The sequence below is a fragment of the Orcinus orca genome, chromosome 16 (assembly GCF_937001465.1).
Source record: "Orcinus orca chromosome 16, mOrcOrc1.1, whole genome shotgun sequence".
Taxonomy (NCBI): domain Eukaryota; kingdom Metazoa; phylum Chordata; class Mammalia; order Artiodactyla; family Delphinidae; genus Orcinus; species Orcinus orca.
This window is the reverse complement of record NC_064574.1, coordinates 6060053-6199989: the sequence shown is the minus strand read 5'-3', so window position 1 is coordinate 6199989 and position 139937 is coordinate 6060053. Positions and strand designations below refer to the sequence as shown.

Here is a 139937-nt window from a genome sequence, read left to right as displayed (position 1 = left end):
GCCTGCAACCCGGAGATGACACTCATCGCCCACCTGCCCGACCGCAGAGAAATCATCTCCTTCGGGAGTGGGTACGGCGGGAACTCGCTCCTTGGGAAGAAGTGCTTTGCTCTCAGGATGGCCAGCCGGCTGGCCAAGGAGGAGGGGTGGCTGGCAGAGCACATGCTGGTAAGAAGCAGGAAATTCTAACTGCGCGCTGTAGAGGGTCGGGCAGAGGAGGGGAAGTGGTGAACCCCTACCGCTTTAGAGTTCCGACCCTGCTCCAAGGACAGGTCTAGAAATTCCATCAGTAACAATGATGGAGACACCCTCCCAGACTAAAGCGTGCACCTCTGGGGCAGAAAGGAACGAAGTGCTTAAGGAGAAATCTTGCCTCCGACAGATTCTGGGCATAACCAACCCCAAGGGCCAGAAGAAGTACTTCGCGGCTGCCTTTCCCAGCGCCTGCGGGAAGACCAACCTGGCCATGATGAACCCCACCCTCCCAGGGTGGAAAGTAGAGTGTGTGGGGGATGACATCGCCTGGATGAAATTTGACCAGCAAGGTGACTCTTTTAGGCCCAAGTGTTGTTGATGATAATTGAACCTAAGTGAAGTTTTGGCTTTCAGAACGTACCAAATTCTCTTAAATCCACAGCGTTTGGATTTTTAATTCAGTTATTTCAGTTCTTGCAAAAGCTCAGACAGATGTATTCCATCAGCATTCTTTAATCTCATATCAAATCTGGATTGAAATGGGACCCTATATTGCTGTTTGTTTGTATAATAAATTGATTAAAATAGCTTGCTGGGGGACTTCCCTGGCGGTCCAATGGTTAAGACTTCACCTTCCAGTGCAAGGGGTACAGGTTCGATCCCTGGTTGGAGAGCTAAGATCCCACATGCCTTCGGGCCAAAAACCCAAAATATAAAACAGAAGCAATATTGTAACAAATTCAATAAAGACTAAAAAAAAAAAAAAAGCTTGGTGGGAAACTGGTGTGGAAGAAAGAATCAGAGTTGACTGATAATGCTGGGATGAAAAAAGAGAAATAGATTCTAGGCAGGAGGATAAAAATAAAAGACTTGAGAATTTGGTACAGATATTAGCCTGGCAAGATATGAGAATATATGTTATGCTTTGCTTGGTATTTACTTCTACTACCTGGTTTAAAACTTTCCAGGTAACTTGCGGGCCATCAACCCAGAGAACGGGTTTTTTGGTGTCGCTCCTGGAACCTCTGTGAAGACAAACCCCAATGCCATCAAGACCATCCAGAAGAACACCATCTTCACCAACGTGGCCGAGACCAGCGATGGGGGCGTTTACTGGGAAGGCATTGACCAGCCACTGGCCCCGGGCATCAAGCTCATTTCCTGGAAGGGCAAGGAGTGGGACCCCAAGGATGGTAAGCGCCCCCCGCCCCCCCTGGGAGGCCTGGGGCCCCAGCCCACGGGCGTGTGTGTCGGGCCAGACGCTCAGGGCCTCTCCTCTCTTGCTGCTGTAGGGGAGCCTTGCGCCCACCCCAACTCGCGGTTCTGCACCCCTGCCAGCCAGTGCCCCATCATTGACCCTGACTGGGAGTCTCCGGATGGCGTGCCCATCGAGGCCATCATCTTCGGAGGGCGCCGACCTGTTGGTGAGGCTCCCCTGCATTTGGGCTGGGGACCAGAGGACGTGGCGCACTCTCCCCTTTGCCGTGACCTTGTCGGAGGGTGTCAGGGATGCAGAGCTTCCATTCCCAAACGGCAGGGTAATGAGCAAGCCCCAGGCTAGAACATACTTTCTGGCCGCCTAGACCTTCTGGATCCTTGGTCCTGTGATGCCGCCCCCAGATTGACTTCGGCTGCGTGACCTCCTGCCGTAACTTGACGTGGCGGCATCTGCCCTTAGCTCTGGGGATGCAGAATTAGCTCAGTTAGAAAGACAGCACACAGCTGTGTCTTTCCATCTGTGAGATGGCATCGCCGGCCGAGGGGTCTGGGTGTCAAGGCCTGTAAAGAACGTTTCTTTCTCCTGCTAAAGGTGTCCCTCTGGTCTATGAGGCCCTCAGCTGGCAGCATGGCGTGTTTGTGGGTGCGGCCATGAGATCGGAGGCCACGGCAGCGGCAGAACACAGGGGTGAGTCCGGCCAGAATCTGGAGCCGCCGAGAAGGGAGATGGACTGCTCTGTCTCTGTGGCTCTCTGTCTCTGTCTCTGTCTCTGTGTCTCTGTGTCTCTGTGCCTCTTTGCCTCTGTGTCTCTCTCTCTCTCTGTGCCTCTCTGTCTGTGCATGTCTGTCTTCGTCTCTCTCTGGCTCTGTTTCTCTATCTCTGTCTCTGTGTCTCTGTCTCTGTGTTCCCTCTCTGTCTCTGTCTCCCTGTGTCTCTCTGTGTAGAGAGGTGGAGAAAGCCAAGTGGCCGTGTCAACAGTAAACGTGCCAACAGCGTCCTCTGAGGCGTCATTTACCAACAGAGCCCCTCTGTTAACAGGCAAAGTCATCATGCACGACCCCTTCGCCATGCGGCCCTTCTTCGGCTACAACTTCGGCCAGTACCTGGCGCACTGGCTCAGCATGGCCCAGCGCCCTGAGGCCAAGCTGCCCAAGATCTTCCACGTCAACTGGTTCCGGAAGGACAAGGCCGGCAGGTTCCTCTGGCCGGGCTTCGGCGAGAACTCCAGGGTGCTGGAGTGGATGTTCAACCGCGTTGGCGGGGAAGGGGGCGCCAAGCTCACGCCCATCGGCTACATCCCGGACGAGGACGCCCTGGACCTTCGGGGCCTGGGGGACGTCAGCGTGAAGGAGCTCTTCCACATCTCCAAGGAGTTCTGGGAGGAGGAGGTGGAAGACATCCAGAAGTACCTGGAGGGGCAGGTGAACGCCGACCTCCCCCACGAGATCGAGAGCGAGGTCCTGGCCCTGAAGCAAAGAATCAGCCAGATGTAGTCACACCCCAGACCTCACCTGGTCCTCCGCCTCCAATCCGTACAGTGCAAGCGAGAGAGCGAGAGCGAGAGCGAGAGCGAGAGAGAGAGAGAGAGAGAGAGAGAGAGAGAGAGAGGGATGGGGCTTCCTGAGTTCTCACTGCTTGCAGCACCGCAATGACCGCACCCAGAGGCCGATCGAAAGACACCCCTTAATTTTTCTGATAAGACCACAGCAGAGTAAGGCTAGTCACTAATGAGGCTGTGGAGGGAAATCTCGGCAGCTCCAGAGTCCACTATGCGATGCACCTTTGTTCAGCTTAGAGACACTCAGACTCAGAGTCTTTTTTGTTCCTTCTCTTCAGCTGTATCAGTTAGCCGGAATGCACACAAGAAGATACTTGAGCTGTATATATGCGTACGTGTGTGTGTGTGTCTGTGTACTGTTGTCTAAAGCACATTTAATAACTCTGGAAAAATCTCGGGCAAGATTACCTACTAGTAGCTGCTAGAAAGTGATGTTGCTTTGTTATTAATGTGTGTGTTTAAATTATTTTTATATACCGTAGTTCCTTACCTCTACATGATTTCAACGTTTTCCCTTAACACTTCTTGGAACAAGAATCACAAAATAAACTTTTATAGAAAAGGTGGATTTGTTTGCTGTGTTTTTCTTATCTGAACCACCACAAACAGGGAACTCTGATGAAGCCCTTTGGGATGGAATCCCCTGCAAAGAATCCCCTAACCCCTGACGGAGGGGTTAGGTGGGGTTGGAGGGGGCAGGACAGAGCCAGGTGGGGAGGTGTGAGCAGAGAGAATGCTACCCAGAGGTGACACGGTGCCACACTTTGGATTTTCTGAGTTAACCACTGGTTAGTGCCTAGAAGCCACTAGTTAGTGTCCTTGAACAATTCCACAAACCTTTCAGTGGTGGATCCTGTGTAACTGGAACGGGAACGTTTAAAATGTGCTTTTTGACAAAACCTTGGGTCTCGGCTTTCCACAAGAATTCTGTCGTGGCTAACTTCACAGGTTTTTGTCAATCAATACTTTTTTTGAGCAATGCTTTTCTCCACCGTCATCCATAGGGGAAGAGAGTAGAGAGAAAAAGTTCCTTCAGAAGAAACAGCAAAAGGGCTCTCCAGGCGTTGACGGAGCGCCTTCTGTATACAGAGTGTCGTGCCACTGGTGGGCTCACAGTGGGCTGCCTCAAGCCCTCCGCTGGTCCCTCTGTTCCAGATGTTCGTTTATCGGGTCCTCCGGGCAACCCGAACGGACCACACACTGGACGGGGCCTTGCATTCTGTGGACGCACAGGGCCTTCTCTGGTTGCCGGTCTCCTTTTCTGGGCCGGCTCTCCCGCTCAGCACACCCCAGCCGTGCGTGTTCTCAGGGGGGTCAGGACGCCTTGGCTTTGCTCGCTGCCACAGCTCACAGACTCGCCGGTTCCCCAAAAGTCCTCTGTGCCTCGCAGGCACCATGTGGAAGGTCAAGCTGAGACCCCCCTATTTTATAGGTGGGGAAACCGAGGTCAGACGGGTCCGTCGGGGAGCCAGAGTTTCCTTCTCCTTTAAGGCATTGAGAGCTGCCGGGGCTCTGCCCGCAAAGTGTCAAGTTCTGATAGCAAAACCACTGACGGGAAAAACCATTTAACTCAATTAAATGCTATCTGCTGTATTAATTTAAATCAGTCGCTTTCAGACTTGTTTTTCCTTTTCGCTGCAGAACACTCGCTTGACATGTACTCTGACTCAGAAACCCAGCAGCGAAGGGAGACACGACAGGAGGCTGGGTGGGTGTCGGGACCCGGGCCCCCTGGCTTCCTTTTTTCCACCCCCTGAGGCAGTTCCTTGGACCCCTGAGAGGCACTTCCAGGATATAGCGTGGGCACCATTTTTAAAATGCATGCTCCCGGCCCCGGCTTCCTGTTCTAGGCCCTCGGTAGGCTTCAACCCTTTTCGAGTAAAGCCAGCCATCTCAGAATTCCCTGTGCACAGCATCACTCACCCAGCCAGCAGACTCTTATATGACCATGTTGCCACCTGGCCCAGGAAGCCTGGAGGACAGCCTGGAGGAGGTGCCTTAAACAGAATAAGAGTTTTCAGGGAACCAAAAGGACTCAGCACTCACCATTGGCGCCTAAGTCAGTTTCCGGAAACAGTGCCCACTGTGTTCCACCTCGAGGTCCTAGTTTCTGTGCTGGGCCCTGTGGCCACAATCATCGGGACGCTATGACCTTGATGGCTGACATTATAGTGTTCTGCCTGAGCCCGAGCCAGGCGGGAAGGCAGGTAAGGCCAAGGCCGTGTGCAGGTGGTCAGGCTGAGGCCCTGAGAGCGGCCCATTGGTCAGGTGGGATGGGAGTGAGAATGAAAACTCAGCCCCCCAGTTCCTGGTCAGCCCTCCCCACAGTACACATGAGTCCAAATCAACACAGGGACTGACGTTCTCTACTGGAATCCAGTGTAGGAGCTGCCCCCTGACCTCCATGGGTTCCCGGAGCCCTGCTGGGGTCTGGGTTAAAGACCAGAACACAGTAGGTACATACCACATATTGAACCAGGACAACAGACCTGTCCCTATGTTCACCCGAGGTTCTGGGGGAGAATCCAGGGTAGCGGGGCAGGTGAGGGGGCGGGGCCGGGGGCTCTGGGAGTCGGGAATTGCAGGGCCCTGTCCCCTTCCTCCCTCTCTGCTTTGGCCCAGCCTAACCCAGAGTCCCCAGTCTGCCCCTGCTCTCGCCCCCCCGGGTGCCACACAGCACGTTCCTTCCCGAGCTTTAAGGCCACAGGCGGGGCCCTGGAGGCTCCTGGACCTGCTCCCCTGCCAGAGCGGTGACCTCACCTCTTCTTTGTCCTCACTGCCAGCAGTTGCAGCAACAAGGGACCGGGTTCCATCATCTATGGGAAAGGGCGGGCTGCCTCATCCCTCCCTCCTGCACTCCTTCCTTTCCTCAGGGGTAGTAAATACTGGTGACCTTGGACACATCCCAGCTCTGCCTTTGGCCAGCAGCGTTACCTGACATGACACCCTGATCGATGCCGTGACACAATAAGACCTCTGCTGGAGTCCAAGGACTATAAAGCGAAATAGCCCAACTCAGCATAGGTGCTGGGGCCCAGAGGGTCTGGGTGTGAGTCCCACGCTACCTCTTCACAGCAGTGTGGCTTCAGGTGACCGCACAAAACTCTGAACCTCAGTTTCCTCAACTGTAAAATGGCCTCCACTCCAATCAGGGCTGACATTCGATACGGTGGGGTTGGAGGTGAGGAGCTGAAATCACCCCACACAGGCTGATGGGGAGCTGCTGCCCCAGCGCTCTGACTGCCCCTGGCTCACCCACCCCCAGTCTTCCCTCAGGACCCCCAGGCCTCCGCACACAGCTGAGGGGCTCCCAAATCTGGGCTCAGGATCCCCTCTGGGTGGTCATTGCTCCCACTGGCTTTTCAATATTTTGAACATCACTCCTGTCCTAGCCCCGCCTCAATGCTTTGACGCCACACAAATCCCCCAACTCAGAACTTTGCTGCAAACCGTGGAGCTTGGCCGGTGGAGAGGAAACCCTCTAACTGAGGAAACCCTGAGTCCTCTGACCTCCCTGCAATGGACAGAGATCAAGCTTTCTCCAGGGGGAAAACCGGGGCCCTGAGATGGAGGCAAGTTTCGGAGGGAGTGATATTAAAAATGGGACTTTTTCCTGCTTTTCTGAAGCTTTCCTTGAGTCTTTCTTGCACAGAAAGCTGAACAGAGTGGGACCCTTGGGAGATGCTCCACGCGGGCTCTTGTTAAGTATCACCTCCCGGGACCACAGCACGGGTGACAAGGACAGTGACGCAGGCAGGGTGGCTGCGGTTCTGATTATTACAGAGCTGCTCCCACGCACGATGTTCTCTCTACCATCTGCCCCCCCCCCCCTCCACCCCAGAGCCCAGAGGTTTCTTTGATGCCACAGAGCCGGGATTCAGCGCTGCTACGGAGGAATGACAGACGTCACTGGTCCACAGTCACATCCGGGGCGGGGCCCAGAACGCACGTCTGGCTGACAGCTGCCACATCTTTGCGCTGATGCTTGCTCCTGGGGGCTTGCTTGTCTGCCACCTGCTCGGCGCCGGGCCCCCCCTGGTAGCGCAGTCTGTAAATGTGTGAATGCACACCAGACACGCCAGCCCCAAAGGCAGACCCTTTCTCCAGGCGAAGACATTTTCAGCAAAATATGCTGTGAATATTTGTTCAGCCCAGGAAAATGACTTTAACTGCGTAATTAAACTCGATGTAGATGCTGCTTCCGGACGGAATGACTGGGGAGAAGTTGAGACCACAGCTGTCCCTCTGCGTTTGCTGAATACAGGGAGGCACTGCTTGTTTGCAGAGACTTTGCCCTGGTCCCTGTCTTTCCTCCGAGCGATGAGGGTGTTGAGAAAAGTCAGGGAGGATGGAGGAAGGGGCTTGGTGGCTGCTGGAGAGAGGAGGGAGAGGAAAATTCCCCAAATCAGAGAACCAACAGCAAAGGGACCCCGCCTCTCAGACGGGGTTTGCGCTGTGTGTTCCAAACGTTCTAAGGCACATCCCACCTTCCCCGGGTAACTGGTCACTTGAGAAAACGATCAGTACACTGAAATGGGGGAAACGCACTAGATTGAATGAAGAAGAAAAGGTTGCATCTCAATCATTAATTAAATGCAGCATTCCTCACTAAGGTGACCACATAAATACAACCCTAAGTGGAAGAAGCTAGCCACAGAAGACACATGCATTGTGTGGTCCCAGTGATATGAAATGTCCGGAGTAGGCAAATCCACAGAGATAGAAAGTACATTTGTGGTTTCTGGGGGTCAGGGGTCAGAGGCCTTGGGGAGAGATTGCTAATGGGTGCAGAGTTTCTGATGAAAATGTTCTCAAATTAGATTGTGGTGAAGGTTGAACAATCCTGTGAATGTATTCAAAGCCACTAAATTGTGTATCGTAAGTGGGTGAATTTTATGGCATGTGAATTAAAGCTCCATAGAGTGATGTGAAAAAAAGAATAAATACAATAAAAACAAGAGTCTGTCTTAACTTGCGTTAGAAACTGGTTGTCTGCCAAAGGCTCTGAGTCGGAGGGCTGCGTTCACCTTGTCAAAAAGGGAGATGAGGGGTAGAGGGAGGCGGCAGGGGCAGAGGCAGCTCACTGGGACGCTCTCCCGGAGAGTATCAGGAAGACTCAGGGAAAATGGCAAAGGGACGGACTTGTTCATTATGGGGTTCAATGCCATTTAATGCCCACCTGTGACCCTCTTCCAATGATCCTGAGCGCTGTAAAAAGCATCTCTGCCCCTGGCAGAGGAGGAACAGGCCAGAAGCCTGCAGGAGTCATGGAGACCAGCGGGTGGCAGAGCTGAGACCTCAGAGTCCAGGTGTCGAGGGGCCTTCAGCAGAGGGAAAAATCCCAGCGTCAGGAGTCCATGGGCCCCAACCCAGCTCTGACGGTAGGTCAGGAAATTTGCACAGCGGAAGAGAGGGCTCATGTCACCTCACAGGGGAGGGTCGAGACGCAGGCGCCCGGGACCCAGAGCCTCCAGCCCTGGCAGGAGGGCCCTCTCCCCTCCCTGGGAGCAGAAGCCTGTGGAATGGACTCCAGGTCAGGAAACGAGGATCCTGGGCAGCCAGGCGGCAGCTTTCTCCCCGAGCCTCGGTTTCCCCAGCCTTGCCCCCGGGAAGTCTCTCCCCCTCCAACCTGCCCTGACGTCAGAGCCGGAGGCCTTTTTGGTGGGACCCTTAGAACTGGGATTGAGTGAGCCCAGGCCCAGGTGTGGGGAGAGGGACAAGGTGGAGAGCGCGGCTTCATGGACAGGAAGGCACGCTCTACCCACGGACAGCTCTCCTGGGCTCGTGCAGCATGCCCGCAATCCCACCCCTGGGCGCCCCCCGCTCCCTGTCTCTCCCGCTGCCCCTCACATATGGCTCAATTCTTCCAGTGCCAGGACCCAGGGAAGACAGGGGAGAACAGGAGGTTCAGACTCAAGGGCGCACCCCCAGTCCCCCGGCCCCTCCATCCGGGCTCAAAGCCTGGCTGCCCCTCAGGCCACAGAGGAGAGACAGAAACTGACATCCTGCTGCTGGTTTTGTCTTCAGGGCACGAAGCTTAGACAGCGGGGTATTCAGCCCTTAGCATCTGCTGGGGAGGGAGGGGACACGCTCTGTGGCCCAGGGGCAGTTCTGGGACCATATCAGCCGCAGGAGAGCCAGCATCTGGAAGACCTTGGCTGTCCCTTAAGTGCCAGACCCTGGAGGCTTCAAGGCTACTTTTCGGATCTGGGTGAGGACAGCTCCCTGTGCCCAGTGGGGACCCCCGGCTCGTGGTGAAATTCTCTGCCAGGGCTGAGGCTCTTGTATGTGGGGGAGTGGGCACCCCAGGAGACTGGTTTGGCCCAGTTGGGGCATCCTGGACTGAGCAGAGCCCCTGGAGTTGCCATTATCCCCCTGTCCCATGGTCCCCCCCCCCCCCCCCAGATAATACAACACTCTGCCCTCCAAGGTCGACTCCGATCTGGCCTCAGTGGGCACGGAGGCTTCAGCTGTCTGAAGCCTGGGCGAGGGCTTCGTCACCATGAAGAGCAGAGACCAGGGAGCCAGAGGCCCGGGTGATTCATGTGGCAGCTGCCCCCCGTTATGTAAAGCGGAGCTCAGAGCCGGTAGCCGATGGGAGATGAAATTTACATTTTGAATTAACTGGGATCATCAGATTGCTTCCTCTCGACCCAGGGAAATTAAACAGAAAGTTGGAGGGAGCTGTGGGCTGGAGAGGTAGGGGCCCAGCCAAGCGTGCCAGACTAGCTGCTGCTTTTTATTTTTTTCAACAGGCTGCAAGCAAAAGGGGACAAGAGGACACTGCCTGCGGCAAAGTCAGCCTGGGAGAGAGAAGGAGCTGGAAAGTTGAGCTAATCTTTCTCTCTTTTTCCTCCGGCAGAAACACAATAAATCTGCGCAGCAGAATTAAATTCTGACCTGTCCGATTTCCTCCATCTCTTCCTCTCCTAATAATGGTTATTTATTGAGCTCCTATTCTGAGCCTGGCGCTTAGCTAAACACTTCAGAGATAAGGCAGAAGTGAATCTGTCCCCCTCCAGCCCCCCACACCCCTTTCTTTAATTTCCTAGTGGGGAGGGAGTCTGAGGGAAGAAGTAAAGAGACAGTTGCATTAACAACACAAAGCTCAGTGACTTCCGTTAGGAAGTTTTGTTTGTTTTTCAGATGCTCCACTCGGGACCAGAGGCCCGAAGACCCCCTCCGACAATGGAGGACACTGAAACCCACCACCCTCCCTCCTGGTCACTGGGAAGGGCACCCCCTGGGGTTGTGCAGTGTAACCTTCTCCCAGGCGCCCAGGCGAGAGTCTGCAAGACTGTCCCAAGTCAGAACAGACCTTGCAGGCTGGGATGAAGCCTCGGTGGGCAAACAGGTGTCTGCACCTTCCTGGGCCTCTGAGTGCATCTGTGATCAACGTCTATCGAGGTTTATCCTCCCTGGAAAGGAGGTCCTAACTTGGTGTGGGAGAGGCCCGCTGGCACTCAACCCCACTGCCCCTGCCCCCCGACAACTCCACGGGGTGGCCCTTTATCTACAGGGTCTTCCTGGCTTCACAGACAGATCGAGCCCTGAGAACAGGTTATAACTCAAGTGGCCTTGAACTGGTCTGATGCAACCTCGGGTCCTTCATGACTGAACCCAGACAGTCAGAGGTTCATCCTCCTGGAACCATGCATGTTGGTTCTCGTCGGGAGGCGTGTGACCCAGGGCCCCTCTGACGTGTGGGTTACAGTCACTGCACAAACACGGGGGCAACGCCTGAACCCTGGGGTCTGGGCTGGTTGCAACAGGACCAACTTTTCCTGCCGCTGAGAGTGAGGGAACGGGTGCTGACGGGTGAAACACCAGTGCTGTCGCCAGCCAGCCGTGCCTCCCTCGGATGGCAGGTCTCCAAGATCAATCCGTCACCTTTCAGTGAATAGTTATTGAACACCCTCTGACGGCCTGGCGCTTAGAGGCGGCCCAGGCGCTTAGATGAGCTGACCAGGACTGTCCTTCCGATGAATTTGTCCCGCAGGAGCCCTTGTCCTTTTCCCAGGGTCACTGAAAAACTTCAAGCCTCAAGTTATCCGGAGCATTATTTCCTGTGGAAAGGAATTTACAAGTTCACTTTCTGCTCCCGTTCAGAATTTCCGGATCACATCCCCTCCTGGCCCACACCCCAGACTTTGTGACTCTGCCTGGAGAGCGGGATGCACCTCCCTCCCTCCCTTCCTTCCATTGATCCAGCCCTACCTTCCATTTAATTATCCACTCCTGTATCCTCCATCTCCGTCTCCACACATCTTCCATCCACACACCCATCCAATGGACCATTCACTCAGGTGCTCATCTAACCTCCACGGGGTCCATCAGCCGTAAATTCTGCATTCACCCCCAAGCCACCCTTCTGTCTTCTCACCCAGGTCACACAGCTACCAAGCTGGGAGAGCCAGAATCTGAAGCAGCTCGGCCTGGTTTTCCCCTATCATGTGCCTCCAGGACACAATAACTGCTCATCTGGACAGAGCAGAAGAGCTGAGTGCTCCCCGAGGTGGAGACAGGTTGCTACAAAGGTTTCGAAAAAAGGGGAGGGGGGTCAGGAAGGCTCTTTAGAGGAAGCAGCCTTTGAACAGTGTTCGTAAACGGCTGTCAGACTTGGAAAGCCAAGATCTACAGGGCAAAGTAAAGGAATTCCAGGTGGAGCAAGGGACGTGAGCCAGGATCAGGGCGGACGGAGCGTGGAGTGTGTTTGCGGACGGGTGGAGGGTGAAGAGAGGGGGGATGCTGTGTAGGTGGCTGGAGATTGGATGGATGGAGTGCGGCTTTGGGCAAAGTGAAGGGTGTGGATAGCGGAGAGTGGGAAAGGGAAAGCAGGCCCCCGTGCCGGTGCACACCACAGAAATCCAGGCCACGGCTCCAGCTGGGGTTCAGTTTGTTGGCACAGGGAGATAGGAAGCCTGCTGGTAATGGGGAGCACCCAGTGGGAGAAACCCGAACCAGGGGTAGACGCTGGAATCGTGCACCGTCCCCTTTGGAGGTGCTGCTGGGCACTGTCCTTCTCAACCTGGGGAGATGGGCCCAGGTTGTCAGTGAGTGCAGCCCCAGGCCATCCAGCCGTGCCCGGGGCAGGAGCCTCTCCATCCAGCGCTCATGGAGGAACTCAACAGGGATTTGGAACAACCTGAGCCAGAAAACAGGCTGCTCTCAGGGGCCTGGCTGCCCGCAGCTCTGAAAATGACACCTCGGTGGGATTTCGTAATGGCCTTTGCAGTCCCTGCTTTTCCACCAAGAAGAAAGTGGCAGAAGAAACCGAGCAACGTTCCAGGGTCTTGCCTCTGGCGGGGGAGGAATCTACATCTTTTATGGCTTCCGACACAAGTGCTAGCCTGCGGTTATGCTAAAAATTTCAGCATCTGAAAAGTTCCAAGCTAATTTTCAGGGGGCGAATTAGACGCAAAGGGGCTTTTAAAACCCGGAGGATCTTGGGTTTAAAAACTTGGTTGCCAGGGAAACTCCTTCTCCGATACTTCCTCGCCACCACGTTATAAATTAAAGCCCCTAACTGAAGGGTAATTAAGGTGATTGGTGGTACTGCTGCAGACAGAGGATGTGGCAAGGCAGCTGGGGAGAAGGGGCCCCCAACATTTTAGGACACCCCCTCCCCCGGCCCTGGGGAAGCTGGACCCATTACCAGCCTGGGGGCTTGAAGGCATCTCTGGAAGAGAATGCAAAAGCCAGTGAACGTGTTCTGTGAAAGGCCAAGCAAGCGATTGCTGAAAGGAAACCTGAAATGTCAGGCTGCTCCCCTGTTGGCATCGAATAGGTGAAAAGCTTCATGAGTCAGTTAATGAGCAGATTGTGAAGGCTGCAGTGTTCCGGCCCCTGTGGCTGTGTCCATGTATGTGGTACCAGCCAGGAGCTGAAGTAATTGTTATCTCCACCTTCCGCAGGGAGGCCATTTAGGTTTTCGTTTGTGGTCCCAGCCAACCAGCAATGCGTCTGCCCATTCATCTCTCTCTCCATCTGTTCATTCATCTAATTATCCATCGGAACATCCATCCACCCATCAAGCCAGCCATCCACCTGTGTATTTACTCATCTACCTATCCATCTATCTGTTTACCTGTCCACCCACTTTCCATTCACCTAGGCCTCCCTCACCACACACACACACACACACACACACACACAAACACACAGAGTTAGATGGATAAATGCATGGATATATGGATGGATGGATGGATGGATGGTGAATGAGTGCATATCCACTCTTCTATCCATCTACCTCCATTTACCTATCTAGGGATCCACTTGCTTATACATTCACCCGTCCATCCATTCATCCTCTCATCCACCCACCCATCTAGTTAGTAAACATTTACTGAGCACTCGTGGTCCGATAACAATAGCTTTTCCTTACTGAGTGCGTACAGCGTGCTGGGCACTCGCCAGGCGTCCTCTCTTTAGTTCCTCCGCTCACTGCTGAGGCTTGGGAGTTATTATTATCCGCATTCTATAGATGAGGCACTAGAAGAGTTCTTATGGCTAGCAAGGGTGGGAGTTGGATTTTTTTGTGTGTGTGTGCGCGGTACGCGGGCCTCTCACTGCTGTGGCCTCTCCCGTTGCGGAGCACAGGCTCTGGACGCGCAGGCTCAGCGGCCATGGCTCACGGGCCCAGCTGCTCAGCGGCATGTGGGATCTTCCCGGACCGGGGCACGAACCCGTGTCCCCCACATCGGCAGGCGGACTCTCAACCACTGTGCCACCAGGGAAGCCCCTGGGAGTTGGATTTTAACTCTTCTCTCCACCCTGGGAGCAAATCCCCAGAGACGGGGGCTGTGGGTTTGGCGTCATCCATCCACCCGTGTTTCAGCCCTAAGAGCAAGACTTGAAGGAGGATGGGGACAGAGAGGATGAGGGCATCAGGGGAAAAAGCATGTCCAGAGCTTCAGGGGCCAGAGGCTCTCAGGGCCCCGGGTCAAGCTGTCCTGGCTCTGACCCCTTGCCCAGGGGCTGGGCATACACACACTTGCCCCCCATTTCTGGCCATTTCCCTTCCCGCAGGGTCAATACTGCCAGCGTGGTCAGGCAGCTGGTGCCAAGGTGAAAAGTCCAGGGGTCAGAAACCTTAGCAGCTGAGGACAAGGCCCCTGGAAAGTGTTCCCAGTAGCTGAGACCTTTCCTCCAGTGAGCTCTGCCCCCTTTCAGGGGATGCCCAGTAGGCAAACTGGTACCCTCAGCTTTGGCCTCTGCCTCCCCTTTTCCCTCCTTCCAAGGTATTCCGTCCCCAGAAACAGTTTGGTGGTTGGTGGACTCCTCAACTGCCTGACTCTTGACACACGGGGAGGGGGGTTCTGGTCCAGAGCAGAGGAAGGGGCAGGGGAGGGCATGCTTGTCGAGCGGCCCCCCGACCCAGCACTGTGCTGGGGGCCCCCGGTGCCTCTTAGTTAACCCTCCACCACCTCGATGTGGGACTAGACAGAAGCCCGGAGGACCCAAGCCTTGGGGAGGCCCCAGCAGGGCACTGGAAGGGCTGGCGTCCTCTGCGGGCAGCAGGTCACAGCCCCCGGAGAGGTTCCCTCATCACAGAGACTGCTGGGAGCTGGCACGTAGGGAGGGGCGCCCGCAGTGTGTCCTCGGGCACAGATATCACGAGCTTTTTGTGATCCAAAGGGAAACGAGTGTTTGTTGAGTGACCCACTGAGGAGCAGGGCGCCCTGCTCGGTGCCCAGCACGCTGCCAGAGGTCGGGAGGACAGTGAACTGACACTCCCGTGGGCTCGTGTGGGTCAGTGGACGCACTGGCCACAGGTGGCTTCTCCAAGCCCCTAGCCAGCCCTCTGAGGGAACCATGGCCCCAACGTCCAGCTTTCGGGGCTGGGGGGCTGGTGCCAGGCAACTTACCAAGGTCACCGGATGCTGAGGGGCAGAGCGGCTTTGAACCCTGACGTGTCTGGGTCGGGGAGGCTGCGTCCACCACTCTGCCTCGCAGCCATCTGAGGACCAGGACGGAGCCAGCACGGGTTTCTTCCAATGCTTTTGCAGATATTACTAAACGTCTTCCTGGTTGGCGAAGGTTCGCTCAACCCCGGGAACATTTGCCAAGTGTTCTCCCCATGGCAGGTGCTGGGGATCCTGGCTGAGCCAGACTGGCTAAGGCGTCGGGTAGCAGCTTCATGGCCAGGGGTCCCGCCCAGGAGTCAGCTCTGAAAACACTTGGGGGCTGCTTCCTGAATCAGGGCTAAGCCTGTGACCTTTGCTTCTTCCTGGATAAAAATCATCACATCTACTCCCTATGGACAGGGGCCGGGTGTCCCACCTGGAGCCCCCCGAATGTCCTGGAGGGAAACGCTGCCTTGATTCCCACTCTGTTTATGAGAAAGCCGAGGGGAGTTTGCTGTGAGGACCGCCACCTCTCCCGTTCTGTGAGCATCTCCAAGTCCAATAGTAGCGAGCATCCTGCATTCCCGTGAGCTCACTCACCTGCCCGCCCCCTCCCAGGTGAGCAGACAGAGGGGATGCCCAGCTCCTGTCTGTCTCTGCAGGTGGGGAAACTGAGGCTGGGAGCTGGGATGGGGCTGATGTGAGGGCCCCCGAGTTTCCCTTCCCCGCTGCAGACAGGCTGAGAGAGTCATCCAAGGTCGCCCGAGCCGCCGCGGCATGACGGCAGCAGTGTTTTGACTTCTGGTCAGGTCCCTCTCCCATCACGATGCGCCACGCGAGGGGAGGGAGGCGTGAGGGCCGCCGGGGGCCTCTTTAATTCATGAGTTACTGGCAGGAGCACAATCTCGGGGGAAGATTGGTGACCGGCTGCAGGTATTGGTGGGCGGATTCATAAAGCTGTCGGCGGCGGCGGCCGTAAATCAGATGAATATTCAAGATTCCGCCTCGGGAGCAATTCTCGGGCTCTGGCAATAACACGATGGAAGCAGGAAAGCAGGCGCAGTGGCCTCAGGAGCCCTCGGCTCCGGAACGAGGCGCTTTCCACCTGCACAGAACTTCTGCTTCTGTCTGGGGAAATTGGGCAGCTTGAAACAGAGAGGAGGGGGGTCATGGACCCCAAACCCCACTGCAGACCCCGTTTCATGGACCCTTTTCACTCAAGCATGTTTTACATGCAGCAAAACCCACAGTCTTAAGTGGGAAGTGGGATGAGTTTGGACCCCTGGGTGTAACCACCACCCGGATCAAGATCTAGAACATTCCATCTTCACCCCCAAAAGTTCCCTAGTGCCCTTTCCTATTAACCCCCACCTCCCCAAGCCCCAGGGAACCACTGATCCTTCTATCACTAGACACAGGGTTCGCCTTATCCATGGTAGACAGAGACCGGGGTGAACCTGGGTTCATCCTCTGTGTGCCGTTTTGGGTTCTGCCTGTTTTGCCCAGCGTCCTCAAGGGGCTGTGCTACCAGCAGGTCACCCTTCTGCTCAGCTGCGTGGTCCTCCTCTGCTGGAGGCGACGACCACAGCAGGTTGAGCCATTCCCCTCAGCACGGCTGCCTGGTCTGCTTCTGGTTCTGCCTGTTCAGGGTAAGGCTGCTGTGAGCGCCTGACCTGGTCTTTCTCTTAGGTGGAGCAGATGCACAGCTAACTTTTTAAGGAACCATCAAGCAGACTTCCAAGTGGACGAGCGGTCCGAGCGCTGCCTCGGCACCCTGGCCAGCACTCGGTGTGGTCTGCCGTTTCTATCACCTCCCCTAGATGTGGTGGCATCTGGCGTGGGACTCCCTTTTGTTTAATCCACAAAGTCTCTGCTGGTCCTACAGGAGGGCAGCATCTCAGGCCACTGTCCCACCTGTTAAGCAGGTCCAGTCCCACCCCAGGGCCTTTTCACTGGCTGCTCCTTCTGCCTGGAGAATGGTAGGGACGAGGGTCCTCCCTTGGAGATGTCTGTGTTTTCTTCTCTCTCACCCCTGCGTCCTCTGTAGCTGCCCCATCCTGGGGTCCCACAGGCTCACTCGGGGCGGGGACGGGGGACAGCCCTGAGGGTGCAGAGGCTGCAGAGAGGCCCCTGCTGCCCTCGCATCTGCCAGCCCCATCTGTTAGTAAACATGTGTCCAGGGAGAAGTCGCCACTGTCTTCTGTAGCGGGGAGCTTGCTTGCTGTGGGTGAGGTCACTGCGGGTGGTGTCGTCGTGAACAACCCCATCTGACAGACCAGGAAACTGAGGTCTCCATGGTGCCCACGGCCCCCGTGTCTCTAGCCCATGGAATCTGGCTTTCCTTTGGGGAGGAGACCTGAGCAGTCTGGGCTGGCTTTAGGCAGAGACTAGACTTGATGAAACGCTTCCCCCTTGGGATTCACGGCCTCCCAGTAGGGCAAAAGGAAAGCCCTTGCCTTTTCTCTCTGGAGGCCATTTCCCCACCTCCCAATTCTCATGAGATGAACTCCTCTGCTAACTCTGGGCTCTATTGCTTCCCTGGTATCAGTCAGCACCATAGGCGAATGTTCTATGGAATGGGAACTTTACATGTTAATACCTGAAAGACCTCCTCCACCCCCAGGCTCATCCCCACGTGTCTGGGGACCCCTGGTCACCCTGGTATAAGGCCAGCTTCTAGGTCTCAACAAAACCCCGGATGAGAGCCTTCAGGAGTGGGGAAACTCAAAGCAACCTTTGTCCACGGAAACTGCCCTGCCCCAGTTAGCTCTGTCTTGTCTCCCCAGAGCTGAGAGCACTAACAGTCCTAGTCCTTAAAGAAAGGAGCTGGGACATCCCTGGCGGTCCCGTGGTTAAGACTGCGCACTTCCAATGCACAGGGCACAGGTTCCGTCCCTGGTTGGGGAAGTTCTGCATGTTTCTCGGTGTGACCAAAACAAATAAACGAACACCGGAAAAAAAAAAAAGAAAGAAAGGAAACTGTCCCCAGGTTATCTCTGGAGGATCCTGCAGCAGCTGTGATTTCTATTTACCGTTATCAGTGCCATCCATCAACCCCTCAAATCAACTCCCCCAAAAGGCAGACGCCCCAGATTTCCCCCATGGAGATAAAGGTTTCTTGTTCTAGACTCTCAGAGTCCAAGAAGGGGCCTCAGCAGCACAGTCACGTCTGCTGGCAGACATGTGCGTCATGGAAAACTCGGAGGCTGCCGATTCGGCCGCCCCTGCTGCAGCGCGTCAAGTCCCTGAACGCTTGAAAAACAACATAATGTATTCCTGTCGGCAGCTCTGAGCAAAAGCTCATTTCGTGTCTTGTGTTTCCATTTCCTGAGGATTAATAAGTGTGGAGGGGGACTCGGGCTTCGTGCCGAATATTTATTTAGTCAATATACACACCAATTTAGCAAATTAGAGATTGCAAGCCATTTCTAAGCAATGCTGCAAAAATAATAGCTGTACTTTAGATTTGTAATGGATTTGGGTGTGTATGGGGGTGGCGACTACGTGCCTGACACTTCATAAGCACAAAGTTGAGCTCTCCTTAAACTTCCGTGAATATTGGAGCCATCGTGGGTGTTTGTAAGAAAGCAGACGTTTGAACCCCATTGTCTGGGGGACAAGGAAGGGGTCTGGGGTGGGGATTCTGAAACACATGTGGAGAAGACAGAGAGTGGGCTTTGGGTGAAGGGATCCTGCATTAGACCCTGACTCTGCTCCTTCCAGCTGGGCGACTGCAGAGGGCGGGGTTTCTCGGGCTCGGCACTGTTGACTTTTGGGGTCTATGATTCTCTGTCCTGGGGACTCTTCTGGGCATTGCAGGACGTTTCTGGCAGCATCCCTGGCCTCCATCCACTGAATGCCATTCACAGCAGCCCCCTCCCCCGTCGTGACTATCAGAAACATCTCCAGACATTGACACATGTCCCCTGGGGTGCAAAATCCACCCTCCTACCCATCTGAGAACTACCGGTCTAGAGCCAGGCTCTTCAGTCTCCGTAAGCCTCCATTTCTTCACGGAGACCCCCATCGTGCGAATAAGATTCCACCCCACAAACCAGTGAGAGAGTGGCTACCGTTCACTTTGCAGAGGAGAGAAAACGGGCTCAGAGAGGTACTGGGACTTGCCCAGGGGTGCACAGCGGGCACGTGGCCGAGCGGAGGCATGTAAGCCATCTCCTGCTTCTTGGAACGGTCAGTAGCTCCATCCAAATGTCTCCTCCCCAGAAAGGCTCACTCTGTGTCCCTCGGCTCGGGCAGGTTTTCACCCCCTCTCTCCCCACTGCTCTTTCTCTTTCACCTCCTCTCTCCCCAGTCCCCATTCTCTTCGTAGGGCTTTGCCCATAGCCACCAGTTCATGCGTGTGTTGGCCTGATTCTCTTCTGTCCCCCTGCTCTGGAATGTGGGTCCCATCAGTCAGCAAGCAGGGCTGTCTTCATGTTGTCCCCTGCTGTTTCATCAACACATACTAGATGAATCAAAGAATAACAGAATGGCAGAACTGCTGGGGACTTGCTTGTGCAGCTGGCCAATGAGTTATTAGTGGAAGTCTTACGTGTGGCATTCTGGGAGGTGTTTGTATTAGGAGCGAGCAAGGTCTTCCTCACCTCTTTCTTTTAACTGATGGCTGGAATGCAGACATGATGGCTGGAGCACAAGCAGCCATCTTGGACTATGAAGTAGAAGCTCTGTGTTGAGGATGGAGGGGCAACAAGGCAGAAAGGACCTGGGCTTTGCTGACTTCTGCGAGTGACCTTACCCACTCCAGACGTTCTTCCTCTGAGCCTCTTCTACATGAGGGTAAAGAATCTGTTGCATTTAAGTTACTCTTACCTTGGTTTCTTTGTTCTATGTGCCACACTGAATCCTAACCCACGTTCTGGGCTTTTGGGAGTGCCTAGGATGGAGGAGGAAGCAGATGTTGTTCATTCTGTCCAGGTTGTCCAGGTTGTTCTCAGACCTATGGGGCTCATGGGTCCCTTCAGCTAGAAGGAGTCCCACCTAGACTGTCAAGGTCAGTGCTCCCAGTTGCCAAGGTGGGAGGGGTGTTGGTGGTCCCACAAGAAAAGTGAAGCAAGAGGGTCAGAGGAAAGATGCAGGAGGGAGAAATGGGCTGGGATTCAAGCCTTGCAGTGCCAGCTCAGGAACCCATGTTCCTTAGACGACATTGCTGGTTCTCTGACTCTCAGCCAGGTACTTCTAGTCATTCATTCATTCATTCCTTCACTTGTTCAGTGAAGACCATTCTCTGTTTGCTAGAGTCTGGAGACAGGATGGTAAACACGACTGCTTCTGGAATCCAGGGTGAAACAGACTAGCTGGGGGAGACGGATTGTGAACCAGTAAGCAGGGAACTGGACGAGGAGATTCTGGAGTAGGTGTGCTAGGCTGGGAGCGAAAGGGGAGGAGGAATTGAGAGGGCCGGTGGGGCTGGCTTCACAGGAGAGACAGGAAAGCGCTCCCTGAGCAGGGATGGCGTTGACACACGAGGAAGTGGGAAGAGAGGCCTGTGAGAGCTGGGAATGATGCTCGGGGCAGAGGACACAGCCAGCGCAAGGGCTCTCAGGAGTGTCAGGGAGCAGGAAACCGGCCGGGGGGCTGGCATGGGCCAGCCAGCCTTGAAGGCGATTTGGATGGGGCTCACGTCATGGGGGGAGCTAGGAAAGGAGCTGGAGCTCCACCAGCTCTTCCGCAGTGCTCTGCCTGCCTTGCTGGGATTTTCGGGAGGTCCCCACGTGCCCCTGGCTCTCTCCCAGTGGTGAGCGTGACTCACTGGGCGGGGGGCTTTCTGGGACCACTGGAGTTGCTCTTCCAGCTGTGGGGCAGGCTGCTCACACTGCCTCACACCCACACTGGGGGCGGCTGTCAACTCGCGGCTGCTCCCCGTTGTTGGATAAACACCCCATCTCCCTCACCTCCCAGAGGGAGCAGCCTCCATCTCAAGGTTACCAATGGCATGTCCTGCACTGGCTCCCAGGGCTCCCCTGAAGGGCCGGGTCCAAGCTGCCCAGGGGGATAACCCACCCTGTCCAGGCCCCTACACTGCCTGCCTCCTGCTTCCGGGTGTCCCTTCCCCACCCCTCCCTCAGGGCTTCCGGGCTCACTCTCATCCTCGTCTCCAGTCTGCCTTTGGGAGAACCCGACCCAGACACAGTATGAGCTCTTTCATTCCTCACAACAACCCTGGAAAGAAGATACTGTTATTGCTCCCATTTTGCAGAGAAGAAAACTGAACCGAAGCACAGAGAGGTTAAGTCGTTTGATCAAGGACACACAGGAAGCGGCAGAGCCAGGACTTGAAACCAGACAGTGCGTGTGTTAACACCCTACCCTGTGGCATAGTTGACGTGTGGTTCTGATTTCGGTCTGGAGGCAGGATAAGGCCCTGAGCAGACCACCGTTCTCCTCCTGGGGTCTCTCGGCACCCGCAGCAGCAGAGTGGCCCTCGGGAACTCATTACCGAGGCTGACTTGGGAGCCCCACTCCTGATCTGCTGAATCAGAAACTCGGGGTGGGCCCAGGATCTCCCCCCAGGAGACTCTGGCCCACACTCACTCACGTCTGAGAGACACCAGCGTAGACGGCGGTGTAGATGTGACCTGACATACAGTTTGAAAATCTTCCTCTGGCTGCCATGTGGGAGAAAGGTGGGAAGCAGCAGAGGGCTTTCCATCCTAGGGAGGAGAGTCTTCAGGGGAGAGAGGAGGGTGGAAAGAACCTGTCAGAGTCAGGCTACATTTAGGGCTGAGCCACAGACCTGGAGATGGATGGGCTGGTGGGGGGCGCGGACAAGAAGCGTCAAGGAGGCCCCCTAGGTTTCTGGCTTCAGCTAGGGCGTGGGCATAGGTGCCAGGGTGGAGGACACCGGGGGTGAACCTGGCTGTGCCCCACTCAGGAAAGAAAAAACCAATAGCTGTGTTCCACAACTGCATTCAAAGCTTTAAAAGAATGGTTGTCCAGCCAAACATGGAGCCCTCCAAGGACGGCCACACCCTGGCAGTACTCAGGTACGAAGGGGGCTTTGGCTGGGACACCAGTGGGCTCACCGTGAATTTCCACGTCGCAGAGCAGAGCTATCCCCACACCAGAACCAACTTAAAAACCAGATGATCGCTTTTAAAAAGCGTTGAAAAATAATTCCGTTGTTTGCACGTGGTATTCAGATGCTCAGGAAACCGATGTTTGATATGGCCCGAGGACGCTCGCGCAAGATGGAGAGGTGGGGAGAAAGGAACGTGTTCAGGACTTACAGAAATCTGGAATGAAGAGCAGAGCTGTGAGGACAGACCGATGGCAGAGGAAGGAGCAGAGGTGGGAAGGACCGTGTTTGGGGACCAGCTGGCCAGCTGGCTCCCTGAGCTCAGGAGAAGATGCCTGGGGATGGGCTGGGGAGAAGCCTGTCAGGCTGGGGAGGGACATATGGGTTCACTGAACGTAGGAGCTCAGGAATGGCAAGTAGAGAATGAAAACATGCTTATCTCTGGAAGGGGCTTTGATTGTATGTAATCTGATCCAGCGCATATTAATTGAGCACCCACCATGTGCAGGAACTTTGCACATGTGAAGACACAATGGAGAACCGGACAGATGTGGCCCTGTCCCCATGGAGCACATGCTCTGCTGGGGCGGCCCAGGGGTCATCGTACAAGGTCATCGTTGAGCAATGACTCCCCGGGAGCAGGTTGAGGGCGCATCAGGGGCCTCTTCTCTCCTCTAGGGCAGCTGGGGTGCATCTCAAGCAAAGGGGACTGAACGGTCCACCTTGTGGTTTCTTCTGGAAGGAGGAGACACACCTTCTTGCTGCCATAAGGAACCTGTTTGTCTCCCATCTTTCTCCAACCAGAAAGAGGCTTCTCAGTTTGGGACTGACTCTTGGACAGACAGAGGACAGAAGGCCCCCAGGCCACCTCCCCCTTGGATGTCCTCGTGCCTGTGTCCTGTGTTCAGAGTGTAGAAGGTGACAGGGTTTAGCCTCCATTTTTGGCCCGAGCAGGTCTGCGCCAGCCCCAACGTGCTCCGCTGAACACGAGGCCTTTGGAGCGTGGCTGCATCTCCTTAGAAGGAGCTGTAGGGGCGCTTCTATGGTCCAAACACATCTTTGGAAAAGAGGTTTCATCCCCAGACCAGTTAGTCTGTCCTGAGATTTCTTGCAGTCACAAACACGCTCTCTCTGAGAGGGGCTCTAATAAATATGAATTTCTCCAATTGGTCACGTTTCCACGGATGTTCTAGCGCACAGGCAGCCGGAGCTCAGAGATGCTTCTAGACTCGCTCACTCCTTAATTGGTTTCTAACTTAATCCTTAATCCTGCAGCATTTTCTCGCCTGGTGTCCCTTCTTCATGCTATGCACTGGGGCACATACACAAAGCCACAGACTCATGCAATTTAGGACAGGAAGGGACCTTTAACGAATAACCAGCACATGGAAGGCGCTGTGAGCCAGACGCTGTGCTAATGCTTGACAAGGTCTTAACTCACTTACCCACCCACCCTCATTGTCAACCTGCTGCCTTAGGGAACTGTCCGGTTCACCCTCCCACCCAGGCAAGCCACCTCAGGACCACGGGCAACGGGACGCACATCCCAGCTTGGTTTCTTCCAGGGATGGGGAACTCCCTCCTCTCTCCCAAGCAGCTGCAGAATGGCTATGCCCAACAGTGCCAGCAGCCACGAGCCCACTCTAGTCCTCAAGGGCTTCGAGTCTGCGTCCCAGAAAACACCCCTGTGATTAAAAACAACCCTTAACGAGCCCAGATGTTCCTCCTTCTATCCTGCTATCCTGATGTGGGTGGCTCTGCCCTTGCTTACCTAACCCAGTACCTGAAACAGACCTGGTCTTCCAAGGAAGCTTCTGGGGTTTAGCCTGCAGCATTCCTGGTGTCACTCCACATTCTGCAGGGAGTAAGAAGAAGCAAGAAGGAGAGAAGGGCACCTATCCCAGTGGGCTTGGACCCTTGGGCTGGCTCTACGGATGCTGGCATGTCCTCGGGGGTGCCGGGGCTGGGGAGCAGTTAAGCGAAGCATATGGTTCACCTCGGGAATGGTGACAAAGCCGGCCACGCTCGGCACTCTCTGTGTGCCAGGAGTGTTCCAGCCTCTTAGAAGGACTGACCCATGTGCTCTTAGCAGCCTGGGGAGGTGTGGGCCACCCTCCCCACACCTGTACTCACGGGGCCTGGTGCCTTCTAAGTGCTTGAGAAGTGCAGACTGCTATTAGTCCCATTCAACAGATGAGGACACTGAGGCCAGAAAGCGTGATTTATGATCAACCCTCCTGAGCCCTGGGCTGAACCCTGGATATTAACCCTGGACACTAACCCAGACATTTCAAGGGATCAGTTCAAGGACATGAATGATGAAAGTGAGGATGATTCTGGGGGCTGTGGCCCCAGAGGTGCTTTCTGAGCACCCCCCACTAAGAGGGGCTATCGTCCTCATTATGGATGGGGACAGTATGACCAGGGAGACTAGACCTGCCTGAGGCCACACAGGGAGGCAGGATTTGAACTCAAGTCTCTCGAAGAGCAGAGCTCCAGTAATTAACAACCACACAGTACTTCCCTACTGCTTCCTCCTCATGGGCAGCAAAGGCTGGCTCCACCCTAAGTCAGCACCCTTTACACTGACGCCCTGTGACATGCCTAGAGGTGGCTGTAGTGCAGGCAGCATCTGCAGGAGGGGCAGGGCTGCCAGTGGTGGCCGGGGGAGTCATGGACTCAAATCCTGCAAGGCTGCTCTCCAGCTGTGTGACCCGTGGTCAGTGGCCTACCCACTCTGAGCTCGGCTCTCTGAATTGGATTACTGTGCCCATTTTGCAGAGAACAAAACCATGGCTGGGGTTGAGCCCAGCCAGTGAGGCTCCCAGTCTGCCCTGGTTCCTCCCCACCGCCCTGTCCTACCCCTAGGGTTGCTGGGAGGAGGAATTGGGGCAACTCTCACACCACTCCTCGCCCAGCTTGGCACACAACAGGCCTGGCCCATCCCGACCCTGCACGGCTACGTTCTGGGCTGGGGCTGTGGCCCTGCGGGGAGAGCTGCAGCTCAGGGGAGGGCTGCCCAGGGCAGAGGGCTGGGCTGGGGGAGCTGCCCTGCATGAGTCCCCAGCTGGCCTGCGGGGTGCCTGGGCTCAGAGCCTGCGAGTGAGCAGCCCCCTCCCCAGGAATACCTCCAAGTTCAAAACCAGTCAAGGAGCAAACCAGGACAGAGCTGCCTCGTGCACTTGAGGTCACCAGTCCCCCTCCTCCCTCCTTGGATGCCACCAGCTCTGGCAGGTGGGGGGAAGTCCAGCCGGTGTCCCCTGCACTGACCCCTGCCCTACCAGGACAGGGCTTGGCAGGACCTGGCTTTTCGTTACCAAAGTCCTGAGCAGTGGGGGCAGTGAACTCAAACCAATCTCTCTGAGAGCTCAGGAGTTTCCAGCCAGAGATCCGGCCCAAGCCGGCTCTGTGAAGCATTCCCTGTCCATCAGAGAGCCCGCCTGGATGGATTTTCCAGGCCCCGGCATCATGCCCGGCCATGATCGTTCCAGTGGGGTGTTTTGTGAGCACCCGAGAAAGGGGGAGGTTTGGGGTCTGTGGGGAAGGCCTGAGCTTCCGTGGCTGGGGTCACACCACCTCACGGTCCTTCCAGAGCCAAGATGCGGTGGGATGAGATCAGATGAGAAACTGGGTCTGGTGCACAGGAGCTGGGCAGCCCCAGAGACGCCCCCTTCCCGTCACAGCCTATAAAGAGGGGCGGGGTCTTCTTGGAGCCCTGGGGACCACTGCTTATTCACCAAACACCGAAGGAGCACCTGGTGGCGTGAGACTCCAGATGCGGACATGAATATGAAAAGAAAATCTCGGTAAAAGGATGATGCGATTGAAAAGGAAATGTTCACATTTATTAAGCTTTTACTACATATCAGGCATGGTCTGGGCGCTCAACATCTGCCTGGCTCACACCGGCCCCGCTGAGTGGGGAAATTATCCTTAGCTCCACACGGGGGAAGGGGGGCGCAGCTGAAGCTCAGCGGGGTCAGCCCCCTACCCAGGGTCCCACGTGGGAAACGGTAGAGCAGGTGAGCTCTGAGCCCCTCGGCCACCTGTGAGCCAGGTGTGGGACAGGCCTGGGATGGAGATGGAGAGAGACACTTCCCCCTTGGGGACCTCAGGCCAGTGGCCAGTTCCCCATGAGGTGGTCCGGTGGGAGGCGCCGCTGGGGACTCACACAGATCCTGAGGGCAGAACCAAGACCCACTCACATCAGCCAGAGGGAAGAGTGAGGGGCTCTGCCGGGAGGGGACCCGAGCAGTGGGTGGAATGTGCCCCACGAGGGCCGGGCAGGGAGCTGGACCTCCCTCCGCACTCTGCTGTGTCTGGGAGCACCCACAGCCTCTCCTGCCCCAGGCCCACTTCAGCCCAACACAGCTGTCTCCAATGGAGTCCCGCGGCTGAGTGCCAATCCCAGGGCCCCCCGCGGCACCAAGACGGCACCTCTGTGGGGACAGTGACAGGAACCTCCTGCCTGGAAGAGGGACGCCCAAGCTGAGCCACGTGAAGAAGGAGGAAGGGCGTCCCGTGAGAGGGAATGGCCTCGTCCGGTGGTTCCGAGGCCGGGGTGAGGCCGACACGCGTGGGGAACCAGATGCAGCAGCTGGGGGTGGCGGGCTGAGCTGGGGGAGGGGCGGGGAGCAGGGAGAAGAGGTGGAGGGTCTGGCCGGCCCAAGGGCCAAGTTCAAGGGGGCAATGGGGAGCCATGGAGGGTTGCAGCGGGAGAGCAGCAGAACCGGAGCGGCATTTCCCAAGTCTCCCGGATGCTGCGTGGAGAATGGGCGGAGGGGTGAGAAGGGAGGGCAGTGGGGAGGCTCCTGCAGTGTCCCTAGAAGAGTCCTGGTCCTGCAGTGTCCCTAGAAAGACGGTCCCAGCCAGAGTGGCTTCGGAAGTGGGAATTCTGGTGGGTTTGAGGGCTCTAACGAGTGAGTGTTGTCGGGACCATCCCCGGGGAGACTTCTCAAGGGAGAAGATCTGCGGGGTCCTGGGGGGGATGTGATGCGCAGGGTTGGGGATGCCCAGAGCCCCCTGGCCAGGCCCTTGCCTGCTCCTGGGGTGCTGGGAGGACCGAGACCCAGGGTGCCGGGTCCTGTCCCTCCGAGGACTTCTGTCTCACCCAGGAGGAGGCAGAACAACCTCAGAGCTGCTGGAAGGGCCGGGAAGGCGTGGCTCAGCCCCACCCTTCTCCATCCCTCACAGGGGGAGGGCAGGCTGGAGCGGGGACACAGTAGGGCAGAGGAGTGGAGGCACACTCGGGGTGCAGGTGGGGGGCTGGGATGGCGGTCTGGGGCCGAGGGCAGAGAGGAGGGGCTTGGTCTGGGCCTTGAATGCCAGCAAAGGAGAGGCTGGGTTAGGAGTGGGAGGGGTGGCCCCCGCCTCAGGTGGAAAATCTCTGGACCGTTTTCACCACGTCCAGCCCCTGGCAGTTCCCTTAGATGTCCCCTGTCCAAAGCCAGAATCAGCCAGAAACATCAACGCTTAAGCCAGGGACTCTGACGGAGACATCGGCCACGACGTCAGCGCTGGGAGCGAGCCCTGGGTCTCCATAACCACCCCAGCCTGGAGCGAGGTCCCAGCCTGGAGCGAGGTCCCAGCCTGGAGCGAGGTCCCAGCTGCCATGGGATTCAGCCCCACACGCCTGGCTCTGCGTGTGGGTGCTCGGCGGCTGGAGCCCGAAGGGAAGTGGGCGCAGAGACTATGGGGTTCCCAGGGCACCCGATCTTCCTGGAGCCTGACTGGGGCCCCCAAGGAATCCAAGGTGCAGCCCCGCCGTGATGGCTTCATCGGGGGGTCACAGACTCCCCACACAGGGGCGAGGGCACAGGGCCGTCTGGGAACATGGACTGGGATGCGGGAGCGGGCAGGACCACGTGGGACCGCGCACAGTGACGGGGCCGTGGTCTTCAGGAGCTCACTGTCCAGCGGAGGGAACAGCTGCTGAGTCCCTCTCTTCCATCCCGGGCGGAGGTCAGATGGATGAGGGACCCCGTTACAGGCGAGGGAAGTGCCTCGGAGGGTCACCAGCACCTCGCCTCTCTGCCTTAGCGTCATACGGGGCCGCGAGGAAGAGCCCGCTCTTCTGGACTGACTTTCCCTTCTTCAATAAACAAACAGCTCTCGCTTCTCTGTGTCAGGCCTGTCCGGGCGCATCAGGTGTCTGGGATCCCTGGACCCACACAGCAACCTGCGAGGTTGGTGCAGGGGGGAAACCGGCCACAGAGAGGCTGTGCGCTTGCCCACAGCTGCCCAGCCTGGGAGAGGGTTTGAACTGCCGGGGCAGCTCTGGGGCAAAGCCCCTGCCCTTGGCTCAAGCTGGAGAAGGAGGCCTCAGTTTATCCTGCTGCCCTGGGTCCTGGCAGAGGGCAGGGGGCAGGAGCTGCTTATTCTGGGTTCTGGGCCCCTGAAGACGTGAGTCAAGGAGTCCAGCCAAACACAGCTCGTGTCAGCTCCCAGGGAGGAGGCTGCTGAATGCTGATTCCCGGGGCCACACTCACCCTACACCTCTTGGTTGGGAGCTCCGGAACCAGCACTTCTATGGAGTCCACACTGGGATCTGAGGATGGTCGATACAGGCCGGGCCCCGGGTGGGGCTGCCCCTGGAGAAAACAGCAAATGCCTTGGGCGGAACCCCTAGAAACCCATAAAGTGTGGGGTGGAGTTTATAGGACAGAGAAATAAATATTGACTCAGGGAACAACCCAGGAAGGCTTCCTGGTGGAGTTGGAGGTTGGGTGGGACCTTAACAGTTGAGTTTAGTGGGCAGAGTTGAAGGAGGGCATCCAGGTGGAGGGTGCTGCCCAGGCAAAGCCTCAGCGGCTGGAAAGGGTGACCCTACACTGGAGTAATCAGGTCTGGGGAGCCCATGAGGGAGGCGGTGTAGGGAGTGAAGCCTAGTGGTGAGGCCATATCTTGAAAGGCCCTGAAGGGTAGGCTAATCGTCCAGGTTTCCAGCCGTACTGGACATCAGTCACCTGCGGGAGTTCATTCATTCATTTATGAAATACATACACATTGTGTCCCTACTCGAAAGCCAGACATAGTTCTTGAAACTGAGGGGACAGCGGACAAGCTGACAGACGAGATCTCTGCCCTGGTGGAGTGAAAGTGTTGTCCAGGGAGAGAGACTGAAATGAAAGGAACAGGGAAGTAAAACGATGGCCGATTGCTCTGGGTGCTTAAATGGAAATTGCTCAGTGGGTGTGACAGAGAGGGCCTGGGAGACAGGGAGGGGGCCTTTCTGGAGAGGGGACCCTCTAAGACCTGGAAGATGAGCCAGCCGGAAGAGACAGAGAAAGGAAGCCAGAGGGAGTGTGTGTGCAAAGTCCCTGAGGCAGCAGGATTGCAGTAAATTCGAGACTGGTGAGATTGGGGCTAGGGAGGGAGACAGGAGAACATCAGGAGATGAAGCCAAGGGGCGGGCAGGGCCAGGTCTGTCCTCCACCCCAGGTTGGCAGGGATTCTGAGCAGTGAGCTCCCCACAGACGGTTTTCAGCAGAGAAGAGTCTGATGAGATTTACATGAAATGCAGATTCCGGGCCCCCACCCAGACCTGCTGGCCTGAATTCACATAGGTGGGGGGCTGGGAGGCTACCTGTGCAGACACATGGACTTTGCTGGACCATAAGATGTCATGTGGTAGGAGGGGATGGTGAGCGGGAGACAGAGACACAGAGACAGAGAGAGGAAATCAGACAGAAGGATGCAGAGAGAGACGGGCAGAGAGAGACAAGAGCTCTTAGGGCTCTAGGCGCACCTAGGAGATGATACCTACAAGAATGAGGGGGTCGGAGAGGGCTGGGAAGGGGCCAGAGAAGATGGGGCCCCCTGAGGAACTGAACACAAAGGCACCCAAAGGTCACCTTGAGGACACACACCTCTGGGCAGACGGGATACACGTGCAGGGTTGTCACCCTTGCTCTGCAGAAGAACTGCCCAGCTTGGGGGTGGCGGGTCCACAGAGATGAGGTGGAGATCTTAGAGTCTGAGCTCTGGACCTCAGGAATCAGTTCTCACCCTAGGCGTCCCGGCTTAGCTGAGGCAGAGAAGTGGATCCCATGACCCCCTGTCTCACTGCTCAGTTAATTCCAAACTTGGGCTCATTTTGCAGAAAAAAGATCGGGGGTGCCACCTGGTGGCCAGAGCCGTGGCCATGGCCCGCGTCAGGGCCCACAGTGTCCGGGGGCCCAGGAGTCTATGACAGATGCTTATAGTTACGCAATTAATGCACGTGCCCTGCAGGTAAAGTCAAAGACCCAGACAAAGTCAAAAGAAACTGACCACCTGGGATTTCAGCCAGAGAGAGCCTTTCTTCACATGTACACCGACTTCCTTCAATCCCTTTTCCATGCATCCAGACATTTTTTAACCCAAAAAGTGCATCACACCCCACACAGAGCTCCGGGACCTGCTGGGATTGGCCCTGTGCGCCACCAGATGCCGGATCTCTTTCCGTGTCGCTGAAGATTCTTTCACAACGTAACTCGTAACTCGAGCAGCTGCACACGCCCTCTGGGTGTGGCCAGGGCGGGACTCAGGCTGGCTGAGCGCTGTAGGTTGCATTTATTGGAGCAAGGTGAGCTTTCCAGAGGTTTTTGGTTTTGTTGTTGCTTCCCTTGAGGAAGATTGAAACTTCAAAGCCCTCGGCTCTGTGATGAGAAGGGGGTTTTGACAAATCCACATTCGGATACAAACCTCATGGCTCTGGGGACCAGGCCCACCCAGCCTCCCAGCGGCGCTCTGAGTTACCTCACGACCCACCCCAGGCTCCTCGCAGAGTCGGAGGGTCCAGACGCACAATGGGACCGGTCTGGGCCAGTCAGACCTGGATTTGATCTTGCTTTCCTGGGCCTCAGTTTCCTCATCTGTGCAACGGGCAAAATCTGTTTGTCCATTTCGTAGAGCTGTTGTGAGTGTTAAACAGCCTCCGTCTGTGTGGAGGGACAGTTCCTAGGCCTGCGTTCAAATGTAGATTCATGGGCTGTGGGTCGGGCAAACCCTGGGACGGCCCAGCCTGTCCTCTTCCTCTGCAGAGGGGTCGGATACCTCCTACCCCTGAGTGACAGATGTCATTAAGTCACAGCAGGTTACACTCACTGTTTGCTGTCACTGTGGCCGTGGCCTTGTGGGGAACCATGAGCACAGGGATGACAGCAGCCACTTCCACGGATGTCCACGGCACGCTCGCTGCGTGCTAGGCACTGCCACGGATTCTCTGTTAACCCCCCACTTTGCAGATGGGGAACCGAGGCTCAGGGAGACTGCACAACGGTTCCAGGGCCAAGCCTCTGCTAAGAGTCTGAGCCCTGACGGGGCCCAGGCCTGGCTGCCCCTCACTGGGCAGGAGGAGGTGATGCTGCCCAGTGGCCCCGAGGTGTGATGTGTGTGTGTGTGTGTGTGTGGTGTGTGTGTGTGTGTGTGATGTGTGTGTGATGTGTGTGATGTGAGTGATGTGTGTGTGTGATGTGTATGTGTGAGTGATGTGTGTGTGTGTGATGTGTGTGTGATGTGTGTGAGTGATGTGTGTGTCATGTGTGTGAGTGATGTGTGTGTCGTGTGTGTGTGAGTGATGTGTGTGTGATGTATGTATGTGTGTGTGATGTGTGTGTCATGTGTGTGAGAGTGATGTGTGTGTGTCATGTGTGTGTCATGTGTATGTGTGTGTGTGTGATGGTGGGAGGGGGCTGCCCTGTCGGGAGGTCCCCCCTCTGTCCCGGACACTGAGCTGTGTGTGCGCTGGTGGGTCAGGCGGCTGAGGTCACAGCCCAGAGGGAGAAGCCTCTGCCTGCTGGGCCTGAGCAGGGCTCACTAGGGGCGGTTCAGCTTCTGACCATCCTATCGAAACTGATGTCAGATTAAAATTAGGGAGTCAGAGAGGGAAGATGGGGTCTGGGGGGGCAACATGGCAGGGGGGCGGCCTTTGAGATGTGGGCAGCTCGGGAGGCCGTGTGGCGAAGGGCACACTTACCAACAGCACTGACACAGGGACTCCTGGTTCCTATGAGCCAGACACTGATTTCATCCTGCAAACCATCTTGAGAGGGAGGGGCTGTGATTATCCCATTTTACACGTGTGGAAACTGAGGCACAGGCATACTAGGTATCTGCCCAAGGTCACACAGCAGGAAATGGTGGGACTGAACTTCTAACTGGGGTGGCCCTGAGCTTGTTCACTTCAGCCCTACACTGTCGCAGAGACCCGGGGGCATCCACCTGCGTGGTGGGCCTGCGTGAGGACAGGGGGCCTGACTGCGCTCAGATGGGGTCCTGTTCCACTCACCGACGGGGCCCCCAACCCCATATGCCCTCCCAGACCAAGGCGTTGCCCAAACATGATGTGGGCCTTCCACGCAGGAAGGTTTTCTTTTACATCCAAAGGGGTTATCTTATCCCACTTTGTCCCCTGGATTCAACCCTGGCTGTATGACCTTAGGCAAGTAGCTTAACCTCTCTGTGCCTCAGTATTTTCACCCTGTGAAATGGGTTGAGAATCCCTTTCTTCACAGGCTGGATGGAAGGATGAATTGACTTAGTACAAGTGGGAGTTCCACAAACGTCAGGGCTCAGGGCTCAGGGCTGCAGGCAAGGTCCCTGGGACTCCTGCAGGAGCTGGTCTGGGGTCTTCTGGGGGTGGGTCCCAGCTTACAGGGGGGTTCCTCTTGAGGGAAGAAAATCAGCTCTTGTGGGCACTGGGTTTCTGACTTTGGGGGGCTGGTATCCGTGGGAAGGGAGAGCAGTGCAGGGACTTGACCTGGGGTCTGTGCATAGGCTTAGGGTGCAACGCAGAGCCCCAGAATCCTAGGGGAAATGCCGCAGGTCTGGCCACTTTGGTGGGAGGGAATGGTCCCATCCTGCCTGGCCCCAGATTGGGACCCTGGAAGTTCACAAGCCCTGCCTGGTGAGGGGCTATATCCAGCCAGCAGGTGGCGCTCGGACCAAAGCCATGACAGGCTGAGCCCCGAATCCTCCACTGCTGGCTCTCAGGCTGAGGTCGCCTGGGACCTGGGACCTGGGACCTGGCTGGGACCTGGCTTGGGGCTCCTCTCCCCACAGATGCTCTCCTGCCACAGAGACCAGCCAGAAAGTGGTGCTGGGTGGGGGGTTTCTGGGGTCCCAGCTACGGCTGTGGTCCATTGGTGCCCTGGGTGTGTCCACCTGGAGCCAGGCAGGGACATCTCAGCCCCCAAGGGTCTCCTCGGGATCATGGAGGAGCTTTAAAAAATACTGCTTCCCAGGCCTCTCTCCCAGAGACTGTCATCAGTCGATCTGGGCTGGACCGGGACTCAGCATTTGTTAGACGCTCTGAGGGCTGAGAATCACTGTGCGAGATACCCTTTCATCCTCCCGAGGAACTCCATGGAGAGGGTGCTGTCCTTGTCTCTGCCCATCTCACGGAGGCGGAAACTGAGGCTCAGGGGTGATGGGACTTACGTGAGGTTACGCTCAGGTTACACCTAGGGCTGCAATGCTAAGCCCCACTCATTCTTTTATCTCCAGGATATTAATAATAATAACATCACCGATGCAGGGTTTCTCAACCGGGCACTGCTGACATTGGGGTCCTGACAATTCTTTGCTGTGGGGCGGTGCTGCCTAGCGGAGGGGGAGGTGGAATACAGTCCCACCCCCACCCCACAATGATGTCCAAGCCCTGATCCCCAGAAGCTATGAGTGTGTCACCTTACCTAGTGAACCAGGCTTTGTGGTTGTGATTACGGATTTGAGGGGAGATTATCCTAGATTGGCGGGGTAGGCGGAGAGTAATCACAAGGGTTCTTAGAAGAGGGAGAAAGAGGAGGGGGTGGAGGGGAGATTGGAAGATGTGATACTGCTCAATCTGGGGACAGAGGAAGGGGCCACGAGCTGGGAAATCAGGTGCCTCTGGAAGCTGGAAAAGGCAAGGGAGCAATTCTCTGCTGAACCTCCGGAGGAACCAGCTCTGCCCACACCTTGATTTTAGCCTGCTGAGCTCGTGTGGGACTTCCGACCTCCAGGACTGGAAGATGCTAAGTTTATGTTGTTTTAAACCACTCATGTGCTGCAATTTGTTACAGGAGCAACAGGAGACTACTTCCCCTGCCCCGTGACAACCAAGTCTCCAGACATGCCACTTGTCCCCAGGATGGGAGGATGTGGGTAGAATGGGCCCCAGTGGGGAACCTCTGAACTACTTATTCTTTACTGAGTTCTTCCCACGTGTGGTCCAGCCTTCGGAGGCCCCCATACCGTCTAGCACTCTCGCACACCTAAGCTGTGTGCCCTAATCGCCTCCCCGGCCCATTCTGCAGATGAAATGGCTGAGGCTCAGAGACTTTAAATGGGCAGTGGGGGATGGGGGTCACACAGATAGGACAGTGAAACGGATTCCCCTTTAGAATCTCGCACCCTCCTTCCCAGACTCTGCGTCCCTGCACCCTCATGCCTCCCACCAGTGGGCGGAGCTGGGTCTGTCTCCCCGCGGAGATGCCAGGCCTTTCGGGGGCTCTGCAGCCCAGGTAAGGGGCAGCCCGGCCCTCACGCCCACTGTCTGACACTCCTGATCTCTGGGTTTTGTGGCCTTTTCCCAGCTGGGCCGCTTCTCCAGCAGCTGGTGGAGATTCAGCTGAAGGAGGCAAAGGCCATAGGGTCTCAGGTTGGGGTGGGAAAGAGAATGTGCAAGTGGGTCAAAAAACGTGGGCCAGGCAGTGAGAGCCAGGATGCCTTCACCTCCCCCACCACGGAGGTGAGCACATTTGACTCCACATTAGCCAATCAGAGCACTCCATTCTCCCTGATTGGTTCAAGGATCAGCATGGGATCCATGCTCAACCAATCAGAATCCTCCCTGGGACATTCTACCTGTTGTGTTTGGCTTGAAGAATTCTCTTTCTGCTGGGGTTGCTAAGCTGACAAGCTGTAAGTCTTGGGTGGCTGGCAGCCATCTGGAAAGAGCCTCTCAGAGAGATGGAGAGAAAAGGCCTGAAAATACTGCTTGAGCCCCTGGATCCAGCCATTCCTGAAGCTAGTTATCTCTTGATATCCCAGTTGCATGAGTAAATAGATTCCCCTTTTAGGTTTCTGTCATTTGCAGCCCAAATGCTCCTGGATTTCTCCCTAGACTATTTTTCTTGCTCTAAGCCTCTAATCTTGGCTGTCTGCTAAAGCCCCACAGGTGAGGAGTCCTGTCTAAGCTTACTCTGAGAGGAGCAGAGAAGCTGGGGTAAGAAAACAGAATTGCAGGGTGTGGAGAAAAGGGAGCCCTCTTGCACTGTTGGTGGGAATGTAAACTGGTGCAGCCACTGTGGAGAACAGTATGGAGGTTCCTTAAGACACTAAAAATAGAGCTACCATATGATCCAGCAAACCCACTCCTGGGTATATACCTGGAGAAAACCAAAATTCAAAAAGATACATGCACCCCAATGTTCATTGCAGCACTATTTACAATAGCCAGGATTGGAAACAGCTTAAATGTCCATCAACAAAGGAATGGATAAAGAAGATGTGGGACATATATACAATGGAATATTACTCAGCCATTTAAAAAAAACCTGAAATAATGCCATTTACAGCAACATGGATGATCTAGAGATTGTCATAGAGTGAAGTAAGTCAGACAGAGAAAGACAAATATCATATGATATTGCTTATATGTGGAATCTAAAAAGGTATAAATGAACTTATCTACAAAACAGAAATAGAGTTACAGGTGTAGAAAACAAACTTGTGGTTTCCACGGGGTAAGAGGGGGGAATGGATAAATTGGGAGATTGGGATTGACATATACACACTACTATATATAAAATACATAACTAATAAGGACCTATTGTACAGCACAGGGAACTCTACTCAATATTCTTTAATGGCCTATATGGGAAAAGAATCTAAAGAAGAGTGGAGATATATATGTATATATATAAACGGATTCATTTTGCTGTATACCTGAAACTAACACAACATTGTAAATCAACTATACTCCAATAAAAATTTTTTTACAAAGAAAAAGAAAATAGAATTGCATTTGTGAGCAGGTCATGGTGCTTTTGGAAAATCACTTCCAACTCTTGTAGCAAATTCCTCCTCCCCCATCCCCACCCCGACCCCATCCACCTCCAGGGATGGCAAGTTCTGTGCGCACAGGTATCATTGCAGAAAGGGGGGACGGTGGATGAGCTAGTGAGAGCAAAGTATGGGGGGGTGGGTGGACTTAATCATTCTTTGCTTTTAATGGTAGCTAGTTAATTTCCTTCCTGAAGAGACCAGCTTTGACCTTCACCTCCGGCCCCTATTAACAGCCAGCAATGCTTTGTCAGCGAGTTTATGACAAATTAATTATACAGAGAGGGGAAATCTCGCAGGAAAATTGAGTGTTCTGGCTTGGGCTGCAGGTGGAAGCTGAGGCTGAGTTCTGAGATGCATTTTGATGGCCCACTTATACGGGCCTGGTTAGCCACAGACCTCAGGCAAACTTTGAGGCAAGCAGTTAGTTTTCAGCTCACCCCAGAGGGCAGACAATGCCCGAAGCAACGAGTCAAACCTGATTTCAAGCCCCTTACACCGTGTGGCATGTCTGCGAACTGGATATCCCAGGCAGGAGGGATCTGGGGGCCCCAGGTCACGGTGGTGGCCGAGATGCCTTTGCCCCCTGTAGGCTGGGCCGTTCCGGCCCATTGGACAAAAGCCTTCCTTCCCTGTAATGAACCCAACTTCCTTGTTGCATGGACTTGCCCAGTTCCTCCTGGAATATTTGCGCAGGTGGAGCCGTGCTTGTCCAGAGCTCAGCATCAAGTCCAAACTCCTCTCCAGCCAAACTCCCACTTGCATTTTCTTTGCATTGGGCTTTCTAGCAACACCCAAACTGCTGTGCTGCTGTAAGTCCTCTTGTTCTGACCATCATGCCTTTGGCCAGGCCGAGCCCCTGCCTAGAACACCATTCCCCGTCCAACCTCCTCCCTCTGCCAGATGTTGAAGAATGAGCCCTAGAGCTTTCTCCTTCCCCGGGGAGCCTCCTGGGCGCTCCGGACAGTGTCTGCATTGGTGTTCTGCACTCCTTTAATTCCCCGTGATGGTTCCTGCTCAGGGCTCACTGCCCATGTCCCAGGCCGCCTCTCCCGCTGGCTGTGAACCGCTCCCCAAGGGCAGGGCTTGGTCTTCCTCTCTCTGTAGCCCGACGGCATGGTACTCAGGAGGTGGTCAGTGGAGGGGCCGGTCCAGCGTACACTGGAGGTTCAAGAGTGAAAAGACAGGGCCTCTGTGCCTAGTGAATTCGCTGGCCAGTGCTTGGGGAGATACAGCCGACTTCTGAGGTTCTTACCTGTCTGGTGGTATCCCTTTTCTGGCAACTTTAGAGAATGACCCATCCCTAGCCCTCAAGGCCGAGGTAGGAAGGTTCTAGAAAGGTCAGGTGGTAAAGTGGTCAGGTGGCCAAGATGGGCCTTGAGGAAGTCAGGTCCTGAGTGAAGGGCAGAGAATGGGTGGCCCTGATGGACGGCAGGCCTGGGAAGGTGACCCCCTGGCAGGCTGCTCCTGCCACCAGCAGCCCTGCCCTTGCCCCACGCCGGGCCCAGCCCAAATGCGGAGGCAGGCTGGCCACGTGTCAGGAGGCGAGAAGGTCAAAAACGACACTGACGGCAGCAGAGAGCTCACTGGCTCCCAGGCCCTTCTTGCAGGAGTCCGCCTACAGGCTGCTTGCACTGAGTTCCACCCTCCGGGGACACTGGCTCTGCGATTCTGTCGCTCAGCAGGTGTCTTCCGCACTCCTGGGAGCCCTGCGTTTTGAGCGTCATAGCCGCTAGCTCTTCTGAGATGAGCGTCTCAGCGTTGACGGGGGCAGCCTGACTGCTGCCGGGAGGGACCTCGCTTCTGGATCCTGCAGCTCCGGAGGGAGGGTCTAGGGAAGAGATGGGGCCCCAGGAACACGTGAGCCGCCTCCCCTCGAATTACCAAATAGCCAAGTCGATTTGCTTCACCGGGACTGAGGCTGCTGCCCCGGACACAGGCTTCCCTGGTGGGTGACCTTGTGTCCCCATCTCCGAGGCCCCGTCCTTTCTCCCCTCTACCGTTGCTCCCGCTTCCTCAGCCCCCTTTGCTTTCCCCCGATTGTCTTCAGCCAGACTTTTAAATCGTGCCCCACATCAAGTTGCCCCTGGTTGAACCCTCCAGGCCTCGCCAGGTCACTTCAGATAAGATCCGGACCTTTCTTCTGGGCTTCCCGGCACAGAGAGACCTGGCCTTGCCCACCGGATCTACTCCCTTCCGCTCCCTGGGCTCGTGTGTGTGTGATTGTGGACGTCACCCTTCTTCCCACCACGGGGCCTTTGCACTTGCTGTTCCCTCCACTGGCAATGCTGTTCCCACATCTGTGCTTGGCCAGCTTCTCCTTCCCCACAGGCCTGGGCTTAGATGTCACCTCCTCCTGGAGCCTCTCTGGAGGCCTGGCTAAGGCAGCTCCTCTCCGTCACGGCGCTGCCCAGCCACCGCCCCAGGTTTTATAGTTTTTTATAGTGTTGGTCTTCAAAGCCTCGAAAGGCTTGGTTTGTGACTGTCTCTAGTCCCTGTACTGGCCTCTGGCCCCTGTGAGTGGGTAGTGTTTGTCTGTTTGTGCCCTTAGCTGTATCTCGGGGGGAGGGAGCATTTGAGGGCAGGAGTGGGGCCTGAGCAGGTGCATGAATGAATGAACGACTTCTTCCTAATAATTGAAACGGGGAAGAAGCGTAAGGTGGCTACAGCATTATTTGGGGGGAGGAATCGGTGAAGTGGGTGACTAAGAATCAAGGAGGGATCATGTTCCAGAAGTTTCCAGGGAGGCCCAGCTTCACGGGCATGTGGCCTGGGCAGTCACACAGGCCCGTTCAGAGGGGCCTGTGCTCAGTTTACTGCTCTGCTGTCTTTGTCTTGAAATTCTTGCTAAGTTTTGAACAAGGAGCCTTGCTTTTACTGGTTGCACTGGGCTGGTCCGGTCCAGGTGTCCCAGCAGTGAGGGGAGCGTATCCAGTCCTCACTCCAACTCGGGAGCCACAGGCTAGTCTAACCACCCTCATTTTACAGACAGGGAAACAGGCTCCAAGCTGGGCGGTGGGTGAGGTGGACCCCACACGTTCTACCCTAGAGCCCCCGCTCCTGCTACGACCCTCTCCTGTCTCCCAGACTCCAGAAATGGGAGGCTCGTGACTGTTGAATAAATGAATGAATGAGAGAGGGAAAGAGGACACACGGGGTGTCCCAGGCTCACCTGTGCTCCCTCCTGCCTCGCCAGCCCTTGTGACTCCTCTGGGATCAGCCGCCCCTGGGTTGACAGTCATCTTGTTGTTGTTGCCTACGGTGGTCTCCTCCAGGAAGCACGAGCGGATGTGGACTCTCTGGGCCACGCCCCCTTCGGAGTGAGGTCCTGGTTCGGGGATTTGAATTTTGATGGAAGCTTCCGGGCCTGTACCCAGGACAGAGACTGCAGGTCAGCCAAAGAGAGAGATGCCGGGGGGGCGGGAGGGGAGGTGGACGGTGAGAGCAGCTGGACGGTGGGCTTGACCCCCAGCTTGGTTCTCAGGTCCTCCACGGCTGTCCTCCTGGAACCTCCCCTCAGTGGCCCATGCCGTGCTCTGTCACTGGTGGACGCGTGGCCTCACACGGCGTATCTGCGATGCCTTTCACCTGCTGGGGCTGCCGGCTCCCTCGGCCCCCGGCTCTGCCAGCTTGGGTGCCCCTCCTCCTGCAGCCCAGCCCAGCTGAACTGGTCCTCTGGGCCTCCCCTGGGACTCAACCCCTCCCCCCGCTGCCTCCTGCTTCCCGTCTCTCTGCTGCCTGCTTCCTGGCAGCTCTGGAACACCCTCTCCATCTTTGGTTAGAATCTCCCTGTGGCCCCCCAGTCCGGCCCCCAGCCGCAGCTGTCTCGCTCCTGCCTCTCCCGGCCAAACGTCAGGAAAGAGCTGCCCGTGCTCTGTCTCCCCTCCTTCCACTCCCCGTGCCCCTTCTGTCCCCTCAGGTCACCACTGACCCCTTGTTGCTGGACCCTACAGCCCTCCCTTGATCTCACCGGCCTCGCCTCCTCTGGAAACCCGTCCCCTGGCGTCCCTGGTTCTCCTTCTCTCTCTCAGGCCTCTCTGCTGTGCTCCCACACCCCAGCCTGTCTCTCGATGACCAGTGCCAGGGAGGACGCGGCCTGGGAGCTCTGGTCACTGGTGACAGCGCCTAGGTGGCTCCTTAAATGCATGTCCAGTTCCAGTCCAGCCATCTCCTCTGTTCCCGCTTCAGCTGGCCCAGGAAATGACCCCTGCCCATTGTACAGATGAGGAAACCGAGGTTTCCTGAGGGGGGTAGTAGGGAATGGGAACCCAGGTGCTAACTCTAAAAGAGCCCCCCGCTCTACAGCCTCCTGGTGGGAGGGAAAGTATTTCCCATCATGCCTCTCTCCCCACAAGGACCGGCTCAAGTTCCATCTAGCCAGGAGCCGAATGCAGTGGGCTGGGGGTGGGGTGGCAGCCTGTTCTCCAGTTACCTGGGGGGCTGCCACAGGCGCTGTGGGCAGGGCCCTTGGCTGGGTTGCCGTGAAGACTCATCTCGTTGCCGTGTCCCATCTGTACATGTCTGAGCACAGACTTCTCCATCCGGATGTCCTGGGGCCCCCAGGATCCAGCCAGGGGACCCTGAGTTGAGGGATCAGTGGGTGCCATTGGAGGGAGGTAGAAGGGAGCCGAGGAGCCTGGCAGGGGACACAGAAACGTGACTCCTGACCCCCCCCCCCCGACCTCCCCCTACCCCCTACCCGCCCCCCCCCACCCCCCCACCCCCACACTAAGTCCTGGCCGGACAGAGGAGACAGGCTTCGGGATTCTTTCTGGACTTATCAGACTGGGAGTGATTACTTCAGGGTCTGGATTGGAGAGCAGGTGGGCCGGCAGAACAGGTAGCGTGGGGCTCCGGGGTTTTTACCATTGGTGCCTGGGGCGTCACTGGGGCACTGAAAACCCAGACAATGGGCACATCCGCTGCTTCCTAGCTGTTCTCAGTCCTCTGGGCCCGTCAGGAGAAAGTCTCCTTTGGGGTTAACTTGCTGTTGGCATGGGGCCCTCAGAGCTTCTGACATTGTTCTATTTTGTCAGCATTTATTTTTGATGGTAACCTTGGTAGTTTTCAAGGTAATGCTGTGAAAGTTTACTTTAAAATTAATTTGAGTAGAATAAAAAGTAAACCATTTAACAACATGGCGTAAAGAATCAGCCATGGGTGTGGCCAACATGAGGGAGGTGGAGCTCAGAGGACCAAAGCTGGGGATAGGTTGATCTAGATTCTAGAATGAAGTTCCTCATTTCACAGTTGGGGAAACTGAGGCCTGCAGCAGGGAAGGGCTCTCTCGAGGTCCCAGGGAGCGTTCCAACTTTGGGGCCCGCGCTCTCACTCACGTCCCATGGCTGGACTGGTGGGTGGCCCTGGCCCCTCTGCCCACAGTGCCCGCCATGCAGCAGGCACTCATTTGCTTACTGTATCTCACCAAAGCTCGGATACACCCATACGATGCATCCCAGTTTCTGAGATGTGAACACATGGGAAAAAAGAGTGTCTCGGGACACACAGAATGCTCAACGACCCCTTGTGACATCCTAGAGAGGAAGAGCGAACTGAGTTGTTTCTTGTGGGAAAATATTGGGTCCCGATGAAAATGAGGCAAAAGATGTCGGCAGGAAGGGGAAGCAGGAGAGGTTTGATCCAGGCACAAGCAGGGACATCCTTATTCCTGAGAAAGCCAGGAAGGACCTTGGAGATCTGAAAGCTGCCCTTCCTCCCTGGAAGGTTGAATGCCCCCCACTCCCTGCCCCCACCCAGATGGAGCAGATGCCCCGACAGGTCCCTTCTCCTGGACATTTCAGAGGACTCACCGTTTTCCCCAGAGGCCATTTGTCCCACTATGACATTCCTGTGTCCAATCTGGATGGCTTTGGAGTTCTCAATGGAAATGTGGCTGTTTGGTCCATTCTGACTGATCATGTTGATTGGATTTTGCTGGTAAATGACTGGGGTGGACTGATTTGTAGAACCTTCTGCAAAGTAACATTCCACTCAATCCCTTTGTATCTCTCTAGGAGTCAGAAGTTCCAAATACTAGTTGGCAGCATCAGAATCTCCTGGGGAGCTGGTTAAAACACAGATTCCCAGGCCCACCCCGGGGCTCTGAGTCAGCAGGTCCAAGGTGTGCCCCAGGAAGTGGAGTGTTTACCAAACACTGCAGGTATCACAGACGAGCCTTGCTTGGACTTTGTCCCGCAGGCCACCCTACCCCTGTGTCCTCCGCCACCCTGGGAGGATGGCAGGTGCCTTGATGCTTGCCCACCCTCTGTACCTCTCACTGCGAGGAACCCACAGCCCTAACCATTGCTTCCAGGGTCCTCTCTTCCTTCAGGGAAGGGTGCAAGGTGGCCGTCCACAGGCTGTTTCTGGCCATGGGATAAACTTTGCTTGACTCACAAGGCATTTTTAAGAATTTGGATTTGTCACCAGTGTTTAACATCCAGCCTAGGAGGCTGAGGCCCTCCTTGGGTACCATAAGCAGGGGTGTCAGCCCCACGTGGGCTCCACACACGGGGCCACATTCCCACCTTCGGGAGCCCTCGGCTCCTGTGCCTTTGTGAGCCCCTACATCCATCAAAAATATTTAAAATTACATTTTATGACTGCGTTGGGATATAGACAAATATAATCTTGGCTAGAGTCATTATTAGCTATTCATTGTTACTATAATACTCATTTTTTCTTCTGATTTTAAGAGAAACTAGAGCATTTTTGTGACCCCCTAAAAGCACCGTGGGCTCTAGGCCTGGTACCTGCTGCATGTAATGGATAAGTTGGTTCTGGGACTCTACCCTGTGGGTATCTGAGCTCAGCCTAGCCTATTCCTTCAGCAGCCTTAAAACTCCAAGTTGGGCAAAGGGCTTACAGAAGACTTAGCAAACTCAGGCTGAGACCTGCGTCCCAGGACTGATACAGTCAGGGGTGGGCCACACCTCTAGGAAGCCCTCCCTGGTTACTCCTGCCAGCATGCCCCTCCCTCCTGGAACCCTCTTCCAGGGACGGGTCAGCAAGAGCACAGCAAGCTTCTGACGAGGTGGGGCAGGCAAAGAGCTTAGCGGGAGCCCAGCAAGGACCAGGTGTTGGGTGTTATACCCTCTGCCCCGTCCAGGTGTGGGCAGCAGGTAAAGGGCCTACCTGGTCGATAAATAGCCCAAGTGTTTGATTTCTGGTCTAAGTCCAGGAGGTGCTTGTTCCTCATCGCGTACAAGTCTGGGTTGACTTCCTTTGCTGTCTTCATTCCCAGGGCCTGGGCAATGATCAGAGCTCTACGGGGCCCATGGGCTTCCAGAAACCGGAAGATCTCTTCCTCTGGGAGGCAGGACAGCAAGTAGTTAAGGAGGACCCCGGAGGCCGAATCCGCTCCCCTGCTTACCAGCTGTGTGACCTGGGACAGACGCAGCCTCTGTGCCCATTTTCCTCATCTGTAAAATGGGCATAATTATAATGGACCACAGAGGTTGTTCTGGGGGTTGGGGATGTTCGTCGAGGGCTCTGAACAGTGCCTGGCGCGTGCTAGGCGCACAGCAGTTGCCAAGTACCCATCAAATGGTTTCCCAGCCGTTTAGCTTTCGCCGAAAGACAGAGTCTCGCCTCCGAACGCTTTGTGGGGACCTGTTAGTGGGTGGGCCGTGGCCCCCGAACACTTGTAACTTCTCGAGTGGCCAAGGAGAGTCTGGGGTCAGAGGAAACAAGAGCTGAAAGGAAACAAGATGCTTACGCCGCTGACTGAGCTCAGGACCAGGCTTCCGGGGAATTGCAGCTGCATCTTTCTGGGGCCTCTCTGCTGGGAAGAAAGACGGTCAGGGGTCAGCCGAGCGGGAGAGGGGATGGGGACCCTACCAGACAGAGGTGGGCTGCTCTGCTGAAGCCCCTAGCGCATGGACGCTCCAAACTTGGAAGGAACTTGGCTTCAAAGCCCGCCCCGCTCCCTTCCAGCTGTGTGGCTTGGGGTTGGGGGAAGACCATCTACTCCCTCTGGGGTTGTGTGCGGGCTAGAGGACCCCCAGGCGCCGCACCAGAACTAGAAAAGTGGATCTCGTGCGATGCTACGGCTCTTCTATTATTATCATATCGTTACTGCCATCATCATCGTTATTAATGTTTTGCTGAGCACCTACTACATACTGGCACTAGGCTCAGCCGTTTGCATCAAATCCTCTCACAACCCTACAAAGCAGCCCTACTGTTACCTCCACTGGCCAGAAAAAGAAATCAAGATGCAGTGAGGGTACATCGTGTGTCCCTGAGGGCAGAGCCTGTATTTGAACCCAGGCCCAAATCTGGGCTAGGCCGTTGCCAGGACTGCTCGTGCTGGGTCCAACACCCGCCCCCTCCAACTGCCCCTGTCCCGGGGTGGCAGGTTACCCAGCTCTGCAGGAACCACTTCTTCGGTCCCACCATTGGCCAAGCTCCACGTCGCGGGGCCTACGAGCAGGACTGCCTTGGACTCCTTCTGCATCTTGTAGAGGACCTGGTTGAGTTTCTTCCTGGGCACTTGGCATTTCATTACCAGCTGGGCAGTCTTCACAGGGGAGCCAGAGTCCCTCAGCACCTCCAAAATCCTCTGCTCAAGGTCTGGGGGAGGGAGACAGGGGCAGAGACAGAACTGAGTCCCCCCAACTACCCAGCCTGGGCTGGTGGCCCTCCAGGAGAGGGATCCAGGGCAGAGGCAGGCACAGAGGTCTGAGCAGACATCCACCGGCATCTCTGTACAGGGAGGGGCACATGGGCTGCTCAGAAATGACCTTGGCTGGACAGCCCGGTGGCCAGAGGCGGTGCCAGGCCTTCCGAGCGTCCCCCACCTGAGTGAGTGCTGGAGGGCAGGTGGGAACGCTCAGCTCTCAGACGTCCTCAGAGAGAGGGGAGTGGAGGCGGCAGGATGCTGGAGGGTGCGGCAGAGCACAGGAAGGGGGGAGGGGGGGAGTGAGGCCCAGCCCGGTGTCCTCCATCCCCCATCCTTCTCCTCCCGGTGGAATCTGCCCGTCCTCTTGGGCTGACAATCCACTCGGGCGATGTCACTATTCATCCCCACCAGGAACCCAACGGCCGCTCAGAAATGGATCTTTCACCCTGATGCCCAATCCCAGAGTCCTAAAACACTGTCCCTGGCTGCCTCAAATCCTCTCTTCTCCTTTCGCTGCCTCTACCTTCTACTCCTTGTCACCACCATCTCCCGGATGACAGCAACGCCACCAACTCGTGGTTCTGCCAGCCTCGTCTTCACCCGCCCTCAGCTTCCCTTCAAGGGCCAACCTGTCTGCATTCCCTTCAGACGCACTCACCCCTGGGCCTTTGCACATGCTCTTCCCTCTGTTAGGAGCAACGTTCCCTCCCTCCACCTGTCCAACGGATACTCCACCTCAGGTCTTGCTCAGGCTCCATCGTTGGGAAGCTGTCCTGGATGCCCTGCGTGGGTGGGGTGCTGGGTGTGTGTGGGTCCCCTGCAGAGTGTCCCCAAGGATCCCCTGCTGTGATTGCCAGGTTCAGTGTAGTGGTTCAGTGTCTAGCATGGGGCCGGGCACACAGTAGGGTCTCAGGAAATAGCAGTTGAATGAAGGAGTGACTGAGTGAATAAGTGAGCGTACACTGCTGGGAAGGTGTTCGCCCAGATGACCTGGGCGGGGGTGAGTAGCTCTCCGGGGCCTCTGTTTCCCACCCCCCCGAGTTAATGGTCCTAAGCAGGGTGCCTCGAGGCTCAACGAGGAACTTTGCAAATGGCCCCTACTCCTCCCAGACAGGCTCCCGTAAACCCAAGCCAGCTGCCCTGTGGGGAGTGAGAGAACTGGTCAGACACGGGGCCTGCAGCGCCAGGGGCTGGGGAGAGGAAATGTCTGCCCCGAGAACCCTGAGGAAAATGCAAAGCAGGGCCCTTCTTGGGAAGACCTAGGTCCCCTTCCAGGGCAGCAACCCAATTCTTTACCTTCTGGGTTTTTCCTGGATTCCTAGTGGGCGGCACTAGCGGGGGAAGGGACAACCCATTTGCCAACTCTGCGCTGGGCACCGTGGCCTTGCCCTTATGGTCGGAATGTTTGCGTCCTTCTGGGCGCAGGTGATGTGCAATTAGAACACGTGGGGTCACCCACCCCTTCACCCACCAAACTACCCCTCAACCGGGATACCTGTCCAACCCACTGTGGCTTTGCCTAGTTTTAAAAAGAGTTTTGATTCTTAAAAAACCTGCCCCTGGGGGAGCCTCTTCCTCCCCCTCCAGTGCCCTGACCTCAAAGGGGAAATGGGGTCCATGGCGGGGCTGGCATCACCAGCTGAGTCTTCAGGCTGGTGAAATGGATGAGGTGTAAGTGACACGTCGGTTAAAAGGAAAATCTGCCAGGGGGCAAGTTAAATTCAGTTACCGGGTGCCCCTGACATGTCTCGTTGGGGAAGTGCAACAGGAGCTTGGGAACCAGCCTGGGGCCCTGGGTCACACCCAGTCGGCACCCCTCCCCAGCACATCCTATTTTCCTGGTTTTGAGCCCCAGCTCTGCCACCTACTAGCTATGTGACCTCTCTGGGCCTGTTTCTCTATCTGTGAAATGGTGATAATAGCAGCTACTTCAGAGATTGTGGTGAGGAGTAAATAGCTAACAATCACAAAACAAAGACAAACAGGGCTTCCCTGGTGGCGCAGTGGTTGAGAGTCCGCCTGCCGATGCAGGGGACATGGGTTCGTGCCCCGGTCCGGGAAGATCCCACATGCCATGGAGTGGCTGGGCCCGTGAGCCATGGCCGCCGAGCCTGCGCCTCCAGAGCCTGTGCTCCGCAACGGGAGAGGCCACAACAGTGAGAGGCCCGCGTACCGCAAAAAAAAGAAAAGGCAAACAAAAAGCGTCCCAGCCCACAGCCCTCACGCTTTCAGTGGGGACCCTAGAAAAAGCACTGCTCAGTAACAGTTAACTTGCATCATGTGCTTCCAGGAATAGAGTGCTATCCGAGGAATGAATGCAGCAGGAGGAAAACCACATACACGCACTTCCCCCTCTTAGCAGACAACTTCTGTCCTTCCTCAAAATGAGTATGAAGACGGGTGTTAAGGCCCCAGGCTCTGCCGTGGTCCCCTGAGTCATTTCACCTGCAAGCCTCAGTGATCTCACACGTAAGATGGAAACCTCATCGGGCCTGCGGGTTATTGCAAAATGCACACGAAGCATGTTGCAAGAGGCCTGGGCAGAGCAAGGCTCTGAACCTGATGCCGTGCCCTCTGTCCCTCTTTCTTACTACCGTTGTGCTTTCAGATACTGTCCTCTCGTGACTCTAGTCTGGGTCAAGAAAAGGAACCAGAGAAAAGGTGCAAGTCCCACCCGGGCACTCCCACTGTTCCTTAGAAGTAAGAACGTACCTGCGTCTCCTGGGCTGGCAGGGGCCTCGGCCATGCTGGCAGCTGCGAGCCCAGGCGACTTGAGGGCAGCGGCAGGCTCCCCGACCCCGTGGCCTGGAGAAGGTGGGCCCGGTCGAGGCTGGGTGTGCTTTTGTGGTCCTGGCGGTGCTTTGCCAGCTGTGGAGCTATTCCAGCTTCACCCAGCCAGCTGTCAGCTGTTCACACCCCCTGGAAACAGATGCCTAGTCAGCCCAAGCTGATCAGATTTCGGAGAAAAAGAAAATGAAACTTCTGTGTGTGGCTTTTGAAGGAAACAAAATCGAAAATGAAATTGATAAGTGAGACACAGTTAGGCCTCCAGCTAGATGCTAGCAGGGAACAGCTGAGCTGGGCAAGACCAGCGCTTCCTCTGGGGCCAGGGGACTTCCCACCGCTGCCCACCCTGAGCCCCACACTCAGGCCAAGACACCTGGGTGGGTGGATGGGTGGGTGCCTGCGTTTGTGCATATCAGAACAACAACCCTCTTTAATGAGTACTTACTATGTGCTTTCCAATCTCGTGTGCCCCTGAATCATCTACAGGGTAGGGGCTAGTACTGGCCTCTTTTCTTAGGAAACTGAAGCTTGGGTCAGTGAGGCCACTTGTCCAAGGCCACAGAGATGCTTGGGTTCTAACTCAGCCCCACCATTTACTGTCTGTGGCGCCTTGAGCAAGTTATTTAACCTATTTATGCCTCAGTTTTCTCATCTATGAAATGGGCTAATACAAGTAGCAACCTCAGGAGGTGGTAGTGAGGACTAAAAGGGTTAATTCATGCCTTCTACAGTCATGAACACAGCTGGACACCCACTTACCTGTTTCTGGAAGAAGGATGCATCGCTTTTGTAAATTCTCAAAGGGGCCATTGACACCCCCCCTACCCCAAGCAGTTCAGAGCCACTGTTCTGGTCCAGGTAACAGAACGGTAAACTGAGGTCTACAGAGGTGAACGGCTTTGTGTGAGGCAGCCCAGAGTGTCAAGAACTCAACCCTGGAAGCCCCTGGGCCTGGGATCCCAGCTGCAGAAGCTGGGGAGGGGGCCAGGCCCAGGCTCCCAGGGGTCCCCATCCCTAGCATTTCTGCAAAGGGAGGAGCTCAGGAGCAAGTATAGCCATGGAAAGGGCCCCGGAGACTTGACTCAAAGCTGTCCTTGCAGAGCAAGCAGGAAAAATCCTGATGCCCAGTCCACACGCAGACCACTTAACCCCCAATCTCGGGAGGCAGGGCCGAGAGTCCCAGGTGATTTCATTCCAACCAAAGGGGGAGTGTTGGACAACTCAATAAAAACAGGAAGCCACGATGATGCTTTTGTTCCTTTTTTCAGGTAAAACCAAAGAAACGTGTATCTCTATGTAAACTGACAGTCTTAATGTTAAATGCGAAGTAATTGGAGGTGTTGAGGGAGATTGTGGGGCGCCCTCCGGGCTCTTGCTGAGCCCCTGCGGGAGGCTGGGAGGCGCCGTGCCTGGACCAGCCACTAGATGGCGCCCGCTCACCAGCCTGCGTCCCGGCTTCCCTCGTCCGGTCCCTCTGATTTAGGGGGGCCTCTCACCCCGTCCCCAACCCTAGAAAAACCCAAACTCCATCTGGCTGTACCCCAGCTTCTCCCCATTCCCCATGCCTCTCCTACACAGGCTCCTTGGCTCCTTCCCTGCGTGCTGCTGACCCCTTAGTATGGACACCCCGACCTAGGCCTTGACTAGGGTGCCTGGTGGGCTTGCAGGTCCGGCTGAGGAACTCAAGCTTGATTTGAGGGTCAACTTTGCTTCTGGCCCGTGTCTGTCTGGACATGTTTGGATGGCCCTTTCCGGTGCCCCTGTGTCCCCATCACCCCCTCCCTAGCTGTGTGTCACTACCTCCCTGAGCCTTGGTTTCTTTAATTATAAAACAAAGATAATAGATAACAAAAAGCATGTTTATCTGACCTTTAGTTGGTGTTCACAAAATTTGCATCATTTAGAAAATGTGATGTGTTGGATCTCCATAACTCCATAACATAACTTTTAGACATTGGGGGGAAAAAAAAAAGCAAGAGAGAAAGAGAAAGAAAAAACAATTTAATGTGGGTGGGCTCCATCTTCCATAGCATTTTGTGGCAATTTGGAATTCATGGAAGCCATGTACCTGCTGTGAGCATCTCACCGCACTGAGTGGGGCTCTCACTTTTAAAGTTTTAATTAGCTTGCATTTCCTCTTCTCAATTTAAGAGACTTTCCAGGTAATTTTGACCATGAGGTTTGTGTTTAACTGCAATATCAGTGGCTTAAATGATACAGAAACTTGTGTCTCTCTCCTAAAACAGTCTGGTAGGCAGTCCAGGTGTGGTGTGGCACACCATAGTGTTGAGACCCAGGCCCCTTCTATCTTGTTGCTCTGCCATATGTGGCCTTATGTTCTAAGACGGCTGCTCAAGCTCCAGCCATCACAACTGCATTACTTACAGCAGGAAGGAGGCAAGGGAAGAAGAGTAGGCACCTCTCCTTTAAGAATACTCACAAGTTGCACAGACATTCCCCTGACATCCATCAGTCCCATGGCCCAGCACGGGAGGCTAGGAAAGATTTTTATTCTGGGCCACCAGGCACCTAGCTAAAATTAAGGGATCGACTAACTTCCAAATAGGTGACAACAGATATCAGAGGATACTTAGCTGTCCCTGCCATTGCAAGGCTCTGTTTTCCCCCCAAGAAAGGAACGAGGAAACCTCCTCTATGCCTTGAAGTATATCTGTTCTCCCAAGCTTATGTATTGAGCAGGTCCGAGGCTGAGTTCAAAGGTAGTTCCCACACTCTCAGAGACTCCCGTCCAGCGTGCAAGACAAAAGGGGAGAGGAAGGGAGACAGGGACTCTGGTGACCCCTGACTCTGCCTGGGAAGGACCTCAAAGTCCACAGGAGTTCCAAGATGGCGCTACTGCCTGCTGGGGCCCAGATCCCTTTTTGTCTTGGAAAGCACACTCCTTTTTCATGGCTTGTGTTTTTCTGGAAACTATTAGAACTCTCCGCCCAAACCAGATGATAATTACATGTTACTGATCTCTAGTCTTTAAATTTCTCTCTCTCTCTCTTTTAAAAGAGAGATATTTTTACTGCACATTGTGTTGGCAAAACCCAGTCTCCTTTCTACCCGGCAGCCTGGATGTTACGATCAGGGTTCCTCTGTGAATTCACCTCGGGGGGAGGGAGTGGAAAGGTCTGAAGGCACCAAACGGGGACAATAATGTGTCTTTGGCCAGGGGCAAAGGGCAGAGAGCCAGAGGTGGCCAGAGACAGGGACTGCACGAGATCACAAGAGCTACCAGCGGAGGGCGAGGGGCAAAGACCCAACCAGGGGCTGCAGCGGGCAGCGGGTTCTCAGTGCAGCCCCCAAAGGCATCTGCCTGGGCTCCATTCACTGACCTTCAAGGCAGAGCTCAGTGAGCCTCCTTGGGTCATCACGTCGGATAGACCTGGGGTTCTGATCCCCGGGCCCCGATCTCGTACCTCTGCGCCTGGAGCCGGTCACGACTCTTTCTGAGCCTCCATTTCCCCTTTTGTAAAAGGGGATCACAGCAGCTCCACCCTGGGCTTGTGGCAAAGCTAATCCGAGATCTCACTCCGGAAGGTCCCAGCAGAGCACCGCACACGTAGCATGTGCTCAGTAAACAGGAGCTATCGTATCTTCATGGTATGACCCACCTGTCCCTCTCTGAGTGACAAGCAGTCCCATTTACTCATCTGGTCTTGCACCAACTCATTCCTTGTGCCTCCTTTATCCCAGGCGAAGTGCTGGAGCCAGTGGGGGGGCGGGGTGGGGTGAGGGCGCTGCAGGGAGAAAGCCCTGACCCCCTCCTAGTTCCTGGCTCTACTTCCCACGTCGGCGTCGGCTGCAGAAAAGGCCACACTACCCAATCGAGGGATTGACGGATGACTCAGGCCAAGTCCTGGGTCCCCTCCCCCAACTCCCAGCAGTGCTGGCTGGTAAAGGGGAGCTGGGCAGGGGTCACAGGAGTCAGGGAGCTGGCCAGGGGCCAGGGCATTGAAGGCCGTGATTGAAACTTGTGATCTTCCCTCGGGGCAAAGGAAGAGTTCCTGGAAGATTTTCACCCAAGGTGGGCTGGGGATTGGGAGAGACCGCCAGGGGTGCCAGAGAGCGTTGGCAGGAGGTTGACGGGGGAGAGGGGCTGCGGCCACAAGGAGGCTGTGTGGAGTCCAGGGGAGGGACCTGTGGCCAGCATCAGGCTGCTTTCACACCCTTCCTTCCCCCACTAACTCTTTTTAGAAGTCCTTCCCCACATCCCCCAAAATAGATTGAAATGAATTCACAACTAACTTTTATTTTTATAATCAAAAGATTTTTTGATAATGCTGCTTCCAAAATTCTTTGCCTACAAGAAATTCATTTAATTACAATTGGCCACAATTCCTCCACTGAGGGTCCAGTATTCTTGGGAATTCTTGCACAATGAAGAGAGCTCACCTATAAATTTGTTTCAAATATAATGAAAAATATAACGTTTCAAATATAACGAAAAATTTTTGACGACCAAATGGAACAGCTAATGAACTTGACATAATGTTATGTCTTCTAGATGTTTAATTAAACATGTATTGATTCTGATTTTGCCAGGTTTTTCCCCCATATTTTGGAGTTCATTTTCAAAAGCTCTTAAAGCATCTGTAGGCCTGAGGTGCTAAGACTTCTACACCCAGAAGATAAAACGGGGAAAGACAGAGAGACAGATCGTGAGGGCCAGGATTCCTGGTCTTTTGGGGATCGTGGCCCAAGGTGAGTTGTGGCCAGGGTATTGTCAAGTGTGAGGTAGAAGATGGGGCACCAGCAGAATACTTTTATGAGTTAATTCGTAACTTCTTTGAGTTTTAAATGGGTAACGTACTCTAAAATTTGACCCGAAGATGTTTCTTAAAAGACTTATCAACTGGATAGCAACTGATTTATTTAGAGCTTACTATTTCCAGTGCTTTACATTCTTTTATTCAATTCTTCCAGCAATCTGACAAGTAATATTAAATCTGCATTTTAATATTAAATCTGATAAGAAAACTGAGGTACAGAAAGATTACTAAGTAACCTGGGCAAGATCACGTGGCCAGTGGGTGAAATTGATGGAGTTGAGACCCAGGCTATCGAGCTCTAGAAGCCAAGCTCTTAGCAATTATTTCTATTGTTGTGAACAGGTACGTGTCATCCTGCCACAGGATAAGGAGCAACGCTTTCTATGCTGGACAGCTTAGTGCTGCCTGCTGTGACTTATCAGATCTAGCAGGAAAAAGGTTGGTATTTTATTCTTTTTTCTAAAGTTTCTTTGACTGAGTATGCCTGTCTCAGTCAGCTTAGCTGCCATAACAAAATACCATAGGCCAAGCGGCTTAAACAACAAATATGTATCTCTCAGTTCTGGAGCTGGAAGTCCAAGGTCATTGGAAGATTCGGTGTCTGGTGAGATCTACCTCCTGGTTCTTAGATACCCGTCTTCCCTCTGTGTCCTCAGACGGTGGGGGTGAGGGGGAGCGAGCTGTCTCATGACTCTTATAAGGGCACTAATCCCATCATGGGGGATCCACCCTCATGACCTCATTTAATCCTAATCACCTCCCAAAGGCCCCACCTCCTAACACTGTCTCATGGTGGGGTAGGGTTTCAACACTGAATTTGCTGGTGGGGGGACCCAAATATTCAGTTCCTAACAGTGTCCATATGAGCAGAGCCCTGTCCTAAGTCCTCGGAGACACAGAAACCTAAGTTAGTAGAAAAGAGTCCAATGTTTAAAATTTTTGTTCTCATTAACAATTTTTATATTGATTGATTGAAATGATATTTTGGCTATATTGGGTTAAAAACAAGACTTGGTGACTGTATGTCCACACCTGAGCGGACACACAGGACCCCCTCCATACCTTCCTCACAGGGAGCTCTTCTCTCTAAGGTGCTCTGATCTCTCACTGTACCCACCACCACTTTAGAGTTTGTAGTCTGAGGCTGGGTGCCCCAGAAGCACACTCTGAGGCACAGAGTTGAGTGCAAGTAGTTATTTGGGAGGTGATGCTAGGAACCCCTGGGAAGGTGGTGGGGACCTGGGACAGGGGAAGGATGGGCTAATCGAGGGCTTCGCCATCAAGCAAGCCCCCCTGGGGGCACCTGGGGTTCAGTGCCACAGGAAGCGCTAGGAATGCTGGGAGCATGGGGAACATCTTCTCAGGGCTCCCCACCGAGGTTGAGGGAGCTGGGGTGCTCACCCTCCACTCCCATCCCTGAAGGAGGCTGCTCCCAACTGTGTCAATCCCCCAGCCTGTCTGGCCTGCAGCATGGTGGGCAGCTGGACCCACATGAAAGAAATGGAGAAGGCCAAGGAGGTATGATGGGGATACTGATGGCTTTTGCTGCAGTTCTCTGCACAAGTAACTCCTCTTAGGACTGAGGCCCCAAGGATTAACTAGCTGGAGAGGGACAAGGGGTGGATTTGAATCAAGATCAAACGATCCCAGAGCTGGGCCCTGAGTCCATCCTTTGCGGCTTCCCCTGCCTTTGCCCACACCTGTAAAGAGCAGGCAGAAGTCTAACTCCATGAATTTTAAAAATTCATTTTTACGTTTGCTCACTCAATCAAGTTAGATGCTTTTAAAGGCAAATTTAATTATTTTGAGCTCAATAAAAGCCTTTTAATAAGCTGAACATCATGGTCTCAGTGTTTTGCTTTCAGGGTTATCAGTCATGGCAAGGAGGGGCCACAAAGGAGAGGGGAGAGTGGGGGTGGGGGCGTGGGGCAGCGGGGAGGGGCAAATCATGCCAGCCCACACACACGGGCATGAACACACACATACTCACACACGCACATGCATGGGTGGATATTTATTTTAAACTTTTATTTGCACATTTAAACCCATCATTTATTCCAAATCGTTTAATTGTGAAGCTTTGATAATATTTTGTTTTATTTTTAGAAACAGTTCTTTTACTTCGAGACAACTGTACAACGTGTTAAAGAAAATGCGATGCTGATTTGGCACAGACTTCCTGTGTGTTCTGTCTCCCCCGTTTGGCTCACACATCCTTCCTCACTCTGAACGTTCCATCTATGCCCGCGACTGAGACAGGAAGCCAGACACACATGCTGAAATAATTTCAACAAATATCAACTTTAAACCAACTTGAAGTAGTCAAAATGGCAGGGCTGGTTCAGGCACCGCGGCCTTCCCCAGCTCGGTTCAAAGGAGGCAGCGCAGGCTACACATGGCAAAAGTGTTGCTGTGTTTATAGAAAGTTTTCTGTTTTCATTATTAAGGCATTTACTTGTCCAGTGTAATGACACCTGCTGGTTTTGGCTGTCCAGCACCCAGCCCCCTTCTTCTGGCACAATCACTCCAATTTTCCTTTGGTGAGCCACCTCACCCCCTTCTCAATCCACATGGATGGGAGGAAGCTGACCCCACCTCTAGGTCCAGAGCAGGGCATGAGACTCAAACCAGGCCAACCAGAGCACTCTCTTCTTTTGGCTGTAGTGATTGGCTCAGGGATGGGCACATGACCTGAGCCAGCCAATGGGATTCTATTCTGGGACTCGTGATAGAAGATTGAGAGCTAATTTCTTCCCACTTGACTTAGAGCTGTCAGGAAATGCACCTGGAGAAAAGGTGGTGGGAGAGGAGGATCTACTTGAAAGGGAAATTGGTAGAGGTGGCAGTTTGATGGAGACAGACACCTTCCTAACATCATGGTGTGCACATCTGGACCTGGAGGGCATGTGATCTAGCCCAGCTCCCAACCAGTTGCAAGAGTCAGTGATTCCCTCTTCTGCTGAATTCAGTCTCAGTTGTTTTGGGTCATTTAGTATATAAAGAATTAACAAGAACATACACTTTTATCAGACAGAAGACTAAAATACTGGATGAATTGATTCAAGGCTACTTGGTGGACATCTAGGAATGGAAAGCATTTTTGAGGGAGGATAGAGAGGGAGAGAATCCTTTTGCCATATGCTTGGCATGTGACCTCTGCTTTTTCACCCTCAGTTTGAACCACTGTGTTCTGTAAAAACATTAATATTAGGAGCTTCTTTCTTTTATCCTGATGAAATAATAATAATGAATAATATCACCTGTGTACTGAGACGTATGCCTGAGCTGTTCATCACAAGATAGTTTATAAACGTGAAGGAATTATAAGCAACCTAGATGTCCAACCAAAGGGGACTAGTTAAGTACATTAGGAAATCTGTACAATAGAATTCTCTGCAACTATGAAAAAATGCCATATAGAACTGTATTTATGGATAAAGAAAAGTGTTTATAGTAGATTAAGGAAGGATGTTTATAAAGCTAGAGGATGATTCCATTTTTAAACGTATGTGATTACCTATAACATAGAAAAATGCCTAGAGAGAGTGCGGATTATCTCTTAGCAATACATAGGTGATTTGTTTTCTATATTTTCTACAATATAATTTGTATTCTATAATTTTCTACATTTTCTACAATAAATGTGGATTACCTGTGTATCTTGTCTGCTGGGGCTGCCATAACAAAATACCACAGAAGACGGGGGGCTGGGGGCTTAAAGAACAGAAACTAATTCTGTCACAGTTCTGGAGGCTGGAAGCCTGAGATCAGTATACCAACCTGGTTGGGTTCTGGTGGGAACTCTCTTCTTGACTTACACATGGCTGATTTCCAACTGTGTCCTCTGATGGTTGAGAGAGAGAAAGAGAGAGAGAAAGAGGGAGAGAGAGCATGGGGTGGGGGCTTGGGAGAGTTCTCTGGTATCTCTTCTTCTAAGGGCACTAATCCCATCATGGGGGCCCCACCCTCATGATCTCACCTAAACCTAATTACCTCTCAAAGGCCCCATCTCCAAATACCAACACATTGGGGGTTAGAGATTCAACACATGAATTTGGGGGACGCAATTCAGTCCATAGCACAGTGTAATAAAAAATAATATCAAAACTCAGTTCTTTATATTGAATGGGACTTTGCGTGCAATGAACAATATCCACATAGTCACAACAATGTAAACGGCATTTACTGAATTTCAGTTTTAGGATCAACTCACAGATAAAGCACAGAGGACTGAATTATGCTATGGGCAGAATAGAAATGTCACTCATCTTGATAAGTTGGAAGTAAAAATGGAGAGAACACAGGTAGAAAGGAAGTGAAAGGAGGTTGGGAAGAGGGGGTGAGCTGAAGACCAGCCAGGCCAGGGGTACAGTCTCCTCAACTTGCCAGGTAGGGAGTCCAGAAACACTGTCCTCATAGAAGGAACACAAAACAGAGGTGTAGATAACAGTACTTGAAGTCATAAAGACAATCATAAAAGGAACCCAAGTAAGAACATTTCTTTATTGGGAAGTAGGGAGGCGTGTCAATGTGCTAAATATTTGTCTGTCGAAGCAGGAAGTCAGTAAGTAACGTCTTGACTTTGGGAAACCGCAAGCTAGAGGTAGAAGATTATTGTTTTGGAGATGAAGTAGTCATTCTCAGAAGGAAGAGGTATAAGAATGGTTGTTGCCTCCAAGGACTGGGCTCTGGGTTTGGAAAAGAGCCAAGGGCAGGAGGCTGTTGCTTTGGACCTGCTGTTTTACTTTGATAAGAATGTAAAATATACACAATAAAAAAACAAAAAACAAAAAAACAACCACATCCCTGCCTGTTACAGACTATAAGGGACAGTGTCCTGCTGATCTCAGTGGGCCTCTCAGCAAGAACCATGGGGCAGGACTCACCTCCCAGGCCTGTTTCCTGGAAGAAAACAGGACTCAGGTTGGTAAAACAATCCATGTTTGCAGGACCTTGAAGGGAGGGGAGGTGGAACAGGTGAAGCCCAGGGGAGTTTTTCAGGACAGTGAATCTCTTGTGTATGATACTGCAATGGTGGATACATGACACTATGCATTTGTCAAAACTTTACAACACAAGGGATGAACCTTGGTGTATGTAAATTAAAAAACATTTAGGAGGTCAGAGGATCCCTGGATGGAAGGCAGAATGTGACAAGACACTAACTGTCTTACAAACATGTGTCACTGCCTCAGGGAAAGGGGTTGGGGGAAAGGGTGCTGACCTAAGTATCTTTGGAAATGTATGACCCTTGATATGATGTGATGAGTTCCTCTGGGTTCTTCCTCCCCAAAACCCATCACCCCAGTCTAAACTATGAGAAAAACCTCAGACAAATTCCAATACAGAGACATCCTACAAAATAAGCCTACAAAATAAATACCTGACCAGGACTCCCACTCTCAAGGTCATCAAAAACAAGGAAAGTCTGAGGAACTGTCAGAGTCCAGAGAAGCCTCAGGAGTTGTGATGACTAAATGTCATGTGGTGTCCTAGGTGGGGTCCTGGACCAGGAAAAGGATGATAGGGAAAAGCTAAGGAAATCTGAATAAAGTTTAGACTTTAGTTAATGATAATATATCAACATTGATTAATTAATTGTAACAAATATATCACCCTGGTATAAGATGTTAATAATGGGTGAAACTGGGTGTATGGAAAGCCCACTATTTTCTCAATTTTTCCATAAACATAAAAGTGTTCTAAAAATAAAGCTTATTTTTTAAGATTTATTTTTTTTTAAAAAAGATACAAAGAAGAATGGGATTCTTTTCTATCTTTGGTTGTGATGCCTGGAGCTGCAGCAGCCATCTTGCAGCCACGTGGGGTTCTAAAGCAGAGATCAGAAAACTTTTCTGTAATGGGCCAAATGTAAATATTTTAGGCTTTGTGGACCATTTGGTCTCTGTCGCAACTAAACTTTATCGTTATTGCACAAAAGCAGCTATAGATGATGTGTAACTAAGCTGGTGGGGCTCTGTGCCAATAAAACTTTATTTACAAAACCAGACAGCTGGGGATTTGGTCCACGGGTCATAGGAGAGTAGAGAAGGCACTGGCTCTGGGTGATGGGGATGGTGGGTGATGGGGGAGACCAGTTGGCCTGTTGATTTTTAGGTAACTGCTGAGGTCCTGGCCTCACAAAGAGCTACCTAAGGCTGCCCCCCGCTACTCCATCTCAATGTCAGACCTGCGGGAGGCCAGTCAGGGGCTCTTCCCATCACCTGCAGCACACACCAGCCTGGAGGCTGCGGAGGGAGGACGGGGTCTTTCCTGTCATCCTGTGTCCCTGGCACGGGCGTACAGAGGATGTGAAATACCTGCTTATCAGATCGGCTCTAAAGGAAACTTACGCCCTTCTCTTGGTCGCATGATTATCTTCCTGGTGTTTCTAACCGCGCTGGGCTTCTCCGTGCCCCCACTCCCACCCAGCCAGGGACTCAGCCTCCCCTCCAGGGCATGGTTTTGCCAGGCTGCACAGGTGCCCTGCCGAGTGCCCTCGCGGCCTCTGCTCACGCGAGCGCCTGGTTCGGTCTCTGCTGTCCTCGTCTTCCTTCCTCACATCCTTGAGCTCCAAATCCAGCCTTCACAGACCTCTCCCAGCTCCTGACAGCACACTCTCCTTGCCCTCACCATACTGGGCTGTGGTCCCAGGCTGCGAGTCTGTCTCTAGAACCAGAAGGTGAGTTCTTTGAGGTCAGGGTTGGGTCTGATGCGCCAGCATCCCTCAGCAGGGCTCAGAAAACGTGGGGGGAGTGAGTGCAAAGTGAGGCCTCCCGAAAGGAGATGCCACCTTCACTCAGAATTTGGCGTTGTGCTTGGAGCCTAGTAGATGCTCAGTGAGCATTAGCCGCAGCGACGTCAGTTGTTAGTCTGGACCCACGTGGCGACTTCTGCTCGAGCTAAACTCAAAGTGGGGCAGGGGTGTCAGCTTTTTGGTTAGAACCGCAACTCCCCTCTCCAGTGGGGAAAAGCTCTGTTCCGACCGACCCCACCACCTGGGGAGGTGGTGCTGTCTGTGTGCTCAGCCCGGGACATGCAAACTCATCCAGAATCTTCGAGGGACATTCAGGTATAGGGAAACTGTCCCAGGGAGCCTGTGACTAATGAGAGTGGCTAATATTTGTGTCTGCCAGGCACCCTTTGGCATTATTGAATCAGACACCACCTCACAGGCACTGCTGTCAACCCATTCTACAGACCAGGTGACTGAGGGTCAGCAAGGGGAGTGACCGCCAGTAAGAGGCACTCGGGTTCTGGAGCCGGGCCAGGGCAGAGCACCACGGTCCCTGCTCTCACCAGCCAAGAGCAATGAGCTCTTTTGGTGTCTCCCCAGTTCTCTGTAATCTTTTCACCAGAGAGGGAAACAGGTAAGGCAGACGTGTGTCCGGTTCTGCCCCAATCACAGGGCTCTATGGCCCGGAAGATTACGAGACCTGGAATGAGGCCAAACAGTGTTCATCCCTGGGGATGAGCTCTGTTTTGGCTGACTTGAAAAAAAAAAAAATCCTTGACCAGACATGAAAAATGGTTCAACTTAGAGAAATAAACAAGAATTTCTGTACTGGGCACTGTGAGTGTCCCACCCAGACCCTCGGGATCCCATTCCCTGCTTCCATGTGGGTCGCTGCTAAGGGCTGGCATCTGGGGATGTTTTCAGAGGGCCACCCTGGGGCCTGGGGGAGTCCTCTCTGCCCCACTCTCAGGCAGGAAGAGCCAGGAGCATCTGAGAGCCTGCCTCTCCCGGGTGCAGTCTGCATCCCAGAGCTTCCCAGACTCCCTGCGGATCAGCCTGAGGCTGGGACTTGGCCTAAAACAGTCCCCCTCGCACTTCTCCTCCCTCTGTCCTTTTCCCAGCTCCCTTCACTGTCTCCCCTGGGAGCAGAACTTTGATACATCCCTTCACACAAGTCCACGTCTCTGGAAGAGCCCCATTTAAGACAGTTTCTTTCTCGCAGCCCTTACCAGAGCTTTCATCGTGCCACGGTGGCTGATATCCCAAGAGCGGGGAAAAGTACGCAGTATTTTGTAAACTCTTTTACCCCAATGTCACCCGACGCACCCCCTGCCCGTGCAAGTGTTTTCACTGGGCTCCCTGAACGCTGCCTGAATTAAAACAGAGAGGTTGATGGAATCGCTCAAGGCCACACAGCAGCTCCGAGGGATTGCTTCCTTCCCACTAAAGGCATCCAAGTGTTGGTGCTGAGGGCGGTGGGGTGGTAGAGGGAAAGCAATGCAGCCCAAGAAAGCGAAAGAGCCTCGTTCCAAAGAATTGTAAAATTTATTGTATAAGTATTGCAGCTTTTCAGAATGTCATCATTGCCACTAATGATTATTGATACACAACAAGCGATTTCATCAGGCCTGTGGACTGGCATCCAAATACAGAGTCTTACGCAGCAGCAACGCGGGCGCCGCACCCAGCGTGCCACGGAGAGTTTACATACGTGTAACTTGAACAGAACTTGGGAAACAGGGCTGCGAAAGAGAGCGGTTCCAACGCCAAGGGAGCAACGTGAAAGCGTCACCATCAGCACAACCACCATGGAACCAGGCAGGCAAATGAGAACGCAGCAGGTCCTTCTGAGCTCTATAGTACAGCAGAATTTGAAGTGCAGTTTCCGGAAAACCAAAAAAAACGGAACATTTTCTCTCCTTTGTCATCAGCATGTTCTACGGATCTGGAAGCTTGGTGTTGCACGTAGAAAAGAAAATTCTCTGAAAAGTACAATTCACAGAGCAGACAGAAAAGGACTGGGAAGGGTTCGGTCCTCGCCCCGCCCCGGTGTTTGCTAGCCGTGGGGAGGCGTCGCTCTCGGCTCCTGGCAACAACACGGGGACGTGGACGGCTCTTAGGGCACTTTGCTAAGTCCGTCTGTGTGGACCTGGGCTTGGCGGGGGAAAGAGTTTTCCTCCGGAGGAAATGTGATGATTGACAAGCAGGGAAACAATGAGAGGCTTAGAGAAGGCCAAGCTCTGCCACCTTCTCTGAGCCCAGCCTGGTCCCCCTCCAACCGGCCACTGCCAAGGGCCACCCCCCACCCCACCAACTTTCTACTGAAAAAAGGGGGCCTCCCGAGGGATGCGCAAAGGCTTTTCGAAGGTGAGGACACGACAGCTAAACACCTAGTGGAAGGAGTGTACCCTCAGGGCTCTGGGTCCAGCAGGGAAACCAAGAGCTCTGCAGAAACACACCCCATGGTTTTCTTGGGAGGTGCCCTGGCCTTGACGAGCTGCTCCACCATGAACTTCTGCAACTGTCATCCGCTAGGCACGGAGCCCAGGGACAAGGCGGTGGCCTTGAGGCCTGGACCGCCATCCTGGGGCGTAATGGGGGCGTGGGGAGGGTGCTCTGCCCTCAAGCCAGCTGAGGTCAGTAACCCCCTCACCTGCTTCCTTCTTCTACCTCGCTGCTCATACGGCAACGGCAGACCGCACCACCCAGCAACGAGATTCAAGCTTTGGTTCGAGGACCTCGGGAACACTTGGGCCTGGCTCTCGTCTGCTGCTACGCTACTCACACAAACAAGGTCCGCGACTAGGTTTGTGACCCAGGTGGGAGATCAACGAGTACTGACAAGAGGCTGGAGGGGCAGGAGGGGCGGCCTGACCCAAGGGAGGCACATCCAGGGTGGAGGGCGGGTGGGTGGGACACGGCACGAGGCGATGGGGATGTTTTTAAAGAAGCAGTAGCCCTCTGTCCACCTCGAGCGGGAAGGCCGGGCCCGGGTGAGCAGGGCGTTGTCCAGGAACGCCGCTGCCGGGGGACAAGAGGGGTCAACCACTTTCTCAGTAAGGCACTAGGGAGACGTTTCACATAAAGGAACGATATTTTTTTTTTTTTTTAAACTTTATCTATAAATGTGTCCCTGTACCTTTCAGGACAAACTATGGATGTCTCTGCATGAATGACCTTTTCAAAGAATCTTTGAGAGAGAAGCAAAGGTTAGGCAAAGGTTAGGCTGAAGACCCCACGGAGAGGCAGGTTTTATTGTCAAGGTACCAGAACTTTCTGCCAGGCTGGTGAGCGGGCACTCAGACACCTCGGTCATCTATTGGTCACCGTGGTCTTAAAAGGTACGTATAGAAATAGAGTTCAAATGGTCAGAACTTCAAAACTGTTCTCGGGTTTTTGTTTTTCAAGTAATAAAAAAGTTGTTTAAAATCAATACTTATTGCCTCTTATACCTTTCTCTTATGTTAACCGGCTAGTTGGCATTCTGCCGAAGATGAAAAGACACCTCCGTGGGATGCAGGGGGCAGGCGGCAGGGCGGCCTGCTCTCCTGCTAAGGGCGTCACCCCATGGAGTATTAGCCCACCCTTGGTGGGAGGGAGGACCCCGACTCCGCTCTCTCCCCGCCTTCTCTACTTGCACACACGCACGCCACCAGCAAGGGGTCCCGCCGACATCTACTCAGTAAAACCCTGGTAAACAAGAGTTGTGTCTGATGAAGACGCTTATGAAAACATAGATACACAAACACATCAAAAACGATGGTTTCCACGGGGAAGGGAATGAAATGCGAAAGAGAGGAGAAGGGAAAGAGTTCTGCTTCTACATCCTAAAGCTCGAGTTCGCGTTGGTTCGACTGTCTTTCTCGTTATAACCCTTTTGCAGTGTCCTGGGAGAAACCTGGGCGTGTCACTTTTTCATCTCTGGTCTTCTGGTTATGGGCCTGTTACGTGAGAATCAATACATAAAGACAGGGATGAGGTCACATGGCTAGTCCTTTGGGCCTTTCCTATACGCCAGTGGGCTGCACCCACCTCAGCCGGTAGAGTCTGAATGACCAGAGCATCCCGCACGCGCGAGCCACCTGACCGCCTCTGGCGTGGCCCTGGCGAGGCAGGCAGGGGACAGAGAGCACCTTAGCGAGCCCCTTCCTACAGGGACCTTCGTGGTTCAGAAACGAGGAGAAAATACTAAGATTCCTTCAGTAACAGTTTATCTTCATTTTGGGAAGAGCAAAGCCCACCTCCTGGAACTTGGGGCCTCGAGTAACTTTCCTATTTTCTTTGCGATCCAAAGGCTGTCCTGGCCCAGAGGGGAAAAAATGCGTCTCCTTCGGGAGGGAATGTATAACGAGGTAATAACCTATCACTAGACAGAAGCTTCCACTCTGCAGGAAATCAGCCCCTCTGGGAGCCTCTCTCCAGACTCAGCGTGGAGCCCACCCTCTGCCTGACGTCCACCGTGAAATTCCAACATTTCTCCCTTAAAAGTCTCGACAGACGTTGATAGAAGTTTCCATCAAACAAGCACTGACATATTTATATTAAAAAATAGTGCAAAAGCTCAACATTTATATAAATAACTCTAAACCCCTGCTTTGTAGTTTTTTTTCTTTACAAGGTAATACACACTTTCTGAGTTGGCACTCAAAAATGGCCTTTTTTTTTCTCTTCTAGCTCAGAAAACAACTTTTTTTTTTTTGTAATAGGCCTCTTCTAATACAAAAATACTCCTGCCCTCGCACATACAGTCTCTCTTATTTTATATATATTTATATTTATATAATATTGCAGATCTTTAAACAAAGGTTTTGTGCAAATATGTCTTTAAAGTTAAGTGAAATCATCATAAACAAACAGAAGAAAGTAAGCATTCACGCACGCAGCTCAACTAGAAACAGGAAAGACTAGCGTAGAATTTTGTTTCCTCTTTTGCCTTCAAGACGCAGCTCAACAGAGAAACATGGTTTTTTTTTTGCAAGTCTTCTTAGCTTTGTGCATTCAGACCAGACAGAACATGTAAATATTTACACACAGAGAGGTGGGGAGAGGATGGTCATGCGTCGCAGTTTCCTGTGTGTCGCCCCGTCCTCCTCTCTCTTTTCTTTCAAGAAGTGCGGAGTGTTTTGCTGTTTTACCTACTGCGGCCCCGGCCCTGGCCCCCCGGGACTCCTAGAGGGGGTGTCCCTTCTGTTTATCCTTCTCTTTGCTCCAGGCCGCTGTGCTCTCCAGGGGGGCGATGTGTGCGGGGTGCAGCCGGGTGCCCTCCAGCAAGGAGGCCGGCCCGCTGCTCTGCTGGTGCTGGAAGGTGGAGGCCCCGGGGTAGTGGCCGATGACCTCGCTGTAGGTGGGGGGTGGCCCCTCCATGCGCCCACCGCCCCCGTAGCACGTGGCGCTGATGCCCGAGTTACTGCTGGGAGGGCAGGGGCCGCCCAGCATGGCGCTGTCCATCAGGTCGCTGTCGAAGATGGTTCTGTTTGGGGGCGCGCGGACCGACTCCCGGTTCAGCTCCAGCTGCTGCTCGGGGTCCCGCAGCTGGAGCGTGCAGGGGCCCTGGTAGGGCGGGGGCTCCTCCCCGTCCGACAGCGAGATGGTGGGCGGCAGGTCGATCTCGTGCTGCAGGTATGGGTAGGTGGGCTGGAAGCGGTGGAAGCGGTCCCGCTGGGCAAAGGCGGGCACGGCCAGGCGGTCGGTGGGCCGGGGCGGGGCATAGACCTGCGGCTGGAGGGGAAGAACAGAGTGAGTGTCCCCCCAGCGGCAGGGCCCCTGTGACTCTGCTCTCTGGGGAAAGGGAGAGATGGCCGCTGGGTGGCGGGGGGAGGAGCCAAGCCCAGGGTCCAGCCCCCTGATGACTGGCGAGCCCTGGAGTGTGAACATCGTCACACAGTTGGAAGAGGGCAGCCTTTGGCCTTCGGTGTCGCAGATACTGAGGGCTGCTCCCTGGGGGTGGGGAGCGTATGACGTCCCGGTAGGGACGATGCCAGCAACCAAGGAGGATTCTTCAGAGAAGGGCAGGTGTGGGCCTCCTGTAGCCGCTCTACTAGCAGGGGAGGTGCCCCCGGTCCGGATTAGGGGAGCTACTGGGTAGGGGGCCTTCGGCGTCCACTACAGCAGCCTTGGGTGGGGGGGTGGGGGGGCGGGGGGAGGGTAGTGGTGGAGGGGAGGCGGCGCTGGGTCTCACCTCCGGGATTCCACTGCCTGACACCGTGCTCTCCGAGGGCCAGAGGCATCCTTCCTGTACGGGGAGGAAGAGGACAGGGTCAGCGGGAGGGGCAGAGGTGGGAGAGCCAAGGGGCAGCCTGGCGTGGACTCTGAGAGCCTCCACTCGGCATGAGATGCTGCACCCATCCCCCTCTTCAGCCCCACTGCAGCGACCCCAGCCCGGGCCTGGACGTTTCTCTCGGACATGACACAATCGCTGATCTCCCAGGTCCCAAGGCTGCCCCCCGAAAATGCATCCTCCGAACTCACACTTTCCAAAACATACATCTGATTCGTGGGTCCCTCCTTCTCAAAACCCTCCAGCAGCTTCCGTGGGCCTTAGAACACATCCAAATGCACGGGTGAACCGGCTAAGAAAGCCTAGGTACTTGCTGTGCGACCTCGGTCAAGTTACTGCATCTGAAAACGTGCATAATTGCAGTATCTGTCGAAGAACTGAAGGAGGCGAACATGCAAAAGCCCCTGGGGTGCGCGCAACGCTCAGTGAGCCTGTGACAGTGCCGGGTGCCACCACCACTCTCCCTCCTGTCGCGCTGACCCGCTATTTAGTGCATGGAAGTGCTAACTGTGCACCACGGGGCCTTCGCACTGGCTGCCCCACTGCACAGCTGGCTCCTTCTCGCTTTTCAATTCCAGTGCCCACCGCAGGCTTTCTCTGGCACCATTATCTGAAGGGCCTTCTCCCATTAAACATCCCGTCATCTGCTTATCTCCTTCAAAGCATCCGTCATGTCTGTAATCACCTTGTCCACGTATTTACTTAGCACTTACTATAGTCTGTCTTGCCCCCGTGGTTGGGGGCCCAGTTTATAGATGAAGAAATACAGGAGAGTTAATCATGCCATCATGCAGCACCACTTCTGTTCCGGTGATACGCATGGATAGGCCCGGGCCTATGGGGAGGGATGCCTTCCTTCCTCTAATTTTACAGTTTTATTGAGATGTAACTGACATATAATCAACTGCACATATTCAAAGCATACAATTTGGTTGTTGTGGCATAGGTATCTACCAGGAGCCCATCACCACAATCTAGGTAATGAACATATCTATCACCCCAAAGTTTTTGGGGGGACATGTTTTCTTGAGGGTTCCCTTGTACGACGATTCTCACCGGCAGTCTGGGGAGGAATTGCCAGGAGGGCTGCAATTTCCATATGGCCACTAGGGGAGCTCTGTGTCACTCATCAGGAAAGCACCCCACAAAGACTCACCGGGGTCTAGTTTATTCCAGGCGTGGGGATACGGAGGGCAGACATACACGATTACTGTTAATATGGTCATCAAGGGCCATTCTGTTACTGATATTAGGAACGCCTTGGCGCCAGGCACTGTGCTACGCTCTTTAAAGCACTAACTCAACTCTCCCGACATCCCGACAAAGCCGGCAAGGCGGAGGTCAGGTGGCTGAGCCGAGCTGCTCCCGCTGGCAGCGGGCAGTGCTGGGATCCAAACCTCGCCCACCGCCTCCAGAAGCATTCGGGCTCAAGCCGACCCCGGCAGGCTCTGTGGCCCCCAGTCGGGCCCCTGGCACAGTCCATGTGAGCACCAGGAAGCAAATGGGGGGACATCCACCTGCTCCCCATTCAAGTCGGGAGTCCTGGGGAGGGGTGCAAGCAGCCAAGGTCAACTTGGATAAATGTGACCCAGACGGGCCCCTGCCTAAAACCCCCCTAGGAGGCCCTCTGTTCAAGGTCCCCACAACGTCTTCCCACCACTGCCCACCCTCCAGCCCTCCGTCGAGCCCTAGCCCGGGGAGTCTCCACCCACAGTGCTTAGGAAAATACCAGTCACTGCTTGGGAGGCCCCACCGCAGACCCCAGAATTACTTCCATCCTTGTCACCTGACTACCCCCAACTTGTGCACCTGGAGGTCACCTCCTCCTCCAGGGAGGCCTCCAGGAACCTCCCACCTGCCGGATGCGCCTCCCACAGCATCTCAGCTCCTGTATCAGCCTGGCCCTGCTGTGAGGAACCCGGAGGCCAGCTGGCTGCACTACACCTGCCCACAGGCTGTGTCTTAACTCACCTTGTTCTCTTATTCAGTGAATGGCCCTGACGCCTTTCCAGGTGCCAGTGCCCACAGGGCTGCTCCTGGCAGCTCCTTCTCTCACCCCCGCTCCACTTCCCGACACCTCCTTCTCTTTCTAAAAGCTTCCTTGGAGAGTTCGTCCAGCTGCCCATGGCTTCCCCATCTAGACCAGGGGTCCACAAACTGGCTCCATCAAGGGCCAGACAGTCCGTCACACCACCAAGAAGGCTGCTGCAGGGCCACTGCAGCCACAGAAGAGACCGTGGGGATGAGCCCAGAAACCTGACTCACAGAGTGGGCACCCGGCCCTGGTCTATCTGGACCTGGCTGACTCCCGCCCTGCCTTCAGCTGCAGACGCCGAGCCACAGTCTGTACCCCTGCAGTATTTTCCAGCTTCTCTGGCAGCAGCATCAGGTGGGGAAGTGAGGTCCCAGGGCCACAGGGCTTTACCTGCACCTGAGCCCCACCCTCTGACAGATGAGGAAATGAACTCCCAGAGGTTCACCCTGAAAAGGGGCCACGGCAGGACAGCCATGCCAGGGGTGGGCCCAGCGCCAAGCAGACGGCGGCTGCGTTTGGGTCTCTCTGGGAGGTCATGGGCCCTCGAGACTCCTCAGACACGCCCTGTCTGGCAGGGGCCCCAGGGGAGCCGCCACACGTACTTCAGGTCTAACAAGCCTCCATGTTTACCCAGCTGGGCATCCCCGGGGGCCTGTGCAGGTGGCTGGTAGAAGTCGGCCGGGGGCAGGGGGGCAGGGGAGACTTTCTTTTAACCTCAGATGTTCAGGAACCAGAACCCGAATCTTGACCTCCACCTGGGCACGAAGTCCCAGTGCTGCCTACAGGGCTGTCCCCGCTATGGTGGCACGGGTCCCTCACGCTGGAACCTCTGCCATCTCCCCAGCTCCCTCAGCTAACTTCACCCTCCCTGTGACCATGCAGGGTAGGAAGGAGAAAGGCTCGCTCCACCCATTTTACAGACGCACACACTGAGGCTCAGAGGGGGTAGGATGCCCCACCCTGGAGCACGGCTACCAGGCTGACGTCTTCTCATTTGTCCAAAGCTTGCCCCAGCATCCGAGATGGGACAAAACGGGTCATGGGCTCTTCAAGCTGTCGCTTAGAAGCTGTGTGGCCCTAGGCAAATGTTCCCACCTCTCTGAGCCCCCGTTTCTCCTCTGTAAAATGTGGGAGGGATTACTGAGCGCGGACGTGGCAGTGCAGCTGGTGGCACTGTCACTCAGGCAACAGCGACAGCAAATAAACACGCAGGTAAGCCCTGCAGGGAGCTGCCGAGCGTCCTCCGGACACACCGGCCTCGGGTTTGGGGCGCCCAGTGCTCCCGTCAGAGGGACCAGAGCGGATGCGCCTTGCCCTGGCAACCTGGTGACATACTGAGGCCTGACGCAAGCGGAGATGCCCAAATTTGCCAGGGACAGGCCTGCCAGCCTGACTCAGCTCAGTCCCACAGACTCTGGGCACCAGCGCCGGCCCCAGGCGTCCCCCAGAGCCGGGAGGCCATGCCCGCTGCCGCTTCCCCCCAGCGCCCGGTGAACACGGGCTCAGAGATGTGCTCCCTGCACAGCCCCGGGGCTGCCCACGGGCCCCCCTCTCCGTGTCATCTGCAGCCCGTCCCTCAGACAGCTACTCCTGTCCAGGTTGTTAAATTACACCTGACAGGCGTGGAGATGGAAACTGTTTAGTGATGGACTCTACACTGCCCCCTGGTCCATCTGCTGAGGAACACGGAGCGGCGGGCAGGGGTGGCACCGAAGGTGCAGGTGAATGAGGGGAACGTGGGTGCTCAGGTCTGGACGAGGGCGAGTTCCCAAACTGCTGGGAGCTGCTCCACCTGCCCCAGTTTTGTGGGGATATTCCTGGGTTTCCAGAATGCCCAACAGGGCACACAGTTCTAGTAACATATCAAACTGCAGTTTTGTAGGGACAGCAAGGACCGTGCCGCATTTGTCCTTCTCACCCTTCCTGCACTCACCCACTCGGCACCCCACCCTTGTTTCTCCCTCCAGAGCTCGGCTTCAGGGGCTCACCTCGACTGTCCTGGGTAAACCAGCCTCTGGGATTCCCGGTGACTCCTTTCAGCTTCCTTCGGAGCAGCCGGCGCTCCTGTCTGTCTACATCCGGCCCATCAGGCAGCACCCCCCTGCGACCTGCTCGAAGCTATCTCCCCCCAATGCCTGGGAAGGCTCTAGACACACAGAGGGTGCTCAGTAAATGTCTGTCCGACGGATGGATGGACGGATGGATGGACGGATGGATCTGGGGACCAAAGCCCCACTGCATGGACTGGTCCACGGGCTCCCTTCCATCTGGGTCACTGCCTATACCCAGAAGCCCCCCCAGCCCCCCTAGACTGTCTCCCTGCCGTCAGCTCCTGTGAGCACCCGACCCTGACCCCACAGGCACTTGATGAGGGGCGTCCACGGGCCCCCGGAAGCTCAGGGAGGGCAGGCACTCACCGAGGACAGGGCGTCTTCCCTCCTCCTGCCCTGGCTGTGCCGACCAATGAAGGAGCGCGCGGACAGTTTGTAATGGCTCAGCAGACACGTGATCACCACCACCATCACCATCACCACCACCACGATGACGGTGATCTCAACGAACTCCAGCTCCGCTGCAAGACCAAGGGGACACGTGAGACCTCAGGGACGCTGGTGCGGGCAGAGGCTCGGGGCGTCTGAGCACCCACACACCCCAACACACATGCACACCTAATATGCAAAAGCGTCAGCACCCCTACACACCCACACACACGCCAACACAAACGAACACAGATAACACAGCTACGTACAGACACATCTATCACACACGCGAGACGCACGAAGACACACCACCCTCCACGGGACAGAGCGTGTGCGGGCCACCGCCGGGAAGAGGCCTCAGAGAAACCCCATTCCGGGCGGCTGCAAACACTGCAGCTCTCATTTCTTTTTTTCGGGTTTGTTTTGTTTTTCCCCCAGAAGGCGGAAAAACCCTCAAGTGCTGGAAAAGGAAGGAGGTTATTTTGATCCTGCCGGAGTCGGGCGGTTTCTGCTGACTCGAGCGGGTCCGTGTCGGGCGGCGCGGCAGCTGGCCGTGCCCGGTGCCAGCAGAGTCCCCAGCAGCGGCGGGCGAGATGCCGGGGACCTGGGGAGGGACAGGGCGGCAGAGGGGGCGCAGCCGGCCTCCGCCAGCCTGAGGCCGCCCACGGACGATCCCAGAGGGCAGGCAGGAAGGCCCCCCTCCCCCGCTAACAAGCAATTGGTGGAGGGCTCCCCAGGGGCACAGGTTCAAGCTCAGGGCCACTGACTCAGCTCTTCTTCCCCCCAGAGAGACGCAAGGAAGCTGGGGTGCGGGGGGCGGGCCGCAGGTGGGGACTGTGTCGCTCGCGGGTCGCTCAAGTGGGGCCCCGCCAAACCCGGCGAGGGCCCGCCCTCCTGCCGCCAGCCTCGGTGTCCCGTGGGAGATCAGGGCATCCCGGTGGGCGTCCCTGCTGGTACAGCCGCGGAAGCTCCTCCACGCGCAGCCTGCCCGCACGTCCTCTCCGAAGCCCCGGCCACCCCTTCTCCCCCACCCAGGGCTCTGCAGGACGCCCACCTTCCTCTACCACACCAAGCCTTTGCCCAGCTGTGCCAATGTCTGCCTGAGGCCGTCAGTGAGTCGGGTTAGTCTAACCCCCAGGGGACACGTGGCAATGTCTGGGGATACTAGTGGCTTGTCACAACTGGGGGCGCTTCTGGAACCTTAATATCCTACAGGGCACAGGGCACCCCGGACAGAGTGTGCCGGGGCTGAGGAGCTCCGTTCAGGGCTGAGCGTACACACGGGTACTTTTTATCATCCCATCTTGCAGGTGAGGAGACCCCGGTTCAGGCCTAGTGACAGACTCGTGTAGCCCCAGGGCCCAGCGCTGGTGGCCCCCCCCCCGCCCCCGCTCGACCACCCGCTGGATGGCCGCCTCTGCACCCGGGAATTCGGTCTGGAGCCCGGGCCCTGGCTCTGGCCTGTGTGGAGCTGCAGCCCTCCCTCGCCTTGGGGGGCCCAGGAAGGAGGGTGAAGTAGCCAGGGACTTTGGTGAGACCTTCCCGAGCCCCAGAAGGCTGTGCCCCGCCTAGCGGGGAATCGGACAAGCCTCAAACCCTCTGAGGGGCTTCTTCACTTTCCCGCCAGGAGGACGGCAGGGCCTGGGTTGGGCAAAGGCCAGGTCTCTGGCCTCAGCCCCGATCACTGTGGCCACACCTCTCGCCTCCCCAGACGGGCTGGTCCAGGGCCCGTCCGCTAGGGCCTGGGATGAAGCTGCCCATTCAGGAGACACAGAGGCTGGCTTTGTGCAACACCCACGGCCCACCCCAGAGAGGCCTGCACCCGCTCCCCCCAGGCCATGCACTCTTCACCCCGCCGGGGACCTGGGGGTGGGCACCTCTCTGCCCCTCCCCCCCGCCCTCTCCAGGCGCCCCGCCCACCCGGGCCTGCAGGAAAGGAGGTGTGCGCTGCTTCCGTCTCTGTCCCTGGCCCCGGCGGCCTGCAGGGCCCTGGCCAGGCCTCTGCCCTCCTCCTGGTGTTGTCCAGCGGCCGAGGCAACAAGGCCGGTAGGGCCTGAAAGAGAGCAGTGGACGAGGCCCCAGCAGGCCAAGCGGGTGTGAACAAACCTCACAGCTCTCCCGACCCCAAAAGGGCAGGAGGACCTGATTTCTGGGGGCCGGGGTCCAGCGTGAAGCGTCACCCCTAGGAAGGAGCCCAGGGCGCCGAAAGCGCCAATGTGACCACCCTGGTCCCTGGGCCACAGCCCTGTGCACATCCATGTGGGAGAAGAGAGGGGAAAACGCTCAGAAGAAGAGAAACCACGAATCATTTCTAGGCTCCATTCTGGAAGCCAAAGGCCTGGGGTCTTGGCCAGAGGAGGAGGGAGACTCCTGCGGGCTCCCGAGACCCTTGGGCAGGTCCCCAAGGGGACCCCCAGGCTGGCTCCAGGACCCTGACTCGCTGAATCCATCCCAGGTTCCCTGTGTGGAGGAGGAGGTGGTGCGAGGGCGACGTGCCCAGCACGGAGAGCACTCCTCAGGGTGACCACAGTTAGTGGGGGGCCCTGCAGCACTCCAGCCACGGCAAAACAAGGGCGGCCCGAACCCGTAAGCCTGAATAGAGAGGGTCGAGCAGGACCGAGCTGGGTATTCCGGGCCGTGCAGAGACACGGACTGGGGGGGGGGGGAGGGCGGGCACTGAGGGGTGCAGGAGAGGCCCCCCCGGCCGGCAGGTGATTCACCCCAACCCATGAGGCAGAGAACACCCTGGGCTGGGCGTTTTGACCTTGGCCACAGGGTGAGGGGGCTCTGGTCCCGCCGACAGCACCACAGTGAACTTTCACTTTCAGGGTGCTCCTTCCGGGAGACACTGCCTTGGGCGACAGGAACCCACCTTTCCGGGAAGTGTATCGGAAAGGACCTGCTGGGAACGGTGGCAAACTGGGGACCTGAGGGTGCTTGCATGCACAGTCCCCTGCCCCCACTCAAAGGAACGGAGCTGCAGGGCAGCCACCCTCACTACACAGGCTGTGCTGGGCCCCAAGCTCTACCTCGGCCCCCATTCTGCTTGATAGCATCTGCCTGGCCCCTGTGGGCAGCCTGGGTTTCAGCATTCGTACCCAACTCCTCAATCCTGCTCCCACAGCAGGCATCACTAATCGAGCAGGAGGTCCTCCTCACCAGGTCCACAGGGCACTCTAGACAGGCACTGCTAATTGAAAGCCCAGCAGGCCAAACAGGACAGCCCCCAGGCAGGCTGGCCCAGTGCAGCCACACCTCCCCATCTCCCCAGAACTGCCTGGGCCTTAACGCCAGCAACACATTCTAGAGTTTTGAAAGCACCCAGCAGGCCAAAGCCTGCAGGACGGGCAGCTTCGGGAGTTCCAGCCGAGAGGAGCCCCCAAGATGTGGAGCCACACCGATCCTGCTGGACATGTGGCCGAGTGCCCAGCACAGTGGTGGAAGGCGTGGGTCCAACCACTGCCCCCCACTCAGCTCAAGTCTCTTGTGGCCATGGGACTCACAGCAAAGCCTGGTCACAGACAAAGGGAGACTAGAGCAAGAGGAGATGGCAGGCTGGTCCACAGCCCAAGCTCCCCGTTGTCGTGGCGACTACTCACTGGGACTAGTCAGGATGGTAACATGTACAACACACGCACGGCCCTGCTTTGAGCCCGCCTCCCCCAAGTCTGTGGGGTGCCAGCCATCACCACTGCCATTTTACAGATGGGCAAACCGAGGCATAGGGAGAAATTGCTCTAGATCAAAGGGCAGGGCCGGTCCCGAACCCAGAGCCTCCCTCAGGGAGCGAGAAGGGGAAACTGCTAAATTGTCCCAGCGTTCCCAAAGTGTCCGTTAGTTTCCCCTTCCCACGCCGGGAATACCTCGGAGGATGCCCAGTCCTGTCTCCCTGCATGTACCAGCTACCAGCTGTGTGACCCTGGGCACAGGCACCCCTGTGAGGTCCCCGGGGGATGAAATAATAGATGTCAAGAGCTCAGGATGGGGCAGAAAACAGCACGTGATCCTGTCACAATTCCCAACATGCCTTTGGGGACAACAGGCGCCCCTCACCCAGGCCGATGCCCTGGAAACGCTGAGCATGCCTCACGGGCCTCTGCCCCAGGGTCAGTCCAGAAAGGTCACCCAGGGTGGCGGCTGGACTTCTGGGCACTGGTCTCTGCTCCAAGGACAGGAGCCTTTGGGGAGGAAACATCACATTTCCCTCATCCTGTTCTGGGCGTCAAGTCCGCTCGCTGTTGGGGGGTGGGGGTGGGGGAGAGGTCCTGCCACTTTTCTTCATAATCTCCCCCTTGGGGTGGGTGATGGATGTGGCAGGCTCTTGGGGGTGGCCAAGCCCATCTTCCACATGCAAAGTAAGGTCATTCTAATTTGAGTGTCTTCTTTCCTCGTGAATAATTTCAAATTAACAGGTTCGTCCGCCTCATTGGAGCGGCCTGACCCTCCTTTTGTCTCCTCCTCCAGAGACAGATGCAGTCACGTCGAGACGCGTGCACGGGCATCTCTGATCCTCTCCCAGTCCCTCTGACACTAGTGAGAGAGGCAGCGTCGCAGAGAGGCCCCTCAAGGCCAGGCACAGCCCAAATCCGTACAGGCATCGTCTTACTGAACCGTCAACAGCATTCCGTGAAGTAGATACTAACATGACCCCCGCCGCCAACTTTACAGATGAGGAAACTGAGGCTGGGAGAGGGGAGGTGACTGGCCAAAGGCCACACAGCCCAAGAGAGCCCAGACCCCCCAAGCCCATACTTTCAGGGCCAGGTTAGGCTGATGCCCCACACCCAGCGGTCCTGGGTGCCGTGGCCCCAGAGTGTCGGGAACAGTGTGGGTTCAAGCCAGGCGCTTGTGTGGAGTGGGCTTGGTCGCCAGGCTGGTTCAGGACCGCTGGAGCATCGCCTGTCATGTGTCCTCGAACCCAGTATCTTGGCCAGCAGTAACCACCTCCCCACCAGCATGGAGGAGAGTCACAGGATGGTTAGGCACTCAGGGCAGCTCTGGGCACCTACCGCGAAACTGCAGAAAGATACTCACAGCTGCGTTCTCCTCTGCTGCTACCTGAGTGCCAGGCACCCGCCCAGAACAGGACCTTCCCTCTTCATTCCTACAAACCCTCAGGGGCAGCAACGTCGGTCAGACCAAGAGTCAGAAGAGAACAGTCCTGACTCCGAGGCTTCCTCCTCCGGCACCTGGGGGAGCCAGGACGCGCTCTCAGAATGAGATTTTTAAAATAAAATTAAACTGAATAAAAATTCAAGTCAGGCTTTGAAAGGAAGCCAACCGTATCAAAATAGTTCTCAAACTCTCAACCAGACTTGCGACATAGGAAGAATACACAGGATCACACGTGTGGCCCGGGGATACTATCACAGTAAATATAACCCGGCCGGTTTCGACGCGACAGGCAGCCTGTGGTTTCCACCGGTGACCACATCGCAGGTGCTGTTGACGCCCTGCGGTTTGGTGTCCGTGTTCCTGTTCGGGCTGGTTAAGGTAAAGATGCAGGTCTTTTGCGTCCAAGCTTATGGTCCCCTGTTCTTGGTGATGGAGCCACAACGTGAACCAAACGCAGGAGCCTTGGTTCAAACCCCTGTCCGGCCACTTCCCAGCTGTAAATGGGGCTGGTGTAGAATTCACCATGCGACATGGGCACGACTGTCACTGGGCTCTCAGTTAATAATCGGAGCGGCAGCCCGGTGCTGGGGCTCTTTTCTCCTTCCTTGGCTGGAGAGTTGGGCCGGAGTCCACCCAACTCCTGCCAGCCCATGGGAGGTCTCCAGACCAGACGGCTCTCCCCCCTCCCCCGCCGCCTGCCCCCATCGCGTCTGCTCCGGGCGGCGGGGCAGCCAGCGTGCTTCCTGGTTAACAAGCAGCCCGTGCAGGCAGCCCTGTCTGGCCTCCCGGCCGTACGCCGAGGAATTAGGAATTGGCACTGTCTGAAATTTATGAAAATCTAATCTCGTTAGGCCTGCCTGGATGTGACGGGGCCGGGCCGGGGCGGGCCTCATTGTCATTCAGTGGAGCCCTAGCCTGCCTGGGGTTCCTGCCACTTCATTTGCTGCCCCTCCTCCACCACTGCATTTGAATAAGAGCCCAGCTCCTTCCCCCCCTGGAATGTCAAATAAAATTGAACCAGACGTCAAAGGAATAACTTTCTGATCGCTCCTGGTGCTATTTCAAGCACCCCTGACGGACCTTTCTTTCTTAGGGTAAGACCATTTGTAAGTAAAAAATGGGTCTTTCTCTTAAGGTTTGGGCAGCAAATCTAGGCCAGTTTTCTCTTTTTTAAAGACAGACCACATCGCTTACCCAAGCACCTACTCTGTGCCAAGCACACGGCTGGGCTCCGGGCACCTCATACCGGAACACATAACCGTGAGATACTATCCACTGTTGTCTGGTGTTGCGGGTTAGGGGCAAACAAGTTCTAGGCTGGCTGGGGCGGGGGGATCCGGCCTTGCACAGGGGCCTGGGGCTCCCCGCATTGCTGTTCGTGTAAGAATTTAGGGTACAGACTCAGAACACGAGGTCTGCCCCCAAGATTCCTGGGTTCGCATTCCAACTTTACCACTTAAACTGTGACCTTCAGTATATCACTAGTGTCCTCATCTGGGGGCAGGGGGGAAGAGGGATCACCCAGTCCCCACTTCACATGGCTGTGGTGAGAACTACATGAGTTAACTGGAGCCACGGACTCAGGATGACAGCACCTCTGCAGGCAGACCACCTGGGAAGCCTCATTACGGGAACCAAGAACGCCAGGCCCTGGGCCACACCTATCCCCTAGCAGACCTGAGCTGTGGAATCCACAGTAGCTGGAGAAGGCCCATCCAAGTGGGCCCCTCTGCCAGTGCGGTAGCTGATGGACGGTGCAAGCTGGGGGCATCTCTGCAGAGCAAAATAACAATCTCTCAGAACTTCCAAGAGACAACCTTTGACCAGGCAAATCACTTCCTGGGTATTTATCTCCACGTGCATTTCTCCCGGGACCCTCTCCCTTTCGCTCTCTCTGCTCTAATAAGAGTTCTGTTCTGTGTTCTGTAAAAGGTCCCAACACAGCCCACCTGAGGGCCTTTGCACGTGCCTCTCCCTCTGCCTGGAATGATCCTTCCCCACATCCACGTGCTCGCTCCCTCCTTACCTTCTGGTCTCTGTTCCAATGTCACTTCCTCAGGAAGCATCCCAGAGCATCCTGTCTGAACCAGTGCCTGCCCCAGTCCCCAGGCCCCGTGTCCCGTGCGGGCTTCACTCTTCTCTGCAGCTGTAATCAGAGGCCACATGCGGCCTGTCTAACGGCTTATTTCCTGCCTCTCCCTCCTCGAATGCCAGTGTCCAGTGACCCTGTGAGCATTCTGTGTCCCCAGCACCTTTCCCAGAGCAGACGCACAATAAATGAGTGGAATAAAGGATCGCAGGGCTCTCAGGTAAACAGAGGAGGGTCAGGAAGGCCCACTGCGGGTGTGCGCGAAAAGGGAGAATAACTGGGAATCACGTAAACGTCCCTCCAAGGGGTCGACGCGACCAGGAAGGCACGGCCGGCAGGTCTGTGGGCGCGGACACGGAAAGATGCCCCGTGAGAAAGAGGAGAAGCCACCAGGTAGGACGAGCCCATCTTTGTTTAGAAAAGCACAAACGTGTGTATTTTAAAACAAAAGCGAATCTTGCGATAAATACATATGCCCGTGACTACATGCGTCTACACAGACCAGGGGACAGGTGTGGTTACCCTGGTGGGTGCCCAAGAGACGACGGCCCCTTCCTTGTAACACACGCTCCTGCACACTCAGCACTGTTGAGCGTGTGTAACTACATTCATAATAAAAGAGAAAAACAAAGATGTAAGAAGCACCTGTCAGTATCCAAACAGGCAGCCTCTCCCCATAATGGGGCTTCCCAGGTGTCTCCGGGCAGAGGTGCCGTCATCCTGGGTCTGGCAGCAGGTCTGGGTCAAGTCTCTCAGCCTGGGGTTGAGGGCAGTGGAGCCCAGGCATCGGGTAGCCTCTGACTGTTCCTGGGAGATTAGGTGCGGCACTGAGGTTGCCCTTGGTGGGGCACGGAAGGGCCTGATGGCCCCTCCAGGTGGCCCCGGCTGAGGAGCCCAAGGTGATACCCAGGTGCCAGGTGGTCATCTAGTCCCCGGGCCTGGCCTCCCCTCGCCTGGAGAGGGGAGACGCGTGTGGATGAATGCACAGCGTGCCCCGTGAGACTGTGGCTCCCTGTCTCTCCCCAACACTGGCTGGACTGACGGCCTCCCCAGGGATGCAGTGTGTGGTGCTGTAGAGCGAATGGGACGACAGGGGATGGTCCACGCTCACACCTGAGCCACACCCTCTGCCCGACCACTTCCAGCCTTTCCTCGCCCAGCTGACCCCTTCCCCCACTTCCCGCTCCCCCCCGGATTGCACCCGCGCACACGTGCACGCATGCACACACACACATGCACACGCATGCACGCATGCACACACACGCACGCACACACGCACGTACTTCCCTGCTGGGCTTGCCCCCCACGCCCCCCTGAGCTCCCAAGCATGTGGGCATCAGTCTCCCAGCTCTTACACTCATCTACTCTAGTCTAGAGCATCACGGGATGGGAGCACCGGAAGCAGCTCTGCAGCCCCCCACAGCTGCAGTCTAACAGAGAAGGTCCACTCTAGTCTGTCCCAGTGGCGGTGGAAGCATCCGGAAGCCCAGGGGACCCTACAGTCAAGGTTCATTAATTACACAATAAATACAGGGCCAGGTTTAAAGGGTGTTGATGGTAAATCATTAGCCCCACATATCCTGCTTATGTGTGCGTCTCCTTTTAACTAGTAAGATACCTTGTCCCGGTTACAGGCGAACTGCCTTCTTGTACCCGAGTGGCAGAAGTGTGCGGGGCCTCACCCCACACATCCCGAAGTCGCCTTTTGGGAGGTGGCCCGGGAAGGGGCTGCAGCTGGGCGATGGGTGAGCCCCGGGTCTCAAAGTGCGTGTGGGAACGGGGTGGGGAAATCAACTCCAGGGAGAGCAGGTCTTTATAATCATTTCAGAACCTCACGATTAAATGCTCCTTCAATAAGAAAAGACAAAGCAGTGCCTTTTACCTTTCTTGCTATTATCCGCATGGAAAGAACTAATGGGACTTGCTTTTCTCTATTGTCACTGACGTCGAACGTCTTTAAACACCCACTGTCAGCAAAACAGCAATCACCGTTGGAGAGTTATTGGCAGGATGGAGTGAATTTGCGGTGAGAGAGCCCTTTCTGTCAATGGACAAGGAGGTGCAGTGGAAAGCGATTGGAAATAAATGAAATGCGTTTTGTTAATTGAGGAGAGGAGGCATGGGTGAGTGAGCTGTCTGTGGTGGCAATGTCAACGGTCATAATCACTTCGGAGGGACCATGGCAGAACCTACCAAAATCTGAGATGCATACTACCTTTCCACCCAGCAATTTTAACTTCCAGGATTGTATCCAACAGAAAAATTTGCAGAAGGAGCTGAGAGCATATACATATAAGGACACCTCTGCAGCGTTTCTGGTAAACGTGACCAACCAGAGACCGTCCAAATCCCACTAGACAAACCCTGGTGTGTGTATAAATATATCTATCTATCTATCTCACTATCGAATACAATGGGGCCACTAGAAAGATACATAAATCTATAGTGGGGTTTCCCAACCTTGATACTATTGATGTTTTGAGCTGGATAATTCTGTGGTGTGCTCTGTGCATTGTAGGATATCTAGTCACACCCCTGGCCTCTACGCACTAGATACCAGGAGCACCATCACTGCCAAGTTGTGACAACCAAAAACGTCTGCAGACATCGCCCAATGTCCCCTGGGGGGCAGAATCACCCCTGGCTGAGAACGGCTGATCTATAGGTCGGATGGTGGCTGGCTGTTTGCAATTCCTGCTGAGCAGAAATAATGAAACTGGAACAGTATATATAATATGGACCCATTTTTATAGCAAAAATGAGGATAAAAATCAAATTGTTCGTGATGCCACTTCTGCAAGAGGGAGTCTATCCTTTTTGCTTTTTGTATGCCTATATTGCTTGTATCTTTATAACAAGCATTGACAACTTTAATTTAATCAATCTTAATTAACATACCAAAGAGACTCAGGCGCGTGTGTGCCTGTGTGTGTGTGTGTGTGTGTGTGTGTGTGTGTGTGTGTGTGTGTGTGTGTGTGTGAGTTTCAGCATGCGGTGACAACGCGACTCTCGCTTGCCCTCGCCACTCAGGAGTCACCGTGTGCTCCTTGGAAACCAGCAGATGTTTCTCTCAATTACCAATTTTCAAGGGCCTGGTGTTTCCCAACATGAGCTCGGAGGGGCTTGGAGGGCAGCGCCAGGAGACGGAAAGTGAATGCGGCTCCGTCTCCAGGCCTCTCAGACAAAGAGCTCAGCTCTGAATCGGCCCACAATGCGGCCGGTATTGAGCCGCTTCTCAATAGCTCCTCCATCAACCCGACCCCGTGCTGGAGGCTTCGGGGTCGGCGAGATCCGCTCCGTCAGGAGGGATCTCAGCGCTGGCCACGGGTGCCCCTTCCCTTAGGACCATGAAGGGCCCAGCCATTCTGGGTCTCAACCAGGGCAGCGGCAGGAGATGCAGTGATGGCCAAGGTCAGACGTCAGGAGAGGCTGGAGAAGCTATAAGAGCAGGACGGGGTCCCCTGCACGCTTGGGCTCCCAGGAACTGAATCTGATTCAGCAAACACCTAGAGTGGCATCAGCAGAAGCCCTGGAGCTGGACTGCCTAGATCCAAACCCCAGCTCTACCTACGGCCAAACGTGCGACCTGAGGACGTTATTTCATCTTCTGCGCCTCAGTTTCCGCATCTGGAGAGGCGGGGCACCAGGAGCGCCCAGCTTAAGTCATGCAGGTGGATGGGGCGGCTGAATCCGTATCAAGTGCCCGGAGCATGTTAAGTGGCCCATAAGCATCAGCTATCATTCACGAGGGCTACTTGCTCGGCTCTCCGACTTTCATTGCTCATCGCCTCCTGATTGCCTACAAGATCCTCTCAGCCAACAGCATCCCTGCTGCCCCGTGAGCAGAATCTCCGCTTCCCTTCTGCTGGGCCTTTGCCCAGGGTGGTCCACCTTCCTGGGATGCCCCCTCTCCTCTTCCTAATCCGGCTCTGAGCCCAGCTCCAACTACCTGACCCCCCACGGTCACTTCCTTCTCTGGCTTTCTCTGGCAGTTTTAAGCTCTCCCATATCACTGGTGGTTAATGTTGTAAATACCAACCAGGATATCTGCTATGACTTCCAAGAAAATGTATGTGTCATGACTTAGCCTTCCCTTGGTCTGTGTCTTATTGCCACTGTCAGTCTGTCCACACCATCAGGATGCTGTCTCCTTGTCCTGTAGCTTCCTCACAGCCAACATAAGACTGGCAAGCAGGAGCCTTTCTGCCCAGTCTTTGCGGGGCGGGGGGGGTGCGCACTCCTCTTCAACCCTCAAAGCCCACCTGTGGTTGTCCCAGAGCAACTTTTACATCCTATTATGGTGTCAAGCCTAGGCCATTGCCATGTGGGATTCCCAGCTCCAAGGAAGAGGGAATCCCCTTTTCTGGTTTCTCACTGGTATCTGGCCCACCATGGTGCTCAGGCAGCAAAGAAACTTGTATTGGTCAACACCTAGCCAAAAAGCAAGGAGCCTGGAGCCTCCAGAGCAGTGCAGAGGCTTGAGGTGTAGACCTGGATGTGCCAGGTTCATAGCAAACCCTAAAGTGATAGCTACTATGGGGGCTGGTGCTAACAGATCAACTTACAAGGAGTGGCAGTTCTCACCTGCCTTCCCAAATCCTCTGTTCGGAGCAGAAGGGTACCTTGTGTTATGGACTGAATGTGCGTTCCCTCAAAAATAGTATGCTAAAGTCCTAACACCCCAAATGTGGCTATATTTGGGGATGGGGCCTCCGAAAAAGCAATTAAGGATAAATGGGGCCATAAGGGTGGGGCCCTGGTCCTATAGGATTAGTGTTCTTATAAGACACACCAGTGGGGATTCCCTGGTGGTCCAGTGGTTAGGACTCGGAGCTTTCACTGCCGGGGCCCGGGTTCAATCCCTGGCCAGGGAACTAGGATCCTGCAAGCCGTGCGGTGTGGCCGAAAAAAAAGAGACACCAGAGAGCTCACCTTCTCTCTCCGCACACACACACCAAGGAAAGGCCATGGGAGGACACAGCAAGAAGGTGGCCCGTCTACCAGCAAGGCAGGAAGCCCTCACCAGAACCCAATTTACTGGCACCTTGAACAGTAGGAGCTGATGCAGGGAAATCAACTATGAGCCGTGGAGGCAGGAAACCTGCCCTGGGTGGGGAGGTGGGGATGGGCCTATGGAGACACAAGTGCACCCATGGGGACAGAAGCACAGCCAGCAGCCTGCCCGCAATCTCCCAGGGCGCATGTGATTTTATTTTCCAGGAGGGACGTTCTCTTCTGTCATCTACATCCAACCTCAGGGACTTTTCAGTCCCACTCATTCATTCCAGGGCGCACGTTCACTGCGCACCTCCTATGTGCCAGGCCCTGCACCAGGCCCCGGGGATTCAGAGCCAGGCCCCGGGAGCTGAGGATATCCAGGGCGGTAAGTAAATCCTGCTCTCTGTGGCAAAAGGATTTGAACCTGTGTGCTCAGAAACCTGGGTGGATTTATTTCTGGGACAGGAAATCAATGATCTGGATTCTCCCAAGGCCGTTCTAACAACACACGCATACAACAGGTGTGGCCCCCACTCCCCGTTTCCCGGGTCCAAGTTTTCACCTCATGGAGCTTTCCCAGCAGCTCCAGGTTTGGGCGGCGGGTTTAGTCTTATGGTCCCCCTATTACAGGGACAGGGAATCTGAGGCTCGGGGAGGGACACGCCCACACTCACACAGGTTTCCACGCGGGGCCTGGTGTCCTAACCGTCACCCTCTCCCGACAAGAAGCTCAACACGAAGCCACACCACAAACCACCGCCTCCCGGCAGCCCCAGGCTGAAGTGGTCCCTCACTCTCTCTCACCTCCTCTCGTCTTGTAGAAAGAGCGGCAGCCGGCAAAGGCCAAGTCCGTCAGGAGACAGACTGGGCTGCAAGGTGACACGCGTGCCAACGTGCTGGCCTGGGGACACAGGTGGTGCATCACCTCGATGTGGGCCTCGGGTCCCGAGGAAGAGCCCTGGCCCAGGAGTTTATTTACAGGTTTCAGGGGGCAGGGGCGTGGGCTCTAGGAAACAAGGCTGGACACACGGACAGTCGGCCACTGCATGGATTCCCTGGCTGGGCAGGGCCCACGGCCAGGAAGAGCTCGGGTGGGGGAAGTGACGTCACCACGGCAGGAACCCCCTTCCCCCAGCAGGTGGGAGCCCCAGCGTCTGTCTCTGCCTCTCTCCGAGGGCCTGAGAGTCTGGGTCTGTCTGAGGGCGTCTGTGTGTCTGTCTCGCATCGTTGACCGTCTGCGTTCGTATGGCCTTCTCTCGGGCTGTTTGTCTTTCTGAGTATCTCCCGCGCGCGCGCGTGTGTGCGTGTATGTGCATGTGCGTGTGTGTGTGTGTGTGTGCGTGTGTGTATGCGTGTGTGCACGCGTGTGTGTGTGTGTGCGTGCGTGTGCGTGCATGACAGTCTGGGGTCTAGATCTGTCCAGTCTTTCCCTGCGACTCTCATGCGTCCCTTCCTCTCTCCTTTTCAGGCAACAAGCAAAACAAATTCCCAGAGGGCAGTTACAAGCCTCCCAGACACCAGCTGCCTCTCCGGGTCCCCACGCCACGGGTGAGGCTATTCCAGCACTCGGTATCATTTCCTTTTGAACATCTTCCAGGAGCAGAAAATTCCAAAGAATGGAAAGACCAAGGTTCCGAACAGCTGTTCTCTGAGGGAAGCAGAGCTTATGATGGGGACTGAGAGGGGGACATAGCAAAGCCGTGGGAGACAAGCGGCCCGGCTCTGGATTTGAGTCCAGGAGCTACCACTTCCCATATGTGTGACCTTCGGTGGCTACTTGGCCCCCTTTGCTCTGTTTCCCCATCGTAAAGCATGGACCAGTAACGGTATCACCTCCCAGGATTGTGGAGGATGAACTGAGCTAGTAGATGTGTACTAGCGCTCCCAACACTAACAGGTACACAGCAAGTGCATAATAAATGGTGGGCGTCATTAGATTAAAAAGCAGGCAGCCGCACCTGACCAGGTGTGAGGGACACGAGAGCATCCGCACGTGTTCGTCAGCGATCCGGAGTGAACGATGCTGAGCAGGCGAGTTCAGTTTGTGGGATAACAACTGGCGTGGACAGAGGGAGGAGAGAAAAAGGCGAGAAGGACAGAGAAACCAGGAAAGTCACCAGGAGACAGACCCACAGGGGAGTCCAAAGTCCAGGTCCAGATGCTCGAGGGGGTGGCTGGCGGGGGTCCTCTTCCTGCCCTAACGGCTCATCAGATGCAGATCCAGCCACGGGGAGACTCTGCCCTGCGCTGTGCTCCAGAGGGAGCCCACCGCCCTCACGGGGAGCCTGCGGGGGTCTTCCCAGGCTGAGGTTGGAGGAGACTTGGGGGTCCTCCCTCAAGAGCAAAAGGTTTGCCTGCGTGTTCTCTCTCATCTCCCTGCTTCCTCCACTGCACGCTGACACCCCTCCCCAGTCCACCCTGTGCCCAGCAGGCAGAGCAGTCTTTAAACACCACCAATTGGATCCCTGACTCACGCTCAGATTAAAGCCCTGCAATGCCCACTCAACCTCATTCCTGTACCTCTGGTCTCCTTCCCGTGCTCACCACACTCCAGCCATGCTGGCCTTTTTCCTGTTCTCACCCCAGGACCTTTGCACGTGCAATTCTGTCCTGGAATGTTTCACGTTCCCACCTCAGGGAGGCCTCCCGGTCATCCTATCCCAAATGCACTCACCTCCCACCACCCTCTGCACCTCCTGATGGCCTGTCTTGGCCATGAGGGGCAACATAGTGCACAGTTAGGAGCCTGGATTATCCACTCTGTCCCATGGCTCTCTGTGGCTCTGTTTCTTTATCTGCATCTGCAGTGAGGGGCGTTGCAAAGGATAGCGCCCGCTCCCTGGCCGGCTTGAGGACTGTAAGAGTGGAGAGTGCGTGGCGTGGGGCACAGCACCGTGTAAGAGTAACTATATCTTCTTTACCGATTCGATGGTTGTTTATTGCTGATTTCACCTCAGCATCAAGGAAGCTCCACGCGAAGACCCTTGTTTACCTTGCTCTTGCTGAACCCCTGGAGGGCAACACCATGCTTGGCACCGTACGCTGCCCTCAATTAATATTTGAAGGAGGAAGGAATTCACGTCCAAGGTCCACTTGCCGGGACTCACATCTCTCCCCACAGGCCAGAGGATGGACGGGTGTTGCTGAAAAGTGGAGGGTCTTTCACAACACGAAATATGCAACTACCATACGACCCAGGAATTACGCTCCTGGGCTTTTAGCCCAGAGAAACGAAAACTTATGTTCGCATAAAAACCTGGACGTGAAAGTTCACAGGGGCTTTATTCAAAACAGCCCCAAACTGGAAGCAGCCCAGATGCCCTTCGGCAGGTGAGTGGTCAAACGAACCAGGGGTACCTCCGTGGCCCAGAAACAATGGAAAGGAATGAACTACTGATACGCAAAACGACCTGCGAGGCTCTTCAGAGTCATACCAAGTGAAAAAAAGCCAATCTCAAAAGGTTACATACTGTACGATTCCAGTTATATAACAGTCTCAAAATGACAAAATTATAGAGATGAACAGATTACTGGTTGCCAGTGGTTCGTCTGATAAAACTGCATGGAACTAAGCATGCACACAGGTACACACAAACGCACGTGCACAAACACACTCGCTCAAATGAGTGCATGAGAATGGGGAAGATGGGAGCAAGGTCAATGGACGCTACTGAACGCCGATTCCTGGCTGGGATACTGTGCCATCGCCGCAGAAGCTGTTAGCACTGGGGGAAGCCGGAGGAAGTGTATAAGAGCTCTCCCTGTATCATTTCTTACGACTGCATGCGAATCTATGATTATCTCAAAATAAAAAGTTAAAAAAGAAAAGTGAGGAGTATGGGGGGCCCTGTCTCTTGGGGCCCTACATCACCCTGGCAGCGGGCAATGCCAGCTGCTTCAAGCGATCCCTGGGGCACGCACAGCCCAGGTCTGGTGCTGGGAGGATGGCTTACTTCGGGGGGAGGGTAAGAGCCGAAACAGAAGCCCCCCCGCCCCCCTGTCCCGGCCTCGCTCCGTCTCCCGCTCACAGCATCTGTCATCTGTGCTGCAGCCAGCCAGACGAAACCATCCCTCGGCTGTCATCTCTCAACTTGCAGGTCTGGCTCCCAGGTTTGAAGATTAAATTCTAAACATGCCGTTTAAAATTTAGAAATGAAGAAAGAAGATTTTAAGTAACCTCTAAGCATTGTCCTACCCCCCCACCCCCCGCAGCAGAGAGCAAAGCACCTCCTACTTCCGTCCCAAAGGGAGAGAGAGCAGCTTGGGTTCCCCAAAGTATCACCACATCCCCAATACAACCCAATAGCCCCAAAACGACAGGTCAAAGCGTCAGGTATCCCCAAGGTAAAGCATCACTGTTAAGTATCAACGCGTCGCCGATGATGAAGTGACTGCAAACTGCTGCTGGTCGCCATCTGGGGCACAGAAGAGTCAGGAGCTGCAGGGATCTTCAAACAACACGGGCGTCTTGGGAGACACCTGAGTGTCCTCTCAAATACGGCTCACCTGTCTTCTCAGGAAACCTGACTGGAACCGGAATTGACCTGTGATGAGCGCTGGTCCCTCCGCATCTGGGGGTCCAGGCCAGCCCTGTGCTAGCTCAGGAGAAGCAATGCCTGCTCCCATGGGGCTCAAGTCGACTGGGGAGGGACCAAAGCTGAGCTATAAATATGCAAGTAAGCACCAACAGCTAAGGGTGTTTAGGAAGACAGCACAAGAGGGTGATGGGGGGAGTGCCCAGGAAGGGGGGGCTCCTTGGATGGGGAGTCAGGGACCCATCTTTGAGGAGGTAGCCTTCAAGCCAAGACCTGAAAGGTGAGGAGAGCTGGCGGAAGAACACTCCTGGCTTAAAGGACGCCCAGTGCAAATGCCCTGAGGCAGGAGCGTCTGCCACATTCAAGGGCAAGAAAGAAGACTGATGCCTCTGGGCCACGGAGTGAGGGCATGAAGTGGAGTGAGCTGCTCTGGGGCCGGCAAAGTACACGAGAGTCTCTGGGGTGCCTGGGTGTGTGCGTGCAAGCAGAAGCAGCACAGAAAGTGTGAGTTTCGAAACGATTCACTTTCCAGCGCGATTTTCCGAACACGGCCACACGTCAGAATCGCCGCGGAAGCTCCTTAAACGCAGCACACGGCCCCCACGTCCACGACCGAGTCGACATCTTCCAGTGCTGTGTTCAGGGACCTGCAGGATTTGGTGTGTCTTACAATCACCCTGCTGTGGATTAGTCGATTTCTATCAGGCTTCTCACTCCTTTAGTGGAGGATCCACTTGTTCAAATAAACTCTTACACTCAAGTCCCAGATGTAAAAGCAAATGCCGGAACTTAATATTTAAACTAATTAAGGTGAAAGGGAGAGGAAGGGGTGGACACCTGGGACCTTGAGTGGTTCAGAGAACCCTGAAGTGACTGGGGTCAGGAACCAAGCCGGACAGAAAACAGGCCTGCGGGATGCTGGGCCTCTGGGGAAGGCGGCAGCTTGGAGACCCCCAACATGGGTCAGAAACAAAAAGGACGGACCAGAGAGGGGAAGAGACCTGCTCAGAGTCACGGAGCGACCTGGGCAAGGCCGGAGGGGCCGGCGCCAGCCTCCCACACCGGCATTACCTGGTGGGGGTCAGCATGACGCACCAGGACCCTGCCTCTCTTTTCCAGGTGGCGTGGAGACTGCCTCGCGGTCACCAAAAGCCCCAGGTTGGATGCGTGAACGGGAGGCATGACTCCTGCCCATCAGCCACACCAGCTACGATGGCTGGGCGGGGCTGTGCTACAAGCTGTAAGTGCATTCTATCGTTCGCTCCCAGCCAGCCACTGACAGGATGTCCTGTCAGCGCCTAACCTGACAGATGAAGAGACAGACTGCCAGCCCGCCCACACTCACACGGCCACCTCAAGGGCAGGCCCTGAGGGTATAGGCAGCGGTTCTCCCTGGGGACGATTCTGTCCACCGGGGGCATCTGGTAATGCCTGTGGACACTGTGATTGTCCCACCTGGAAGGGGGTCCTACTGGCTTCTAGCAGGTAAAGGGACCAGGGACGCTGCTGAACATCCTACAACACACAGGACAGCACCCACAGGAAGGGGTTATCCTGCTCCGGTGCCACCAGTGCCGAGGTCGAGAAACTCTGGACGATGGGTAATTCTCAAGCACGGCGCCTGGTACATAAAACCTGCTCCCTAAACAGGAGTCAGGCAACACGAGAGTCCTCATTAGGCTCAGGACGGAGACGGCGGCAAGGACTTAAGTTACACACGGCTGTTTTAAAGAGTATCAACAGCCCAGTCGAAACATCTGATGTGAAAGGAGACAAACGAGGGAACAGCACTTGTTCACTGAACACTTGGATTGTAAATTTCCGCAGGTTGGAGCTGCAGCCGCTCCCTGATCACAGACGCACCTACTGTCCCAGGCACACAGTAGGTGCTTCATAAATGCTTGTGAAAGGAGTAAATGAGTGAAAATGAGGGAAAGCAGCCCCCGCATTGTTTATAGGCCCTTCTCTGCAGGAAGGAGAAGGAACCAACCATGGGCGGGGCCCGGATCAGTGAGAAAGGGGATTTCTGGAACGGGATGTCCCTCTGTAGGAAAACAGGGGTCCATGAAAACTTCTGGCTTTGGAGTTTTGTGCAAACAGCAGGCACTATCTGAGAGCGCTTTTGCCTGAACACAAAGACCATAAGCTCAGGGGCCTCAAAGAAACACAGTGTCTTCATTCAGTCTTACAGGCAGCTGCAATGTCCCGGGTGACCTTAGCCTCCAGACGCAAAGCGGGGCCCTCTGCATGGCCATCTTCACGACCAGTCCTCCCGGGCCTCGACACCCTACTCATCCACCCCAGGTTCTACCACCGACAGGGGGTAAGGCTGTGTCCAGGCCCACAGCAAAGGGTGCTGTGAGTGATTAGTGATGTCTGCCCCAGGGGCCGGCAGGACAGACAAGAGATGCGTGTGTTTCCAACTCCTGGTGGTTACGGGAAACCCTGCCTCACTGGGTTCCACCATGCCCTCCAAACCAGCTGCCTGTGTGAGGCCCAGAAGTCACCCTGACCCTTGCATGGGCCTCCTTTCTGCCAGGGCCACAAGGGGCAGTGTGCAAGCTGCCCAGAGCCCCCACCCGACAGTTTGCAGGTGAACACGAGACAGAAGCTATCCACGTTTTCTCTTCCTGGGCTCCAATGGTAAGGATACTAAGGGACCCGCATCAGGGTGGTCCCAGCAACGAGAAGGGAAGGGGTCCTGCCAGGTCTTCTGCTTTTTAGAACACAATTTTTATTCTGAGATAACTATAGATTCACATACTATAGAGAGATCTCCCTACACCTTTGTCCAGGTGTCCCCAGTGGTCACCAACCTGCAGAACTGCATCATTTGTGGCTCTCCCACGTGAATCTGAAACTTCCCCACTTTTTGGCCAACGTGCGTTTTTCAGGCGAGGGGACTGAACCCCATCTCTCCCTCCACCAGGTGCCAAGGCCAGCAGACCCCACAGCTCTCCATTGCTGGCTGGGTCTCATCCCTCAAATCTCAGCATGTGTGTCAGCCCCTCTGAGAGGCCTCTCAGCTCCCGCCCAGCACACGCCCCCAGGCACAGTCACGTGACCCTGGCATTACCAGCGCCTGAAACTACCGTCTGCTCCCCCGTGAGCGCCTGAGCTCCGCGAGGACTGGCACAGACCCTTTTCGGTCACCACTGTCCATCACCAGCTGCCTCAGTGGCACACAGTAGGAGCTCAACCATCTGATGGATGAACACGCAACGGCCAATTCCCCAAACCCTGGGGCCACTCTCTTTCCCTCCATAAACTGCATGTACGCAGACACCGGGCTATGTTTAGCTGGGGGTTATGGTACCTGGAAAGCTGCAGTTGGGAATGAATGCTTGAGCAGAATCTGAACAAACCGGGTCATTTCTGTACCCTGCCCCTGAGCCAGGAGACCAGCTCCACCATCAATGCATCACATGATCTTGGGCAAGCTGTTTCTCTCTGAGCCTCAGTGTTCTCATCCATAAAATGGGGAAATGACACCCAGGTCACCCTGCAAACCTAAGCACGAACTCCCCACGGATAGAGGCCCAGGTCCTGGGTCTTCCTGGAGTGTCGGGGGTGCCAGCTGCCTGCCCAGAGGGGTCCCCCAAGACCAACCTCCAACTGCCCCTCCTGACAAAGAGGTGCAAACAGTGACAGGAAAGCAGGGCTCCTTAGCGAACAGCCCACTCTGAGAAGACCTGCTGATGGGGTGGAGCACAGCTGCTCGGACTGGCTGGCACCCCCAATCCTCCATTAAAAAAAAAATCCCTGCCAAGCCCCCACTGCCTGCAAGAGTCAGTGTTCCCAGTCGCCAGCAGAAACCAACTTCTCCTGGAAGAAGAAAGGTTCAATTGATGAGCTATAAATATTTCTGCTAAACGCTGCCGGGGAGTTGGGCCCTGTGGATGAGCAGGCCCCACTGAAAAGGAAGGCGGCCACCAGATTTGTTTCGAATTATGAAAATAGATGTTGTCTCCCTACCACATCTGTTTTGCCTGACAAATGAGCAGCAAGTCGCCTCCTAAATAAGGCAGCACAGCAAGGCCGTCTTGAAACTGCAGCTTCCCCAAGAAGAAAAAAACAAGGCCAGGCCTCCCAGATTTGAGCCTGAGACACGAGACTCTTTTCAATCTCATCTCTCAAGCTGCAGGCTCTCGGGGCATCTGTGCCACGCACATCCTTAAGCTCGGCTTTCAAAGCTCCCATCTCCCTGTGTGAACTGAAGCTGCTTGTATTAGAGGGAATGGGGATCCCGCTGCTCTTTAAAAGGAAAAAGAAGACCAGGAGACATATGATCAAGTATAAAAAAAAAATGCAAAAAAAAAAAAAAGTCCCCCCAAACTCAAGCCAAGAGTGCATTTTTGATGTGCTGAAAAAGGCCAATTTTTGGAGTGAACATCAATACTGGTGGCACTTGTTTCTCTATGCCACGATGGCTTGGTGACTGGGTTAATATAATCATTTTCCTTTAATTACTCCAAGACAGACCCAATTACAGCACAGACACGTCTGCCAGCCTGAGGATATCTAATAGCCCATCCTTCTTAAGGACCATTCCTGCTCGGGAGCTTGGAGGAGGGAGCAGGGTCAGCAGTGCATCTGCACACAGTACAAACCTGGCGATGCTGTCCTAGGCTCTCTCTTTCAGTTTTTTTTTTTTTTTTTTTTTTTTTCCGGTACGCGGGCCTCTCACTGCTGCAGCCTCTCCCGTTGCGGAGCACAGGTTCTGGACGCGCAGGCTCAGCGGCCATGGCTCACGCGCCCAGCCGTTCCGCGGCATGTGGGATCTTCCCGGACCAGGGCACGAACCCGCGTCCCCTGCATCGGCAGGCGGACTCTCAACCACTGCGCCACCAGGGAAGTCCTCTCTTTTAGTTTTAAAAAGGTCCCTGACCTTCATTTTGGATTTTTCTCCTTCAAGACGTACGTTATAGTAATGTGGGAGTGGGGAGAGACCCCAATGACTGTGGAACTCAAAATATTACAATTCAGTCACAGATCAGAACTGATAGATCTGGACTTACAGAATTTCAGGCTAAGGCAATGACCAGGACAGGCTTGGAACCCCACAGCGGTCCAGTTCTCCTTCGCCCGTCGTTGAGCTGCCCGCACAAAGCCGGTAATAAACCAGTGCCGGGGTACAACGGGAGGAGCAGTGTCACAGGCCCCTCTGCCTGTGGGTTTTGTCTGTTTGGGGGAAGAAATGAAAGGATCGGGCCGAGAAGCCCAGAGTGTTTTGGGTAATTTATCTCCCATCTCCTGCGGATGAAATGTCCAATCCCCGCCCCCCCCCCCCCCCACTCAAGGAAGTAGATTGATATGCTGGGTTTGCTTGGGCCGGCAGAAATGAGATGCAGTTCAGGGATACCAGGAGACATCTGGTCAGCTGGACGCCTCCAACCCCCTCCCCACCTTTTGTGCCCCCTACCATGTAAAGCCCAGAGGGCCGATTCGTGACCGCGGGGCGGAGGGTGGAAATTTATGGCTTTGCAGCCAGGTCAACAGCGATGACAATAGTTTTTTGGGGGGCACCTTGTGGCATTTGGCTGGGGGGGCAGGCAGGGAGGCAGCGCAGCCCTGTCTCCGTCTTACATTCACCCGCTCCGGACGGGAGGTCTGGTGTCTGCTTCCCTCCCAGCCTAAGCCTAACGTATAGCTGGACTGCAACGCAACTCGACTTCCTACCTAACGCCAGCGCCTTGTGGCTGCCCCCAAGGGGAGGGGAGTTTGAGAAGGACCCCCCCACCCCCGTCCCGCCTCCAAGCCCAACTTGCACTGCAGGGTCTGGAAACTGCCCAGAGCACCCACTCTCCCTTCCTGGCAGGACAACTTGCCTGTTTGCAGGTTCAGGTCCTGCAGGGCTGGCGATGGGTGTCTGGGGGCCGGGGACCCTCCAGGCGCACAGGCTGCTCCTTGTTCACTGAGGCAACAGTCCCCTAGTCGCTATGGCAAGGAAGTTAATGAATGCATCTATTTCGAATAACTAAAACCTAGGACCCCATTCAAGTCGCCCTGATACTTTCATCCTTAAAAAGCTAACTTCTGGTGTTTCGTTTTATTAGTCTATGCCTATATGTTTCGTTTTATTAGCCTATGCCCCAGGGGCGGGGGGAAGGAATGCCAAAGAGTGATAAGAAGAGGGGGAAGTTGGGGGAAGGGATGGGAGGGGTCTCGGCCCACCCTTCCGAGAGGAGAAAACCTGGATGTCACTTTCTCTCTTTTTTTTTGGTGGCGGTATAAAATTAGCACAGTCAAGTAAATGTGTTATAAACACAAAGACGCTGCCAGAAGGCGAAGTGCCTTAAGTTAACGGAGGGAAGATGGCGGGAGAAGGTTCTGGGCAGGGGGAGGGCAGTCAGATGAAAGGGGGCGGGGAGCTCTGCAACCTTCCTACTCAGTGTCCCGTAACCAGAGGGAAAAGCCATTTCCCTGCGAACGTACATCTGCAGGGTGTCTAGACAGTCATAAAGAGGACAATTAAAGAAAGAAAAAAGCCGCAAGCCCCCGTCGCCCCTCACCTCCCCTCGCCAGGGCACCGGGTGCAACCCGCTCACTGCCCAAACCGGTGAAAAATTATAAAAGCACGAAGAGGCAGCGTGGGCGAGGGGGAGGCCGGGGCAGTCTGGGCCGAAAACAGTTTATGAGCAAGTGTTTGGAAATTCTGCTTTAAATAAGCCGGTAAATGAATTCAACCTTGTCAGATCGCTCTCCCTCACGCAGACCAAATATCCCGCTGGCGTGCTGTCTAGACACAGATAACAAAGGACTTTTTACGGCGGCCCAGAGACGCGCTGACAAAGTCGCCATTTAAAGATGCAGTATTGCTTTCTCCGTCGAAACCATTTGTCAGATGGACTTCAATGAAAACGCTAAGTTAATGGTCTGTTTTGGGGTCTGCCGGTGGACGGGGCGGGGAGGGGCTTGGGCCGCCCCGGAGAAATAGAAAACACATCATCTCTGATTGGGCCGCCCTCCAGGTGGCCTGGAGAAGAGGACTTGTACGTGGCCCACCGGCACATAATTCTCGCTCTTCTTGTTCTAAGAAGCCGGCTGCTAAAATGTTGCTAACACCCAGGCTGGGCAGGGTTACATTAAAAAGCATGGGCAGGGCTTCCCTGGTGGCACAGTGGTTGGGAGTCCGCCTGCCGATGCAGGGGACACGGGTACGTGCCCCGGTCCGGGAAGATCCCACATGCCGCGGAGCGGCTGGGCGCGTGAGCCATGGCCGCTGGGCCTGCGCATCCGGAGCCTGTGCTCCGCAGCGGGAGAGGCCACAGCAGTGAGAGTCCCGAGTACCGCAAAAAAAAAAAAAAAAAAAAAGCATGGGCGGGGGCTGTGGGTGGGATGAGAACTTGTCTCCACCTGCCTCTGTGGGGGGAAAGACACGGAGAATAAACGGGGAGGAGGAATTTGGCGTCACCTCCAACCGTGCATTTTGCAGGAGCGGCCCTTGCCCCTGTTGTAGAGTCGCAGCAAAACAGGCAAAAAGTCCTCCCTTCCCAGGCAAGGACGGTGTCGGGGGTGGGCCGGCCTCAGGGGTGCATCCTTTGGACACGTTCAGTGTACCCCAAACCCCCCCAAAACCAGAGGATGTGCCTCTACTCGGCCAGGTCAGGTCAGAGGGAGGAGAAACCGCACCCAAGCTCGTGGGCTCCAGCCCAGGGCGTGTGCAGGACCTGGGGCGCCCAGACGGGGCGGGTCCCTGACATGGGGTCTCCGGTCTCTTCAATTCAGATTTGCCAACTTCTAGAGGAAGGCCTGGTGCCCACTGGTGCCCAATGCGGGGTCATTCTTTCCATCAACCCTCACCGCCTTCTCTGCCAGGGTGCTGGGTTTCTGTCCTCCCCCGTCTCTCAAACTAGCGGAGTCCAGACCCTGGAGCCAGACGGACACAGAGCAAACCCCAGCTCCACCGCTTTCAGGCTACGTGGCCCAAAGCAGGTTGCCTCTCTGAGCCTGTTTCCCCACCTGTGCAGCAGGGTCCCGGCCACCTGCCCAGAAGGGCTGTCGTGAGGATTAAATGCCCCCGCCACTGGCCCGGCATCCTGCAGGCCCAGTCCCAGGTCCGGGCCTCGCTGCCCTCACCTGTGAAGTGGGTACCAGCCTCCTTCACACGCTGGGAGGAGGAGAAAGTGAGGACACAAGGCACATGGTCCGTAAACAAAACACCGCCAGGATTGGGACGCTCACCAATGAAAGCTGTCTACACTGTCCGCTGGGGAGGTCAGCGTGCTGATGACATAAAGCATCAGCAGCCTCCCACGCTGGTCCTTACAGGGACCCTGATCCACTCAAATAAACGGGGGATTGACTGTGGGCTATATGTCAGAGGACTAATGAATGGAGTGTTTCCTCCCTTATTTGGTTTTGGTTTCCAGACTCATTTTTAATAACTGCTTTTCCAGAGGCTGCTTCTCCCACAGTGAACAGCCCACAGGCTCCGCCGTCTGTAGGCAGAACCTCTGGTTTCACCCAGATACACGGATGTGGAGGTTCTGCAAGACATCCACTGCCACGGGGTATATGACACCGGGGTTTAGAACGGTGTTCTCTTTGGTCAAGGGGTTCAACCGAGGCAACGGGAAACGGGAGCCCGCGGTCTCTTGTGCCTGGGACAGGGCTGAAGCTGGAAGGATGGGAGAGGCCGGCTGGGTCAGCACGGCCATTTAACAACTGGACCCCAAGGCCAGGGCCACTGGGGATGCGACTTGCCCAGGTGACCCAGCCAGAACTAGAAAGAACCCAGATACTTCCTGCACTGGTGAGTCCCTCCTACACACACCTGCTGCCACTCTCATCTGGCAACCACAGCAGACATTACTAATCAATGACTGCACATTCCCCGAGCCCAGCACAGGCCTCTGGGAGCCTCCTGTCCCCAGTGTCCCAGGAAGTAAGTAAAATGTTCTCTGTCAACTCTTTTCCAAACACAGTCGTGGGGAGTCTTTGACCCGAAAGGAAATGATAAAACACGGGCAGGAACTAGGAGAACTCCTGCAGGACCAGGTCCAGGGCAGCTGGGAGGACCACTGATGGGCTGGGCCCCAGGGATCACAGACACCCACAGAAATGTCCAGCCTCTCTCCATACCTTTGCCCACACGGGTTCCTACTCTGCCTGCCTCTCTCCACCCTGCTCTGCTTTCCCGAACTCACCTCAGACCCCCAGGGCCTCCCAGAAGGCTCCTGGGAGGCTGGGGCAGCTCTCTCCACCAGTGGAGGAAAGTGTCCAGGGGCGGAAACCAAGTTCTCCTCACCAGGCTCAGGGACAGCCTCTGTCCCTGACCATTCTGGGTCCTGTGTCCCTCTGTCTTGCCGTCAGCTCTGAGCACCTTGAGGTCAGCCTAGTGGTCCAGGTCCTTCTGTAACCTCTGTCTTCACCATAACCTTGAGCCCATCCTCCCTCCCCTTATACCCGGTCCAACCGTCATCCCTGGTATCATGGACCTCGACAGGACCGCCCCTCGCTGCCCCCCCGCCTCAAGCCCGTTCTCCACTCTGCAGCTGGAGATGGGCGTCCACTGGACCCTGTTACCCCTCCCCTGCTCTAAACCCTTGCAGGGCTCCCCAGTACTCAAACTCCCCTGAAACGAGGCGAGATCAGACCCCATCCTCCCAACTCTAACGGCCCCCTCTTCACCCATCAGCTCCAGCTACCATGGTGGCTTTGAAGGTCCCAAAGGCACACTTTTTCTGGCTTCAGCAGGAAATCTTCATCCCTGAGATGAAATCCTGCTTCTCCTTCCCCAAGGCTGGGCCAACAGGTACTGTGGCCTGACTGGGTGATGAGCGCCATGTGGCACTCCGATTCTGGGGGCTTCCCCCCAGCACAGCAGAGCTGGGAGGGGCCTCCTGGTGAGAACACGCCATTCAGAGAGGGCAAGCGACTGGCTACATCACACAGCACCAAGTCCTGGCCCGAGCCGAGCCCCACCGGCCTGACTCCCATCCTGGGCATGTTGCCCCCACCCCAGCCCCAGGCCTCCACGGCTGCCCCTACCTCCCAGTGCCATCCTCCACTCGAAGATGCTTCTCTTCCTAACTGCGATGGCCTCTGCCCAGGCTGCCTACTGCCTCTGAATTCCCCAGGGGAGGGGGCTCATTCCAAGACTGAACCATGTCACAATCACCAACAGCAAGAGGGACGGCACTCACTTGGTGCCAGGCAGGGAATGTGGACAATCTCATGTGTGTCCCCATTTCACAGATGAGGCAACCGAGGCTCTAAGTGGTTACAGACTTTGCCAGCCAAGAACCAGGCCTAGAACCTGAGCTTCAAACTGGAGGTTCTGCATCTCTCCTCAGCCAGTGCCAGCTCCCGGGCAATGAGCTTCCTGTCAACAAAGGCCACAAGACAAGGTGGCTTTGGGCTCCCAGCTTAGTGATGTTTTGGTCCGCCTCACCCTTGACGAAGCACCCAGACATCGGGAGCGCCCTGAGCAGGTGGCGGCTGGAGGCCGGGGGATGTGGTACGGCTGTGTCTCTTCCCACGGGGTTTCTTGGGCTCAGGCCGGGCCAGGCACTGCCCTTGGGACCTGGCTGGCAGCCTGGCCCAGATCTCCTGGCATGGGCCGCAGGACTTTATTTAGACAGCGTCCGCTGGGCAGCTTCGGGCGCACAGGCCCGAGGGGGCGTAGCTCCGTCGGGTTTCATGGTGCGTCTGCGCCGGGAGCTGCCCCCGTCATTATAAATCCGTGCATGTTTTGCTGGGAGGCTGGTCACTGGCCGAGCAGGGGAGACAATGGGCTGCCTCCTTTGAAATGGGTGTCTCTTCACCCACCCCCACCCCTTTCTTCTTTCGGGGAAGATTTCTTCCTGCCTCGGCCCAAATCCCACTCTCTGGGGCCTCTCCCCAACCCCTGACCCTCCAGAACAAAAGGGAGCGTGAGTGTCTAGACCGCCAGTCTGAATGTGAGAAGGGGGCATTGTATGACCAGGACGGAGGCCTGGCCTCCCAGGCGGAAAGGTTGGGGAGTTGGGTGGGGGGCGCGGGAGGGGCGTGGTGAAGGCCTGACACCTCTCGGGTCCCCTACGCTCGCTGCCTGTCCCTCCTGGGACAGAGATGTGGCCAGAGCTCAGCCCCGAGGATCCAGCCTGGGTGACATGCCATCCCCAAACTAAATGCAGGGAATTCCTTAGCCTGTCACTAAAACGTTCATTCACTCGAGGAGCTAATTCACAGGAAGGCCCCGGAGCAGTGCCTGAATCCAGGCGTGGCCGTAAATGTCAGCTGTTTATCTCGATCAGTTTAGAAGCTTCACGTGTATTTTGGGCTGAGGGGACCAGGGTGGAGAGTCCCCAGCAGGGACCCTGGCGTCTTCCAGCATCTGGAAGGCCTTGCTCCGAGTAGGGGAGGGGACGTGTTCCTGGACACCTGGGTGGTGAACACTGGCTGTGTGACTCCAGGTTCCTACTCACCCTCTCTGGGCCTCTGGGACACCTTGTCTGTAAAAAGAGGCTCGAATAAGATCTGTGGTTTTTCAGACCATGTTTCACCAGCAAGGACCTTCAATTCAATGAAAGTCTGACCCAGGAGCTTCGCGGTATCAAATGGACACAGAAGCAGCACTACTCGGCCGATGTGAGCCCCAGAGGTGAGTGGCTGCGTCTCCCATAGCAGCTGAGATCCAGCGGGCGCTGGCCCGGCCTCTCCAACGGCCATCAGAGGTGAAGGCGCAGGCTGCTGTCCAGGCAACCAGCATCAGCAGGAGGTCCCCAGGCGGGCCTCAGACCCCATGTCTCAGTGGGGAGACGAGGCACGGGCAAGCTGGAGGGGACGTCTTCCTCCCCCTCGCAAAAACCGCTGCAGGGGAGGGAGCTGCACCCCTCCCTCCAACCACTGCTACCTGCCCATCAGCCTGCAGTGCAGATGCCTGGAAACAGACCTGCGGAGTAAACTCATTTCCACGTGATGGGGCTGTGGGCGTTTACACTTTTGTCTTTGTCATTTATCAAATTCTTCGAATTTTTCTTAAATAAGGAGCACATATCACTTTTTTCTATCAGAAGAACCGGGCTATTTTCACTGTGAAATCAGCGTTATCTCTTTAGGGCTGGTATACATTGCTCTGGGCGTTCCGAGGGGTCCGTTTAGAAACACGAGCAGAAGCTTGAACAGCAAGCACACGGGTTAGCCCTGTGACTCCACTGCCTGGCATCTATCTGTTCTAGGAAACCTCAGAGAGGGGACAAAGGCTTCAAGGCCAGCCCTGACCCACTAGAACCCCTGGGGATGGGCCCTGGATGCCAGCATTGCTGGGGCCCCAGCTGACGAGAATCCAGGACTCTGTGTTCTTGAATCTGTATCTCCTACAAGAAAACCTATAAAAATGCGGATTCCTGGCCCACCCCAGGTTTCTGGATCAGTGCCCCAGAGGGAAAGTCGCGAAGTTCCTCTTGTTCAGCTCCATATCTGAGTTAAGAACAAATGCATGTGATAAAACGGGCTGCACTGGTCCCACAGGATAACCTCAGTTTACAAGGCTGATGGAAAAGCAAAGGAAACAGAGAAAGACGGTCCCAGCCCCCCGCCCCGCCCGCCTCTCCCTTTTCCTGTGGGACCTTGGAAAAGCTGTTACACTTGCATTGGTTTCCTTACTTCCTGTCTGCCCCACTCAAGTGAGTCTGCCTTTTACATGGCTGTGAACTTCCAGAGTCTTAGGCCCAACACATAGTAGTTGCTCAGTAAATGTGTCAAATGAATTCACGAGTGAAGGAATGAAATATTCAGGCAAACTACCCATCAGTAAGGTTCCTAATGAGCACAAAATTACAGATGACACACCCACCCCATCCAGCCTTCCAGTACCCCTAGGATGGGCCGAGGGCTCTTGCATCCACAGATGGGTGCCCCATAGATGCCTTGAGTGGGGCACTGGCCAGGAGCCCTGGGCAGGCTCTCTAGGGGAAGGGGTGGATTCAGGAGGGTCAAAGTCCCCAGAGGTGCTGCAGGCCTGAGTCATCAAGGGTCTCTGGGCCGGTAGACGGGAAGGTAAAGGAGGTGCTGGGGGAGCCCAGGCTGGCAGGCCCATGGGCAGGGTCTGGAGAGGCCCCCTTGAGGCAGCAGCTCCTCCCATCCCCCAGAACTCCTCTCCTGGTCCCTCAGGGGTGGGGGAAGGGCAAACTTTTCCCCCAAAGAAATCACTCCTCTGCTGTGGAAAACTAACAGGTCAGAGTGGAGATGGGCAGATGCCCACACCCTCCACACTCCCAGAGCAGGGAAGAAACCGGCCCGAGGCTGCAGAGCAAGCTGGGGCCAGGTCCACGTCTCCTGGTCTAGGTTTTGTCCCTGACACACATACAACACAGGGGCCCAGACTCACCTCGCTGGTGCCCATAGCCTCAGCTCTAACGCCGCCCCGACTGCACGGCCATGGACAACTGTGCCTCTACTTCCTCTGGCAAGTGGGGTGAACACAACCCTGAGTGTGCCTGGGAGGGGCTGGTACCTGTAATCTCACGGGAGAAACCTCTCCCTGGGTAGAACTCCTACTCATGCCTCAAGGTCCCGTCTAACTTTTCCCACTGGAGCCAAGGGCTTCCACATCACTCTCCCCTCCCTTCTCACAGGCAGGTCCTGCGGCGGGTGTAGCCATCTCTCTCTCAATACTGGCCACGTCTTAAACCACAGAAGAGGCTGCATTTCCGAAGCATCTACGAGGCGCCCACTGCTCAGCTAAGCACGTCTTCTCTCCTGTAATCCTCACTACGACCCCATAACGTGGGGGACTCTCACCACCCCCACTGTGCAGAGGCGGAAGCAGAAACCCCGAGAGCAGGAGCGGCACCGAGGACCGTCTCCTAGGCTGCGGCGGGCAGACCCATGCCCCCTGCTCCCTGGGTCTGGGTCCTCAGTGACCACTCACTCCCTGCACGCTGGGCCTGGCCTCACCAAGGGCTCCAAATGCTGCTGCTGCCGCTTCAGGGCAGATCAGATGCGCCCGTGAATCATGGGGGCGGGCGGATAACCACGGGGCAGCCTGGTCCTGCCCCCCAGAAGCCCCCTCCTCTGCTCCTTCAGGGAAGCCCGGTCTCCACCTGGCCTGTGGCCGGCAGGGGATGACATGGCCACTCCTGGCCGCAGGAGGAATTCCGCGAGGGCTGAGGCTGCCAGATGGAGCAGAGGCAGGACGGCTCTGCCACGCCGGCCGGCACCGCGAGCTCGGCACCCGCGGGCAGGGTGGCCTGCGGAAGCCTGGAGGCTGGGGCCCCTCTGTCCACTCTCCAGGGTGGAGGGAAAAGGCAGAGCTCTGGGAACCCCAGGCCACCATCCCTCCTTCCTGTTGCTGACCGGCAAGGCTGATGAGATCCTGGGCCGAGCCCGTAGCCCACACGGATACATAAGCGGAGCTGAAGCCACGCTGCTGGGATTCAGGTCCCGGCCCTGCCCCTCGGCAGCCACGAGCCGGAAGCCCGGCGCCCTCTCGACCTCAGCACGTGTGCGTCTGTACACAGGGACTAACAACCTTCGTCCTGCCTGCCGGGGGCGCCGGGAGGATCCCACGTCACAGGGAGAGTCCCGGGCCGCGTTCCTGGGGACACGGTGGGGCTGCCTAAGTGCTGCAAGCAACTGTTGATTTAGTCCTTGCTGTGGTTTGAGGTCTCGGGGGAAACGGTCAAAGCAAAATGGACCCAGAGGGGAATCAGGGCCCAAAGAGGCAGCACAAAGGCCAGATGGGGCCCAAAGCAGCGGTACCACGCCGGCCATGCTCACCTGTGAGCAGGCCGGGTGCCTCTGCCCCTGCACTCCCGCCCAGGGGCCGGGACCTACGATGCCCGCCGCACACCAGGATCCTTCACATTCCAGCCAAGCTGCGATGCCTCTGTGGGCTGCAATAAAAATTCCTAGACAGGTAGTCAGGGACGAGGCGGGCCCCAGATGAGCAGGGAGGGCAGGCACCAGGGCCGTGTGCTCTCCGCTGCCCCACGGGTAGGGTCAGTGGGTTCAAGGAGCCACCTGTTTGCCCTTTCCTCTCAGTTCTTTAGGACCAGACCCAGGCCCAGGGTCTGAGACCTGGGGTCCGGGTGCGGGAAGGTCTCCGAGTCAGGGGCTCTTTAGGAAGAAGCCTAGCTCACACCCCAGCTGGAGCAGCCTCACGGGGTCGGGCCCCCAGGGAGCCTTGACACCACTAAGAGGCTCAATTCTAGTCTCACGTGGGGTCTTCAAACAGCTCCCGCCACCGTCTGTCACGTGCAAACTGTTTTTTTTCTTTTTTTAACACTGATTGATTGATTGATTTTTTTCTATTTTTTTGGCTGCAACACGTGGCAAGGTGGGATCTTGGTTCCCCAACCAGGGATGGAACCCACGCCTTCTGCAGTGGAAGTGCAGAGTCTTAACCACTGGACCGCTAGGGGATTTCCACATGCAAACTGTTCGGAAAATAGGAGAAATAAGCACAGCTCTGCCAAACCCCAAGCCAGGCAGGTGGCAGAACTTCCCCCAACGACGGGACACGTCCCAGCAGTGACCAGGTGATGCTGGGGGCATCTCAGCCAGAGGGCAGGAGCCCACACCCGCCGCGAGGCCCCGGCCGGAGCTGGACCCACCGGGCCCTGCGCTTCCCTTTCTTCCCACTGTGTCTCCCTCTCCCCAGAGCCGAAAAGGTGCATTAGCAGGCTACGTAATAAATCACAGGTCTATTCTGCAAAACATCAAATCATTTCAGGCAGCGCAGGGCAATTAAGTTAAGGAGATTTTTCCCATTACAAAGAAAGAACGTAGAAATTTTGATTCAAACACACACCGAGATCCGGATGACGCACAGCTGTGCGGGGAAGGTCGTGGACACCCCGGCCCCAGAGCACTCCTGTGCAAACCACGGCCCTGAGATCTGGTGGGGCAGTGGGTTTGCTTCTCCCCACTAGCACCTTCCTGAGGATAAAGCTGGAGCCCGTCACCTGCCGGAAGCTGCTCGGAGCTGTCTGTCTGGGGGAAGGATGAGAGTTTCCCCTCCATCCATAACTCTACCCATGAACCTTCTCCTCGGGTTCCCGCCCATGACGCGACCCCGTGACCTAGATCTCATTAGAACTGAGTTGACCCCGACCTTCAAACGGCCGGGTGACCTTAGAGGGGCAAAGAGCAGAGTGCTTCTACTCTGCAGGAGGTGCCGTGAGTCTGTAATTGCTTATTAAAGACCCCCGAGGACTCCTCGGGGCGCGCATCTTAAACATCACGTCAACCTGCCTTCCTGACCTTTGCCATTTCCAAATACCCCGTTAAAGGAACTTAAATTCCTTGATATTTTAAAAAAATAAATACTCGATCGACTGAGTTTTACTACTTAGCCTTGTTTTAAACAACACTCATGAAGTCAATGATGTGCTGTTTTTGCTTGTTCCGCTCTTCCGTATTTACATTTAACATACATTAACCTAAGAAAAGAACCATTAAATATGAAATACCCATCCACATGCCATCTAAAATTTTCTCATGGGCTGCCAGTTTGCTTTGGGTCTGTCGATTTCTTTGACCTTACAAGGTCAGGTACTTATGACCCAAGTGACTTCTGTCCTCTGAGTCCCAGCCCGCAAGTCTGAAAAACAGATCTAGGAACGGCAGCTCCTGCAAAACTGCATGTCGCACGGTGCCTGGCATTCACTAAATACCTGGCGTGAGCTATGTGTTGTCACGTACAGCCCCCAAAATTCAGAACGCTTACTAACATCCCCATTTTACAGACGAAGAACTGAGGCCTGGCGGCCACGAAGCTGGTAACCAACACAGCCACGATTCTGAACTGGCACTTGGCCTCGGAAGCCATTCTGCGGGTATCCTTTTCTTCTTCAGGGAATGCTCGAGTCCCAGTGTCGGGGACCCCGTCTGCCAGCTCCACACTCTCCAGTGAGGCATGCCCCAACCTCCAGGACATACAGCTCCATCCCGAGGTCCGAGCCATCCGTCAGCCATCAGCCGTAAGGAACTCAGCCTGGGTGCTCTCTGCTTGAGTAACCGCCTCCCCCAGACATGATTCATACCTGTCTGGGGTCACCCACATCCTCATTCCCTGCAAAGGAATGCGGGCCAGGTGAGGCGGGCTGGCGAGCTGGCATCTGTGGCTGGCGGGGCCGTGCCAGGTGGCGGCAGAGGTGTAGCCTGCTGAGTTTCCAAAGCCTCTGCCACCACCCTGAGTCTCCCTGGCTAGGGCTGGACAGGTGCCCAGGCCCCAAGTGCCCGTTTATGGGGCTCAGATTCAGGTTATAAAAGCTCTTCCCCACGAAGGCGCCTGGAATTCCACCCTTAGATAGTCATTCCTCTGGGTCCACATGCCCCTTTTACGGGGCTTTTCCCTGTTTGAATGGCAGCCCTGTGGTTCATCCACACAATTGAATGCCTCTCAGAAATAAAAAGGAATCACTACTGAGACACACAACACGGATGGATCTCAAAGTCAGGAGGCCGAGTGAAAGAAGCCAAACAAAAAGAGTGAACAGGGCTTCCCTGGTGGCGCAGTGGTTGAGAGTCCGCCTGCCGATGCAGGGGACGCGGGTTCGTGCCCCGGTCCGGGAAGATCCCACATGCCGCGGAGCGGCTGGGCCCGTGAGCCATGGCCGCTGAGCCTGCGCGTCCGGAGCCTGTGCTCCGCAACGGGAGAGGCCACAACAGTGAGAGGCCCGCGTACCTCAAAAATAAATAAATAAATAAATAATTAAAAAAAGAGAGTGAACATACAGTGTGACGCCATTTATGCAAAGTTCTCCACTCAGAAAATTTAATCTCTGAGATTAAATTTCAATCTCTGAGATTCTGTGATTGAATCTGCAGTGACTGCCTCGGTGAGGGGCAGGGTGGGGCAGGTACAGCCTGGGAGGGGCCGGGGGCCGGGTGCTGAGACGGAAGGTCCCTCGTCTCCATCTGGGCACTGGTAACATGCACAGACACGTGCCAAACCTCATCACAGTGCACCCTTACGTCTGTGCGCTTTCTGTCTATGAATTATACCTCAACAGACACGTCACAGCAGGGGAAGTGCAGATTCCAAGAGGAAGTTTAACAACTGAAGGGAAGGGAAGGGACAGCCGGGTGAGGTCTGACTGGGTCTTTGCTGCGCCTTCCTTCTCACAAGAGCCTCAGGGTTCAATTAAGCCCGTTGTACAGAGAACAAAATTAAGAAGGGAGGGGAAGGAAAGAAATGGTAGGGGGAGAGGTATGAGCAGGGCTCATCGGGGGCTTCCAGGATGAGAAAATCTTGTGTCTGGAACATTCCGCCTTCAACTGCAAGCCCACCAGTGCCCTGTTCCCGCCTCTGCGGGATTCTCCCTTCCACCCCCCGGGAAAGATACCCTTCAAGAAGAGACGTGCCGCCCCTGGTGAAGCAGAAAGCCACACGTTGGTAGCCAAGAACCCAGAAGGCAAAGGTAGGGGCAGCTCACGCTGAAAGGTGGGTTAAAGGCGTGTCTGGCAGCCACAGGTGGCAGAAGAGGAAGCCAGGACGGTGGGTGCCCAGCCTGATCCTGGTGAAACCGGGGGCCCCTACCATTCCCTGAACTAGACGGTAAGTTACAGGCCCCGGGCCCCCACTCCACCCACCAGACCCCAGGCCTTCCCCTGCACCGCAGCTGGCAGAGGCCTCAGGGGTCGCTCGGCTGCTCGAGCACCCGGCCTGGAAGGACAGGACAGGCGCTGGAAGATGAGGCTGACGCCAGGGCTCACGGGCCCCGCGGTCCTGCTGCCCAGCGCACAGTGACGCGTGCAAGTGTGAGCTCCGGCCTGGCTCACACGGAGTCCCGCCAGCCTGCTCCTTACAATGATGACATTATTAGTGGCAGCGCTCTGATTAGCCACAGAAAGGCTTCAGGTTGAAAACTAGCCCGGATTTCCTCCTTTCCCTCGACTGAATCTCAGTTTCTCCATCTGTAGGCACGGGGTGCAGGCCGGCCCAGCGGGGCTTAACCACAGCCGCACCCTGGAAATTAGCCGGGGAGCTTTAAGAAGCCCCACTCCTGCCTTGGGGTGTGCCTGAGGGTCAGGGTTGCAGACCCCCCAGGGCTTCCATGACCAGCAGGATGGAGAAAGGCTGTAGAGAAGGAGGCTGGAAAGGGACCTCAGTCCTAATGCTCTCTGGACCCTCTCCTCGCGCCCTCTCCCGAGGCACCCTTCTTGGGGAGCCCAGGCCCTGCCCAGCGCCCCACAGGTCACCATGACCCTTTTCTCCCGTCAGCTGCAACCCGACACGGGACAGATTCCTGCTCTCGCTGGCACGGAGCCCCGGGATCGTCGCCGGTGACCATTCCAAGAAGGGGAGCGTGTGCAGGAGGGATGAACAGGACGCAGGCCCAGCTGCAAAAGCCCGAGGGCAAAGGCGGAGAGGCCTGGAGTCGGCCACAGCCTTACACGGGCGACAGGCGGTTCTGAAGCTGGGGGGACGGCGGGCAAAGCACAGACTTTGGAGTCCCGCAGCCCAAGTTCAAATCCTGCTCTGCTCCTGGCTGGTGATCTCCGCCCCCTGGCACATGCCTTAGCTCCGCTTCCTCCTGTGCCAACGGGGTTGCCCCGAGGGCGTACACGGTGCTTGGTGAGTGTCTGTGACTGTTGGCAGGAATGGCTGGGGTTCGAAAAGCCACAGTGCCACTAAGGCAATCATCAAGGAAACAGACAGAGTTGCTGGACACTGGGGGCTCACTGCCTGAATACTGACTGCCCAGCTCCTCTCCTTTCTTCCTCTTCTTCCTGAAGCCCACCCCCACTCACTTGGGTCTATTCCAGGAGAGGGTTCAGAGCTCATTCTCACTAGACTGCAAAGGAACGCTGCAACATGCATCCCAGGTAAAAATGAAGGCTTCTGTGACATTTGAGTTGGTGACCCCGATTTTAAAGAAAGACAAATGAAGTAATATTGGGGAGCTGAGAGTAACATGGGTAGGGGGCTTGCTCCAGATCTCACCATGAATGAGCCCAGAGGATTGGGAGGGACCCAGGCCTGACAGCTGAAGCCAGGGCCTGGGTCACATCAAAGTGGTGGTACAGCCTTAAGAACTCATAGTAGGGACTGTCCCCGACTCGTCAGGCAGCCCAAGGGCCTCCATGTGACATGACGAGCAGGTGGGGAGTCCCGGTGGCTGCATGCAGGAGCAGTCCCTTCCCTTCCAGGAGTTCTGCAGCCCTTGCCACTGTCCCATGCTGGGATCGATTAGCAATGTCTGTCACGGGCAGCAAGGAGAGTGCTGGTTCAAATGCCACGCACTCATCCCTGATCCACACTTTGAAAGTCACAAAGTGGCTCCATAAGTACCAGCTAAATTCTCCTCTAACTAAAGAGTTATAGGAGCTGGGGATCCACAGATACCCGAGCCAGGACCTTACTCAGTGATGCGGAGGACGGAATACAGTGGAGCAAGTCACACAGATGGAGAATCAACCAGACAAGGAGACTTCAGAAGAGAAATGGCCACAGGAAGAAAGAGTCCTTAACTAAACATAAGCAACTTCTGGGTTATGCACTTGCAGGCAGGGCCCAGATTCACGTGGATGATTGGAAGTTGGACTCATAATTACTCCTCTGCGCCACGTCGCAGGCGACTCTAATTACCCTCTAGATGGGAGGATGGTGACAATTTTATTTAGGGCGAAAAGTAACTAATAAAATTAGACAAAATTAGGAGTTCCACGTGTAAGTCCCCACACGCTACAGATTAATGCAGAGACTTGACAACTGCAAACACCTAATAACTGTCCTTGTTAGAGAAATGAGAGGGGGGACGGGAGTGGTCCCTGACCCTTAAGCCTGGATGTCTGAACTATCCCGTGGTGAACCTAGTGGATAGACTTTTTAAAAAGGCAATGTTCTCTGCATTTGTGGCTTCTGGGTTGAAAGTCTGCTCTAGGTTTGCCTGGGGGTGTCCCTAGATGTCAGCCTGCTCAGAGATTGGGATCCACAAAACACAGGAGAGTTACACCCGAGATAGGAGTGCATTTAGCTGTGGTCCATCAGGACGATCAACAGCAGCAAACGGAGGGGTGTTCAAAGGGCTGGCTGGTGTCATTTCATCGGCTACACTCACCGATGTAATTGACACCCTTTCCATCATCTCGATGCAGCCATCTTTTTCTCCCGTACCGTAAACAGATTAGAAAAAATTGTTTCCCCTGTGGCTGTGACCCCCATCGGCTGCTCAACTCAGCCCCGTATGAATCATTCCCGGCTCACCGCGACTGGGTTCTGAAATGACTGGACGATAACGGGGCAGCACAGACACCAATAAATGAATCATGCCTTCCACAAGACCAAACCTTTGGCTTTTACAGACACCAATTTACAGAGTAGAAAGAAAAGAACAAAGAAATTACTCAGGGTGTTTGCGCAAAGTTGATTCATAGGTTTACAGAATTATTACCGACTAAATTATTTTCAGGAAGGCGATTAGACCCGTGACCAGCTGCAGGACCTCAGCCTGAATTCTCAGACTTGGGAATTCGCAAACTGGGGCAGGGGCAGAAACCAAATTCCTGCAGGGCTCCCCAGGCTGAATGGACCCTCCCTGCCTCCTTCGCTTTCTACTTTCTTCTGGAGGGTTATTTAAGACCTTGATGAAGCCTTGCTGTGTAGCCACATGAGCTGTGTAAAGGAAGTACGCATGTACGCACTTAGTTTTACTAAACGTCTTGGTGTTGACTTTTATTTTTTATTCCTGAAGTGGAGCAGCCATAATAGACCACACAGATTCTCCCTTCTGTGATCGGGATTTTGAAATACATCATCTACAACCACCAGACTCTTCCACCGTCTCTCAACTGACGTCCACTGGAGGGACATCAGAGCAAAGCTACTCTACCTGCTATAAAGCTTAGGCAGATGGAGAAATAGCGCTTGCTATGGCCACGTGCAAATTCTGAGCCTCCCCAGTGTAAATGTGGCCTCTGGGACGAATCACCCCACAGGGCTTGGGTTGACGCTGTTGGTCAGGCGTTTGAACGTTATAGGGCAGCTTCAGCACAGTCTGAAAGCATCCCCGTCAGGAATGTCTGACCCTGGTGGGCAAAGTGACATAAGCGAGAACAAAACTGAGCTCACGCCTGGCTGACGCTCTAGGGCAGCCCCACTTACCAGCAGCTGCCCGGACCCTCTCAGGCAAAGCAAGGCAAGGGGAGCGACGGGGCCGTCTTGCGGAATCTACTTCAGATGAGCAGTCAGCAACCAGGTACCCAAGACCAGCGGGGCTGAAAAAACCTCTTTTGGGAAAGGGCAGTTTGCTTTGCCCAAGATGTGCAGGAAAACTGACTGAGCTGCTCGTTTCTATTGCTTCTGAGGACAGAGCCTGGGAACCCTGATTTTACCTCCCTGGGGGAGCCCAGGGCAAAGCACACCTGCAGGGGGTGTGGGGATGTGGTTCCCGCTGTGGCCTCCAGTCGGGGGACCTCCGAGAAGTCTCCTAGCCTTGGGTGGAATGCACACGTCTTAAAATATTCTGCATATCTTATATTATAAATACAAGTCTATATATGTATGTATTTTTTATACCCAATGATATGCAGTTTTACATATTAAAGCACATATTTCTGTATTCTTAACCACTGACACCCACACAGATCCACAGCTGGATCTGTCACTTCTGCCTGCAACCGCAAAGCCAGGGATAGAAACATCAGCTCCTGCAGACCTTAAGGACCTACAGAGACTCTCCTATCCCTGAAGCGTGACAGCGATGATAGAAGGTGACAGATCAAATGCCGGCAGTTACAGAACCTCAGTGCACGCTCCCAGCAGCCATGGGGGTGACGAAGGAACACCATAAATCCACTCTTTCACTCACTGCTTCCTTGTTTACTGAACATCTACTCTGTGCCAAGATCATGCAAAAGTTGTACGCATCCTAAGTAGAACCTGGCACAGCTGCTCCCAGCCCCATCACCACCGAAGTCCGTATTAGGGACAGAAGATATGGGACCGTTTCTCCAAACATCAAAGGCACGTTGGTGTCCTGAACTCATATGACTGTTCAGTGGTTTAAGGTGTATCTGTCCAGCCCCGGGGAGCCCAGCGCCGGTGCCGGGCATGGGGCACCAGGAGACGTTTCCAGAGGACAGTGTAACTTTAACAGCTGTGGCTCAAGGAAGACAGAAGCGAACTTTACCCACAACGTTCAGATCCCAGAGCCCCTGGGAGTTTACACTTGTTACCAAATAATTAAAACTCTATTTTCTGCCAGGAGAACCACTTCCCAAACCCACCGACTACAGTAATAAATGACTATAGTTAAAATACATCTGAAGGTAAAGAAAATCAGACTCCACATTTCCCAATGCTTTCAACATCCTACAAGTGCATTGCAGAGGCACCGATTCTAAGCCAGGTGACCACCCCCTTCCTCCCCCCTCCCACTCCAGTGAAAAACAAATACATATCAGACTTTGCGGAACGTCCAGAAGATCCGATCACCACCTGGTTACCTCGGACGGTGAGTCACAGTAGCTGCCTAACTCCTTGCAACGTGTGGGTCTCACCGTCACATCCGAGCGGACGCCAGCTCCACCGGGGGTGACAAATGGATAGAGCAATCAAAAAACCCTCCGAGTCTGAAACAGCTGTGTGCGGAAAAGAATCGTCCTAGAAATCCCCCTTTTGGGGGCGAGGGGCAGGCCCGGCGATGCACCTGTGTCATTTCTAAGCTCTTAGTGGCACTAAAGTGATGCTGAGAGACCCCTTTCTGCGTGGGTTTCAGTACCTGCCCCCGAGGCAGAGGTGGGGAGGGGGCTGAGGCACGGCTTCCTGCCCCAGACAGTGGAAACGTCACTGGAGCATTCAAAATGTTTTGTGCCCGCGGTGCTTTTCATTGCTGGGCAGTTGTCTTGACAAGCTATGAAGCAGGTGTTAATCTCCCCTCTGTTTCGCAGAGGGCCAAGCGGGGAAGCTTAGGAGGGATCCCCAAAAGGATGGTTTTCCAAGTCTATATCCTGACCACCTCCTGTCCTGCCTGGAATCTTCTAGGAGCCTGCCGGCCCGCCCTGCCCCCTTCCTTCCCCCCTCATACACAAGGTACCAACCAGGCTCGGGGATATAACGAACAAAATGGACCCCAACCTCTCAGCGACCAGAGGGAAGAGAGATGACACAACTCATTACACAATATTCGATACCACGTGATAGGTCTGGAAAGAGACCCACAGGGTGCTCTGGGAGCCCAAACACAGTGACCAGTCTGGGAGCCCGGGGGGCCTCCCCGAAAGACGCTTTGAGGTTGCCCCTGTTTCGGTTTCCTCTCAGCCCTCCTCCCCTGTCCTTACTAGAACGGCAGCCCTTGGAGGGTATGTTTATCTGTGTAGTTGTCCCCTGATGTTCTGCGGTGCCCAGAGCAGCACTTGGAACAGCGCCCGCGGTGCAGGATGAAGCGCTGAATTACTCAGCACCTACGGGATGCTCTGCCCCACGTAGGTCCCCCGTAAAGTCTAGATCTTCATCATCTCACCCTGGCCAGAAGGCTGGCAGTGCTCAGACCCCGGACGGCCTGGAAATCCTAGGAAAGCTAAGCTATGGTCCCTCCAGGAACAGCCCTGGGCCACTTAGCTAGCCCCTGCCACAGGATTGGATGGTGGTGGTCTGGGGGTGCAGGAAGGAGCAGGAGACAGAGACAGCCTGATGCGGGACACATGTTTGGGGGAGACCTTTCCAATGAAAGTCAGCCAGCATGCTGTCCGACTGCGTGCTCTGAGATTTGTTTTTCCCTGATGAATGGGAGTCGGTGTGGTGTCATGGGGAAGAGACCACGGGAGCGTGGGCTGTGGGGTCAGGGAGCTGAGGTTTGAATCCCAACAGAGCATCAGTTCCTGGCTGTGTGACCCGGAGCAAGTGTCTTACCCTCTCTGATCCCGTTTTTGCATCTGCAAATTGGTGATAGCAACAGCTCTCTCACAGAGTTGTTTTGAAGATTGAGAAAAATGCGTCACTAGTACCTGGCACATAATAAGCTCTTCATATCCAACTAGGAAAGCGAGTGGAAACAAAAACCCATCAGTCACCCTGGAAACAGGAGACAGAAGCTGTTCTGCGGCTCCTGGAAAGCCTGGGGATGCCCCCAAACCTTTCTCAACCCATCCCAGGGTGCTGAAGCCCCTGCTCCTCTCGGCAAGCCATTCTGGGACCTTTCCCGGCTTGGTGACAGACACCTCTACCGGTGCCTGACGAGGCCCTGGCAAGACCCTGCCATGTCAGGGCTTGGTTTTGTGGTGCCACCCAAAGGAACGTGAAGTCGACGTGACTTCACGGAGGGCACAGCCCACCTGGGGAGGTGGAAGGGCAGGAGCGAAGACGCGGGTGCTCAGAGGTGGAGCAGTGAAACCCACCGGGGAAGAAAAGATCACGGTCTCTTTCTGATGGCTCGTCCTCCACCCCTGCACCCTCACTTGTTCAAAATGGAAATGAATTTTCAAAGTGAGAGCCTCAGACCATTTGGAGTTTCTGGGCTGTGTGCTCCCAACTGTCTTAGGAATGGACCCTGTGGGGTATCTGGAGTCAGGGTGGTGCTTCTTCATGGCCACATACCCTCCACCCCCAGAGCCCAGTCTCTGACCCCAAAGCAGGCTCTGGATTCCAGTGACCCAGCGGGGGACCCTAAGAGATGTCTGGGCCTTCCTGGGCCAAGGCTGGACCTGCTGGAGGTTTGCCAGCCAGGGACAAGGAAACTCACACAAATATTCAATTACCTCCACTTTCAAGGTCATGGTACCCACATGGGCCTGTTCGTTCCAACATCCCCAACCAGTGCCGGCAGCCCAGCCCCAGGGTGGAGGAACCCTCTTCTGAAGTCCTTCTCAAAAGGCAGAGTGCCAGGGTGTGACCGCTAGGGGACAGGACAAGTGGGTCATCGGGTCTAGTTCACCGCACTGTCACCACCGACTCCCATGAACGCAGAGCCGTGCACACGCCAGGCCACACTCCCCGAGAATCATCTTTGAATCCTCCCAACACCCCAGCACACCGGAGCTGCTGTCACCTAGAGCTACAGATGGGCCAAGTGACAGTGAAAGGTGACACAGCCAGCAAGTCTGGGAGTGGGGCAGAGCTTCCATCCCTCTGGCCCTGGGTCACACTCTTAACCCACTTCAGCCCTCGGGAGAGAGAGGACCTGCGAGCAGGTGAGAAAAGAAGGAATTGTCAGTCCTTAGAATCCAGGAGTTTTACAACAAAACCTAGCTGTCCAGGTCCCTGAAACGGAGAGATCTGGCCTCACAGGGCCCACGTGACAACGGTGAGCCCAGTGGCAGTGGTCCCTCTAGGCAGGACTTCCGTCCGCCATTCTCTGCAGCTCCCCGCTCCGAAACAGAGGATACTGAGTTTGCCACCCTGAACCGTGCTCTGCTGGCCTCTGGAAGGCCCGGAGCAGTGGGGTGCATCCCCTCTGCTCCTCAGGCACACCAAGAGGAGGGGGCACGTGGCACCCAGCCCCACCCCTAGCCAAGCGTCTTCACACGCACACATGCAGGCATGCACGCGACACCTTTTAAAGCACAGAATGTGTCCTCAGCCTTGATCTCCTCCTCAGCACGTGTGCCATACAGGAGCCCAAGGCTGGCAGGAGCACAGTCTCCGAGACTCGGTGCGCCAGAGCTCTTTCTCTTTGCGTGGGACCCCAGGTGCCAAGCTGCCTGCCAACTTCTCTCCGGGTGATGACACCTGGAGACAAGGCCACGCGGGCCCTCTGGCTTGGGCGCCCCCCCCCCCCCGCCCCGTGTCCTCCTCTCCAACACTTCCTTATGTTTTAACAATTGACCAAACCATGGACGTTTAAAAACCCTGAGACGAGGTGGGGCTGGTACACGGAGGTGGTACCTGGGCACACCTGAGCTGGCCGCTCTGGGGTTACTGGGGCTCAAGTGCATCTCACCTTGTCGCGAAGTTAAGCAGCCCCCGCCCCGCCAGCCTCCTCTCCAGGCAGCCTCACACACAGCTGCATCTCCCTTCCTCTCTTTCAAAGGGAGAGTGCATACATTTGCACAACTTATAGGGGAGAAAGTATGTGTATGTGCACTTTTTTCCTTTGTGTCTGTCTCACACGCCCAGAAGAAGCTGTAACCATTCCCAACCTCGAGAGAAGCTGGCCGGAAAGGTAGAAAGGGGTAGCAGCTGAGTGTGTGAGCCCATACGTGTGCGTGTGTGTCGGCATGGGTGTGTGTGCACACGCATGTGTGTGCCTGTGTATGCGTGTGTGCACAAAAGCCATTAGTCATTCTGTGGCTTGACAAACACTAAGCTCACCCCTGCCCGCAGGACGTGCTGGGCGGGGTAGCTGGCTTAACCCAGACTTCCTGGGAAGCTGTGGCCAACGGCCTGACCTGAGATCCAGTCAAAACTCAGCCTCCTATGGCGCCTCAACCTAAAACCCGGACAGTCAGAAAACATATGGGTTAAAAGTCCCAGGTGAGAGGGTCCACAGGGGTAAAAGCTGGTGCCGGCTGGACGTCCACAGTTTAACCGGAAACCTGAAATATCAGCTTTCAAGGGTGCCCGAGTCTTTCCTCCTAATAAATGCAAATCCAAGGCGAAAACCGGAAATCTCATCAAGAAGGAGCCCCAATCCTCCCTGCATGGCACACGAGAGGCGCTCAATAAAGGCTACGTGGATGAGTGGCAGGTGTCACCTTGGGCGTTTACAGGGGCTGATTTTGGAAAGGAACTGAGGATCGTCTTCTCTCCACTGAGATCTGCCCTCCCACCCCCTCCAGCCCCCTCGGAAAAACCAGTAAGTGATTAAAACGGTGGTTCTCAACCAGGGACAATGCGCCCCTCAGAGGGCATCTGGCAAAGGCTGGAGACATTTTTGGTTGTTGCCACTTGCTGGGGGGAGTACAACCCTATTCCTGACACCTAGAGGGTGGAGGCGGGGACGCTGCTGAACAGCCAGCACACAAGACAACCTTCCCTCCCAACAGGGACTTATCTGGCCCGGGCGTCCTAGTGCCAAGGGTGACATACCCTGGATTCCAGCGTTACACATGCACAGCCCATGTGCCACACAAGCCACCAGAAAGTGGGGTTCCTGTGAGTTTCGGAGTCTCTAGTGCGTGGGGATATCTGTTTGGAATCGGAGGAGAGGTCGGGGAAGAGGAATCCGAGGCTCAATGGCTCCGGTTGTGCTAAAAAACCAAGCCACCACCATAGACACTGTCTGCAGAGGTGCAGGGCGCAGCCAGGGCAGGGGCACCTCCCAGGACCCTCCAGAAATGCTGCCACGAGAGCCAACAGCTGTCTGGCCCTACAACTCGCTCTGTCCAGAAGGCACAGTTAGCATCTGTCTGCCCCCAACGGCCTCAGGCAGAAGCTGGAGGAGAAAGACAGGGGGTAATTGCTAAGAGATGCAGCAGAACTGCAAAGAGGTCAAAGAATGCCAAGAAAAATGCAAATGCGTGTGCCAAGAGGAATCCTTTCCTCAAAAGTTGCCACATCGAACTCCCTGGCTGTCATCTCCGGTGGGCTGTCACTTGAGCTGGTTGTTTTCCATTCCAAGAACCCTGGCTCTTTTCCGAAATGGTGTAGTTTTCCGTGGGGTGAGTTCTGAGAACAGCAAAGTCCCATCGGACAGCAGCCCACAGCCCTCGACCCTCAGGAAAGATGGGGGCCCCTGGAGAGTCTTGGCAGTGTCTTGTCAAAGCGAAGACCATCCCAGGTATCTGGCTCCCTCAGGGCCGACCCAGTTCCCGTTCTTCCAGGTGCAAAGGAGACGTTGCTGATTTCCTCCAGCCCTCAAGTTCAAGGTGGACCTACTCTGGGGCCCCTGTTCCATTTTCAAGATGGTGTGTGCGTTCCATGAGAAATAACCCTGGGTCTGAGTCTAGCATTGCTTGGGGACCTGGGACAAAGCTTTCCACCGCCACTTCCCCTCATCTATAAATCGAGGGTATGAACCCCGAGTTTGCCCGGGGTCCGCCCGGGTCTGATATTTGGGGCCGCTGAAGACCCACACCAAGGACCCAGCGCCATTCGAGGGGCAGGAAGCCATTTCCCGCACTGGTGCCTCCAGCCAGACTTTGGAGAGCAGAGGTCTCGTCTTGAAAGACGGTAGAGTTTTTTATTTCAACCATCATGGTCTCGTTTTTCAGATGAGGAAACTGAGGCCCAGGGGGCTTAACGGACCTACCAAGGGCAACCTCTTCTCTTCTAAAAGAGGAGCCACCCGGGCACTGCCCTGCAGACCAACTCCAAATCCAACTTTAACGTTCCAGTTGAACCCCCAGCTCAGATCATGAGAAAGGCACAGCGACCACTGCCCGTTTCTTTTCTCCCTTCAATTTTCCCTTCCCTCCTTCCTTCCTTATTTTTGTATAAAGAAACTCCAGGCCTTTAAAGCAGTCCTCATCAGACTGTTTCCGGGAAATCTGATTAGCACTCGCAACAAACTGTTATATTATACCTGCGCTCTAAAGACCGCTTCCCTCCCTGCCCTGGGCTTTCTTCCAGGAAGTAGAGGGCCGTGTGTAAAAAATACACTGAGCATGATGACTAATGGGCCACCTCAGGGCCAGCTGGAGCGGGCCAGGGTTCCAAGCACTAATAACCTCAAGGGTCCCATTCAGACGCTGAAGCACAGCGGTCAAAACAGGCATCGGACTTAACGGCCTCTCGGTGTCGCGGCCAAAATATTGTCAGGGCTGATCAGCCCAAGAAGGCACAGAAATAAAAATGAATTTTTTAAAAAGTCCTGAACACAAAGAAAGAAGAGCAGAATGTCCGGCCATGCTCAGCCCTCATCACGGATAAGTTCAACCTGACAGTGTGGACCGGGGTGCGGGGAGTTCCCCAAGGCAGTTTTACGGGAGGGGGAAAATGAGGCACGAGGAGTACTTGAGCACCAATCCACTTAGCACCAGAGAGACTCTCCAAACATGTGCGAACATATTTTAATAATATCCTCCTGCATTTCATTAGCCTCCCGAGTTCACAAAGGGCCTTTGGGAAGCAATCTGGTTTAATGCAACTCAATTCCGCAAACGCTGGCTCTGGGCAGGTTCTCCTGGCATCTCGCTGGCCTGGCAAGAGGCAGCTGCGGGGGGGGGGGGGGGGGGGAGGGGTGGTGGTGGTGGTGGTGGTGGTGGTGGTGGTGAGGGAGAGCAAGGCTTTCAATTCCAGGACTGGAGGGAGTGGGGACGGGCAGAAGGAAGGACCCACCACCAACGCCAGCCAGCCTGCCCCAGCAGGGCCGGTCATGGGTTATTTTTACCCCTTGCGCCTCACTGTACAGGCTCAGGGGTCGAAAACTGTGGCAGCCGCCTGCGGAAACTGGCTTATGAGTCACCCAGTGACTGCCCTCGCTCGGTGGCGGCTGCCTCTGGACTCCTGGTCCCAGATGGAAGAAGGCTGGCCCCAGCAGGGAAGGGCTGTGTGCCACCCTCGCCTGGGGAGATTAGGGGAGACCAAGGGGACACTGAAGCTCAGAGACAAGAGGTCTCCAAAGGGTAGGTTAGAAGGCAGTCCCCTGGGGGTGCCAGTCAAATGCCCATCCACCCCAGTGTTCACCTGGGTGGGCTATGTGTGACGGACGTCCAGGCTTATTTGTCTCAACTTCTCCGAGCACAGGGCGAGTCAGCGCCAAGCTTCCAACACTCCCCTCCCCACCCTTGGTCCACCTCCCCCTTTCAGAGCAAGGCAGTCCCAAATACAGACAGCCCCAAACTTTGACTCATTTGTAACCACCGTCCCAGCCAGACTGAGCCAAGCTGTCCAGACAGAAGCTATTTATAGGTGCGTCGGGGACACAGACAATCACACAATGACACACACTCAGGATCCACGTTCGCCAGACCCGCCAGCGCTGAGCCCTGGATTCAGACACCTGGACGCAAATGGTCCCCAGACCCCCAGAGAGATGCACACACTCAAGAGAGGCACCCAGACCCGGACACAGAGAGACCCTGAGACCCACTCGGGCACACACACTCCTGGGGCAGCCCGCGAGCCAGACACACAGACACGACAGAGAGAGGGACGCCGAGACCTAGACCGAGACACCCAGACACGCACACTCCACAGACGTACGGAAACCCACTCACACAGACCGAGACCCACAGAGCCACGCACGCTCCAGACACACACCCGGAGCCCCAGGCACCGCGCAGGCCAGACAGTGTCTCACACGCCTGACACCCCCCTGCCCCCAATCCAAAGTTGATAAAGAGCCGGCCTAATTGCTCCATCGCGACTGCCCTTTAGGGAAATAAAATGGAAACTTCACGGATCCACCCGCCCCAGCCCTCCCGCGCCGGGCGCCCCGCCGCCCTCTGCGCAGCTCGGCCCCGGGTCCGAGTCCTGGCGGGCGGGGCGCGGGCAGCGGGGGCCGTGCCAGGCTCGCAGCGCCGCGGGACAAAGCCGGGACGGCCGCCAGCTGCCGCGAGCCGGGAGGGCGCGCCCCGGGCGCGGCGGGCGCAGCCGGGGCGCGGGGCGCACGGCCCGAGGGGGCGCGCACGGCCCAGGCCCCCGCCCGCATTTGCGCCTCGACTCGGGGTCCGAGCCTGACGGGGCCTCCGGGGAGGGGGGCGCGGGGTCACTCACTGATCTCCATGCTCTGGAACAAAGAGCGTTTGCAGTTGCACGTGCAGGAGACATTGGGCTGCCCGGCGGCGGCGGCGGCGGCGGTGCTGTTGACCCCCATCAAGCGGTGCATGGACGGCGCGGCGGCGCGGCGCGGGGCGCAGAGGGCTCGGGGGCGGCCGGGGGGGGCTCCGGCCGGCGCCCGGCGCTCGGGCCCCGCATGCAGGAGGCGCGCGGCGGGGAAGGCGCGCCCCGGCTCGCCGGGCTCGGGGCGCCGCCAAGTTCCCGGGGCGCCGCGGGACTCAGTGCTCGGGGCCGCGCTCCCCTGCGCCCCCCGGCTGCCCCTCCGCAGCCCCGGGGGCGTCGGCAGTGCCCGCGGGTGGCGTCCGGGAAATGGGCTGGCAGCCGGGGCGCGCGCTGCCGCCGGGGCTGAGCCTCCGCTGCTGGCTTCCCCCAGCCGAGCGCCTCCGCCGCCGCCGCCGCCGCCGCCGCCTCCTCCTCATTCAAGTCCAAGGAGATCGGGTTTCGCTCCGAGACCGCGGTCGGAGGCAGGCAGACGGTCTGACGTCAGCGCTAGACGGGGCTGCCGGTTCCCACCGCGCGGGGGCCGGGGAGGGGGCGCGCGCTGCGCCAATCCCCGCCGAGGTTCCCCCGCACCCCTTCCCCGGGCCGCGGGGCGGGGTGACGGGGAAGGGGGCGGGCTCTTAAAGGGCCAGAGCAAGGCGGCCCGCGTAGACCCAGGACCCGCGCGGCGGAGGAAGGGCGCAGCGTCCCCTCCCCTACGGGGGTCCGTTAGGAAGCTCTGCCTGGCACAGACCAGGCCCGGGGCCGCGGGATTGTGTCCCAGCCATCGCGGGTGCGTTCCTCCCAACCCGGTCCCCGGGGTCCTTGACCGAGGCTCTCGGGGGGAAGCTTGTCCCCCACCCCCCCAGAGAAGCACGATGTCCCTGGGACTCGGGGCAGGGGAAATTAAGGGAAGGGGGGAGCCCTCCAGGTTACCCATTACCTGATTTCGCAGTAAGCTCCCCGACTCCAGATCTGCAGCCCCAGGAGGCCCCAAGCCCACTGCGCCCCCCGCGCACTTTAACCCGACCAAGAGGAGGTAGACTGGGGAAAACTGGAACTCGCGTAGGCACGCCCCGGACAGCACCGAGAAACGCCCGGGAGCCCTTGTCATGTAAATACGTGTCCGGGACTCGTAACTTCCCAGCCGGCGGGGCCCGGAGCAAATCCACACCCAACGTCTGGTGCCCGAGGGGCCGCCGGCTTGGGGCGGGGGGGCGGGGAAGGGGCACAGCTCGGGAGTTCTAAAGACGGGGGAGGAAGTGCGGGGGTGTACTTTTATTTCAAGTTTTAATTACAGAAGTGCTGCAAGAACACATTCTCCTGGAATTAAAAAGATATTAAAATATTACGTAAGAGGCCCCCTTCCCTGGCCCATCTCCACATCCTCTCAGCAATTCGGTGTGTCCTCTCCTAGACCCTGCCCGAAATCTCCATTTATTTAACAAGTACTTATTTACCGTGCGCCAGAAACTTATCAACATGAACGCAATCTGACGCCTACTCTGAGGGGCAGAATATTATTATCCCCATTTTACAGACACGGAAAATGGCCAGGGGGTCACTTGCTTAGGGTCACACAATGGAGGAGTCTAAGCTGAACCCAGGTCAGCTCCCCACCCTGGCCCCCGCCCAAATATTTTTAGTTCTTTAAATACCCACAGATCCCTGTAATGCCTGGAGTTTTCCTAATGAGCAGAGAATACTTTTGCATTTGGGAGGGGTAGGTGTTAAAAGTTACTGGCATTTCCTTTTAATAGACTGGAACCAGAGCTGTATCTTGTAGAACTCACTGAATGGCAGCCCCAAAAGTGGTGAGGTCTCTTCCCCAAGGGGGCACAGTGATGCCTCTTGCTTTCTTAGGAGGGCAGGCCCAGAAACTTTTTCTAGAGGGTTCAAGCTCAGGAGTGATTGACTGGTGAGGGAGCCAAGCCCAGGGGCCAGGAAGGGGGGAAGCGCTCAGGGCCTACGGTGGAGGGCGCCCCTGCCATGGGCTGGACAGTCTCAGCCCCTACCTTAAGGAGGGGTCGATCTCACCAGCAGGTCCAAGGAAGGAACAGGGGAGGTCTGGCTGCAATTTGACCTCAGCAGTTTGGAGAAAAAGCTGGAGAGTCAGGAACACGCCTTGGGGAGTCCCTGAAATTGTTATCAGGGCCTGGGGATGACCTTGAATCCCACTCATTCCCCAAAGGAGACCACCAGCCTTGCCCCTCATTTCAGCCATTCCTTCATTCATTCAATCAACAGACTTTCACTGAGCTCTAGCTAGCCCTGAGTGCCAGGAATTCAGTGAGGCCAGGGGCAGCCCCTGCGCTCCTGAATTCTCTTGCAGCCGATCTGGCCTGTCTGGCAGCAAGAATCACACACCGTTGACTGTCTTGGAAATGAGGCAACATTTTACACAATTCAGGTTAAACTGCCACCAGGCAAAAATAACCAGTTAATTCAGTGGATTAAAAACAAACCCACTACACTGACCTCTGGTTCATCTGTCTGGAGCAACGGCACTGGTCACATTTAATGAGCACCTATAATGTGACCACACTGTTTTGATGGTGACACCTGGGACTAGTTAGTGGTCTCCGTCCTGGCTCCAAAGCTAGTTCTGCCTGGAGGCCTAATGCAGGGTCTCAGTATGGTGGTGGCAACAGCACCTCCAAGGACGAGTGGGACACAATCATGTGACCTTGCTGAGTATCTTCACTTCTCTGACCTCAGTTTCGTCCTCTTCAAAGTGGGGATGCTAAAGGTGGCTTTGCCTGGGGTGATTGTGAGGGGGTGAGGGGGGCAGTGCCTTGGAAGGGCATAAGAAGAGGGCTGAATATATATTAGCAGTTTTGCTATTTAATCCTCATGGAACCCCGGCCGGGGAGGCTCTGGCCTTATGTTGTTTTCACTTTTGCAGACGAGAATATTGACAGTTGGAAAGCCTTCCCACAATGACAGGGCCCCTGGCTGAGTGGGTAGCAGGAAAGGACAAAGATGCTTTGGAAGAAGCATACACTTGACTACCCACACTCATGGGAGGCTTCACGTGTGCCTAGGGCTGCCAGATGAATGTGAATGTCAGATAAACCATGAACAATTTTTAGCATAAGTGTATCTTGTGCAGGATTTGAGACATAATTATACTGGAAATTTATGTGCTGCTTACCTGAAATTTAATTTTAACTTGATGTCTTGTGTTTTTATTTGCTAAATCTGGCAACCCTTTGTGTGCCAGGCATGACCCTATGTGGTGCCGGGAGCTCAGTGATCGGGGGACAGAGTGCGCTCTCAGGCTGGGCACGGGAAGAGGTGATGGGGACTGAGATGGGAGAGCTCACTCTGTTGGCAGTGCGGGTACTGGGAGGTGGCCCACCTCTGCTGGGCCAGCCTGAGTCCGTGGGAAGGAGACCGAAAGTCAGGGAAAGACATTTACTTCCTTCGCTCAGTAAATGTTGTGCCTCTATTCAGTGCCAGGCTCTGTGCTGGGTACTAGACACAGGGCAGCAACCAAAACAAACTCCCTACCCTCCTGTGACATCGTGGGAGTCAGGAGAGACTAGAGACAGGCCCGAAAACCCGTAGCTAAACTCGGTTACTTCAGACACGGTAATGATGGGCTAGAGGTTGGGTTGCCGGTTGGGGCAGCCCACTCCGAGGAGGTGGTGTTTCATTCAACTCATGTGTACCGAGCACTTCCTAGGGCCCTCCTGGGGCTCGGATTCTTGCGGGTGAGACAGACAGCAGATGCGTAAACATGTAAGTCCAAGCGATGCTTTCAGAGGGACAAGAGTTGGAAAGAAACAAAGGGACCCGGCCTGGATGCAGCTGGAGCCCAAGGGGTCAGGTGGCCCCTCTGGGGAGGTGGGACAGCAGGGAGGGAGCCCCAGGCTGGGGGCAGCACGTGGCCAGGCCAGAGCCCTTGGTGGAAGAGGAACTAAAGGAAATCTGGGACTTGGAATACATTTCCCAACCCGGTTACAGGTCGTGGGATTGTGAAATGGGTGTGTGTCCCCAGACGACCATTGGCACACGCCTTCCTGGGCCTCCAGACAGCACATGCGGCTGTCTGACCCTAGCAGGGGTTGGATCTCCCACAGGGGGATCTTTAGATAGAAACGTTGAGGTCCAGCCCCGTAAGGAGGCCTTGCCCCTGCCAGTACCTGCCGTCTGGGCTGCACTGTTGGCCGGCTTCACGGTGTGCAGCCCAGGCAGATGCCAAGGCCCCAGGCTCCGAAGGGCCCCTTGCTTGGTTTGATGTTCTATTGTCACCACCTTGAAGTTCTTCATAATTAATAGTTTTTGAACAATCGGCCCTGCGAGTCCTGCAGACGGTCCCACTCAGGTGCCAGGCCCTCGTCGGCAGCCCTGCAGGGACCAGGGAAACAAGCGTGGGTTTGGGTCGTGGTCAAGGGTGGCCGGCTGTGTCCTGACTGTGCTCGCTGGGGCCTGCTTTGACAGCGGCCAGTGGGGACAAAGCAGACCCCGGCCTGTGAGGTCCAGCCCTGCCCCCTCACCTCATGCCATCCCCAGGCCTGCGGGACAGAGCTGCCTTTTCAGAAACAGTCTCTGGTGGCCTGAAGTGGTTTAACCACTTCTTCTCCCACCTCACCACTTTTGGAAACCCCTTGCGCTGAGTCACTTTTTCCCTCAGCTCCTCCAGCCCCCAGTGCTACTGGTGTTTTCATGGGCCTATCGATCTTCCCAAGTTAGCATCTTTGGACTTTGTGTTTTTATTATTATTTTTGTCTTGTTTTGCTTTTAAGCACTAGTAAGAGCTAATGTTTATCGGACACTGCCTGTGTGCCAGGCCCTGTTCTAGCCTCTTCGTATTTGTACGTTTTATCATTCAACGACTGTGCATCGGGGTCCTATAGGGAGCCAGGGCTCAGCTCACTGGATCCCCACGTCAGCCCTGTGAAGCATTTCCATTGGACGGATGGGGCCACTGAGGGTCTGGAACCCATGATCGAGGTGGAGCAGGCTGTGAAGGCAGAGCCCCAGAGCCCGTGGGCTGACCTCAGCAAACGGTGTTTCTGCTCCCCTGCACCATCCTCGCTGTCTCTGCCTGGGTCCGCCTTGCCTTTCCCGCTGGTCCTGCGCTCCGCAGAGGCTTCCCCAGCTCCACCATTTGCCCCACTGCTTGGTGATTTCTGTCTGTAAAACCTCGCCTTCGAAGACCAAGAGCAGCTGACCTCTGCAGGGGCACCTCCGGGCGCCCCGTAGATGACCCCGGCAGGCTGCCTCACCTCGTGGAAGCCACATCTCCTCTACTCCTCAGCGGGGCAGGAACAGGATTTCATGGGGTGGGGTGGGGAGAGCGTTTCAAGGCCTCAACACAGTGACCAGCAGCATCAGACACGTGTCTGCTTGTTCACCGTCTGTCTCCACTTGAGTGGTAACCCCACGGGGGCAGGACAGTCTGGCTTGTCCCCCATGCATCCCTGGCGAGTGCACTGAGAAGGGCCTGGCATGCAGCGGGCACTTGGCAAACCTCCGTGGAGTAAGTGAGTGGCACTCGCACACGTACACAGATAAGCCACACTTGGGGCCACCTTCCTGCCTGGCCGACAGTCCTGTCTTCCTGGCTGGCTCACTCGCTCCACTTCCGGTCTCCATGTGCTCTCCTAATGACCAGCTTCTAAGTGTCCAGAAGCCAGAGACCTGGGCAGTGCCTACCAAGAACAAGTGCTTGCCTCGTACCAGAACCAGATCCAGAAGTCGTAACCATAAAGATGCGAGGAGTGTGTGTGTGTGTGTGTGTGCATATATGTGTTGCACGTGTGTGGGCTGTATCCTGAGACACACTCGTGTTGTGGGGAGGGGTGTGTGTGTGTGTTGTGTGTTTTGCTGGTTGTGTTGTGCGTGTTTAGGTGCTGATGCAGGAGCTTAGCTCCTGGACAGATGTCACATGGTTGAGCTCTCCAGCGACCAGCAAAGGAGCCCTGCTAAACTGGTCACAGATGCCACCGGGGAGTCACCTCCTTCTCTCCTGTGTAGTTTCTCATTTCCATCAGGGAACTGGTTTCTACAGAGAAGACAGGGCTTTGAGACCAAGGCAGGGAGATGAGGGGTGGACCGAAGGAAAGGACGGAAGGAAACATTTCAGCTAAATCCTGTCTTCTGACAGATGGGTAAACTGAGGCCCAGGCAGGGACATGACTTGGCCAAGGTCAAGCTGCTGGAGAAGGGCCAAGCTGAGCCAGCACCCTGCTCCTGACTCCCGGCGCAGGCCCTGCGGGGTCTTTGGTTACCTTATGTAGCTTAGGATACAGCCTTTCCTGCCACAGGCTGAGCCTGAGAGGGGTTTGGAAGATTCCAAATGTTCAGCTCATGTCTAAAACATGTCCAGAAAGAACTGTTTGTCATTGAAGCTGATTTCATGGACCAGAAATACTGGGGCAGAAATGTTCTGTGTCTCTGTTCTCATGAACGATACATTTTACTGTTGTCAGAAGTGAGTAATAATGTAAACCTGTGATACTTGGTGTCATAAAAGGCACTTGTGCCAGGCTGGGCAGTGGCACTCTGCTGCTGGGATTAGGGGGGCTGGTGAAGAAGGAGGTGGGTATGAGGGTACAGGCCAGGCTAGTCGCAGAGGGTGCAGGGAGGGCTGCGTCCGCCTGGCTGGGCTGGGCCAGCGACGGGCACCATACCTGGCACACAGAGACTGTTCCACACTGCAGCCGTGGCAAGCCAGGCTCTGCCTTTGTAGAGTTTACTCTCTGGGGGCTCAATCATTCAGTGATTCATTTCCCAAACGCTGAATTCTGCATGCCAAAACCTGGGGTCACACAAGTATAGGCCACCACTTCTAACTGCATGGCCTTGATTGGGAAAGTTACTTAATGACTCCAGGCCTCAGTTTCATCATCTTTAAAATGGAGATCATCAAGGAACTTAGAGTGCTATTGGGAGGATTAAATAAGAAAACTCCTGTAAGGCAGGTAGCATAGGGCCTGGCTAGGAAGAAGCTCTTGAAAAAATTTCATTATTGTTATTACTGCATGCTCTGTGCTGCAGGAGCTCCCTGTTCCATACAAAACACAAATGAACCCTAGAAATCCCCTCCTTCCCTTTGGAGAAGTTAGCCCAAATTGTAATTTTCAAATAAATTTGTGAGTTGCTTCGTTCAGTGTCTCTTGCTGGACTGTGCCCTGCGTGTCCTGTGTTTGGTCCCAGGAACAGATGCTCAGATGTCCCCAGGGCCTCCAGAATGCCAGACAGGAACTGTTGGAGTCCAGAGGAATGGGGCATCATGGTACCCCAACAGTCCCCCTCCCCCCAGGGGTGTGGCACCCAGCATATGCTCTATGCCTTCTGCCTGCATTCCCTGTGCCAGAGCTGGAGGTACAACCTCTTCCTCTCTGCACAGAGCCCTGGGCTCAGATAAGGGGTTTGGGAACACAGAGCTGGCTTCAGAGGTGATGAAACTGGCGCAGCATTTTTGAAAGAGGCGTGGGCTACACATGTCTCGTTCTTTGCTGTATCCACAGCTCCTAGCAGCGACTGGCAGGTATAATTGCTCAGTATGTACCTGCTGAATGAATGAATGCAAGACAATTTTGCAATGTGCCTTAAAGGACGAGCGTCCTCACCCTCTGGTTCCATTTCTACAACATATTTTAAGGAAATAATCGGAGAACTGATTTTTAAGGACAAGGATATTTATTTTCATTTGGAAAAGCAAAATTCAATGAAATTAAGAAAAATATAGGGGCTTGCTTGAATAAAGGTCAAAGATAATGCAACTGTTTAAAAACATGTTTTCAAAGATTATTTGACGATACAGAGAGAAGTCCTTCATGAAGTAAATTTTAAAATAGGCTTCAGAACCGATCCGAATTTTGTACAAATGAAATTATATTATTAGAAAAAAAAATGAAATGATGACTGTCAAAATGTTAACAGTGGTTAGTTTTGTGTAATGGATTAAATGAAACTTATATTTCTCTTACACTGTTTGTTGTAGCTTTTACAATGAACGTTAATAAAAAAAAAAAATTAAAGGCTACTTAAAGGTGTCTCTGAAGCAACTCGCGCGTCTTCTCCCCTGCGGCTCCTTTAACTCCAGTCAAGACGCGGAAGAGGCGGGGGTGCCAGACACCACTGACGTCAGAAGCAGCCCAAAATGACACAGCGGACGAGCCAATCCCAAGTTTGCATTCTGGGAGCAGCCATTCGATTGGACACAAGTGCGGGCGTCTTCGCCCAATGGCAGAAGAGGGGCAGGAGCCCGGCGGCAGCGTGGGTTTTAAATCCACATGGTGGCGGAAGGGCGGGGCGGCAGCGGCGGCGGCGCCTTTGGGGAGAGAGTCCTCTGCCCGGGAGGGTGTGCGTGGGTGCCATCCTCCACGCCTCCTGCGTCCTGGGCCAGGTGATCAGCCTCACCGCACCTGTTTGTATCAGCAGGTATCGTATAGGGTCTTGTGAGTATCCAGTGGCATTCGTTCATCGGACAGATGTTTGCTAGCCTCTACTGTGTGCCAAGCAGGGCCTGGTGGGATAAGGTAGAACCCACGAGAGATACCCTGAGAATCCACGCTCCTGTGTAACGACCAGCAAGTGTCTTACCGTTACCTCCACCCTGCTGTGCTCTCTAGCGCTAACTCAGTACCTCTCCCAAGATGTGAGCTTCCCAGGGGAGTAAGTGACGGGGATACCGTGTGCCTTGTGAAGGGTCTGCCCCATAGTTCATGTTCAACATGTACTTGTGGAATAATTATTTCAAAGACCGATTTTTAGCGCAGGGCTTGCCAGGTAGTAGATTTGATAAATGGTAGCTGTGCAATAAAGAACAATAGCTAGTATTGATTAAACGCCTATCGTGTGCAAGGCACTCTGGGCACTTGCCATGTATTACCTCATTTAATAGTCACAAGATTCAAGTCTTCCCTAATTTAAGAGTTACAACAAGCAGGTTAAGTACCATTATTATTCCCATTTCACAGATGTGGAAACCGAGGCAGAGCGAGGCCAGGTAACTTTTCCAAGATCCTGTAGCTAGGAGGCGGTGGGGTTAGATTCAAGAGGCCTTGGTCTTAACCACTGCCTTATCCCAATATTTATCCAGTACTTGTTTTTCTTTTCTAAGAAAATTCTCGTAAATCAGCCCTGTGCTCCTGGGAATTCAGAGAAAAGGGAGGAACCAGGTGGGTGTGGCACAGACAGGTGAGCTGGAGTCCTGCCACCCACCACATTGCCCAGCTCTGCTGGGTAGCAGAGGTCAAAGAGGGGTGAACAGAGAGCTGCCACTGGGGCGCGCCAGGCCCTGTGCTGGGCTGGGCCAGCGGTACATTGATGGGCATGACAGATCCATCCCTGCCCTCATGGGGCTGGCAGTCTAAACCAGCAACCACTAACTGGTGACCTGTGGGCAGCCTGCGGAAGTGTTTTAGGTTCTGCCTGCCTAATGTTTGCAATTTTTCTAAGCTTTTTAGCATAAGTCGCCACAGTCCCCACCCCTCCCTGTTGTATCACACATGCCTACCTTTACTCAAGGGTCCCTGCCAGCGCCTGAGTGTCTCTGTCCCCTGGTTTAACCATGAAGGAAGCCCCCAGGTGGGGCCAGGCACCTGAAGACCAGCCTCCTCAGGGGTGGCACTCAGGTGAGGCTCTGGCATTCTTTACCTTGCCCCCTGTCTGCATTTAAAATCCCAGAATCTCCACCTTGAGCCCTGGAGTCCTGCACCTCCCAAAGCTGAAAGCCCCTCCACTGGCCCCTGATGTGACGTGCAGCCCTCACTGGAATATCTGAAAACTCTGGTGGTGGATGCCAACTCTGACTTATTTAAACCTGGGTTCAAATCCCAGCTTTACTGCTAAGCAGCTGAGTGACGCTCGACCATAAAAACTTGCTTCCATTTCCTCCTCTGCAGAATGGGGATAACAATCGTCCCTCCTCTCAGGGTTATTGTGAAGCGTTAGATGATGCAGGGAAGATGCTTGTCACACAGCAGGCACTCATCAAACGGGCTGCTGATCTTTCTTTGGGAGGCACTGTCACCGGCAGGAAGTTCTTCCTTACATCAAGCTGAGGTCCAGTTGCTCTATAACTTCCATAACTTCCATAACTTCATGCTCTTGCCACCAAAAATGTGCTTCTGTTTCCATAGAATAGCCCTTCAGAAATTGAGGACCCAGCTACACATCACGGCTTCCCATTCAAGACCGGCTGCATAATTTGTGGAGCCCAGTGCAAGCTAAAAATGTAGGGCTCCTGGTTCAAAAATTAGTAAGAATGTCGAGGTGGTGACAGCAGAGTTCAGAGCCCCTTCTGAGGGCAGAGTCCCATGTGACTGCCCATGTCACACCCCATGGATGGGCCCTGCTCCCATGGGTGGTCTTTGGCCCTGTAATGTCCTCCAGATCCGCATGTTGCTGGAAGAGGTCTGCCTGGACCAGGACGGAATGAGGAGGGTTTCCAGCTGGGCCCAGGGAAAGGCACCGGCTGGCATGGTCTACACCTCCTCGGGAGTCCTGGTTCACAGATCCTACCCTGCCACCTGCCCTACAGCCGCTGGCGCTCTCCGCTCGACTTTTTGTCTGTCTTTGTGAACATATATCTAGAGTAAAGTGCACAGATCCAAAATCTATAGCTGGATGACGTTTCATGTTGTATACACCTATGTAACCACCACCCACCAGTCTAGAAAGTTCCCTCCAGTCCCTTCCCGGTTACTACCCACCACACCCAGTTGCAGGTAGCCATCATTCTACCTTCTTTCACCGCGGATTAGCTTCTCCTGTTCTTGAACGTTATATAAACAGGATCCTACAGTACGTGCTGTTTGTGTCTGGCCTCTTCACTCACTGTTAACTCTGGGAGCCTCATCCTCGTCGCTCTACCCGTGGTTTGCTCCTTTGCGTTGCTCTGTAGCAGTCGTGGCGTCGCTCTACCCGTGGTTTGTTCCTTTGCGTTGCTCTGCAGCAGTCGTGGCGTCGCTCTACCCGTGGTTTGCTCCTTTGCGTTGCTCTGCAGCAGTCGTGGTGCACCACGATTCTCCTGTGGATCCTCCGGTTCATTTTGGTTGTTTGCAGCTGTTGGCCGTCGCAGGCAGGGCTGCCGCGGGCATTCTGGAACCATCTCGGCGTGCTCGCCGTGCATGTGCACTCGTTATCCTGGGGTCACTGCCAGGGGTGGGGCTTTGGGGCAGAGGTCGGCCTGTGTTTGGCTTTAGCGGGTATTTCCAGAGTCTCCAGAGGCGGTGGTACCAGCGTGCCCTGCTGCCAGCAGTCACGTGAGCCTTGCTGGTGTTCCGCAGCCTCGCCGACACTCACCATCGCCACTGTTTTCACTGCAGCTATGCTGGTGATGTCACTCTTGACCCTTGGAACTGACCTAAGGAAGCCGAGTGCCGCGACTCACACTTGCTGTTCCTTCCTGACCGCTGGCGAACCCTGGACTTTCACACACCAGCCCTGGAGCTCCCCCTCCCCCTTGGGGTCACTTGCAAATTTCACAAGCATGGACTTCATCTAAGTGAGTGATGAAACTCTGAACAGGACAGACCGCAGAGCAGGGAGAGCCCCAGCTTCCTCCTGGACACTTCTCTCCCCAGCTGGGTCTCGAGTCTTTGATCTCTCCCGACGTGATCATTGTGCACTTCGTTTCCACACCTTGAGCAGGAAGGTATCCGATCTTTTTAAAGTCACACAATCTATTTAAGAACATCTTTGGAAGAGAGAAGAGGGGGCAGAACAGATGTTAAACGTACACAGTGATTGTAGGTTGCAGCCAAATGTATGAATGATTAAAATATGCAAAAGAATGCATCTCAGAAACACAACAATAATAATAACGCCCAGCCCTTATAGCACATTCACTATGGGAGGCCCTGTGCTGGGGCCCTGGAGCATCTCAATGTGAACTTCCCAGGGAGGTTGATTTTATTTTTTTTAATTTTTATATTTTAAATTAAAAAAATTTTTATTGGAGTATAGTTGATTTACAATGTTGTGTTAATTTCTGCTGTACAGCAAAGTGAATCAGTTGTACATATACAATATCAACTCTTTTTTTAGACTCTTTCCCCATATAGGCCATTACAGAGTATTGAGTAGAGTTTCCTGTGCTATATAGTAGTTCCTTATTAGTTATCTATTTTATATATAGTAGTGTGTACATGTCAGTCCCAATTCCGGGCAGGTTGATTTTATCACCCCATTTTACGGATAGGAAAACTGAGGCTCGGAAGTTGTAGCTTGCCTGTGGTTCCACAGCTGGTGAAGGATGGATTTGGACCCGAGTCCATCTGTCCCCAGAGCCTCAGCTGTGGACCCTCCTCCCATACTGCTCCAGAGAAGACCTTCCTAAACGCTGGCTGGGTTCTGATAGACCCCAGTCAACAGCAGGCATTGGGAACTGGCCACCCACTGGATGTGTCTTGCTTGATCTACAGAGCACTTTAAATTTTTTAAATTAGTTGCTTACTTAATGAGGAAATTTCACCTTAACAAATCTGGATTTCTGGCTGTTCCTGATAAACCAATCGATCAGACCCTACGGGGTGAGAGCTGAGCAGGTGCTTTGTCCTGGGGGTGAGGACCTCAGGCCGAGCTTGCCTCATTTTCCCCACTCCCTGCTTTTGCAGCCTGGCCTGAGAGCATCACCACAGCCTGCCTGTCGGGTCTGCTGATGGAAAATGGAAGTGACCTTTATTCCGAGGGGACCTTTGCCAGAGCCTGTGCATCGCTTCCTTTTCTGGGCCTTTGAGGCAGGGCCTCTCACAGATCTGTTCTAGAATGTGACTGGGGGGGATTCCAGGACGGTCATTTGATTAGGAAAGCCAGCCATGTACCTTGTTGAAAATCATGTCACTTGACCATCCACTCTTTGCAGATGTGATGAAAGTAAGGATCTTGAGATGGGGCAGTTAGCCGGGGTTATTCAGGTGGGCCCAAGGCAATCACAGGTATCACAAGAGGCAGAGGGAGAGTTGATACACACAGAGAAGGTATGTGACCTCAGAGGCAGAGATCGGAGTGATTCGGACACAAGCCATGGCACAGAGACAGCCACCAGACGCTGGAAGAGGCAGGAATGCATTCGCCGGGAGGCTCTGGAGGGAGCGTGGCCCTGAGACACTTTGATTTCGGCCCCGTGATACTGATTGCAGACTTCTGGCCTCCAGAACTGTGAGAGTAAGAATTTCTGTTGTTTGAAGCTACCAAGTTTGTGATAATTGGTTTGGGCAGCCCCAGGAACTGAATGTGGAAGGTCTGGAATGCTGTTTTTCCAATGTCTGGACCACACAGCTCCCCAGTCATCAGCTGCTGTGGGCCACGGTAAGGGAGATGCGAAAGGGTCCTTGTCTTCTTGGGGCTGCAAACAACCGAGATTTATTTTCTCACGGTTTTGGAGGCCAGGAGTCCAAAATCAGGGTGTCGGTAGTGTTGGATCCTTCTAGGGGCTCTGAGGGGCCTCTCTTCCAGCTGCCGGTGGCTGCCGGCAACCCTTGGCATCCTTGGTTTATAGATGCCACGCCAATCTCTTCTGTCCTTATAAGGACACCTGTCGTTGGATTTGGGGCCCACCCTAATCTAGCAGGACCTCATCTTAGCTCATGAGATCTGAAACAGCCTTATTTCCAAATATGGTCACATTCTGAGGCTCCAGGTGAACACGAATTTGGGGGCTGCCGTTCAACCCGGTACCACCCTGTTCTCCAGGAGGTCCAGTCCTCGGTTTCTGAAATGGAACATAAGTTGCAGTGGATGGGCATGTATCATTCAGGGCTCCCTTTCCTGGAAAAGGTGTTCTCGAATCCACGGCGTGTTGATTGCTCCCTAGGAAAGCCTCTGTAAGTTTGCTTCGAAGAACTCAGGTACAGCCAAAACACCTACCAGAATTTCCCTGTTCCTTCATCTCACGCGTTCGTCCACGTTCAGGCCCCTGCTGATTTGGTTTGGAGCAGAACAGACGCAGTCTCTGACCTCATGCAGCCTGTGGTCCAGCGATCAGAAAGGACACCTGAGTCCCCTGACTCTGCTCGTGCCTCTGGGAGCAGATGTTGTCAGGGAAACAGGCAAAACCACAAATGCCCATCCTGGACCAGATTTCAACTCTTACCCCTTTTCTCCTCACCCAAAGGCTGACAAAGCAATCCGATTCCAAACGTGTTGCCCCTGGATGAGAAGATCACATTTCTCCCACCTCAGGCTGAATCTCTGAGACAGATGAGGCCTCCTGCCAGCCAGGGCCTTAGGAGCGCTGGCTGAGGAGAGCCACCTGGCAGGGGCAGCTGCAATCTTTGGACGCTTCCTCTTGTATTTTCACATCCCTGCCCGTGACCTGCTCCGTCACCTGCCCCGTCACCTGCCCCGTCACCTGCCCTGCCTGGTTTCCTCCCGCTGCTTCTTGCTCCATATCCAAAGCTGCGTGACCTTGGACGTGACACCTCCCGACCCACCCCAGCCCAGGGCCTTTGCTCTTGCTGTGCCCTCTGCTGAGAATGGTCTTCTCACGGCCAGTTCCGTCTTGTCGTTCAGGGCTCAGCTCAAGTGTCACCTCCTCTTGGAAGCCTCCCCCTGGCCTCCTGCTGTGTCCTACCCCATCACCCTGTTTCTTTCCCTTGGGCCCCTAGCAAGAACCCCTGAGTACGAATGTGTGTGTTTGTTTGCTGTTCATGTCTTTGCCTCACCAACTATAAGCGCTGCGAAGACAGGGGCCCGTCTGGCTTGTTTGCTGCATGACCCCAGCTTCCTGCCCGGCACAGAGCTCAGCAGAGCTGCTGAATGAACATGTGTCAGATGAACTCGGGCCTTCTCCCCAGGAGGCAAACTGGCCTCGGAGATGTCCGAGCCTGCTGCGTTCTCCTGTGGGGTGGGTCATCAGGTGCCCCGTTTAGGGTGCCGTGTGCTTTGACTGCTTTTGTGAGGTATCAGGGTTCAAAGTGACTGAGGCAGCCTGACTGGGGGGATGGGAAACACCTATCCGAGGTCAGCAGGGCCGCGTGGGCCCCTCCGGCAGGACCAGCCTCACCTGTTAGTTCAGGAGCCATCCAACAGCCAAACTGCTTTCTTGGTTTGACATTTGGGGGACTTTTTTGGGTTCTGCAAGGACAGGTGGCCCAGGCTTCCTTTTCCTGGAGGGTCTGGTTCCTTCTGGGGAAGGTCTCAGTTGGTCAGTGTAGAAACCACACTGCGTCTACCTGCAGGGCCCCTCAGTGCTCCTGCATTCACGGCCAAGGACAGCCTGGCACTCTGGCCTGTGGGTCCCGACATCTTTAATCAAATGGACTCGGGAGGGAGGGAGAGAGAAGGGCAGATGGCGTCGTGGAAAGAGCATGGGGTCCGCAGTTGGGCGGGCTGGCTTACAGCCACAGCAATAATGACAGTGAATTTAGTCTGAGTTCCTGCCACGTGCTAAGCACCGTTCTCAGGTCTCTACCTGCATTATTTCACGAGATCCTTACAAGAATCCTGCGACGTGGGCCTCCGTAGGGTCCCCATTTTACAGACACGGGATCTGATTAAGGGAAGGACTCAGATTTGGAATCAGAAGATAGGATGGGGCTCGGGGGAAGGATATGAAGGCAGCAACAACAACTCCAGCAGTAATAGTGACACCCACGACGCTGCAGCCCCAGCCAGGGTAGCGGCCACTGACGAGCCTGGCTCTGAGCCGAGCCCTGTGTGAAGAGCTGCCTGCAGCTCCTTTCTACAGCCTTCCAGCCGTTTCCCGCGGGCAGCACAGCGCAAGGTGCAGGGCGCTGTTAGGGATGAGTCTGCCAGCTTGCAGAACAGCCCTGGGCGGCGGTTATTTTTATCTCCATTTTGCAGATGACAGAACTGAGGCTCAGAGAAATGAACGTGTCCAGTGACTGTCCCTCTCAGGGCTAGGGACTGCTTCTGGTCTGGGATGACCTTTCCATCAGGCCACTGTGAAATGAGACCAACAGGGGGATGTGTGAACTTTCTGCAGAGATAGTCTGCTTTCCATTTTGTTGATATTAAAGAGTTCTTCCTCCGATGAGATGACGTTGACCGCAGAAAGTAACTTGCAAAACGTTCTTTGTTGGCAATTTAAAAATTACTAACCAGGGACTTCCCTGGCGGTCCATTGGTTAAGACTCTGCACTACCACTGCAGGGGTATGGGTTTGATCCCTGGTCGGGGAACTAAGATCCTGCACCCAAATAAATAAATAAACAATAAAATTTGCTGACCTATGGTGGTCTCCTCAATGCCCTTTAAAAAAGTATACTAGCCCATGAGTTCTGCCCATGGGGGAGCCCACCTCTCCAGGTCACCCCACCCAAGTACCCAGGTCTGGGTGGATCCACGAGGCTCTGCCACCCATCAGCCCAGAAACACCTTTCCCACCTTTCTTGGCCTCATCAGGAGCACGGGATGTTGCAAGGACCCACCCTGGCAAGTTATGGAGAAGCTGGGATGAGGTGAGCTTGGAAAAATCCCATTTCCTGGCTTCACGCTAGTGCAATTTCAGGATCCAAGTGCCTGAGGGTAGGTTTAGAGATGCTGAAATTGACCCATCGAAGAGGAACTCAGAGGGAGGGGAGAAGCAAGTATGTTTGTCCTAAAGGAGCGCCTGCGGGGTGGAGACTGTGCGGATAAATGTGGAAGGAGAGAGCTTACATTTTCAGTTTAAAAAAAAAACAAAAACCCTTAAGAAAATATCGATATACGTGCACAACTGGGTGAAATGTCCGCATGCTGGAAATAAATAAGAATATTTATTCTTATTCAGAGCACCATGGTGGGCTCTGGGGAAATACCAGGCTGGGGGAAGCCATGAGGGGGGCGTTGAAGTGGTCAGTCCAGCCCTAGGGTGGGGGCAGCTTGCTGGGTGCCTGGGTCTCATCACAGCTTCACTTGTCTGAAACTGGATCACCTCAACCCCCTCCGTGGGGCTGGTTTCCTGAGAGCTGGACCCGCCCAGCTAAGGTCCTGGGGCAAATTGCTTTACCTCTCTGGGCTAAGTTAGCTCATCTGTAAAATGGGTGGGAAAATAAAAATGATTCCCTGGGATATAGAGGTGTGAGGCTGAGATTCAGTGCTGGTTCCCCTCCCCTGGAGGGAAGGAGTGGACCGCATTCCTGTGTGGCCCTTCCTGGCACCCTGCACGGGGGTCAGGGGGCACACAGGGGTCAGGGGGCACACGGGCCCCTCGCTGAGGAGGAGGGGGTCAGCTTCCGGTGTCAATTCACAGAATCCGAGTTCTGGTCTAGACTCAGGCTTCTATTGGCAGCTGCGGGGCCTCCCCTCCTGGGGGTGTTAAGAGGTGAAAATGTGGTCCCCTCTGTGCCCCTGATTTGTAAATAAGAGACTTTGTTGTGTTTCTCGCTGTATCCCAGAGTCTGGCTGTGTACGCCAGTGCCTGGCGCATCGTAGATGCTCAATAAAACAACGCGAGTTAAAAATTCACTGTGGTTCCTCTAGACCAGGGGCGCAAACTACACATCCCGTGGCCACATCCAGCCTGCCGCCTGCATCTGAGCTGCGCGTGGTATTTACATTTTTAAAAGGTTAGAAGACAAAAAGAGAAATATCCTATGACACATGAAAACTCTATGAAATTCAAGCCTCTGTGTCCATCGATAAAGTTTTATTGGAACACAGACATGCCCATCGTTTTACGAGTCATCTGTGGCAGTTTTCCTGCTACAAGGACAGGGGTAAGTAGTTGCGACAAACCTCAGGGCCTGCACGACCGAATACATTTACTCTCTGGCCCTTTAAGAGAAAAGTTTGCCGACCCCTGGTCTAGACATTGGGTCTCAACTTCCACTGAACACTGGGGGAACTTTAATAACGCTGAGGCCCAGGGCCCAGCCTCAGATCCCGACTGGTCCAGGGAGTAACCTGGGCATAGGGATGTTTCTTGTTTGTTTGTTTGTTTTGCGGTACGAGGGCCTCTCACTGTTGCGGCCTCTCCCCTTGCAGAGCACAGGCTCCGGACGCGCAGTCTCAGCGGCCATGGCTCACGGGCCCAGCCGCTCCGCGGCATGTGGGATCCTCCCAGACCGGGGCACGAACCCGTGTCCCCTGCGTCGGCAGGCGGACTCTCAACCACTGCGCCCCCAGGGAAGCCCTGGGGATGTTTAAGAGCTCGCAGAAGGTTCTGATGGGCAGCCAGGGCCGACAGCACTGCTTTAGGTGCTGCCCGTTAATTACCACTCCTCTTTTTTGCTGTCGATACGGCGCAGAGCGTGCATAGAGAACCAGAACGCCGCGGCAAGACCAGGACCAGCTCCCCAGGGAGAGACTGAGCCCTGGGGCAGGGGGCGGGGCAGGCCTGTCTGAGGGCCATCTCCCTGGGCTCCAGCCAGGGTGGGCACGGGGGGATGCCGGCTCAGGGATGCGCCTCATCTAATGGTGCCCCCTCTCCGCGTGCTGCGCGCTGGCCGCCTGTGCCAGCTATTCTGGAAGTGATGAAAGTGGCTTCTAGATTTAGGGCCTCACTCTGTGCCAACACCCCGGACCGCCTTATGAGGTGGGAACATCTTCCCTTTTGCTGAACAAAGAAGGCAACTTCTCAGAGGCTGGGGGAGGTCAAATGATACGTTTACAAGCTGTCCTAGGGTCAGGATTTGAATTCAGACCAGTCTGGCTCCAGGGTCCACCTCGTCAGGCACTGCACCGTCCTGCCGTCAGGATGAAGAGAGAGTGAGGCACTCGTCTGTCCCAGGAGCCTGGGGTGTCTGGTTTTTAAAATGACGAGCGATCCTGACAGCAGCGGTGGCAGCGACAATGTCCCGTGGCTTCTTTCTTGCAATTCTTTTATTTTTGGCCTGAGACAGCTAATGCGTGGCCAACGTATCCAGGGAAACCAGGATGCTTGGAGCGAGCTGTACCAAATCTCCATGCTAAAACCATCAGACGGCTAATTCGGGCCTCTCCAGTTATTTATTTATTTTTAGACCCCTGTGTATCATTTTACACATCCTCCTGACAAACTCGACCGTCAGACACACGCGTTCAGGGCATGTGACAATGTGCCTGTTCTTTTTGGGGTGGGGGGGGCTGGTGCTCTCTGTTCCTCATTTGTGAGCTTCCCAAGGGAGGCGTGAGCTGGCCTAGGTCTCCCTCTGCTGCATCTTCTCACCCCACAGCGGCAGATCCAGAATTTCAACCCCTGGAGGTCTACCTCTAGGCTGGGATCTAACAGTGTTGTCGCTATTGACATTTGGGGCCAGAAAACTCTCTGTCCTGGGGGGCGCACCACCTCTCCCACATTCCTTCATCCATGAGTCTGGGGTCCCTCCGACACCTCCCTTCTGTCCCTTGCCCCCCACGTGCCATCTATTGGCACATCCTGGGGTTTTACCTCTATTTTAAACAATAACTTTATTGAGGCATTGTTGACAAACAATGAACTACACGTATTTGAAATGTGCGAGTTGACCAGTTTTGACCTAGGGACACGCCCACGACACCATCCTCGCAATCGTGATACGGAACATCTCTGTCACTACCCAGAAGTTTCCCCGTGCCCCCGGCCATCTCTCTCGCCCCCTCCCACAAAGCAGCCACTGATCTGCTTCTATCACCATAGATTACTTTGCATTTTCTAGAGTTTTATATAAATGGAATCATACAGTATGTGCTTTTTTGGGTCTAGCTTTTTCCACTCAACATAATTAGCCTGAGATTTGGGCATGTCGCAGCGTGTAGCAATAGTTCATTGCTTTTTATCTTTGCGTAGTATTCCGTCGTGTGGCTAGACCCCAGCTCCATTCACCTGCCTATCAACCTACCTCTTTTTTACAATGAGATTATTTACTGACGTATGATATACATACAGCAAAGTGCACAACTCCTGTGCGACCAGATGGGTGAATTTTCATGGCGGACACGCCCTTGCAACTAACATCCAGATAGAGATGCAGGACGAGAGCAGCCGCTCGGAGACCACGTGCCGGTTCGCGCCCCTGCCTCCCATCCAAGGGGGCCCCCAGCCTGTTTCTAACGCAGAGATTAAGCTGATGGTTCTGGGGCTTCATGTGCACGGATCATACAAGATGTTCTTTTCTGTGTCTCTGGCGTCTTCACTCCACACGATGATTGAAACGTCGCCCTTGTCTTGTGTCGGCGGTTGGTTCTCCTGTTGCTGAGTAGCCCCCCGATGTGTGTTTATCCCTTTTCCTGTGAGGCATGCGGGAGCTCTTTCCAGTATTTGGCCATAATGAATAATGCATCTATGGACAGTTTTGCACGTATGCATCTCTTTCCTCCCTCCCTCCCTCCCTCCTTCCTTTCCTCCTCCCTCCCCCCTTTTTTTCTCTCTTTCTCTCTGGCTCTTAGGCCGTGACCCACTTGAGGGATGAGACTATATCTTACTTACCTTTGTAGCTTGGTGCCAAGAGTCGCAGGCCCTGGGCTATGCTATGCGGAGGGTGGGCTGTCTCCACTGGACGGGAGGGACCAGCCCTTGCTGTCGGGGCCAGGAGTCCTGGAGGTGGGTCCTGGGTGTGTTCTGACCCAGGAGAGCTGAAATGCAGGGCAGGGCGCTTCAATTTAGGGCCAGAGATATGGTGCTGAACATCTGGGGTTACGAAAGAGGAACTTGGGGTTAGGCCCTTGTCTTCACCTATCTGGTCTTGTAGGGTTGTTCGCAGGGTGTCCCTGGGTTTGCTGTGCAGGCCTTTCCAGCAGAAGGTACGGGTATATGCCCAGCTCTCTACCGATGACGTCCGCGGTAGGGGCACCAGATAAAAGAAAGGACATCCAGTCAATTCACATTTCCGTTCAACAATAAATAATTTATTAGTATAAATATGCTCCACATATTACAGAGGACATACTTATACTACAAAATTCTTCATTGTTCCACTGAAATCCAAACATGACTGGGCATCGTGTATTTTATTTCCTAAATCAGACACCCCTACCTAGCAAAGCTGAGTTGGGTGAATGAATTACCGAGGATGTTTTAGTTCTCTATTACTGCATAAACGTCACAGTGTAAAACAATCCACGTTCACTCTGTAATGTATAAAATAGATAACTAACAAGGATATATTGTAGAGTACAGGGAATGACAGCCATTAGCTTGTAATAACTTTTAATGGAGTATAATCTGTAAAAATACTGAATCACAATGCTGTACACCTGAAACTTAATATAATATTGTAAATCAACTATACTTAAAAAAACAATCCACATTCATCATCTCACAGTTGCTGTGGGTCAGGACACCAGGCATGGCTTAGCTGGCCTCTGCTTCAGGGTCTCACCTGGCTGAGATCAAGGTACTAACTGGGGTGGTGGTCTCACCTGAAATCAGGGTGTGAGGCTGGAAAGGAATCAGCTTCCGCACTCCCTGAGGCTATTGGTGGAATTGATTCCCTTGTGGCTGTAGGACTCATGGCCATTTGCTTCTTCAAAGGCAGTGAGGAAGCCAAGTGTCCAGAGGGAGGCTGGCAGCAAGACGGTCCTTACAGCATAATGTAAGCGTGGGAGTGACACGCCATCAGCTTTGCCGTGTGCCGTGAGGTGATCACAGGGGTGACACCCCGTACCCTTGACTGTCACTGGGGGAATGGTTGAATAAGTGTGATCCCTCCATACTCTAGAACAAGGGCAGCGATCACAGAGAAGGCTTTGATTCCTATCTGTAGGTCTAGAGAGGTGCCCACGATTCATCTTGAAGTACAGAAAGCAAGTTGTACATTTTTCCAAATGAAAAGAGCTAAATCGGTTTTTGCATCTCCACCCGCCCCCAATTATAAAAGCAATACATGCTCATGGCAAAAAATAGAGAAAACAGAAAATTATAAGGAGAAAGAAAGTGGAAAGAATCCAGAATCTCACTGCCCAGAAACAAACACTACTTCTAACATTCTGATGCATTTTCTTCCAATCTCATTTCTATGCATATTTGCACACATGGGGATATATATGTATTTAATATATATATTTAAATACATATTGAAGCAAAAATAGACTTGCACTACGAGTGCTGTTGAGTGGCTTGCTTTTTTCTACTTCGCTGTCACAGCTTTCCATGCTAATGAACATAGATTTCTCATCATCTTTCATGGCGGCAGAGCATCGAGGTTTGGGTGTAGTATTTGTGATGTGAGCAATCCCCGGTGGATGGACATTTAGGTTGTTTCTGGTTTTTCATTACAGTGTACA

General features: G+C 55.0%; 3 protein-coding genes and 1 long non-coding RNA gene across 7 annotated transcripts in view; 2 read left to right on the top strand and 2 right to left on the bottom strand.

Moving 5' to 3' along the window:
- Positions 1 to 3534, top strand: part of PCK1 (phosphoenolpyruvate carboxykinase 1) — a 5556-nt gene extending 2022 nt beyond the window's left edge. The window contains exons 5-10 of the mRNA XM_004282306.4: positions 1 to 168; positions 383 to 545; positions 1164 to 1388; positions 1488 to 1619; positions 2006 to 2101; positions 2453 to 3534. The exon at positions 1 to 168 is cut by the window's left edge and continues 20 nt beyond it. Of these exons, the coding sequence (XP_004282354.1) occupies positions 1 to 168; positions 383 to 545; positions 1164 to 1388; positions 1488 to 1619; positions 2006 to 2101; positions 2453 to 2907 (1239 nt within the window). The 3' untranslated portion in view covers positions 2908 to 3534. The remainder of the gene's footprint in view (positions 169 to 382; positions 546 to 1163; positions 1389 to 1487; positions 1620 to 2005; positions 2102 to 2452) is intronic.
- Positions 3535 to 35456: 31922 nt separating this feature from the next.
- Positions 35457 to 47404, bottom strand: ZBP1 (Z-DNA binding protein 1). 3 transcript variants are annotated; one of them, XM_033410301.2, is made up of 8 exons: positions 47218 to 47404; positions 44247 to 44456; positions 43600 to 43665; positions 43017 to 43190; positions 41693 to 41851; positions 40315 to 40518; positions 39055 to 39249; positions 35457 to 37713 (listed from the first exon to the last, which is right to left on the bottom strand). In XM_033410301.2, exons 1-8 carry the CDS (start codon positions 47249 to 47251, stop codon positions 37466 to 37468), a joined length of 1290 nt encoding a protein of 429 aa, XP_033266192.1. In that variant the 5' UTR covers positions 47252 to 47404; the 3' UTR covers positions 35457 to 37465. The 3 variants fall into 3 exon arrangements, with proteins under 3 accessions (XP_033266192.1, XP_012393089.1, XP_033266191.1); XM_012537635.3 differs by having other exon boundaries at positions 41693 to 41854; positions 47218 to 47399; XM_033410300.2 differs by having other exon boundaries at positions 41693 to 41854; positions 43600 to 43662; positions 47218 to 47397.
- Positions 47405 to 60332: 12928 nt separating this feature from the next.
- On the bottom strand, positions 60333 to 118971 carry PMEPA1 (prostate transmembrane protein, androgen induced 1). Of its 2 annotated transcripts, XM_004282307.4 has the most exons (4): positions 117807 to 118412; positions 69536 to 69690; positions 64985 to 65038; positions 60333 to 64524 (listed from the first exon to the last, which is right to left on the bottom strand). In XM_004282307.4, exons 1-4 carry the CDS (start codon positions 117916 to 117918, stop codon positions 63976 to 63978), a joined length of 870 nt encoding a protein of 289 aa, XP_004282355.1. In that variant the 5' UTR covers positions 117919 to 118412; the 3' UTR covers positions 60333 to 63975. The 2 variants fall into 2 exon arrangements, with proteins under 2 accessions (XP_004282355.1, XP_049554915.1); XM_049698958.1 differs by lacking the exons at positions 69536 to 69690; positions 117807 to 118412 and adding an exon at positions 118792 to 118971.
- A 7146-nt stretch (positions 118972 to 126117) lies between these two features.
- On the top strand, positions 126118 to 129780 carry LOC117197653 (uncharacterized). The gene is made up of 2 exons (XR_004478394.2): positions 126118 to 126245; positions 129137 to 129780. It is a non-coding gene; the product is annotated as an uncharacterized LOC117197653 (long non-coding RNA).
- Positions 129781 to 139937: the final 10157 nt, after the last annotated feature.

Coding starts and splice junctions, on each gene's coding strand:
- ZBP1 (XM_012537635.3), bottom strand. CDS start 47,251: ATGGCCGAGGCCCCTGCCAGCCCAGGAGACGCAG. Junction 39,250..40,314: donor CGCCTGTGGCAGCCCCCCAG/GTAACTGGAGAA, acceptor TCCTGGGTACAG/GCCCGGAAGCTTCCATCAAA. Junction 37,714..39,054: donor CGAGGCAGGAGGGAGCACAG/GTGAGCCTGGGA, acceptor TCTCTTCCCTAG/ACCCTCCCTCCGGAGCTGCA.
- PMEPA1 (XM_004282307.4), bottom strand. CDS start 117,918: ATGCACCGCTTGATGGGGGTCAACAGCACCGCCGCCGCCGCCGCCGCC. Junction 69,691..117,806: donor GTTCCAGAGCATGGAGATCA/GTGAGTGACCCC, acceptor TTGGTCTTGCAG/CGGAGCTGGAGTTCGTTGAG. Junction 64,525..64,984: donor CAGGCAGTGGAATCCCGGAG/GTGAGACCCAGC, acceptor CTTCCCCTCCAG/CCGCAGGTCTATGCCCCGCC.